The sequence below is a fragment of the Salmo salar genome, chromosome ssa11 (assembly GCF_905237065.1).
Source record: "Salmo salar chromosome ssa11, Ssal_v3.1, whole genome shotgun sequence".
Lineage (NCBI taxonomy): Eukaryota > Metazoa > Chordata > Actinopteri > Salmoniformes > Salmonidae > Salmo > Salmo salar.
Window position 1 is genome coordinate 84171299 of NC_059452.1, and position 144179 is coordinate 84315477.

General features: G+C 43.0%; 4 protein-coding genes and 1 pseudogene across 16 annotated transcripts; all 5 read right to left on the reverse strand.

Annotated features, from left to right (window-relative positions):
• Positions 1 to 5894: 5894 nt before the first annotated feature.
• Positions 5895 to 19840, reverse strand: mamdc4 (MAM domain containing 4). 2 transcript variants are annotated; one of them, XM_045689997.1, is made up of 29 exons: positions 19672 to 19840; positions 18984 to 19076; positions 18525 to 18686; positions 17432 to 17557; positions 17048 to 17284; positions 16746 to 16871; positions 16508 to 16666; positions 16306 to 16409; positions 15674 to 15829; positions 15392 to 15482; positions 15107 to 15223; positions 13346 to 13432; positions 13018 to 13155; positions 12743 to 12882; positions 12467 to 12575; positions 12219 to 12323; positions 11890 to 12024; positions 11588 to 11715; positions 11211 to 11424; positions 10504 to 10641; positions 9237 to 9364; positions 8920 to 9010; positions 8662 to 8811; positions 8319 to 8444; positions 8029 to 8153; positions 7390 to 7495; positions 7098 to 7303; positions 6912 to 6983; positions 5895 to 6804 (listed from the first exon to the last, which is right to left on the reverse strand). In XM_045689997.1, the coding sequence occupies exons 1-29, from the start codon at positions 19724 to 19726 to the stop codon at positions 6769 to 6771; spliced, it is 3660 nt and encodes a 1219-aa protein (XP_045545953.1). In that variant the 5' UTR covers positions 19727 to 19840; the 3' UTR covers positions 5895 to 6768. The 2 variants fall into 2 exon arrangements, with proteins under 2 accessions (XP_045545953.1, XP_013984123.2); XM_014128648.2 differs by having other exon boundaries at positions 6912 to 6986.
• Positions 19841 to 20717: 877 nt separating this feature from the next.
• On the reverse strand, positions 20718 to 27266 carry phpt1 (phosphohistidine phosphatase 1). The gene is made up of 3 exons (XM_014128645.2): positions 26958 to 27266; positions 21429 to 21556; positions 20718 to 21274 (listed from the first exon to the last, which is right to left on the reverse strand). The coding sequence occupies exons 1-3, from the start codon at positions 27121 to 27123 to the stop codon at positions 21182 to 21184; spliced, it is 387 nt and encodes a 128-aa protein (XP_013984120.1). The 5' UTR covers positions 27124 to 27266; the 3' UTR covers positions 20718 to 21181.
• A 75-nt stretch (positions 27267 to 27341) lies between these two features.
• On the reverse strand, positions 27342 to 75193 carry enp2 (Ectonucleoside triphosphate diphosphohydrolase 2). 4 transcript variants are annotated; one of them, XM_014128470.2, is made up of 9 exons: positions 75043 to 75193; positions 46039 to 46156; positions 44255 to 44405; positions 41096 to 41255; positions 40452 to 40679; positions 28804 to 29079; positions 28475 to 28594; positions 28094 to 28228; positions 27342 to 27866 (listed from the first exon to the last, which is right to left on the reverse strand). In XM_014128470.2, exons 2-9 carry the CDS (start codon positions 46115 to 46117, stop codon positions 27651 to 27653), a joined length of 1365 nt encoding a protein of 454 aa, XP_013983945.1. In that variant the 5' UTR covers positions 46118 to 46156; positions 75043 to 75193; the 3' UTR covers positions 27342 to 27650. The 4 variants fall into 4 exon arrangements, with proteins under 4 accessions (XP_013983945.1, XP_013983947.1, XP_013983946.1 ...); XM_014128472.2 differs by having other exon boundaries at positions 75101 to 75172; XM_014128471.2 differs by lacking the exon at positions 75043 to 75193 and adding an exon at positions 74390 to 75023.
• A 10334-nt stretch (positions 75194 to 85527) lies between these two features.
• LOC106563238 (glutamate receptor ionotropic, NMDA 1) lies at positions 85528 to 117948 on the reverse strand. 9 transcript variants are annotated; one of them, XM_014128635.2, is made up of 22 exons: positions 117227 to 117948; positions 108691 to 108825; positions 108128 to 108304; positions 105169 to 105231; positions 104369 to 104466; positions 103991 to 104112; positions 102465 to 102639; positions 102212 to 102356; positions 101891 to 101977; positions 100526 to 100664; positions 99850 to 99977; positions 99083 to 99247; positions 98823 to 98941; positions 98275 to 98387; positions 97864 to 98012; positions 97440 to 97597; positions 96768 to 96929; positions 96399 to 96508; positions 95891 to 96036; positions 91351 to 91377; positions 90439 to 90552; positions 85528 to 87115 (listed from the first exon to the last, which is right to left on the reverse strand). In XM_014128635.2, the coding sequence occupies exons 1-22, from the start codon at positions 117473 to 117475 to the stop codon at positions 87047 to 87049; spliced, it is 2850 nt and encodes a 949-aa protein (XP_013984110.1). In that variant the 5' UTR covers positions 117476 to 117948; the 3' UTR covers positions 85528 to 87046. The 9 variants fall into 9 exon arrangements, with proteins under 9 accessions (XP_013984110.1, XP_013984109.1, XP_013984112.1 ...); XM_014128634.2 differs by having other exon boundaries at positions 100514 to 100664; XM_014128637.2 differs by lacking the exon at positions 105169 to 105231.
• Positions 117949 to 125869: 7921 nt separating this feature from the next.
• LOC106563343 (cholesterol 7-desaturase nvd-like) overlaps positions 125870 to 144179 on the reverse strand; it is a 20265-nt pseudogene continuing 1955 nt past the window's right edge.

Here is a 144179-nt window from a genome sequence, read left to right on the forward strand (position 1 = left end):
CAAATAAAACTAAATGCATGCTCTTCAACCGATCGCTGCCTGCACCTGCCCGCCCGTCCAGCATCACTACTCTGGACGGTCCTGACTTAGAATATGTGGACAACTACACATACCTAGGTGTCTGGTTAGACTGTAAACTCTCCTTCCAGACTCACATCAAACATCTCCAATCCAAAGTTAAATCTAGAATTGGCTTCCTATTTCGCAAAACAAAGCATCCTTCACTCATGCTGCCAAACATACCCTCGTAAAACTGACCATTCTACCGATCCTCGACTTCGACGATGTCATTTATAAAATAGCCTCTAATACCCTACTCAATAAATTGGATGCAGTCTATCACAGTGCCATCCGTTTTGTCACCAAAGCCCCATATACTACCCACCACTGCGACCTGTACGGTCTCGTTGGCTGGCTCTCGCTTCATACTGGTCGCCAAACCCACTGGCTCCAGGTCATCTACAAGACCCTGCTAGGTAAAGTCCCCCCTTATCTCAGCTTGCTGGTCACCATAGCAGCACCCACCTGTAGCACACGCTCCAGCAGGTATATTTCACTGGTCACCCCCAAAGCCAATTCCTCCTTTGGCCGCCTCTCCTTCCTGTTCTCTGCTGCCAATGACTGGAACGAACTCCAAAAATCTCTGAAACTGGAAACACTTATCTCCCTCACTAGCTTTAAGCACCAGCTGTCAGAGCAGCTCACAGATTACTGCACCTGTACATAGCCCATCTATAATTTAGCCCAAACAACTCCCTCTTCCCCTACTGTATTTATTTATTTTGCTCCTTTGCACCACATTATTTCTATTTCTACTTTGCACTTTCTTCCACTGTAAATCTACCATTCCAATGTTTTACTTGCTATAATGTATGTACTTCGCCACCATGGCCTTTTTTTGCCTTTACCTCCCTTATCTCACCTCATTTGCTCACATTGTATATAGACTTATTTTTCTACTGTATTATTGACTGTATGGTTGTTTTACTCCATGTGTAACTCTGTGTTGTTGTATGTGTCAAACTGTTTTGCTTTATCTTGGCCAGGTCGCAATTGTAAATGAGAACTTGTTCTCAACTTGCCTAACTGGTTAAATAAAGATGAAATTAAAAAGTAATGACACATAATAAAATACCGTAAAATTTACGGTATTATACTGTCAAAAAGTAAATGCTATCAGAATCAGAATGAATGAATGGATTAATTAAATTAATTGAGTGTAGGGGTTTGTATTTCACATTATTTTACTGTAATTACAAGGTATTGGTGCAAGTAGGTTGGCTGCTAGGTAAAGTGTTTACACACAACAGTATATTCAAGAATATTTGGTGTTTTATATCATGTACAGTTCTGCAGGCCTTAACAAAGGCTTTTAAACTGGCAGCGACTACAGGACTAAACAGACCAAAACTGATACGGCAAAATGCTCAACCATTTAAGGTTAAAGACTAGCTGCCACTCCGATCTGTACCCTATACAAATTGATGGCGCACTGTAACCACATAGGAGTTAAATTGTTACAGGATTCTCACTCATGGTTGCAACAAATACAACCTCTTCCAAGGCACACGCAAAAATATGATAATGAACAAGAAACCACAATACCATGCACCCACTAGTGGTCAAGAGGTTTTTGGCGCTCTAAAGGTATGGTATGGTACTGTATTCTGTCGGGTGGAATGACAGTACCATTCGTAATACAGCAATTCTTTCCCTGCTCATATTTTCCCACAATGCACCATAATTTACAGTATGCTGCAGAGTATTTTACTGATGATAATACACCAAATTACTGTATAATTCACAGTTTTCTGTTACAGTGTAGACATACAGTGCAGAAAGAAAAGGCATACAAAATAAACCTGCACACTGTTCTCCCAAATATCTTGTTTTTCTAGGACAATAATCTTGTGTCAATGGGTCTTCATCAAAAATCTTTTTAACAAAATGTATCATTTGTGAGCACACAACGGTATTTGTGAGTTTTATTTTGTTTATATTGAACAATTTGCTCTACCTGACACCTGGTAAGTTTAGCTGGATGTGCACACATTAAATTAATGTAATGCATGACCTTCCACTGGGCACAGACATCAATTCAACAGCCAGTCCACATTGGTTCAATGTCATTTCAATGAAATGACGTGGAAACAACGTTGATTTAACCAGTGTGTGCCCAGTGGGCGAGGCATTTCACTTTCTTTTACATCATCCAAACGTCCAACTTCTTCACTTACAGTTTTATGGGTGACGTGAGGAGAGTTGATTCTACTGAAGCAGTGCTCTGGTCTCTCTTCCTGTCATCCTCAGATCATCCAAGTCGATTGAGACTTCTAAACCCATTTAGAGTTTTTACACAGGTTATGGAAATTAGCTTGTTGTGACATGGAAGAGAGAGGCTCACATGTCCTCTCATCACTGACAGCTGAGCTATCAATCAACTAGTTAAACTGATTTCAAGTTCATTGTCTTACCGTATAACTAATTACACAAACGTTTTCATTAACATCAAAACATCTTAAACTTGTTTCTAAAAAGGCTTCCGTAATCTACATCCGGCTTTGACTAGTTGTCAACTATGTAAGTCTTATGATGTACATTTAACTTTGAGTTGACTACATCCTTCAGTGTTTCACAGGTCCACATCTGTGAAAAAATAAGGTGAGATGCAAAAGCACTGACCAACTCAAATTCACAATGTGATCCTATATGCAAACACCAACAACTATTTCAAATTCTGTTTCATTTGTTGACATCCTACACATGTTAACCCCTAAATGAACACAAAACCCCCTTACAAACATACAGCCAGAATTTCGACAAGCATGGACCTTTGAACCAGGAAGACTGAGGCAGCCAAATGCTTCCTTCCCATGGAAAATAAACATGAGCACCCACCTGTGCTGTCGCAGGCGGGCCATCTGCTGAGAGAGGACTAGTGCCGTTTAGTGATCCATGCAGCTCAGTGCACAAGAGCACACATTACAGGCCAGTACGGAGGACGGCTCCTTATGAAACGCACCTGCTTTCCACTAGGCTGGAAAGCCTAGTGGATACACACAAAAAAATGATTTCTTTCAAATGTTGTGCACAAATGTGTTTAAATCCCTGCTAGTGAATATTTCTCCTTTGGCAAGATAATCCATCCACCTGACAGGTGAGATATCAAGAAGCTGATTAAACAGCATGATCATTACACAGGTGCACCTTGTGCTGTGGACAATAATGGGCTACTCTAAAATGTGCAGTTTTGCCACACAACACAATGCCACAGATGTCTCAAGTTTTTAGCGCAATTGGCATGCTAACTGCATGAGTGTCCAACAGAGCTGTTGCCAGAAAATTGAATGTTCATTTCTATACCTTATATGGCTTCCAACATCATTTTAGAGAGTTTGGCAGTACGTCCAACTGGCCTCACAACCGCAGACCACATGTATGGCATCGTGTGGGTTAGCAGTTTGCTGATGTCAATGTTGTGAACAGTGCCCCATGGTGGCGGTGGGGTTATGGTATGGGCAGGGATAAGCTATGGAAAACAAAAACAATTGCATTTTATCGATGGCAATTTGAATGCACAGAGATACCATATCGAGATCCTGAAGCCCATTGTTGTGCCATTCATCTGCCGCCATCACCTCATGTTTCAGCATGATAATGCACAGCCCCCATGTCGCAAGGATCTGTACACAATCCCTGGAAGCTGAAAATGTTCCAGTTCTTCCATGGCCTGCATACTCACCAGACATGTCACCCATTGAGCATGTTTGGGATGCTCTGGATCGACACGTACAATAGCGTGTTCCTGTTCCCACCAATATCCAGAAACTTCACACAGCCATTGAATAGGAGAGGGACAACATTCCATAGGCCACAATCAACTCAATGTGAAGGAGATGTGTCACGCTGCATGAGGCAAATGGTGGTCACACCAGATACTGACTGGTTTTCTGATTCACGCCCCTACCTTTTTTAAAAAAGGTATCTGTGACCAAAATATGCATATCTGTATTCCCAGTCAAATCTATAGATTAGGGCCCAATCATTTTTTTTTCAATAGGCTGATTTCCTTAAATTAACTGTAATTCAGTAAAATCTCGGAAATTGTTGCATGTTGCATTATTATTTTGTTCAGTATACTTGCTGCTCCATCACAGACAGTCTTTCAATGGTTCATTTCAGAAGTGTGTGTTATACACATTTTATTAGAGCCACATCCACAGTAAACACACCTGCTGGTCTCTACATAGGTGGGAACATGGCCTGACAAACAGTTCTTGTTTTTCTCTTTGAGAAAGAATGAAGTTTCTAAATGAAAAGGACACTTACAATTCCTGGATGGATCTGATGGAATATATAGCATTCTTTTGGAGGTGTGGTCTAAAATACAGATCCCGAAGGGAGGATAACAGCTGATTTGGAATACAAACATCACCAAATAACATGATAAAATAGGACTATGACAATATAGATGAACAAATAAATAGACAAAGTTTCCACACATCCACAGACATTTCCTCATGTTGTACTGTTCTCCGGAGTTTAGACTCCGTGGCTGTGTTTACCAAATCCCAATGGACAATGTGCTGCTCAATCACAGCAAAGAGATGCTGCAGCAGATCAAGCTCTTCAAACCTGTCAAAGTTCCAAGTTCAAGACAAGAAGAGGTCTTTCAGTCCAAGAATCCACTCTGGGGTTGTGGAATTGTCTGAAGTTCTGCTCAACAGATGCTCTCTCCAGCTCAGGCCTTTCTGACAATCCGCCGCCCACTCTTCCCAGCAGCCCTCCTCCAGTCTCGTCCTCTATCTGTCCTGCAAGGCTGGCTACTGACCCGCCAGCTACTAGGGCAAACTCGGGCACTGAGGGGTAGAGAGGAGGGAGTAACAGCTGAATGAATAATGTTTTTGTCATGCTGTATTGTAATAACTGCATAATAGCCTGTAATGATGAATATTAGTTTTTCAAACACAAAAAAAGTTAATTATAATAGCCATAGTCTACTACCATTGATGCATTTTGTTATTCATCCCATAATAGCATACACATAGCCCTTACCTGCTACTCCACATCGGCCCGGCTCGTTTGCGGGGCTTGGCAGCTTGTCTCCGGTACTGCAACCAGCCGCAGACCAGCTCATGAGCTATCATCATATACAGCAGGAAGATGAGAACAGCGGGATCCATCCCGAACGAACGGTAACGGGCTGCTGTGCAGGTATTCGAAGAGGACGTATGGCGCGAGCCTGGGAAGGAGGTTGTCCAGGGAGCGGGGGCCAGAATCGGTTCGCGCGTGGTATACTCCGTTTATTCTCGAGAGCAATGAAATAATTTGTCCTAATGGAATTGCAACCGAGATTTTCTCGAGTCCTGCTCCTTCCTAATTTGCGCCTAATAACCACCCACATCTATGGGTGTGTGCGCTGTCACTGTGTAGCCTACCCCACCCGTGCTAATCTCACTATAGACTAGGCTACAGCCGAATGATGCCTCCACACCTATCAATACAGTGTGTACCCCAACCATCTTTGTATGAGTTGGTCATCTAATCGAAAACATGCTACTGTGCAAGTGACCATTATGCTTGTAATACTATTGATGCCACCGAAGAGGACAGGGGAGGATGTTGCCGTGGAGACATGGCGGTTGCTAGGGTGGGATGTCGTGTCGTGATTCCCTTGTCCATCTGTTTTTTTTTTTTTGGATCAATCTCATTTGACCAGGGCAAAGCCATCTGGACTCTTGATCAGGGAGCCAAGAGAAATAACATGATGCAATTTACTTACCTTATGATTACACATTAGACCCATAATTAGGCTACACATAGATCTGACTGGTTTTAGTTTAATATATCTACCATGTATGTTACTTGTCACAAGATATGCAATAGCCTCATAATCAAATGAATGGTGATATTTATTGTAAAACTGAACTGATGCAATATGGTGCATGACATTTTCTGTTTTAATTAGTAATATTCATCATCACAAAACATACAACTAAGCTACATTTCAATACCATTTTGCTTGGAAATACATGCTCATCATTATATTTTCCTTTTAGTCTTTTATTTGCCCTAGAACATCAGCACTCTATTTGGAAGCAAATTGCAACAAGGCACCTCTCTATGACAGGTTCTAATATAGGGTATCAAATCCCTTTCTCTGTCTTTGTCTCTCTTACTTGAAGCTTAACCAGCTGTCTTCTATGACTGTTTATAAACAGCTATATAGCATGGCTCTCATATGAATAAGCTAGAAGTACAATTTAGCACTGTAGCCAACAGATAGGATTCTGCGACAGACATTTTTGTCAGAGTGTTCTTCATTTCTACTTCATCTAACTCATTATTAGTAGAATTACCATAGCAGAGCAGTGTCTGTCTTGTCTCTGAAGACCGAAGAGGCAATTTCATGCTTTGGCAGCTAGAACTGCATACAGTGAGCCATCTCATCTCATTGACCTCCAACTATCCTGACAGTCCACCAGCAGAAGTCCCAGACTTCACTACCCAGTCAGTCAAATCTGCAGCTGCTTCATTGATTGCAATGGCACATGGATGAGAGTGAGTGTGTTTGTGTGTAGGGTTTGTGAAGGTGTGCAGTGGATGCTATAGCCATTCACTCACAGTTAGCAAGTCGATTCTATCCTGATATCCAGGTGTGTGTGTGTGTGTGTGTGTGTGTGTCAGGTGCAAGACGACACAAGCAGTTCTTCTGCTGTGATATCGCCTTAATTTCACAAAGCCACCACTAGGCAGCAGTCTCCCCTTCTACACCATCTCCTTCCTCACTAATTCTGTGGAATCCTGCAGACACACAAAAACATATATTTGTAGGTTATTCACAGAACACATTAGAATAGAATAAATAAGTAAATAGAAGTTCATTGATTGAAAGTGGGACATGTACTTACAGAGAAGCATACTTCATTAGTGAAGTCCCCCGCCATTGGTTGTGCCGGAACTGGAGACACGGTCATTCGGTCCTGCTGAAAATGGACACAAGGAGAATGACAACAAAATGTACAAATATTTCACGTTAGAAACACCTGGAGCCGTTCCTTGAACCAGATGAAAAAACCCCAAGCCATAATACTCACTGTGAGGTGTGGGTCATACATGTCGTTGGCAATGCCTTCGATAGCGGAAGGCGACACTGATCGTTCCACAGCTCCGCCAGTCATTGCCTTTGTTTTGTCCTGTGTGCGCAGGTAGTAGTACAGCAACACTCCCAGAGTGGCCAGCAGCAGCAGTACCACGATGATGGAAGCTGCAATACCTCCTGTGTTGTCTGGTTCTGGTGTGGCTGTATTGGACATAAGGTGTTATTAGACAAGGGTTGCTCAGCCAGGCCTGGCGAGTGGCATGAGCCATGAAAACGATATTGCTTACGTCTTAGTGGGTCTTTTGCTTCACCAGCACAGTTGAATCCTATGTCATAGTCAATGTCATCCAGGGCCACGACTCCAGTGTATCCTTTGAAACCCTCAAATATAATCTAGAAACACACAATCTCAATGAACAACAACCCTTCCTTGCAATAATACAATATGAAACAATATATACAGGTAACTGGCAAAATAAAGTAAACACCAAAAAAAAGTGTCTTAATAGGCCGTTGGGCCACCATGAGCCCGAACAACTCCAATGTGCCTTGGCATAGGAGGGATGCGACACGAGAAAATCCAGCATTTGGTGTTTTGTTGATGGCGGTGAAAAACGTAGTCTCAGACGTCACTCCAGAATCTCCCCTAAGTGTTCAATTTGGTTCAAATCTTGTGACCGAGAATCCGAGATGCACGCGTACACGATCACAAACACACACTTTAAACCCCCCATGCTCCGTTGAGACCCCTCTTTCAAAGTCACTGAGATCTCTTCTTCTAGCCATGGTAGCCATAATAATGGGCAACTGGGCATTTTTATACATGACCTGAAGCATGATGGGTAGGGGACTTAATTGCTTAATAAACTCAAGAACCACACCTGTGTTGTGTGTGTGTGTGTGTATGTGTTTGTGTGATGTCTGACCTGATACTCATTAGTAGAAGTGATGTCAACATTGAAGCGTGACCAAACTGCTCCCACCTCTTCCACACTCAACATTTGTTTCAGGTTCCCTTCAGACTGCCTCCACACCTTCAGATGACTACCATCTGCATGGACACAGTATGGAATATAACGACATTAACAAACTGGCAACCAGGATCATCACCATCATGGTCGGCATCATCACATAGAAACAGACAGGTAAGGCAGGTTGTTTGATAGAGTTAAGACAGCAGTGGTGGTGAAGTCCAGTGGTGTAGGTTGGGTCTTACGGGTGACTGGTTTGTACACCCAGAAGCGCAGGCAGGTGCCCTTGGTGGAGGGCAGATGAGGACTCAGCAACCAGGCCTTGTATTTGGCTGTGTCCCTGGTGCTACTGGGGAGGAACAGGAAGTGACCTGCAGAATGGACACAAGGACAATAAGACTGGGACCAATCAGAACATACATTCTAATCTGGAAGAGTCGGATTTCAGAGGCCAATTTGATGCTTATGACGAATCTTATAATGCATTATAACTGCTTCATACCTGCATGCTTTAAGTAAAGTGTTACCATTAGGTTTAATGAAGACCTTAGCTTACAGTAAATGCATTTAAATGTGTCAGTGTGTCACCTCTCTCTGTTCCAAGGGTGTGGTCATGGGATGGGGTGGGGTAGTGGGTCTCTGCCTCAGCACTGGTCAGCTCCCAGTCCAACTGGTCTAGCTCAGGGTTCTGAGAGTTGGTCCAGTCACACATATCCATCTCCAGGTCACACTTAGTACCTGACAAACACACCAGCATGCATGTCACTAACACACACAATAAGAATAATTATCTCTCTCTCTCTCTCTCTCTCTCTCTCTGTGTTTGTGTGTGTGTAAAGTACTGACCAAGTGTTTGACAAGGATGGTTTGAGAAAATTATGTCATCAACTGAGACCTGAGTGCCTTTGCCACCTGCTCCCTGCACCTCAAACTCCAACTGAAACACAAACAATTTTCAATTCAGTCATTTAGCAGACACTCTTATCCAGAGCAATTTTAAGTGCCTTGCACAAGTCTATATCGACAGATTTTTCACCTAGTCGGCTCGGGGACTCAAACCAGCGACCTTTCGGTTACTGGCCCAACTAGGCTGCTTACATCTGACCTTTCGGTGCTTGCAGTGTCTGACCAGTAGCTTGATCACATGACATCATGTACACTACCTGCCAGTCTGTGATGGTGCTGCTGATGTTGCCGTTGCCATGGCGCCAGACATCTCCCTGGTCCAGGTTGTTGGAGAAGATCTTCACCCTATCTCCTTTCACTGGCTTCATGTACACAGTCAGCAAACCTAAAATGGAACACACACAAATCAAATCAAAATGTATTTGTCACGTGCACCGAATACAACAGGTGTAGACCTTACAGTGAAATGCTTACTTACAGGCTCTAACCAATAGTGTGAAAAAAAGGTATGTGTGTGTAGGTAAGTAAAGAAATAAAACAACAGTAAAAATACATTTGAAAATAAGAGTAGCAAGGCTATATACAGACACCGGTGAGTCGGGCTAATTGAGGTAGTATGTACATGTAGGTATGGTTAAAGTGACTATGCATATATGATGAACAGAGAGTAGCAGTAGCGTAAAAGGAGGGGTTGGCGGGAGGTGGGTGGCGGGACACAATGCAGATAGCCTGGTTAGCCAATGTGCGGGAGCACTGGTTGGTCGGGCCAATTGAGGTAGTATGTACATGGATGTATGGTTAAAGTGACTATGCATATATGATAAACAGAGAGCAGCAGCAGCATAAAAGAGGGGGTTGGGGGGGCACACAATGCAAATAGTCCGGGTAACCATTGGTTATCTGTTCAGACGTCTTATGGCTTGGGGGTAAAAACTTTTGAGAAGCCTTTTTGTCCTAGACTTGGCACTCCGGTACCGCTTGCCATGCGGTAGTAGAGAGAACAGTCTATGACTGGGGTGGCTGGGGTCTTTGACAATTTTTAGGGCCTTCCTCTGACACCGCCTGGTGTAGAGGTCCTGGATGGCAGGCAGCTTTGCCCCAGTGATGTATTGGGCCGTACGCACTACCCTCTGAAGTGGAGCACATGTTTTTTTGTAGTACTTTTACCCCTTTTTCGTGATATCCAATTGGTAGTTACAGTCTTGTCCCATCTGCAACTCCCGCTAGAGCGCGATGGGATAAGGACATCCCAGCTGGCCAAGCTGGGATGTCCTTATCCCATCGCCTCTGCGTGCAGCTATTTTCCATCGCTCTAGCGGGAGTTGCAGATGGGACAAGACTGTAACTACCAAGGCCAAGGCCAAGCCCTCCCCTGACCCGGACGCTTGGCCAATTGTGCATCGTCCATAGTAACTCCTCAAGCACTTCGATGCCTTAGACCGCTGCGCCACTCTGGAGGCCCCAGCATGCAAAGTGTGATGTGTGACTGAGGGTGGGTATGTACTGTAAAAGGTATATACTCACCAGGATTCTCTCCCCCCATGTGGTACCAGAAGTGAACACACTCTGTTTGTGCCACGCCAACTCGCACAGGGGATGTAAGGGTGGCCACACTGCCCTGTGGTAGGATCTCCACATCACTGTCTGCCATCATGTAGTACCCTAAGGACCAACAATAGGATATGTTTAAGTAGATTCCATGTATCTCTGTATCTCTCACTACTAGTATTTCTGAGAGGTATTGACATGTTGAAAGCACCGAGCTGTCTGTTTAAACTACTAGCACACAGCTCAGACACCCATGCATTCCCCACAAGACATGCCACAAGAGGGCTCTTCACACTCCCCAAGTCCAGAACAAACTATGGGAGGCGCACAGTGCTACATAGAGCCATGAGCTACATGGAACTCTATTCCACATCAAGTAACTGATGCAAGCAGTAGAATCAGATTTAAAAAACAGATTAAAAATACCACCTTATGGAACAGCGTGGACTGTGAAGCAACACAAACATAGACACAGGCACATGCATACACACACATGATAACATACGCACTACACACACATGGATTTTGTGTTGTAGATATGTGGTAGTGGAGTAGGGCCTTGAGGGCACACATGGTGTTGTGAAATTTTGCCAGACCCCAGGAAAAGCAGCAGGATCCATAATAAATACAAATACAAATGATCTCCTTTTGTTGTTCTATTTCTCTCTCTCTCCTTCTCTCACCCATCACTGTCTCCAGCGTGTGGTCTGTTTTTGGCCCAGTGTTGGAGGACTGCCAGTTAGTGTGGAGCCAGCGGGCAGTGCCAGTGGTGGTGTAGCCGCATTGCTGGCCTTCAAAGGAGCACTTATTGGGCACAGTGCATGGGCGGTTCACAAATGCCACGTCATCTAGTGCAACCTGCCCGTCAAAGCCGGAGCGCACTGCTTCAAATATCAGCTGTGTGTGTTTGTGAATCAGAGAGGAGGAAGGAGAGGGGAACAGGGGTGGAGAGAAATGGAAGTGTCATATCAATGTCAACATGAACAGACATATTCTATTTTTGTTATTATTCATGTTTATGTGTCACTGGACCTAAAGCCTGTATTGAACCCACTCATACCTGGAAGCTAGTCAGCTGCTCAGATACTGGACAGTGTCCCTCATGCCAGAAGTTGCCATGGGCACCGCTGCGGCTCCATAGCAGACTCACACCGCCGTAGGCATCACGCAACTTAACCCTGAGTGCACCTGAGAGGGATAGAGAGAGGGGGAAACGGAGGGGAGTTGAGAGAGAAGGAGTAAAAACATAGGAAGAGGATGTGAGAGGAAGAGAAGAGGGAGATAGAAATAGGATGCGAAAGTGGTTTTCACTGTGTTCAGGAGTGACTCCTCTGGAAGTCAAGGAGAGCCCTTCATCCTCACCTGTCTCAGGCCCGTAGAGCTTATAATAGAAGGACAGGCAGTGATGTCCGGAGGTGCCTGGCTGACGGTACGATAACAGACGGCCAGACACACCCCGTAACAAGGGGTTCCATACGTCTACAGCAAGGCTTTTACCTGTAATCAAAGACATGATTAATTAAGGCGTTATAGACATCTAATGACTTAATGATCAGGTCCATTGTTTACATAGAGAACACTTGGAGTAATGCTACTATGTGAGAAGTACGACATGTTTAGAATGTAAAACTGGTAAGTGGTTATGTGAACCTGGCTGACTATTCTATGCAGGTGTAAGGTCATGTTAGTACCGACTCCAATGGAATGGTCCATCCCTGTGAGAAGGCTCCAGTCAAAGTTGTCCGTTTGATCCTGGTACCAGTCACACAGTCCCTCTTCAAAGTTACATGACAGAGCTGTCCAGAAGAAACAAATCATATCAGCAGAAAATCAACTAAATAAAATACTTTATACTATACAGGATGTGTGTGACCATACTGAAATACCAAATGATCACAACAAAACAATATTTGTTCAAACTGAAACATAAATTGCTTACCTGTGGGAGAGGATGGGAAATACTGAGTGTGACAGTTAATGAAACGAACATCCTTCACAGTTACTCTGGCACATGGGCACAACTTCCTAGCACGAGCCACAAATTCCATCTTGGAAAGAGAGGGGCAGTGAAAGAAAGAGTAAATACCAGAAAGAGTAACCACAGCATCAAAAAAAAGGAATACATTAAATACGGTAGTAGATAATACAAGATAATTACTGGCTACAAACAAGGTCCCCCAAACCAAACTATAAGCATGTCCTGAAGGTATCATACCTGGAAGCGGTGATCCCTGGCTCCGATGTACACCTGCGCCTGCTGGTACACCCCCTCTACAGATCCTGTTTTCCCACTGAACTCCCACAGCCTGGGCAGACTGCCCAACAGACTGTCAATCACCCGGATGGACAGCTCACCTAGGGGAGAGAACGGGGAACAAAGAGGCAGAGGTAAAGACAAGGAGCGGCAGATGTCCTGAACTGTAGGAGGGACATAGGTTTTGGTTAAGGGGATTGTTAGGGTTTGCTTGCAGGTGGCTGAGGCTGTGTTACCGGTGTGATTGCTCTTGCTGGTCAAGGAGTAGGAGAAGTTGAGGGTGCAGGCTGGCCCCGAGGGGCCCAGGAGAGGGGTGCGTGTCTGGGCCTCAGTCAACTGCTGCCCTGGGGCTTCAGCTAAAAACAGGTACTTGTCTGAGGGCAGAGAGAGAGATGGAGAGAGGTGGAGGTCTGTCACTATACTGAAAAACAAACTAAACAAAATGTACAGCTGACCAGACATGGCCACTCATACCTTATAGTATCTTGATATGCATAACACACACAAGCAAGCACGCACGAACACACACGCACGCACGCACACACTCCGCTGTCCAAAAGTTACCTTTGGGGGTGTCATTCAGCACCCACTGCTGGCTTCCAATGCTGCTGTCTGTCCATCCAGAGCTGCCCTTCTCATAGGAGAAGTCCCCTACACAAACACACACACTAAGAACATGCAGATTCACACTAAACATTTTTTGACAAATAATACAAATACAGTTGAAGTCGGAAGTTTACATAGACTTAGGTTGGAGTCATTAAAACTAGTTTTTCAACCACTCCACACATTTCTTGTTAACAAACTATAGTTTTGTCAAGTTGGTTAGAACATCTACTTCGTGCATGACACAAGTCATTTTTCCAACAATTGTTTACGGACAGATTATTTCACTTCACTGTATCAGAAGTTTACATACACTAAGTTGACTGCCAAAAACAGCTTGGAACATTCCAGAAAATGATGTCATGGTTTTAGAAGCTTCTGATAGGCTAATTGACATAATTTGAGTCAATTGGAGGTGTGGATGTATTTCAAGGCCTACCTTCAAACTCAGTGCCTCTTTGCTTAACATCATGGGAAAATCTAAAGAAATCAGCCAAGACCTCAGAAAAACAATTGTAGACCTCCACAAGTCTGGTTCATCCTTGGGAGCAATTTCCAAATGCCTGAAAGTACCACGTTCATCTCTACAAACAATAGTACGCAAGTATAAACACCATAGGACCACGCAGCCGTCATACAGCTCAGGAAGGAGACCCATTCTGTCTCCTAGAGATGTACGTACTTTGGTGCGAAAAGTGCAACTCAATCCCAAAACAACAGCAAAGGACCTTGTGAAGATGCTGGAGGAAACAGGTACAAAAGAATCTATATCCACAGTAAAACGAGTCCTATATCGACATAACCTGAAAGGCCGCTCAGCAAGGAAGAAGCCACTGCTCCAAAACCGCCATAAAAAAGCCAGACTACGGTTTGCAACTGCACATGGGGACAAAGATCGTACTTTTTGGAGAAATGTCCTCTGGTCTGATGTAACAAAAATAGAACTGTTTGGCTATAATGACCATCGTTATGTTTGGAGGAAAAAGGGGGAGGCTTGCAAGCAGAAGAACACCATCCCAACCGTGAAGCACGGGGGTGGCATCATCATGCTCTGGGGTGCTTTTGCTGCAGGAGGGACTGGTGCACTTCACAAAATAGATGGCATCATAAGGAGGGAAAATTATGTGGATATATTGAAGCAACATCTCAAGACATCAGTCAGGAAGTTAAAGCTTGGTCTTAAATGGGTCTTCCAGATGGACAATGACACCAAGCATTCTTCCAAAGTTGTGGCAAAATGGCTTAAGGACAACAAAGTCAAGGTATTTGAGTGGCCATCACAAAGCCCCGACCTCAACCCCATATAAAATTTGTGTGCAGAACTGAAAAAGCGTGTGCGAGCAAGGAGGCCTACAAACCTGATTCAGTTACACCAGCTCTGTCAGGAGGAATAGGCCAAAATTCACCCAACTTATTGTGGGAAGCTTGTTTAAAGGCAATGCTACCAAATACTAATTGAGTGTATGTAAACTTCTGACCCATTGGGAATGGGATGAAAGAAATAAAATAATTCTCTCTGCTATTATTCTGACATTTCACATTCTTAAAATAAAGTGGTGATCCTAACTGACCTAAAACAGGGAATTTTTACTAGGATTAAATGTCAGGAATTGTGAAAAGTGAGTTTAAATGTATTTGGCTAAGGTGTATGTGAACTTCCGACTTCAACTGTATAATACACCTACAATAATACATACATCGTAAACGCAGAGTACTCACCGCACTTGGCCTCGTCATCTTTATCCGCACAGTCTTCATGAAAGTCACAGATCTTACTGGTATCGCTAGTGCAAGGATGCCCAGGAGGTTTGGGGAAATTTGCTAATGTGACATTTCCTGCAAGAGGAAAGGTGGGAAGGGGACAGAGTGAGCGGGTAAGTAGATGCAGTATACATGCTATGTTATGACCATATTGCACTGTGCTGTTGGTTAACATTATTAGTAGTTCAGTATACATTGTGTGATTCAGAAAATACCTTCCTTGTATGTGTTTATTTGGTTCACCTTTAGAGAGACGGCAGGTAGGAGACATCATAATGCTATCTATAGCAACCCCTCCATACTCCTTGTCTCGGATCGCAGCCACAAACACAAGCTAAGACAGATGAAAGTCATTAAAAGGAGAAAGAGAACAATATGCAAATGAAAAGGTGGTCAGTGTTCAACCGGCTTTTATACCAATACTGTCCCTCGTCCAATGTAAAGCTCTTTGATTATCTGGAAAAACATCTGGAACAGATGTCCACGCTTTGCTTATGTCCACCAAGCTCTATCCAGTCCACTCACCTGGAAGCTGGTGTTGCTATTGATCTCCACCTCAGCCTTGACCCAGAGGTCCCCTAGGGCACCCCCTCTCTGCCACACCGGGTAGATCTCAGTGTCTGCCACCAGCACAGACAGGCCTCCAGACCTGGGCCCAAACTGGTGGCTGTACATCACCATCTACAGGGCAGACATGACGTTCATTTAGGTGTTTTTGCTCACATTAAAGAGAAGTATCTATAACTTTACAGACTGTAGTAAATTAGTCATTAAAGTGAACATAATGATTGATTCAACTATTGTTACCTTGACTGAGAGGTTATCAATATGATGACTGTCAGAGTGATGATATAGTGTGTGTATGTGTGATGTGCGTTTGGTAGCCTTACACCAGTAATGTAAATGTGGCTGGTTTGAATCCCCGAGTCTACTAGGTGAACAATCTGCCGATGTGCCCTTGAGCAAGGCACTTAACCCTAATTGTTCCTGTAAGTCACTCTGGAGAAGAGTGTCTGCTAAATGGCAAAAATGTTCAAATGTAAATGTGCGTATAAAGTTCAAAAGACTGGCCTGCCAAGGTAGAAGCCATGTGTGTGTGTGGAGACAGCATGATAGAGGGGTGTTTTGGAGAAGCCTTGTTGTGCCTTAGTGCATACCTTGCATGGATGTGTGCTATTGGTTGGTTCCAGTAGAGGGCTTTGAAAGGATGTCCAATCAGATTTGAGCCCGCCTTCAGGTACAGTGACATACAGGAAGTGACCTTCAGGGCAATAACACAAGTTGAAGACATCTCACTGAGGAATAAAATCAGGACACAACAAGTATTAATATGTTTCTATAATGACATTGAGCTTGTACCCGATGCAGTGTTGTTGGAATGGTCTCTACCAGGTCCTTTAAAAGGATCTGTCATGGAGATATTGGCCTGACTGGTCCTTGTCCACTTCAGACTAGTGGAGAGAGTCCTCAGGTCCCAGTTACACACTCCTTCCTCAAAGTCACAGCCCCAGTAGCCTCCTAAACACACAAAGCCACACAGAGTTCATAAAAATAGTGGAAGAGGGTTAAAATAAGGATGAAATAAGGTGTCTCTCACCACAATTCTGCTCGTCAGTTTTGTCACCACAGTCATCAGTGCCGTCACAGACCTGATGCTGCTCCACACAGCCCTCCCTGTTACACTGCAGTAACCCTGCAGCACACGACTCCCCTGGGACTGGCACTGAGAACAAAGAGAGAGGTAGAGGGGGAGAGAGAGAGAAAGAGAGAGAGAAGAGTTAAAAGAGCAATCTCTCTAAACTCAAAGTGATGTTAACACACTGACACAGAATAACAGATCTGAGGAAGAGAGCATAAAGAAACAGAGGAATCAAAAGACAGAAAAAGAGAGAGACTCACGAGGCAGGGCACAGTCGAAGAACTGCAGCTGGTCTATAGCCACGTCTCCGCGGCGCCCCTCGGTGCGTTGGGAGTGGAGGCGGATCTGGAAGCTGGTGGGGATGCGTCCCAGGAAGACGGTTGCCTCCCTCCAGCCACGCACGCTGGTGCTCTCAGGACGCCAAACCACTGCCTGCTGGGTGCTGTCCTCCCTATACACAGAGGCCCACAGTGGGGCAGGACCCAGCCCTGTGAACCCTGGTAATAGTATAAAGGTTATATTTTGGGGGAATTGACCTCATTCTACACAGCAGCTAAACCCTGTGTTTCCCATGCTAAAACTGACCAGAAGAACTAGCTAAATATTACTGTAAAACCCTTGATTTTGTAATGCTATTGTATTACCTGGGTCCCAGAGGAAGTATCTGAGGTGCATTCGGCATGAGGGAGAAGACTGTTTCATCATTGGAGATGCCATCACTGCAGTGCTGGGAGAATGTGCCTTCACTTCGGTCACTCCCATAAACCAACCTGAAAACACAACACGCAGTCATTGTGTAATCTCCCACACACAAATAGCCCCATTCACCAAAGCCTCATATACTACCCACCACTGCGACCTGTATGCTCTCGTTGGCTGGCCCTCGCTTCATATACGTCGCCAAACTCACTGTCTCAAGGTCATCTATAAGTCTTTGCAAGGTAAAGCTCCACCTTATCTCAGCTTACTGGTCACCATAGCAGCACCCAGCCGTAGCACGCGCTCCAGCAGGTATATTTCACTGGTCACCCCCAAAGCCTACTTTGGCCGCCTTTCCTTACAGTTCTCTGCTGCCAATGACTGGAATGAATTGCAAAAATCACTGAAGCTGGAGACTCATATCTCCCTCACTAACTTTAAGCATCAGCTATCAGAGCAGCTCACAGATCACTGCATCTGTACACAGCCCATCCAAATACCTCATCCCCATATTGTTTAATATATATATATATATTTTTTTTTTTTCTTTACTCCTTTGCACCCCAGTATCTCTACTTGCACATTCATTTTCTGCACATCCATCACTCCAGTGTTTAATTGCTAAATTGTAATTACTTTGCCACTACGGCCTATTTATTGCCTTACCTCCCTAATCTTACCTCATTTGCACACACTGTATACAGATTTTTTTCCTATTGTGTTATTGACTGTACGTTTGTTCATTCCATGTGTAACTCTGTGTTGTTGTTTGTGTCGCACTGCTTTGCTTTATCTTGGCCAGGTCGCAGTTGTAAATGAGAACTTGTTCTCAACTGCCCTACCTGGTTAAATAAAGCTGAAATAAAATAAAAAAATTAAATAGAAGATGTGAATTACATTTTTTAGTAGTGTGTGATACAAATCTTCTTAGCTCTGTGTTAAAAACATTTTTTTATTAGTGTACATTCACTGAGAGAGCAGGAGTGTGCATAAGCACTGAGTACCTATCTGTGTGTTCTAGTACTGTCGAGAGTGTACCTGTGGCTGTGCCAATGGTGAAGTCTGAGGAGGGTCCGCTGTCTGGCAGTGTGTCCCCTCTCTGACGCCTCTCCCAGGAGTAGGCCTTCTCCAAGGACTGGTCCTGCCAGCCACACACATCTGGGTCCTCAAAGTCACACACAAAGTCCATCCCTCTGTAGCCTTGGGTTTCACACCAACACGCATGATACAAACAGGCAGACAGACAAGCAGACAGGCATCACTTAAAATCAAAAGCTTGTTTTGCAATGTGTTGGTCTGAGGGAGCTGCAGTGTGTGTTCTTGGAAATTGTTTTTTCTTGACCTTGAACTTTTTCCATCCCGTTCTAGTGATATAACATAAGGTTTGGTAAATGGCAGAGCTGCATGATTGGTGTTCAGTGGCAAATGGGCACGGTCACTGGAGCACAGGTACTATAATTGATTTGTCCGGCTCAGTCAGAGCAGAGGGAGTCTTACCACAGCCGTCTTCATCGATGCAGTCTGTACAGTCACAAACAAAGTCACACTTCAGCTCTGGGGTCTGGCATGCAAGTGTCTCTGAGCCAATCGCTGCAAAACAACAGACTCATCATTGACTTTGAAAAGAATCACCATCTACCAGTAGGAGAGTGATTTAAGCAGAAAAAACTAAATCTGTATTTTTTAAGTGGCCAATTGCATAAATGCCCCAGTAGGATCTTCCATTCTTGGACCTGAGTATGTGCTAGAATTATCCGGGCAGTAACTAACCCCTTACCTCCCCTCTTATCAGAACCCATTACAATCAACATTTTATGAGGCTGCTAATGTTCGCAGGCTCAAAGGCCATGCGGTGCAGAAATCTGGTAAATGGAAATGTTCGATCCAAGGTCCCTGATAGCAGGCATTACAGAATCCATGTCACAAGACTTCATAAAGTAACACTGTACACAATAAATAACCATTTTTGTGGTAGCAGTAACTTACGAAGCCACAGGACCTCGGTCCATCATGCACCTGTGATCTACACAGCCTATTTTAAGTCAAAAACAAAAGCGATATTGCACTTCCTTTATAACTGTGAATTTAAAAAGTTTCCTTGTTGCTGACACAGCAGTGAGTTCAGTAAACACTAGCCTACATTTAGCAAAGTACTGCATGAAGACTACAGTGTCAATGTTCTTACCCCAGAGAAACATCAGCAGTAAAACCAGTGCTGAAAACCCTCTGTTAAATCCCATGTTACCCTTCTCTTTCTGCTGGAGCTGTGGACGTCTGAACACCACCTGGCACCTACTAGACTGTGATAACAACCACAGTCTGCCTGTGAGCTCCTCTGATCTGCTGATAGATAACAGATAGACTTTACATCCACCTGCATCGGTCAGAGCCTTCGGTCGTAAAACAGCACATTCCATGTTTAAAGGCACTTTACTGAACACAGGACTAAATATTGTGGCTGAATGCATTCATCAAAGGTCCTGAATTCCTCTTCATGTCACTGAGCACTGCAGAGCTGCCATGTAGAAACTTGGCTCTGATGAGCATGTTGAAGTCAAGGCACTGAATACTGAACAGGATACTAATTTGCAATGTATACCTTTATGAAAGTATCAAACTTGTGTGATATTGATACTTTACATTCACTATAGATACATAATTGAATTGGCAGTAGCACAAACTGACAGCAAGGTATATTTTAGGTACATGATTGAGTGTAGACTTGCCGTATACTGTATGTATACAGTGATGTAATGGTAAAAACAATAGGTGGGTAAACTGATTGCGGTGTAAACTGCATTTACCCTCCACTATACCACTGTGCCTGTATGGCAACATCGGAAGTTAACACATTTCAGATCAATGAGTTCATCTGACCTTATCTGATATCCACATTTATAATCACTCATGTAGCAGTTGCTCAACAATTTGAAGTTTAGTGGCTCCCAAAACCATATGAACTTCCTGTAGTTAGAGACACAGTGAGATAAAGTAGAGAGAAAAGTAATGACAGATGCGTTTATCTGTTATGAAACAGGAGGGAGCTATTTGAAAGATGGAGTGTTATAGTTCCCCTATGTTGAACCACATTGCTCAACATGATAATGGTTTTATGACCCCATGACCGGAGATGGAATTTCATACTCATTCGTTTTCAGGTACCGGTATTGTATGATATAAAATGTCCTTACTAACATGAATTCATTCTAATAAAGCATACATTACAATGTATTAAATCAACGTAAACATTTATTCGTTTTATGGTTAAACATAAAAAGATTCCTGTTAAGTAATATGTTTTCCATGTATTGTTTCACTGAAACAAAATACAAAATCAAGCAGTGTTCTGGGTATATTAGTCAGCAACTAGGTCAGCATTTCCCAAAATGTTTAACTTAGCACTACACAGCTGATTCAAATAAACAAAGCTGGATGATGATTTGATCATTTGAATACGCTGTGTAATACTAAGGCAACAAAAATAAATCTGCACCCCTTGGGGTCCCCAGGACTGAGTTTGGGAAACGATGAACTAGGTAATGTGTCAGTCTTAGTCCCAGCTTTGTACCGACAGGTTTGTCTTCAGATCTCACATAATGTGATGCCACTGAGGTTTTGCGGTGTTCTGTTGGCCCACACTCAGGAAGGAGTTAGGCCTGAACCAAGTCCAAACACAGAGGTGGGTCCAGTGTAGGTCAGTATCCCTCATCAGCCCAGGTGATCTCGTATTTAGGATAGCGCACCTTCAGTTTCTCTGTGGAAACAGCGTGATTTGCTTTGCCAAAGCCCTGCAAAGAACAAGAAAGCAATTGAAAGGATAACTTGGCTGCTAAGAAATAACGAACCTCAAGAGATGTAATATCAGCCATGCATTATCAGAAAACCCAATCAATAGACGTACGAGTTCCACTGAAATAACAACACTATTCTGCATTCTCTTACCATGGAGTAGCCATAGACGTGGATCTTCTTTGACTGGCAGTCGTGCTTAATCCTTCCTCCTCCAATACATTCACAATCCAGGTGCCCTCCTTTCTCAAGCTCCTCTGCTACCTTGTCATAGATATCCGCTGCAGTGACAAAAACACAAAATCATTAATGCACTCAAGGTTTCAGAACCCATCACTTGGAAATACTCGAAATACACTATTTCAAAAGCACTGATGTGCAAAATAACCCAGTGAAAGTCTGTTATTTGTATGAGGAATGTACACTATATCTACAAAAGTATGTGGACACCCCTTCAAATTAGTGAATTTGGCTATTTTGGCCACATCCGTTGCTGACAGGTGAATAAAATTGAACACAGAGCCATGCAATCTCCAGAGGAAAACATTGGTAGTAGAATGGCCTTACTGAAGAGCCCAGTGACATTCAATGTGGCACAGTCATAAGATGCCACCTTTCCAACAAGTCATTTTGTCACATTTCTGCCCTGTTAGAGCTGCCCCGGTCAACTGGAAGTGCTGTTATTGTGAATTGGAAACGTCTAGGCGCAAAAACGGCTCAGCCACAAAGTGGTAGGCCACACAAGCTCACAGAATGGGACCGCCGAGTGGTGAAGCGCGTAAAAGTAATCTGTCCTCGGTTGCAAGACTCACTACCGAGTTCCGAACAGTCTCTGGAAGTAACATCAGCACAAGAACTGTTCGTCTGGAGCTTCATGAAATGGGTTTCCATGGCCGAGCAGCTGCACACAAGCCTAAGATCACCATGCGCAATGCCAAGTGTTGGCTGGAGTGGTGTAAAGCTCGCCTCTCTGGAGTGATGACTGACGCTTCACCATCTGGCAGTCCGACGGACGAATCTGGCCTTGTGCACAAAGCGCGATTTGTCGAGATCGGTGTAGAAGAACATGACTGGCCTGTACAGAGCCCTGACCTCAACCCCATCGAACACTTTTGGGATGAATTTGAATCAGTGCCCAACCTCACTAATGCTCTTGTGGCTGAATGGGAAGTCCTCAAAGCAATGTTCCAACATCTAGTGGAAAGCCTTCCCAGGAGCAGCGGTGGAAAAAGAACCCAATTGTTTATACTTGAGTAAAAGTAAAGATACCTTAATAGAAAATGACTCAAGTAAAAGTCACTCAGTAAAATACTACTTCAGTAAAAGGCTAAAAGTATTTGGTTTTTAGATATACTTAGGTATCAAAAGTATCATTCATTTCAAATTCCTTATATTAAGCAAACAAGACGGCACGATTTTCTTGTTTTTTTATTTTACGGATATCCAGTGGCACACTCCAACACATAATTTACAAACAACGCATTTGTGTTTAGTGAATCTGCCAGATCAGGTAGTAGGGATGTTCTCTTGATAAGTGCCTGAATTGGACAATTTTCCTGTACTGCTAAGCATTCAAAATGTAACAAGTACTTTTGGGTGTCAGGGAAAATGTATGGGGTAAAAAGTACATTATTTCTTTAGGAATGTAGTGAAGTAAAAGTAGTCAAAAATAAAAATAGTAAAGTATAGTACAGATACAAAAAAATAAGTAGTACTTCAAAGTATTTTTACATCACTGCCCAGGAGAGTGGAGGCAATTATGCATCGTCTCTACCTTCTTGCCCTTTGTTTTGTTGTCTATGCCCAATAATGTTGTACCATGTTGCTACCATGCAGTGTTGTCATGTGTTGCTGCCTTAGGTCTCTCTTTATGTAGTGGTGTGTTGTCTCGCTTGTCGTGATGTGTTTTGTCATTACACACACACACACACAGTTGAAGTCAGAAGTTTACATACACCTTAGCCAAATACATTCAAACTCAGTTTTTTACTATTCCTGACATTTAATCCTAGTAACAATTCCCCGTCTTAGGTCAGTTAGGATCATCACTTCATTTTAAGAATGTGAAATGTCAGAATAATAGCAGAGAGAATTATTTCTTTCAGCTTTTATTTCTTTCATCACATTCCCAGTTGGTCAGAAGTTTACATACACTCAATTAGTATTTGGTAGCATTGCCTTTAAATTGTTTAACTTCGGTCAAACATTGAGTAGCCTTCCACAAGCTTCCCAAAATAAGTTGGGTGAATTTTGGCCCATTCCTCCTGACAGAGCTGGTGTAACTGAGTCAGGTTTGTTGGCCTCCTTGCTCGCACACACTTTTTCAGTTCTGCCCACAAATTTTCCATAGGATTGAGGTCAGGGCTTTGTGATGGCCACTCCAATACCTTGACTTTGTTGTCCTTAAGCCATTTTGCCACAACTTTAGAAGAATGCTTGGTCATTATCCATTTGGAAGACCCATTTGCAACCAAGCTTTAACTTCCTGACTGATGTCTTGAGATGTTGCTTCAATATATCCACATCATTATCCTCCTCATGATGCCATCTATTATGTGAAGTGCACCAGTCCCTCCTGCAGCAAAGCATCCCCACAACATGATGCTGCCACCTCCGTGCTTCACGATTGGGATGGTGTTCTTCGACTTGCAAGCCTCCCCCTTTTTCCTCCAAACATAACAAATGGTCATTATGGCCAAACAGTTCTATTTTTGTTTCATCAGACCAGAGGACATTTCTCCATGTGCAGTTGCAAACAGTAGTCTGGCTTTTTTATGGCGGTTTTGGAGCAGTGGCTTCTTCCTTGCTGAGCGGCCTTTCAGGTTATGTCGATATAGGACTCGTTTTACTGTGGCTATAGATACTTTTGTACCGGTCTCTTCCAGCATCATCACAAGGTCCTTTGCTGTTGTTCTGGGATTGATTTGCACTTTTCACACCAAAGTAGGTTCATCTCTAGGAGACAGAACGGGTCTCCTTCCTGAGCGGTATGACGGCTGCGTGGTCCCATGGCGTTTATACCTGCGTATTATTGTTTGTACAGATGAACGTGGTACCTTCAGGCGTTTGGAAATTGCTCCCACGGATGAACCAGACTTGTGGAGGTCTACTTTTTTTTCTGAGGTCTTGGCTGATTTCTTTTGATTTTTGCATGATGTCAAGCAAAGAGGCGCTGAGTTTGAAGGTAGGCCTTGAAATACATCCACAGCTCCAATTGACTCAAATTATGTCAATTAGCCTATCAGAAGCTTCTAAAGCCATGACAATTTTCCAAGCTGTTTTTGGCAGTCAACTTAGTGTATGTAAACTTCTGACCCACTGGAATTGTGATACAGTGAATTGTAATTGAAATAATCTGTCTGTAAACAATTGTTGGAAAAATTACTTGTGTCATGCACAAAGTAGATGTCCTAACCGACTTACCAAAACCATAGTTTGTTAACAAGAAATTTGTGGAGTGGTTGAAAAACGAGTTAATTACTCCAACCTAAGTGTATGTAAACTTCTAACTTAAACTGTATACACACACATACATAACTGCTCAAAAAAATAAAGGGAACACTAAAATAACACATCCTAGATCTGAATGAATGAAATAATCTTATTAAATATTTTTCTCTTTACATAGTTGAATGTGCTGACAACAAAATCACACAAAAATAATCAATGGAAATCCAATTTATCAACCCAGGTCTGGATTTGGAGTCACACTCAAAATTAAAGTGGAAATCCACACTACAGGCTGATCCAACTTTGATGTAATGTCCTTAAAACAAGTCAAAATGAGGCTCAGTAGTGCGTGTGGCCTCCACGTGCCTGTATGACCTCCCTACAACGCCTGGGCATGCTCCTGATGAGGTGGCGGATGGTCTCCAGAGGGATCTCCTCCCAGACCTGGACTAAAGCATCTGCCAACTCCTGGACAGTCTGTGGTGCAACGTGGCGTTGGTGGATGGAGCGAGACATGACGTCCCAGATGTGCTCAATTGGATTCAGGTCTGGGGAACGGGCGGGCCAGTCCATAGCATCAATGCCTTCCTCCTGCAGGAACTGCTGACACACTCCAGCCACATGAGGTCTAGCATTGTCTTGCATTAGGAGGAACCCAGGGCCAACCACACCAGCATATGGTCTCACAAGGGGTCTGAGGATCTCATCTCGGTACCTAATGGCAGTCAGGCTACCTCTGGCGAGCACATGGAGGGCTGTGCGGCCCCCCAAAGAAGTGCCACCCCATGACTGACCCACCGCCAAACCGGTCATGCTGGAGGATGTTGCAGGCAGCAGAACGTTCTCCACGGCGTCTCCAGACTCTGTCACGTCTGTCACATGTGCTCAGTGTGAACCTGCTTTCATCTGTGAAGAGCACAGGGCGCCAGTGGCGAATTTGCCAATCTTGGTGTTCTCTGGCAAATGCAAAACGTCCTGCACGGTGTTGGGCTGTAAGCACAACCCCCACCTGTGGACGTCGGGCCCTCATACCACCCTCATGGAGTCTGTTTCTGACCATTTGAGCAGACACATGCACATTTGTGGCCTGCTGGAGGTCATTTTGCAGGGCTCTGGCAGTGCTCCTCCTGCTCCTCCTTGCACAAAGGCGGAGGTAGCGGTCCTGCTGCTGGGTTGTTGCCCTCCTACGGCCTCCTCCACGTCTCCTGATGTACTGGCCTGTCTCCTGGTAGCGCCTCCATGCTCTGGACACTACGCTGACAGACACAGCAAACCTTCTTGCCACAGCTCGCGTTGATGTGCCATCCTGGATGAGCTGCACTACCTGAGCCACTTGTGTGGGTTGTCTCATGCTACCACTAGAGTGAAAGCACCGCCAGCATTCAAAAGTGACCAAAACATCAACCAGGAAGCATAGGAACTGAGAAGTGGTCTGTGGTCACCACCTGCAGAACCACTCCTTTATTGGGGGTGTCTTGCTAATTGCCTATAATTTCCACCTGTTGTCTATTCCATTTGCACAACAGCATGTGAAATGTATTGTCAATCAGTGTTGCTTCCTAAGTGGACGGTTTGATTTCACAGAAGTGTGATTGACTTGGAGTTACATTGTGTTGTTTAAGTGTTCCCTTTATTTTTTGAGCAGTAATATATAAATAAATAAATAAAATGACAAAACACCACTACATAAAGAGAGACCTAAGACAACAATATAGCAAGGGAGCAACACATGACAATACAGCATGGTAGCAGCTCATAACATGGTACAAACATTATTGGGCACAGACAACACAAATATATATACATTTCGTTTTTTTATCCCAGTCCCCGTAGGAGGCCTTTTGGTAGGCCGTCATTGTAAATAATAATTTGTTCTTAACTGACTTGCCTAGTTAAATAAAAATAAATATTATAGCAGCAAAGGGGGGACAAACCCCATACTAATGCCATTGATTTTGGAATGAGATGTTCGACGAGCAGGTGTCCACATACTGTTGGTCAAGTAGTGTATTTACTGTCGCCACACCAGTGGAGCTGTGCACTGTGCAGTTGGGGCTGGACTGACTGACACCTCAAGATATTTTTTCAGTGACATAAGCCCCACCTACTGGCTCGCAATCGTCACTGCCAGCACAGTACGAGTAGTAGTGTGTAGTTATTAGATCAGTGACATATACATGAATCATACTAAAACTTAAAGACAAAAAGCATCATAATTATTGGTCCTCTTACCATGATATTCGGCCCAGGCATATCCACGTACAATATCTACGCTCGAGTCGTCGCCGTCTTCTTTACTGTGTACTCGAATGAGAACGTATTTGAACACACCCGTTGGGTCGATTTCTGCCTCTGGAATGTTCGCCATTAGGGATGCAGCCTTCGTTTGAGTACACATTTTTCCCCTTAAATACTTCCACGAAATGCAACGTATTTCGCTAGCTCGCACAGCTGATAATGGTTGAATTTGAAATAGTAGACAATTCTTCCTGCGATGATCAACGTGGAAAGGTCCGTAGCACACTTCCGGAAATACAGGATGGTATCATGGTACTTGTAGTTTTAGTCAGTTGTAGTCAATATACAAACGCCTACGTACTTCAAACACCACTCATGTACAAAACAAAACAGTTTATTTTTTGTTATCAAAATACAAAATGAATATAAATCACAAACAAATGGCACATAAATGTTGGGTAAATGTGTTGTGAGAGTGATGTTGAACATTAATTACAGCCTACAATGCATGCTGTACAGAAAACCCCCTATTTGTTAAAGCGAGGATATTTCAAATGTATTGACAGCCTGGGAGGACTCACTTTTTTTCTCTGTGTAAAGGGAGACAATATAATTAATACTTTAGCCAACGTTATATCTACACACTCCAGGATAGTACCACCAGCATAAGGGATTCCCTTATGATGATTAGCTGGCAATGTCACTGCTTCGTTTCTTCTTCCCGCGGCAGGCTTGCAGGGAGATGTACATCAGGGCGGCGGTGAGGAGTAGGGTGAAGAGGAAGAGCAGGGCCGCCCAGGCTCCAGGTTTCAGAGCCTTCCTCAGGCCTATGCTCTCCCCCGGCAGCAGACTGCTCAAACTGAGCATGTAGCCCAGGGCCCAGCCCACAGAGGCATCTCCTGCCTAGTGACATTTCAAACAAACACCTCAGGTTAGCCTGGGTACACTCAGAGCATTCTGATAGGCACTTGGTGCACTAGGGGTTAAAGCTGAAATGGAGAGGCTGTAGCCTAAAAATAAGTAAATTACAAACACTAACAATACTTTGTGTAATGTCAATGATTATGCTGGTATCTGGAGTAAAATAAGGATATAGAGAAATAAATCATATTCACATCAAGTAAGCTTACCTTTTTCTGGAATGAAATGCGGGGGAATGAGATCTCGTCAAAGCCATAGCCTCTCGTGAAGAGCACCTTGGTGAAGACAGAAGCAGCACAGAAGTCCTGCAGACGAGGCTTCTGGTATGGGGCCAGCACCAACATCTGAAACAGGATACAAAAATGTGTATTACATAGCCATGATATGCATCCAGAAATACATGAAACACATACAAAACCATAATTCATGGAGAAACACATGCAAACACTGACAGTGTCTCTCATATGCATGCAGGATCTCTCCCCTTCACACACAAATGTTCTCTCTCACTCTCTTGCACACACACACACACACACACACACACACACACACACACACACACACACACACTCTAAGAGAGGGATGCTGACCTCATTGATGCTCATGTTACAGACAGCACGGGTTGCCTCTTCCAGTTGGGCAGGTGTGGCGACAAGGATTCCTGTAGTAGTCTGTAGGAACTGGTGAATGTAGAAGAAGGCTGAGAACGCCTGATGGACAAATGGAGAGAAAGAGAGAAAAAAATGATGAGTTAGGATTAGGGTCTGAGCTGTAGTTAGGGTTAGGTTTGTGTTTGAGGGTTGGGGTTAGGGTTAGGGTTAAACCAGGATGTGGACATGAAACTAGGTTTAGGGTTGTAGTTGAGGATAGGGTTAGGATTGATTCAACCACTGTATGGGCCCCTCCTAATGCCTCTCACCATGAAGCTGCCACTGACATTGGGCTGGAACACCTTGTCAAAGGAGCACTGGGAGAAGGGGCAGCTGTGGAAGGAGAAGATCTCAGTCATGTTGCCCAGGCAGTGATCGTAGTCGCCACTGCCCTCCACAGACAGGGCTGCCTGGGGATTGTAGCCAGAGCTGGGTGTCTGGCCCACCGTGCAGGGAGAGTCAAACAATGTCCCCACCTTCATGGTGACGTTGTAGCCTGCAGGGAAGCACGGGTGGGACAACATTTTCCCTGTGTGACCCTGAGCCTGAGAGAGAGAGAGAGAGAAATGATTCCATTAACTTGACACATTCCTTTAACAAGTAGAGAGCAAGCTACAGTCATAAATGGAGTACTATGGTACTGAGGACCAATATCGATTGTTGGAATTAATGCCTGGGATGACTTTCAAATACACATGGTTATCTTAATCTGTTATAGATACAACACATAAAAACAATCTGGGGGTGGTATATTAGTGGGTGGGATTCCAATGATTTATAGCAAAGTTTCTATATTTCAATGGCGCTGATATGATGGTGTCTTGTAACGTGATATGACTGGGAAAGACTCCGGGCCCTTGCTGTAGTGCATAAAGGTAAATACACACTATGGAGACGGAAGGTACAGTGGGTGGCATGGTACTGCAATGTCGTTTTTCGTCACAAAAGGGGCGGCTCCTTGTAATACAGTCCGGGATTCGGCGCAATTTTGTACTACCTAAAAACTGAAAAGCGCCTTATCATTCCTTTTGCAGACGTGGGAGCAGTGTTGTCGCTTGGTTCCTTGATCTGATATGTAGGCTATATTAACCAGAATCCGACTAGACGTTCATTACCTTCTCTCTCTAGTCAGAATGCGACTATGCCACGATCAGGACAGCGCGGAACCGGCTTGAGAAAATGGACCTCAATCCAGGGGTGGGAGATGGCAGTGTACTCCTAATTATTCCATTATCCCAACTGACAAATCGAGAAGATTGAAATACTGCTAGTTTTTCGTCAGCATGCTATTGCAGCCAATTGGATTCCATGAAAATGCGACGCCTAGCATTGGGGCGAGATGTCATTAAAAACGAGCAGAATTTCAATCTTCTGGATAATATTTTTTTGCTATCGAACCCTGGTGAATGGGAGTGGGACTGGTGAGGATATCGTGTTACGCTGCTCTAAAAAAAAACACTCTACCCACGTAGATCAAATCAAATCAAATTTTATTGTTCGCATACATGTTTAGCAGATTTTGTTGTGGGTGTAGCGAAATGCTTGTGTTCCTAGCTCTAACAGTGCAGTAGTATCTAACAACAGACAACAATACACAACAATATAACAATAGACAACAATAAATCTAAAGTAAAATAATGGAATTAAGAAATATAAAAATATTATGACTAGCAATGTCGGAGTCCGGAGTGCGTTTGTATGTATGTATGTATGTATGTATGTATGTATGTATGTATGTATATGTAACAATAGCTAGCTAAGGTATTAGCAGGCTATTGTATGTGTGAACGATGGCTAGCTCCTCGAATGATCCCAGTCCCTTGTATTGTGCATCTGTTGTAGAAAGAGGCGACGATTCGCAGAACATATGTGCTCTACAAATGTTTTATTTTCTTTTGGATGCAGATGCAGGATGCAGAGTGTGAATTCTGCTTAATTAAAACTACCTGATCTCCAAAGTCCACGTCTATAGTCTCAATCAACCACACACAACGCAGAGTTACAGCAGTGCAGTACACCAATTCACTGCTGGGAGGGGGAGGTTTTTCTCATACTCTGATCAAACCCCTGTAAAGCGTGTAGGTGCAGGAGGTTCCCCCATGTTTTGCTCCACAAAAAAATTGGATGAAAGCCCTTCATCTAGTGTTAATCCAAATGCCCCTGTAGATGGTCTAGCTGAGCTGGTCACTCAGCTAGCCCGGGAAATAGGGAGCTCCATTAGGGAAGAACTACAGAGTGGCAGGTCCAGTACTTATGAGCCACCAGTAAGTCCAGAGAAGATAAGTGATCATCATTCAGAGTCAGTAGGAAATGTAGACATCAGTAAAATTAAGTTCATCATGCAATCAGACATGAAGGAACCTCCTACATATAGAGGAGATGGTACAGACAAATGCTCCATTCATGAATGGGAGGAGTTGATGAGAATATACTTGAGGAGGAAGGGACGTCCTGTTGGGGAACAATCATATGAGATGATTAGTCGATTATCTGGCAAAGCAAGAGACATGGTAAAGATACATTTACGCAATGAGACATCTGTTGATCCTACAGAGAAGCCAGAGATTGTATTTGACATTCTGAAACAGAATTTCAGTGAACTGGCCTATTCATGCATGCCTTTGGCTGATTTTTACAACACTAAGCCTGTACCTGGAGAGGCTGTTATGGAGTATTGGGTTCGATTGAACAAGGCCGTAGATGTCACTGACGAGGTCCTTAAGAGACAAGGTAAGACGATTGACAGCTCCAACTCCGATGTCGTCAGGATGTTTGTAACATACTCCACTGTGATGCACTGTAGACATGAGAACCTGTGCCTCTGGTGCTTTTCCCCAGATTATTGGAAGTCAAATTGTCCAAAACAGGGTGAACGCTATGCCAATCCCGGTGGTGAGAGACACCCACCACAACAGCAGAGAAACTCACCACAGCAGCAACCGTTAAACTGACACACCCACAGGTGAATGGGGGAAATGTGGGTGTTCAATTGTCTGCCCCCAAGAAAAAATCTGATGATCTCGAGAAAACATATGAGATTTTGAGCTCTGATGCGAAGGAAGGAGAGAAAATTGTTATGTTAGGTTCACAAGAGGTTGAGGCTTTTTCTAATTTGTTTTACACCTCTGTCTGTACATGGGAAAGTGCAGCTTAAGGGCATGCTTGACACTGGGTCTATGGTCTGTACATTGAGTGAACTTGCAGAGCAGAGACTTTTGGAAGCACGTGCCCTTCCTCAGCATTATCAGACTCCTACAGAGTTAGTGTTAGTGGGGTTTGGGGGGGAAGAAGACCTCGAAGTGTTTCTATAATTTGGAGATGCAAATTTATGGGATTGATGTTAAAGTGCCCACCCTAGTTGTTCCTGGACAGCATGATGATCTCATCCTGGGATCGAATGTCATTAAGCATCTATTGCATGAGATGAAAGGCACTGACAAATACTGGAAGCTCGTCAACAACATGGATGGCCAGACCCACTCACCAGAGGGTAAGCAGTTTCTGCAGATGATGACAAGTGTCACAAGATGGAAGGGACAGCAAGTCGATAGCAAGATTGGGACAGAGAAGCTCACTCAAGCTGTAACTCTTTCGCCCAAGACTGAACACTTAGTTTGGGGTAAACTTCCTAAAAATGTGGCATTGTCTCCAGGCAGCACTGTAATAGTCGAGCCTACCGGGTCAAAGGTCATGCCCAGAAACATACTTGTGGGTAGAGTTATTACTCCCATGTGGGAGATGGCTGGGTCCCTTTAAAGGTGGTAAACTGTTCTGACAAACATCTCACCCTAAGACGTAACATGAAGCTGGATGATGTGTCTACATGCTTGGCTGTTGAGGATGCAACAATCTTTCAGGGCCTCCATGAAGTGAGGAAAACCCCAATGGAGAGAAGCAGGATGACAATGGCTGCCACAACCTGAAACAAAGACTGTCTGATCTAGGATTAGGAGACATTGACATTGATGGATGCCAGGTAACTGACCAGTGGAAGGAGAAGCTTGTGAATACCATCACAAAATATGAAGACATCTTCTCAAGACATAATCTGGACTGCGGAGAAGTAGGTCTCATACGCAAGTCGGTTAGTGAGTATGCCTCCCCTTTAGTCATGGTATGGAAGAAAGACGGGAGTCTGAGGTTATGCACTGACTTCAGGTGGATGAATGCACGAACAGTGAAAGACACTCATCCCCTTCCTCATCAAGCAGATTGCCTCACAGCCCTTGGTGGCAGTGCATTTTTCAGCACCATGGACTTGACCTCAGGATTTTATAACATTCCAGTTCATGAAGAGGACAAGAAGTACACAGCCTTTACCACACCGATGGGACTTTATGACTACAATCGCATGCCATAAGGTCTGTGTAACAGCCCGGCCTCTTTCATGAGAATGATGTTAAGTATATTTGGGGACCTACATTTCTCAAAACTCCTTTGTTACCTAGATGACTTGTTGGTCTTTGCACCCACCGAGGAACAGGCTCTACAGCGACTTGAAGTTGTGTTTAGCCGTCTAAGAGCCAACAATCTCAAACTAGCACCCAAGAAATGCCACTTCCTACGAAGAACAGTGAAATTCCTCGGACATATCATTAAAGAGGACGGTGTGTCAGTGGATCCTGAGAAGGTGGAGGCCATTGCCAAGATGAGCCAAGCTCAGCTGATGGAGGCAGACGGACGCACTCCCTCTGCTCGGAGGCTGAAATCCTTCTTGGGTATGGTATTATATTACCAGCACTTCATTCCTGACTGTTCCGCCATAGCCAGACCTATGTTTGCACTCACTGGGGGTCAAAAGAGAAGAGGAAGAGATGGGAAGAAGGGCAACAGTGGAATTTTCCGGAAGCTGACGCTATCGGATTGGACTGAGGAGTGTGTTGTTGCATTCCAGAAGCTGAAGGATGCCCTTTTGAATTGTGTCATGCTAGCTCACCCTGATTTCGAGAGGCCGTTCATTCTCTTCACTGGCGTTTCTTTGGATGGTCTCGGGGCTGTGCTTTGTTGAGTGCCTGAAGGTGAAGATAAGGCAAGGCCCATAGCATTCACGAGCAAGACCCTGAGTAAGTCGCAGAGAACGTATCTGGCACACAGACTTGAATTTCTAGCACTGAAATGGAGTGTGTGTGAGAAATTCAGTCATTGGCTTAAGGGGCACGAGTTCAATGTCTGGGCAGATAGTAACCGTTAACGTACATCATGACAAAACCCAAGCTGGACGCTTGCGAGCAAAGATGGGTTGCCAAGCTGGCACCGTACAACTTCGATTTGAAGCGTATCTCAGGCAGCAAGAATACAGTAGCAGATGCACTGAGCCGCGACCCCTTCGCAGTGACTGTCACGCAGAGACTGATGAGGGAGTCCTACCTACCACTTCTGTCTGAGGCTGTTGGGACATTGAATGATGATGTCCAAGATGCCTTCCGTTGGGCTTCTTATTCCCAGGAGATAACCTCCTTGACCACCGCTGAAGTGAAGGCCATATGTCAGCTCCATATCGACTGGGAATGTTCAATGGAGATGCAAGCAATCCAGCTTGGTTCCAACACCCAACAGCTGCTTTCTCCTGGTATTGACACTTTGCCTGAACTCTTGCACGAGGAACTTCGAGATCTCCAACTGCAAGACTCCAACTGAGATCTCCAACTGTGACTTCCAAGGTCATCCCTTTCGTTTTCAATAAGAAACGGCCCACCAGATGAGATCGATACAATGTTTCTTCTCAAGTGTTGTTGCTGATGAAACAGTGGGACCGCTTGATCCTAAGAGAGGGAGTTCTGTATCGTGTCATTAAGGAGAGTCACACAAACTGGAGAAAGTTCCAGTATGTCTTGCCAGAGGTGTTGAAACTCAAAGCGATGACTGGCATTCATGACCTTGCAGGACATCAAGGCCAAGCTAGAACTCTGGCCAGACAGAGGTTTTTCTGGCCTGCAATGGAGAGAGACATCAAGGAGTATGTGCGCTCCTGCCAGAGATGCGTTATAGTAAAGACTCCAGAGCCAGCGGCTAGAGCCCCGTTAGAGAGCATCAAAACTTGCTCTCCCATGGAGTTGGTGTGTTTGGATTTTTGAACAGCGTAAGACAGTAAGAAGAACTCAGTTGATGTTCTGGTGGTGACTGACCACTTCACTAAACTTGCCCATGCATGGCCATGCAGAAACCAGACAGCCAAGCAAGTAGCTCGTAAACTGTGGGATCATGTCTTCTGTGTCTACGGATTTGCTTCAAGTATCCATACTGATCAGGGCGCAAATTTCGAGAGCGAGCTAATAGCAGAACTGCTTAAGCTCTCCGGTGTCCAAAAGTCAAGGACCACGGCATATCACCCTATGGGGAATGGAGAAACTGAACGCTTCAACAGGACTTTAGGTAGCACGCTCAGGAGTCTGCCCTTGAAAACCAAAGAACATTGGCCTGAACAAATCCAGTCATTGACATTTGCCTACAATGCCACTGTTCACGAGACAACGGGCTATTCTCCATTCTTTCTCATGTTTGGTAGGGTCCCTCGGCTACAAGTGGATGTGATGTTCCGCAATGTTTTAGACGACTCCAGTGTTGTGGATTGCAACAAGTATGTCGAGACTCTGATCACTGGGCTGAAGGAAGCTATGAGTGTTGTACAAAAGGCACACTGACAAGCAACAGAGACGACAAGGTCTGGAGTATGACAAGCGGGTTAAAGGCATCAGTTTCTCCATGGGGGATCGTGTCCTTATCGCCAACAAGGGTGAAAGGGGCCGCCGCAAGTTGGCTGACAAGTGGAACCCTGACATTTTCACAGTGACTTCAGTCAATCCACAAACTCACACATACATAATCCAAGACCGTTACGGCAGAGAGAAAGTGGTTCACAAGAATCTACTGCTGCAGGTGAATTTCCTGCCATTTGAAATTGATGATTCAGTGCACTTCAATGACAGTGATGCTGCAGGGCCTTCAATCAATGTAGATGCAGGAGAGGCCACCCACTCCGGCGATGGACTGGACAGGGAAGACATGGAGGACTCTGGGGAGGAAAGTGCATCTTGGGTGGGGGAGGATTCAAGCGATTACTCCGAGCTCTGGACATCAGATGGAAAGTCAGAACCAGAAGAACCTTGCTTGCTTGAGGAAAATTACCTGGGTAGCACTTCTGAGATCCTGGAGCTGATTCCTTCAAACCCTCCTCTGATCAATGATCTAAGGCCAGAGCCACTGTTAGTCACCATGGCCCTAGCCCAGTGGTGGGTCGCACAAGGGCGGGGAGGGTAGTTAAACCAGTCAAGAGACTAATTGAGTCAATCCACCAGAAGGTGCAAGTTTAACATTGTACAGAGATATAATTTAGTACAGAATGACCTTTTTTAAGGCTAAGAAGGTAGGTATAGTGTAAGAGGCACTATGCATCTAGGGGCAGTTGAAGGCCTGACCAACTTTCACTTGCCCTGAACCCTATTGGTAGCTTTGAGCTGAATTCAGAATTATGCCTTGAGCTTGGTAGGTTATTTTGTTGTTTTACAAGGTTGGTGAAATTCAGGAGGGGTGAATGTAAGTTGTTAAAGTACTGTGTGAATTTCACCAGGTTCATATATTAATATGTCATGTTGATATGTTATTATGCATGCCTGCATCCTGGGAGTAGGGGAGTGTGTACTTACGTTTTGCCCTGCGTGCTCAAATCATTTTGATGCACTATGAGAGGTAGGCACGCTTTTCTGTCGTCTTCAGAAAAGTTTGATTCTTTTAAGCACAAAGTCATACACACAGTGTTTTGTTCGTGAATAATGTTGTATATTTAGAGGTTACTCATAAGTGGATGGTATTGTTAAGATGCACTTGTAATTGTACTTTTTAGGATGATAAACATTCTGAATTCAACATGTGGTTAATAGCTAGCTAAGGTATTAGCAGGCTATTGTATGTGTGAACGATGGCTAGCTCCTCGAATGATCCCAGTCCCTTGTATTGTGCATCTGTTGTAGAAAGAGGCGACGATTCGCAGAACATATGTGCTCTACAAATGTTTTTTCTTTTGGATGCAGAATGCAAAGTGAATTCTGCTTAATTAAAACTACCTGATCTCCAAAGTCCACGTCTATGGTCTCAATCAACCTCATATATATATATACACACACACTCACACATACTGCTCAAAAGAATAAAGGGAACACTTAAGCAACACATCCTAGATCTGAATGAAAGAAATAATCTTATTAAATACTTTTTTCTTTACATAGTTGAATGTGCTGACAACAAAATCACACAAAAATAATCAATGAAAATCCAATTTATCAACCCATGGAGGTCTGGATTTGGAGTCACACTCAAAATTAAAGTGGAAAACCACACTACAGGCTGATCCAACTTTGATGTAATGTCCTTAAAACAAGTCAAAATGAGGCTCAGTAGTGTGTGTGGCCTCCACGTGCCTGTATGACCTCCCTACAACGCCTGGGCATGCTCCTGATGAGGTGGCGGATGGTCTCCTGAGGGATCTCCTCCCAGACCTGGACTAAAGCATCTGCCAACTCCTGGACAGTCTGTGGTGCAACGTGGCATTGGTGGATGGAGCGAGACATGATGTCCCAGATGTACTCAATTGGATTCAGGTCTGGGGAACGGGCGGGCCAGTCCATAGCATCAATGCCTTCCTCTTGCAGGAACTGCTGACACACTCCAGCCACATGAGGTCTAGCATTGTCTTGCATTAGGAGGAACCCAGGGCCAACCACACCAGCATATGGTATCACAAGGGGTCTGAGGATCTCATCTCGGTACCTAATGGCAGTCAGGCTACCTCTGGCGAGCACATGGAGGGCTGTGCGGCCCCCCAAAGAAATGCCACCCCACACCATGACTGACCCACTGCCAAACCGGTCATGCTGGAGGATGTTGCAGGCAGCAGAACGTTCTCCACGGCGTCTCCAGACTCTGTCACGTCTGTCACATGTGCTCAGTGTGAACCTGCTTTCATCTGTGAAGAGCACAGGGCGCCAGTGGCGAATTTGCCAATCTTGGTGTTCTCTGGCAAATGCAAAACGTCCTGCACGGTGTTGGGCTGTAAGCACAACCCCCACCTGTGGACGTCGGGCCCTCATACCACCCTCATGGAGTCTGTTTCTGACCGTTTGAGCAGACACATGCACATTTGTGGCCTGCTGGAGGTCATTTTGCAGGGCTCTGGCAGTGCTTCTCCTGCTCCTCCTTGCACAAAGGCGGAGGTAGCGGTCCTGCTGCTGGGTTGTTGCCCTCCTACGGCCTCCTCCACGTCTCCTGATGTACTGGCCTGTCTCCTGGTAGCGCCTCCATGCTCTGGACACTACGCTGACAGACACAGTAAACCTTCTTGCCACAGCTCGCATTGATGTGCCATCCTGGATGAGCTGCACTACCTGAGCCACTTGTGTGGGTTGTAGACTCCGTCTCATGCTACCACTAGAGTGAAAGCACCGCCAGCATTCAAAAGTGACCAAAACATCAGCCAGGAAGCATAGGAACTGAGAAGTGGTCTGTGGTCCCCACGTGCAGAACCACTCCTTTATTGGGGGTATCTTGCTAATTGCCTATAATTTCCACCTGTTGTCTATTCCATTTGCACAACAGCATGTGAAATGTATTGTCAATTAGTGTTGCTTCTTAAGTGGACAGTTTGATTTCACAGAAGTATGATTGACTTGGAGTGACATTGTGTTGTTTAAGTGTTCCCTTTATTTTTTTGAGCAGTATATATATATATATACACACATACATACATTACATATGGTCCCGTGTGGCTCAGTTGGTAGAGCAGGGTGTTTGCAACGCCAGGGTTGGATTCCCACGGGGGACCAATACGGAGAAAAACATTTATGAAATGTATGCATTCACTACTGTAAGTCGCTCTGGATAAGAGCGTCTGCTAAATGACTAAAATGTCAAATGTAAAATGATATACAGTGCTGTGAAAAAGTATTTGCCCCCTTCCTGATTTCTTATATTTTTGCACATGTCACACTTAAATGTTTCAGATCAGCAAACACATTTTTATATTACACAAAGATAACCCAAGTAAACACAAAATGCAGTTTTTAAGTGATAATTTTATTTATTAAGGGAAAAAAGCTATCTGAACCTTCATGGCCCTATGTGACAAAGTAATTGCCCCCCCTTGTTAAATCATGAATTTACTGTGAATAATCACATGTTTTGGAAAGCCGAGTTCAATTTCACTAGCCACACCCAGGCCTGATTACTGCCAGACCTGTTGAATCAAGAAATCACTTAAATAGAACCTGTCTGACAAAGTGAAGTAGGCCAAAAGATCTCAAAAAGCAAGCCATCATACCGCGATCCAAAGAAATTCAGGAACAGATGAGAAACAAAGTAATTGACATCTATCAGTCTGGAAATGGTTTCAAAGCCATTTCTAAAGCTTTGGGACTCCAGTGAACCATGGTGAGAGCCATTATCCACAAATTGAGAAAATTTGGAACAGTGGTGAACCTTCCCAGGAGAACTGCAGGCCTCTCTTGCCTCAGTGAAGGTCAGTGTTCATGACTCGACCATAAGAAAGAGACTGGGCAAAAATGGCATCTATGGCAGAGTTCCAAGGCGAAAACCACTGCTGACCAAAAATAACATAAAGGCTCATCTCACTTTTGGCAAAAAACATCTTGATCATCCCCAAGACTTTTGGGAAAATATTCTGTGGACTGACGAGACAAAAGTTGAACTTTTTGGAAGGTGTGCGTCCCGTTACATCTGGCGTAAAAGTAACACAGCATTTCAGAAAAAGAACATCATACCAACAGTCAAATATGGTGGTGATAGTGTGATGGTCTGGGGCTGCTTTGCTGCTTCAGGACCTGGACGACTTGCTGTGATTGATGGCACCATGAATTCGGCTCTCTACCAAAAAATCCTGAAGGAGAATGTCCGGCCATCAGTTCGTGACCTCAAGCTGAAGCACACTTGGGTTCTGCAGCAGGACAATGATCCAAAACACACCAGCAAGTCCACCTCTTGAATGGCTTAAAAAAAAAAATTAAGGTTTTGGAGTGGCCTAGTCAAAGTCCGGACTTGAATCTGATTGAGACGCTGTGGCCTGACCTTAAAGACGGTTCATGCTCGAAAACCCTCCAATGTGGCTGAATTAAAACAATTCTGCAAAGAAGAGTGGGCCAAAATTCCTCCACAGCGACGTGAAAGACTCATTGGCAGTTATCGCAAACGCTTGATTGCAGTTATTGCTGCTGAGGGTGGCACAACCAGTTATTAGGTTTAGGGGGCAATTACTTTTTCACATAGGGCCATGAAGGTTCGGATAGCTTTTTTCCCTTAATAAATAAAATCATCACTTAAACTGCATTTTGTGTTTACTTGGGTTATCTTTGTGTAATATTTAAATTTGTTTGATCTGAAACATTTAAGTGTGACAAATGTGCAAAGAAATCAGGAAGGGGGCAAATACTTTTTCACAGCACTATATGTATGTGTATGGACAGTATGTGGATAGAATATGTACTATATCTGAAGTATACGTGGATAGAATAGTATATGTACAGCAATAAATGAATAGGATGGCCTTGACTAGAATACAATATATACATATGAAATGGGTAAAACAGTATGTAAACATTATTGAAGTGACCAGCGTTCCATGTCTATGTACACAGGGCAGCAGCCTCTAAGGTGCAGGGATGAGTAACCAGGTGGTAGCCAGCTAGTGACTTAGTTCAGGGTAGGAGGCTGGCTAGGGATGGCTATTTAACAGTCTGATGGCCTTGAGATAGATGCTGTTTTTCATTCTCTCGGTCCCAGCTTTGATTCACCTGTACTGACCTCGCCTTCTGGATGATGGCGGGGTGAACAGGCTGTGAAGTGGAGTGAAGCTTACAGTAAGTAACCTTTAGGGGGTTCTGATGTTGTTGTGGCCAAACAGAGTGTTTCCTACCGTCACCAAGTGAGCCAGTAGGCGTTTGAAGACCTGGTCTCGTCCGTAGCACAGGAAGCTGTGTGTGTACAGGGAGTAGTCACGGCCGTACAAACGTAGCTTCATCCTGTCCCTCTTGTCCTCCACCTCGTCCTTGGTCACAAAGGTGATCTGGGTGGAAGCCCCACCAAAGTCCAGCGCCCCCACAGTCTGTCTGCCTGGGCTCAGCCAATGGCCCACAAAGCCATACTGCAGCGGGCACATAGGGATAAACAAAGTAATATGAGAGGTGTGTGGGTAGCTTGTCTAATCATCAGATGTTCTCTGTGTTGTAATGGTCACTAGAGGTCCTCAGGTAGCCATCTACTCAACCAACTACTCCTAAACGCAAGGATCACCTTAGTGGAAATCTGTCATTTGGTAGCTATAATCAATTTTCTTTCAATCTTCAAAGAACGTCTACAGAAGCTTGAAATGAAACTAACACAGAATCCTTATTTTTTTTAAGTGCTTATGGTTGCATTGAAAGAAAACCATAAGGCAGGGATCAATTTAGAACCACCATAGCAATGTTTATGCAGGATCTTTATTTACAAACAACTGTATACAGACTTATTCATGGTACCCCAAACAACTATAGAATGGTGAAAGCTGGGCCATGGTACCTTGATGAAGTTCTCCAAGAGATAGTTGACAGTGACCCAGCCGTACGCTCCCTCCTCCTGGCCACTTAAGATGGCTGCCCCCTGGTAGTGAAAAGGATACGACTGGATTGTATGACCCACTTCTTTTAAGATCTGGGCTGACTGGACAGGGCTGGAGATACTGTTGAGAAAGGGAAATGTACCACTTCAGATGCACAAAGAGTAGGTACAGGCACAAATCAACAAGGGGTATGGAATGAACAACATTACTCAGCTTGACAACAATAACCAGTGACGTAAAGTACTTAAGTAGAAATAGTTTAAAGTACTACTTTTACTTCACTACATTCCTAAAGAAAATAATATACTTTTTACTCCCTACATTTTCCTTGACACCCAAAAGTACTCGTTACATTTTAAATGCTTTATCAGGACTGGAAAATGGTCCAATTCACGCACTTATCAAGAGAATACGTGGTTATCCCTACTGCCTCTTATCTGGCGGACTCACGAAACACAAATGCATCGTTTGAAAATGATGTCTGAGTGTCGGAGTGTGCCCCTGGCTAGCCGTAAATATGAAAAACAATTAAATGTTGCAGTCTGCTTTGCTTAATATAAGAAATTTGAAAATATTTATACTTTAACTTTTGATACTTAAGTATACTTAGAACCAAATACTTTTAATCATGCTGTATTTTACTCTGTAACTTTCACTTTTACTTGAGTAACTTTGTATTAAGGTGTCTATACTTTTACTCAAGTGTGACAGTTGGGTACTTTTTCCACCACTGACAATAACCTATTAACCAGACAGACACACATCTCTCAATCTTGTTGTTGACTCATCTCAGAACCCCAACATGACTCACATTTTACCCTGCAATAACACAAAGAGAAAGACAAGGAGACAATTTGATATTTTCATTGGTTAGAAACTCTTATTGTGCAACTTTGTGTGTAAATGTATTTTATACTAACATTATGTACAGTTGAAGTCGGAAGTTTACATACACTTAGGTTGGAGTCATTAAAACTTGTTTTCAACCACTCCACAAATTTCTTGTTAACAAACTATAGTTTTGGCTAGACGGTTAGGACATTACTTTGTGCATGACACAAGTAATTTTTCCAACAATTGTTTACAGACAGACTATTCCACTTATAATTCACTGTCTCACAATTCCAGCGGGTCAGAAGTGTACATACACTAAGTTGACTGTGCCTTTAAACAGCATGGAAAATTCCAGAAAATTATATCATTGCTTTAGAAGCTTCTGATAGACTAATTTACATAATTTGAGTCAATTGGAGGTGTACCTGTGGATGTGTTTCAAGGCCTACCTTCAAACTCAGTGCATCTTTACTTGATATCATGGGAAAATCAAAAGAAATCAGCCAAGACTTCAGAAAAACAACTGTAGACCTCCACAAGTCTGGTTCATCCTTGGGAGCAATTTCCAAATGCCTGAAGGTACCACGTTCATCTGTACAAACAATAGTACGCAAGTATAAACACCATGGGACCACGCAGCCGTCATACCGCTCAGGAAGGAGACCCGTTCTGTCTCCTAGAGATGAACGTACTTTGGTGCGAAAAGTGCAAATCAATCCTAGAACAACAGCAAAGGACCTTGTGAAGATACTGGAGGCAACAGGTATAAAAGTATCTATATCCACAGTAAAACGAGTCCTATATCGACATAACCTGAAAGGCCGCTCAGCAAGGAAGAAGCCACTGCTCCAAAACCGCCATAAAAAAGCCAGACTACGGTTTGCAACTGCACATGGAGAAATGTCCTCTGGTCTGATGAAACAAAAATAGAACTGTTTTGCCATAATGACCATCGTTATGTTTGGAGGAAAAAGCTTGCAAGTCGAAGAACACCATCCTAACCATGAAGCACAGGGGTGGCAGCATCATGTTGCGGGGGTGTTTTGCTGCTGGAGGGACTGGTGCACTTCACAAAATAGATGGCATCATGAGGCAGGAAAATGATGTGGATATATTGAAGCACCATCTCAAGACATCAGTCAGGAAGTTAAAGCTTGGTGGCAAATAGGTCTTCCAAATGGACAATGACCCCAAGCATACTTACAAAGTTGTGGCAAAATGGCTTAAGGACAACAAAGTCAAGGTATTGGAGTGGCCATCACAAAGCCCTCAATCCCATAGAAAATTTGTGGGCAGACCTGAAAAAGCGTGTGCGAGTAAGGAGGCCTACAAACCTGACTCAGTTACACCAACTCTGTCAGGAGGAATCGGCCAAAATTCACCCAAAATATTGTGGGAAGCTTGTGGGAGGCTACCCGAAACATTTGACCCTAGTTAAACAATTTAAAGGCAATGCTACCAAATACTAATTGAGTGTATGTAAACTTCTGACCCACTGGGAATGTGATGAAAGAAATAAAAGCTCAAATAAATAATTCTCTCTACTATTATTCTGACATTTCACATTCTTAAAATAAAGTGGTGATCCTAACTGACCTAAGACAGGGAATCTTTACTAGGATTAAATGTCAGGAATTGTAAAAAACTGAGTTTAAATGTATTTGGCTAAGGTGTATGTAAACCTCCAACTTCAAGTATGTATGTATGTATGTATGTATGTATGTATGTATGTATGTATGTATGTATGTATGTATGTATGTATGTATGTATGTATGTATGTATGTATGCATGTATGTTTCTTTGATGTACATTCTGTTAACTTTGCTTGTGTTTAAAACCAGTGTGTGCAAGAGCATGAGAAATGTCTATGTGTACATATCTGCATGGAAATGGGTGTCTTAGTGTAACTTTGTGTGAACATGATGTGTGTATCAGTGGAGGGGAGGACGGGGGAGGATGGAATAGATGTGTTTGATGCCATTCCATTTACTCCATTCCAGACATTATTATGAGCCGTCCTCCCCTCAGCAGCCTCTACTGTTGTGCATGCTTCTTTAACCAGAACATATGACATCCCTTGTGTTTTAAACAGGTGTGGTAGTGTTTGCTTAGAGCTTGGCAGATGAAAGGAGGGGGCTTGTTCTTGCCTGTCTGCCTCTGAGTGGGAAATCCTTACCCACTGATTGTTTACATACAAAGATACACGCACACAAAGATACACAGACACAAATGCTTGTGCACTCACACTCAAACACACACAGATGCATACACAAACTATAACTCACTTGAGCAGCCTCATGCCAGCGGTGGCTCCGAGGTAGACAGGTGTGAGGTGGTGCCTGGCTCTGGGGATTTCCCGGGTGGCCTGGTCCAGACAAGACTGGAGGCTTCTCCCTGCCTCTCGCTGCTGTCCCGCATAGCTAGAGATTCCTCCACCTGCATAGCGGGAACACCCAGACACACTTAATGGCAGAACAAACACCCCTCACCTGGGTGTCCATGCCCTGGTTCATGGAGCAGGATTAAGCCCAGGCAGTGACCCAGGGATCAGGTCATGCAAGCCTTCCCCTAACTCAGACCAGATCAAGAGAATTCCCTGCATTCTATGGGGCATTGAAGCAGGAGGCAGGGCTTTCTGCTCAACACATTACATTGTGAGGGAGAAGTTGGGTAGTCTCACCCCTTGGAATGCTTCTGTTCCAACACACAAAACTCACACAAACTACTTTCCAATACAGTTAGCTAGCTTAGCTGGAGCCCGACGAATTCCAAGACAGACCAAACTGCCCCGGTGCAACCTTGAGTCTAACACCCTTGAACTCTTTGTTTCTAATACCCTGTGAGGTAGAGAGGAGGAAGAAGACTTCGAGACTTCAGTGTTTGATCCCATAATGTTATACTGGTCAGAGAATCCCAGGATATTTAAAGGTCTTAACCCATGCGGTTGCTGAAAGACAGTAAAGTACAATAAGTGAAGCATGTATTGTTTTCTTGCACCAGCGGTACAGGTGATGACAGATGGGAGGAGCTGTTGAGGAGTAGAGGTTGCTGCTTCAATCAATCAAATGTATTTATAAAGCCCTTTTTACATCAGCCGATGTCAAAGTGCTATACAGAACTCCCTAGCTGCAACCTACTTGCACTGACTTCTCTGATAACTTACTGTGCTTACTATGACTGTGACATGTGGTTGTCTGATCTAGCTATCTGAATGCACTAATTGTAAGTCGCTCTGGATAAGAGCGTCTGCTAAATGACTAAAATGTAAATGTAAGTGCTGTTTACATGTACTCTAGGAGAGCTGGTGTACTTGCAAATACTTCACATTAATTAAAGCAGCCAACTACCGTGATCTATACAAACACGTAACTCATGTAGGCATGACAGGACTGGAAAACCACACAGTGCACTGAGTCACTGCGGAACTATTGACAGATCCACCGTTGCTAGGCATCTATGTTTTTCTGCTTCTTTATCTCTGGCCTTGTGTGACGAGATACTGTAACCCACACGGTGTGAACACAGCACACAATGGGGACTGTTCTTTGCCAACTGGAGCGCCCAAAAAGTTTTCTTCTTGGGGTTAAGGTTTTGGGTAATACAGTATTTTACAATTATTATTGTAAAAAAGTATTATTATTATTTTTTACCTTTACTTAACTAGGCAAGTCAGTTAAGAACAAATTCTTATTTTCAATGATGGCCTAGGAACAGTCTGCCTTGTTCAGGGGCAGAACGACAGATTTTTACCTTGTAAGCTCGGGGATTTGATCTTGCAACCTTTCGGTTACAAGTCCAACGCTCTAACCACTACGCTACCTCCTGCCACCCCATTTGCCTGCTCTTTGAAAAAAAAAAATTGGATGTAAATCTGTCCTTTCTTGTACTTACTTCAAATAATTGGTTACTCACTGTTAACAAATGGTAATAGTACTTGTTTTAAGTCTCAAAAGGAACAAAAGAGTAATAACAATTTAATTACCATTCTACCAAGTCATTTCTATATTAAACACTTTGTAAATAGCAGACAACCCCCTGGAAGAATCCTTCCGTTGGGACACTGTCTTACCCTTGGGGTGGCATTCAGTGTGTTGAGTGACCACACCCGTGCCATTCTGCTTGTCTGCCGGCCACTTGTAGATGTACATGGCTGTGTGAGAGGAGCCTGCGTCCAGGACTATCCCATACTGGGGAGAGGGGGAGAGGGTTGGAGAGAAGAGAGGGAGATTAGAGACATAGGGACAAATCTTGAGAAAAAAGAGCTGATTTAGAATAATCCCCAAGAAAAGACAACCTAATTGGGTCTACCCCAAACCATAAAAGGTTACAAACGATCAGGTGTTTGAAATCCATCTATGCTAAGACATTTAATATGGATAGAGGCATCTGGAAGACATTTAACTAGATTGATGGCCTGTCCTCTGGCTTTTATGACATCGTGTATATATTTTGGCAGCAAGAATGTTGCTTGCATGTTTACTTCATGGTAAGATAGATGGAAAGTTGTAGAGGATGTGAAAGAGGATGAGGGAATTAATTAGGAGAAGTAAGAGGCCCTGTCTGGTCTGAGAACAACCCATGATTGCAAATCATGAAGGAACTGTTTAGAGTGTGTACGCTCCAATCCTGATTATGCTATGAATCATAAACTCTAAACCTGGTAAATTGTGTGTAAATATTCAAATGAGTAAGGCAACATTAACTTTCTAAGATACTGTCTTCTATTAAAACCCTTGGACCAACATCCTGCATGAGGCCACTTTGTAATGATGAAATTATTACAGGGGAACTTACTATGACCAAAATATGCTGAACAAAAATATAAATGCAAAGTGTTGGTCCCATGTTTCATGAGCTGAAATAAAAAATCCCAGAAATGTACGCTCAAAAAGCTTATTTGTTATGTGCACAAATTTGTTTACATCCCTGTTAGTGAGCATTTCTCATTTGCCAAGGTAATCCATCCACCTGACAGGTATGGCATATCAAGAAGCTGATTAAACAGCATGATCATTATACAGGTGCACCTTGTGCTGGGGACAATAAAAGTCCACTCTAAAATGTAGTTTTATCACACAAAACAATGCCACAGATGTCTCAAGTTTTGAGGGAGTGTGCAATTGGCAAGCTGACTGCAAGGAATGACCACCAGAGCTGTTGCCAGAAAATGTGATGTTAATTTCTTTACCATAAGCCGCATCCAACCCCATTTTAGAGAATTGGCAGTACGTCCAACCGGTCTCACAACCGCAGACCACGTGTAACCATGCCAGCCCAGGACTTCTTCACCTGCGGGATCATCTGAGACCAGCCACACAGACAGCTGATGAAATTGAGGAGTATATCTGTCTGTAATAAAAAACTAATTCTGATTGGCAGGTCCTGGATCCCAAGTGGGTGGACCCACTCATGGCTGCGCTCCTGCCCAGTCATGTGAAATCCATAGATTAGGGCCTAATTCATTTATTTAAATTTACTGATTTTCCTTGTAACTGAGTAAATTTATTGAAATTGCATTTTTATTGCATCATAAACCAGTCAGATGCCAAACACAGTCAGGTAATTAAACAAGTTTCAACAGCAGTGTCAGAGAGAGACAGCAATTAAAATATGTGACAAAGAGCTCTTTTAGGACCAGGGCACAAATACTAATAATCAATCATTTTGCTCTTTATTTAGCAATCTTACATATAAAACCTTATTTGTTCATCAACAATTGTGAATAACTCACCACAGGTTAATGAGAAGGGTGTGCTTGAAAGGATGCACATAGACTCTCTCCAATACAACCCAACATTGCAGAGTTCAGTCTTAAATCATTTTCCATACAGTCTGTGCCTGTATTTCGTTTTTATGCTAGTGAGGGCTGAGAATCCACTCTCACATAGGTACGTGGTTGCAAAGGGCATCGGTGTCTTAACAGTGCAATTTGCCAAGGCAGAATACTCTTGAGCCCAGCACAATACAGAAATCTGGCAGTGGCTTCTGATTAAATTCAATTTTCACAGAACCGCTTGTTGCAATTTCGATGAGGCTCTCTTGTTCAGATATTGGTAAGTGGACTGGAGGCAGGGCATGAAAGGGATAACGAATCCAGTTGTTTGTGTCGTCCATGTTGGGAAAATACCTGCATAATTACGCATCCAGCTCACTCAGGTGCTTCGCTATATCACATTTGACATTGTCTGTAAGCTTGAGTTCATTTGCACCAAAAAAATCATACAATGGTAGAAAGACCTGTGTGTTGTCCGTGTTAATAATGCAGACAGAGAAGAGCTCCAACTTCTTAGTCATAGCCTCAATTCTGTCCTGCACATTGAACATAGTTGCGGAGAGTCCCTGTAATTCTAGATTCAGATCATTCAGGCGAGAAAAAACATCACCCAGATAGGCCAGTCGTGTGAGAAACTCGTCATCATGCAAGCGGTCAGTCAAGCGAAAATTATGGTCAGTAAAGAAAACTTTAAGCTCGTTTATCAATTTAAAAAACTTGTCAATACTTTTCCCCTTGATAACCAGCTGTATATAACCTTCTGTATATTGTAAAAGCATTACATGGTCACTGCCCATATCATTGCATAATGCAGAAAATACATGAGAGTTCAGGGGAGTTGCTTTAACAAAGTTAACCATTTTCACTGTAGTGTCCAAAACGTCTTTCAAGCTGTCAGGCATTCCCTTGGCAGCAAGAGCCTCTCGGTGGATGCTGCAGTGTACCCAAGTGGAGTCAGGAGCAACTGCTAGCACGCGCATTACCACTCCACTAGGTCTCCCTGTCATGGCTTTTGCACCATCAGTACAGATACCAACACATCTTGACCACCAAAGTCCATTTGATGTCACAAAGCTGTCCAGTACTTAAAAACTATCCTCTCCTGTTGTCCTGGTTTCCAGTGGTTTGCAGAAGAGGATGTCTTCCTTAATTGACCCCCCATAAACGTAACAGACATATACCAGGAGCTGTACCAGGCCTGCAATGTCTGTTGACTCATCCAGCTGTAACGCATAGAATTCACTGGCTTGTATGCGAAGCAGTAATTGTTTCAAAACATCTCCTGCCATGTCACTGATGCATCGTGATACAGTGTTGTTTTATGAAGGGTATTGACGGTATATTTTTTTGGGCCTTTTCCCCCAGCATTGTCCCAGCCATATCCGGAGCAGCAGGAAGAATTAAGTCCTTCACAATAGTATGGGGCTTGCCTGTCCTAGCCACTCGGTAGCTCACCATATAAGACGCTTCTAGCCCCTTCTTATTAATGGTATCTGCTTCTTTTATACACGTCTTACTACTCAAAAGTTGTTTTAATTCTTGCTCAAAAAACTCCCGTGGCTTATTTTTCAAATTGGCATGTTTCGTCTCCAAATGTCTGCGCAAGAGTGAAGGTTTCATCGAGTTGTGAGATAGTACTTTTGCACATTTAACACTGTGGCTCTGCAAAGGCACTACCCCCAATATAAGTGAACCCCAAATCAATGTAGTTCTCATCATATTTGCGCCTCTTCGATGGTCCAACGTCCCTGTCTGTTGTTCGGTGCGTTCCTGGGTAAGGGGGCAGTAGCTCTTCGGCTGCATCAGATTCACAACTGTCAGTGTCCATGCTAGCTGGGCTAGCAACAAATGTAGGATTACTGATGCTAGCACTGGATTTGCTCGTTGAAACAGAACAACTTGTGTCATCAACAGGCGCAGGTGTAGTACTGCTGCTGGTAGCAGTACTACAGGTAGTACTGCTACGGACACAGGCATTACTTTTTTTTAACCATTCATCCATTTTCTAGCAAACGGAATGAGCAGCAGCTATGTTTGGCTACATACGGACCGTTAGTGGAATTCCCGCGAAAGAGTAACGGTAAATGTGATTGGATGTTAATTATTTGACTAGGCTACATGTATTTGACAATGTGCTGTTATTTGGCTGAACACTAGATGGTTTCATTTCATTTTTGGCAGTGAAACGAGGCTACTCAGGCGAGAAAAAAACATCACCCAAATGTGTAGCCCCGTTGGAAGATCTAAATGGACTGTTTCAAAATGTGAATCACATTTTTATTTGGCGTACCACCGACGGAATTGCGCGTACCCCCAGTTTGGGAATAGCCGGCCTACAGTATCGAAGACTGGGCATTAATATAGAGTTGGTCCCCCCCCTTTGCTGTGATAACAGTCTCCACTCTTCTGGGAAGCTTTCCACCAGATGTTGGAACATTGCTGCGGGGATTTGCTTCCATTCAGCCACGAGCATAATGAGGTCCGGCACTGATGTTGGGCGATTAGGCCAGGCTCAAAGTCGGCGTTCCAATTCATCCCAAAGGTGTTCAATGGGGTTGAGGTCTGGGCTCTGTGCAGGCCAGTCAAGTTCTTCCACACCGATCTCAGCAAACCATTTCTTTATGAACCTCGCTTTGTGCATGGGGGCATTGTCATGCTGAAACAGGAAAGGGCCTTCCCCAAACTGTTGCCACAAAGTTGGAAGCACAGAATCGTCTAGAATGTCATTGTATGCTGTAGCGTTAAGATTTCCCTTTCCCTAAGGGGCCTAGCCCGAACCATGAAAAACAGCCCCAGACTATTATTCCTCCACCAAACTTTAAAGTTGGCACTATGCATTGGGGCAGGTAGTGTTCTCCTGGCATCTGCCAAACCCAGATCCATCCGACGGACTGCCAGATGGTGAAGTGTGATTCAACACTCTAGAGTCCAATGGCGGTGAGTTTACACCACTGCAGCCAACACTTGGCATTGCGCATGGTGATCTTAGGCTTGTGTGTGGCTGCTCGGCCATGGAAACCCATTTTATGAAGCTCCCGACTAACCGTTCTTGTGCTGACATTGCTTCCAGAGGCAGTTTGGAACTCGGTAGTGAGTGTTGCAACCGAGGACAGACAATTTCTACACTCTACGCGCTTCAGCACTCGGCGGTCCTGTTCTGTGAGTTTGTGTGGCCTACCACTTCGTGGCTGAGCCGTTGTTGCTCCCAGACCACGCCACAATAACAGCACTTACAGTTGACCGGGGAAGCTCTAGCAGGGTAGAGATTTGAAGAACTGACTTGTTGGAAAGGTGGCATCCTATGACGGTAGCACTTTGAAAGTCACTGAGCTCTTCAGTAAGGCCATTCTACTGCCACTGTTTGTCTATGGAGATTGCATAGCCATGTGTTCGATTTTAAACTGTCAGCAACAGGTTTGGCTGAAATAGCCTAATCCACTCATTTGAAGGGGTGTCCACATACTTTTGTGTATATATAGTGGATTTTCAAAGAAGTTTGGATCGTCATTTTTCGGTCCTTATAGATTTTAAACATAACTGTTAATCATCAAGTAGTATATTCAAGGCAATCCATCTTCCATCACAATCTATTTTAACATATTGTACCTCAAGATCCAAATTGTTTTTGAGTAGGATCGTAACACCTTTTGAATTTCTTTACCCACCGACTGCAATAGATTTTACCATCCCATTATTTTTCCCAGGGCACTTCATTAAAGATATTGAATGAGTTTCCTGAAGACAAAATACGTAATCCTTGTCCTTCAGCCATGTAAAAATTGTTATTTTGTTATTATCAGCCTAAACAGTGGAATTATAGCAAGCTATAATTAATACACTGATTACCATGATGGGTTACATTTTAAAATACTCATCACTGTCCTTACCACCATTTTGAGATACTTCTCAATACTAACTATAAGTAGACCTCCAGTTGTCCTCCAATACTCCTCCCACAAAAATAAAAAAACAATAACACAAACTATTGAGATGGGTCTTCATATATTTTCTCATTTTGACTCACCGTACATTATGTAAGGTGTTGATACACTACATAAACAGCTACAATGAAAATAGTATTGATCAACCCTTAAGCTTCTAACTGGGCATGTATTCACAAGACATAAAGAATAAATACAAATCCCTCATGTTCCTCTTTCACCTCCTCCCCTTTCCCCTTTGATGCTTCTTGCATTAATCTGTCCTGTACTGATGCACCAGTGAGAGAGCGACCTTATTGGTGCCTCTGTAGTAGTTATTCCCTTTAATGCAGTTTATTGGTCAGTGACTGTCTCTATTTAATACAAAGAAAAAAATATATATAGTCTTGGCCAAACTTAATTGTGCTCTAATCAACCACAAATGTACTATTTTAAATAAGGTGTGTATAAAAAAAACAAAATATAACTATCTAATAACACGATTCATGATTCCATTGATAAGTCCAATATACACTCAGTGGGAAATGTATTAGGTACACCCAGTACTGGGTTGGATCCCACTTTGCCTCCAGAACAGTCTGAATTCTCTGGGGGCTGGAAATGTTGCTCAATTGGTATAAAGGGACCTAACGTGTGCCAGGAAAACATTCCCTACACCATTACACCACCGCCACCAGCCTGTACCGTTGACACCAGGCAGGATGGGGCCGTAGACACATGCAGCTTACGCCAAATCCTGATTCTGCCATCAGCATGATGCAAAGGAACCGGGATTTGTAAGACCAGCAATGTTTTTCCACTCCTCAATTGTCCAGTGTTGGTGATCGGTTGCCCACTGGAGCCTCTTCTTGTTTCTAGTTGATAGGAGTGGAACCCGGTGTGGTTATCTGCTGCAATAGCCCATCCGTGACAAGGACGAGTTGTGTGTTCCGAGATGCTGTGCTGCACACCACTGTTGTACTTGCTTGTTTATTTGCCTGTTTGTGACCCCCCTGTTAGTTTGCACGATTCTTGTCATTCTCCATCGAACATCTCACCAACAAGCTGTTTTTGCCCACAGGACTGCTGCTGACTGGATGTGTGTGAAAAGCCCAGGAGGCCGGCCGCTTCTGAGATACTGGAACTGAAGCGCCTGGCACCGACGATCATACCACGCTCAGTCGCTTAGGTCACTTGTTTCGCCCATTCTAACGTCCTTTCGAAACAGTAACTGAATGCTTCAATTCCTGTCTGCCTGCTTATATAGCAGGCCTCGGCCAAGTGACTACAGTTGAAGTCGGAAGTTTACATACACCTTAGCCAAATACATTCAAACTCAGTTTTTCACAAATCCTGACATTTAATCCTAGTAAAAATTCTAGGATCACCACTTTATTTTAAGAATGTGAAATGTCAGAATAATAGTAGAGTGATTTCTTTCATCACATTCCCAGTGGGTCAGAAGTTAACATACACTCAATTAGTATTTGGTAGCATTACCTTTAAATTGTTTAACTTGGGTCAAACGTTTCGGGTAGCCTCCCACAAGCTTCCCACAATAAGTTGGGTGAATTTTGGCCCATTCTTCCTGACAGAGCTGGTGTAACTGAGTCAGGTTTGTAAGGCCTCCTTGCTTGCACACACTTTTTCAGTTCTGCCCACAAATTTTCTATAGGATTGAGTTCAGGGCTTTGTGATGGCCACTCCAATACCTTGACTTTGTTGTCCTTAAGCCATTTTGCCACAACTTTGGAAGACCCATTTGCGACCAAGCTTTAACTTCCTGACTGATGTCTTAAGATGTTGCTTCAATACGTCCACATAATTTTCCTTCCTCATGAAGCCATCTATTTTGTGAAGTGCACCAGTCCCTCCTTCAGCAAAGCACCCCCACAACATGATTCTGCCACCCCCGTGCTTCACGGTTGGGATGGTGTTCTTCAGCTTGCAAGCATCCCCCTTTTTCCTCCAAACATGACGATGGTCATTAGGGCCAAACAGTTCTATTTTTGTTTCATCAGACTAGAGGACATTTCTCCAAAAAGTACGATCTTTGTCCCCATGTGCAGTGCAAACCGTAGTCTGGCTTTTTTATGGCGGTTTTGGAGCAGTGGCTTCTTCCTTGCTGAGCGGCCTTTCAGTTAATGTCGATATAGGATTCGTTTTACTGTGGAAATGGATACTTTGCTGTTGTTCTGGGATTGATTTGCACTTTTCGCACCAAAGCATGTTCATCTCTAGGAGACAGAACGCGTCTCCTTCCTGAGCGGTATGACGGCGGCGTGGTCCCATGGTGTTTATACTTGCGTACTATTGTTTGTAGAGATGAATGTGGTACCTTCAGGTGTTTGGAAATTGCTCCCAAGGATGAACTAGACTTGTGGAGGTCTACAATTGTTTTTCTGAGGTCTTGGCTGATTTCTTTTGATTTTCCAATGATGTCAAGCAGAGGCACTGAGTTTGAAGTTAGGCCTTGAAATACATCCACAGGTACACCTCCAATTGACTCAAATTATGTCGATTAGCCTATCAGAAGCTTCTAAAGCCATGACATCATTTTCTGGAATTTTCCAAGCTGTTTAAAGGCACAGTCAACTGAGTGTATGTAATCTTCTGACCCACTGGAATTGTGATATACTGAATTATAAGTGAAATAATCTCTAAACAATTGTTGGAAAAATTACTCGTGTCATGCACAAAGTAGATGTCCTAACCGACTTGCCAAAACTATAGTTTGTTAACAAGAAATTTGTGGAGTGGTTGAAAAACAAGTTTTAATGACTCCAACCTAAGCGTATGTAAACTTCCGACTTCAACTGTATCTGTAGGAGTGAACAATTGTTTTGAAAGGGGTGGTGCACTTAATAACCTGGACACTGAGTGCATATTGCCCAACTAGGACGGAATGAGATACTTTTTTCTTCAAATTCCTTTATTATTATAATTGTTTTTGTTGTTTTTTGAGTGTTTGAAGTAAATATAGTAAATATTATGAATGAGCCCTGTCTAGGTCTGCTTCTGCCTTCTGAGACACTTCAAATCAAATTGTATGTGTCACATGCGCCAAATACAACAGGTGTAGACCTCACAGTGAAATGCTTACTTACAAGCCCTTAACCAACAATGCAGTTAAGGAAAAGAACTGTTGAGTAAAAAATAGATAAATAAAATACTAAAGAACAAAAATATACATTGTCACATTAAAATATATATTGATAATTTGTCCTGGCCAGTGTGATAGACCTACCTCTTGTTTTTTTTAAAGCCAACGTAAAGCCAACAAAGGAAAAACAACAACAAACACTTGTCATCACTGTGTTAATTGAAAATAAAATGAATTTGATTATTTAGGAATTAGGCATCTATATAGTATATTAATTCGTTCAACTGTCCATATAATTCTCCAATCAAATAAATGCAAACAGATGCATGGCTACAACCAGTGAAGTAGCCTACAGTTCTATTATATGGCACACAACCACCTGTGGGGCACACTGTTTTTCTCCCACAGGGGGACAAAACGGGCAGCTCACTAAGAGCGGGGTGGTATAATGACTTGTAACATCAATGTAATATAGGCACCAGTAGAGCCAAAGCGAGTGCGTCCATTTATCGGCTACATGTTCAGTTGGCCTGGCTAAATTTCTTGTACATTCCACCTTGGGATTCAGTGAATTCATCTTTCATGCATCTATCTTTCGACACCAAACCCACCACTGGTGTGCGTGGGCAAAGAGCTCTATCTTCATGTCATCTAACAAATGTAAATGCGTGGCGATTGCTAAACAGCATTGGCACTTGGATTGGAATCAGATGACATGAAAATAGCTATTTTTTTACATACAATGTAGGTCAGTATTTGTATTATTTATACAGTCTTTTCCCTCATCTTTATCAAGGGTGCCAATCATTTTTTACCTGATTGTATGTCCCTCAGAGCATTCATGCATGCATATGTGAACCTGGAAACATGATACTAACATACATCATAAGTAAGTAGCCTTGGACAAGACTTGGCTTGTGCAAGCCTGAACAGCTCATAGGAGCAGGAGCCTATTTACTGTTTTTGTAGCGTGAGAATGCTTGATTACCATTACTCCCAATCTACAGTGCATTTGGAAAGTATTCAGACCTCTTGACTTTTTCCACATTGTTACATTACAGCCTTACTCTAAAATTGATTCAATAGTTTTTCCCCCCTCATCAATCTACACACAATACCCCATGATGACAAAGCAACAACAGGTTTTTAGACATTTACCACCCCCCCCCAAAAAAAAATATAGATTTAATATACATAGGTGTTCAGACCCTTAACTCAGTACTTTGTTGAAGCACCTTCGGCAGCGATTAGAGCCTCGAGTCTTTTTGGGTATGACGCTACAAGCTTGGCACACCTGTATTTGGGGAGTTTCTCTCATTCTTCTCTGCAGATCCTCTCAAGCTCTGTCAGGTTGGACAGGGAGCGTCGCTGCACAGCTATTTTCAGGTCTCTCCAGAGATGTTGGATCGGGTTCAAGTCCGGGCTCTGGCTGGGCCACTCAAGGACATTCATAGACTGGTCTCCTGTGTTGTCTTGGCGTAGTGAACCTTCGCCCCAGTCTGAGGTCCTGAGCACTCTGGAGCAGGTTTTCATCAAGGATCTCTGTACTTTGCTCCGTTCATCTTTCCCTCGTTCTGGACTAGTCTATCCAGTCCCTGCCACAGAAAAACATCCCCACAGCATTATGCTGCTACCACCATGCTTTACCGTAGGGATGGTGCCAGGTTTCCTCCAGACGTGAGGATTGGCATTCAGGCCATAGAGTTCAATCTTGGTTTCATCTGACCAGAGAATCTTGTTTCTCATGTTCTGAGAGTCCTTTAGGTGCCTTTTGGCAAACTTCAAGCGGGCTGTCATGTGCCTTTTACTGAGTGGCTTCCATCTGGCCACTCTACCATAAAGGCCTTATTGATGGTGTGCTGCAGAGATGGTTGTCCTTCTGGCAGGTTCTCCCATCTCCACAGAGGAACTTTGGAGCTTTGTCAGAGTGATCATTGGGTTCTTGGTCACCTCCCTGATGAAGGGCCTTCTCCCCTGTTTGCTCAGTTTGGTCTGGCGGATAGCTCTAAGTAGAGTAACTTCTTCCACTTAAGAATGATGGAGGCCACTGTGTTCTTGGGGATCTTCAGTGCTGCAGAAATGTTTTGGTACCCTTCCCCAGATCTGTGGCTCGACACAATCCTGTCTTGGAGCTCTATAGACAATTCCTCTGACATACACTGTCAACTGTTCAACCTTATATAGACAGGTGTGCCTTCTCAAATCATGTCCAATCAACTTACCACAGGTGGAGTCCAATGAAGTTGTTGAAACATCTCAAGGATGACCAATGGAAACAGGATGCACATGAGCTCAATTACGATTATTATTTTTTTTTGCAAAAATGTCTAAACCTGTTATCGCTTTGTCATTATGGGGTATTGTGTGTAGATTGTTACATTACAGCCTGTTTTTCATCAATATGGAAAAGGGGAAGGGGTCTGAATACTTTCCGAATGCATTGAATCTCTAATGCTGAGAGCCAAGCAGAGATGCATTATATGCAATATCCCTCGGCCTGGGGCTCCATGCAAGATCTCACCTCGTGGGGTTGCAATGATCATGAGAACGGTTAGGAATCAGCCCAGAACTACACGGGGAGGATCTTGTCAATGATCTCAAGGCAGCTGGGACCATTGTCACCAAGAAAACAATTGGTAACACACTATGCCGTGAAGGACTGAAATCCTGCAGCGCCCGCAAGGTCCCCCTGCTCAAGAATACATATACATGCCCGTCTGAAGTTTGCCAATGAACATCTGAATGATTCAGAGGACAACTGGTGAAAGTGTTGTGGTCAGATGAGACCAAAATGGAGCTCTTTGGCATCAACTCAACTCGCCGTGTTTGGAGGAGGAGGAATGCTGCCTATGACCCCAAGAACACAATCTCCACCGTCAAACATGGAGGTGGAAACATTATGCTTTGGGGGTGTTTTTCTGCTAAGGGGACAGGACAACTTCACCACATCATTTGACGGGGCCATGTACTGTCAAATCTTGGGTGAGAACCTCCTTCCCTCAGCCAGGGCATTGAAAATGGGTCGTGGATGGGTATTCCAGCATGACAATGACCCAAAACACACGGCCAAGGCAACAAAGGAGTAGCTCAAGAAGAAGCACATTAAGGTCCTGGAGTGGCCTAGTCTCCAGACCTTATTCCCATAGAAAATCTGTGGAGGGAGCTTAAGGTTCGAGTTGCCAAACGTCAGCCTCGAAACCTTAATGACTTGGAGAAGATCTGCAAAGAGGAGTGGGACAAAATCCCTCCTGAGATGTGTGCAAACCTGGTGGCCAACTACAAGAAACGTCTGACCTCTGTGATTGCCAACAAGGGTTTTGCCACCAAGTACTAAGTCATGTTTTGCAGAGGGGTCAAATACTTATTTCCCTCATTAAAATGCAAATCATTTTATAAAATTTTTTAAATGTGTTTTTCTGGATTTTTTTGTTGTTCTTCTGTCTCTCACTGTTCATATAAACCTACCATTAAAATTATAGACTGATCATTTCTTTGTAAGTGGGCAAACGTACAAAATCAGCAGGGGATCAAATACTTTTTCCCCCCACTGTAGCTGAAATTATTATTAATTCAAGTGCTGTCTCTGTACATTTATCTGGCACTAAATGGAATAGAAACAGCTGATTGGCATGGCCTGCATGTTCCACTCCAGGATTACAACTTCCTGTTTTGACCTCCCAATAAACCCCCCCAAAACCCTTCAGTTGAAAATGAGCTCACCCGATGACATGTTTGATGGGGCGGAACAGGATGAGACCTTGAAACTTTTTCTAAAGAAACTGACTGTTAACCATTTCAGCAGCTAACAGGAAGCTGTGGTCGATGGATTCGGTATGGGGGGGGAATGAGAGCGAGCCGATAGGGGCTACACACAGAAAACCAATAGTAGTCTCTAGCTGTGATAGGTTTTCTGATTTTTAAACAAAGATTTCTCAAAATGACAAAAACTCATCCAATGAGAGGCAAGAGGCAGAGAAGGAAGAAGAGTCTTCCAAAAACAGAGCAACATGGATATGCAACTAAATGAACATAATGGATATGCCCCATTGACAAAAAATGCAGCAGTCGTCATTCTTAGGGTTCTACGGTGTGATCAGACAGAACATCTGCAGACCAGTCCTCCACAAAGAGCTGATTTCCTGTTTTTCCATTGATAACACAATATAGGGTATTCATACAACTTGAAGGGTATTCATAAGATTTATATGAGGACCAGTAGAGATTTGATTCATATTCTTTATATACACAGACGGTCAATAACCCATGCAAGAAGTAGTAGTTATCTGTTATGGTTCAAGGCATTCAACTACTCTTCTCTCTGAGGTTTCTAAATTCACCCAAACATACACAGGGTTGAGCCATTGGCAATGTCTGTTTGAGCAAACAGAGGCTCCTTTCAGCATTGCACAAAGAGCCAGGCATGCATTAGGGTATGTGACTGTTAAACTGCAAACACTTCACTATACCTGACCACACACACCATGTTGCCCACATTGTGTTGTTAGTTTACATGCCATCCGTGTATAGAGCATTTTGAAGAAGTCCAGGCGACTGCTCCATGAGCAGTGAAGAGAAAACAGAGAGACAGAGAGCGAGAGACACAGAGAGAGGTGAGAAAGCAGACACCACCAATAGGATATTTTAGATGAAGGTAATGTAGTTCCAAGGACCCTGGCTGCAATGTAATGCAGGCCTATGTCAGTGAAGCATCGTTTCTGTGGAGGTCAAGGCTTCACTTGTGAAAACAGGAGGCGTGTAGATGCAAACACACACTACATTAGAGGTCGATCGATTACTATTTTTCAACGCCGATACCGATTATTGGAGGACCAAAAAAAGCTGATACCGATTAATCGGACGATTTTTATATAAATATTATATTTGTAATAATGACAATTACAACAATACTGAATGAACACTTATTTTAACTTATGATAATACATAAATAAAAATCTATCTAGTCTCAAATAAATAATGAAACATGTTCAATTTGGTTTAAATAATGCAAAAACACAGCGTTGGAGAAGAAAGTAAAAGTGCAATATATGCCATGTAAAAAAGTTTACATTTAAGTTCCTTGCTCAGAACATGAGAACATATGAAAGCTGGTGGTTCCTTTTAACATGAGTCTTCAATATTCCCAGTTAAGAAGTTTTAGGTTGTAGTTATTATAGGAATTATAGGACTATTTCTCTCTATACCATTTGTATTTCATATACCCTTGACTATTGGATGTTCTTATAGGTACTTTAGTATTGCCAGCCTAATCTCGGAAGTTGATAGGCTTGAAGCCATAAACAGCGCAATGCTTGAAGCACAGCGAAGAGCTGCTGGCAAATGCAGGAAAGTGCTGTTTGAATGAATGCTTACGAGCCTGCTGCTGCCTACCACCGCTCAGTCAGACTGCTCTATCACATTTCAAATCATAGACTTAATTATAATATAATAAAACACACAGAAATACGAGCCTTAGGTCATTAATATGGTAAAATCCGGAAACTATCATTTCAAAAACAAAACATTTATTATTTCAGTGAAATACGGAACCGTTCCGTATTTTATCGAACAGGTTGCATCCATAAGTCTAAATATTGCTGTTACATTGCACAACCTTCAATGTTATGTTAGAATTATGTAAAATTCTGGCAAATTAATTACGGTCTTTGTTAGGAAGAAATGGTCTTCACACAGTTTGCAACAAGCCAGGCGGCCCAAACTGCTGCATATACCCTGACTGTGCTTGCACAGAACGCAAGAAAAGTGACACAATTTCCCTAGTTAATATTGCCTGTTAATATTAATTACTTTTAACTAAATATGCAGGTTTAAAAAATATATGTATATTGATATTAAGAAAGGCATTGATGTTTATGGTTAGGTACACATTGGTGCAACGACAGTGCTTTTTTCGCTAATGCGCTTGTTAAATCATCACCCGTTTGGCGAAGTAGGCTGTGATTCGATGATAAATGAACAGGCACCGCATTGATTATTTGCAACGCAGGACAAGCTAGTTAAACTAGTAATATCATCAACCATGTGTAGTTAACTAGTGATTATGTTAAGATTGATTGTTTTTTTATAAGTTTAATGCTAGCTAGCAACTTACCTTGGCTCCTTGCTGCACTCGTGTAACAGGTGGTCTGGCTGCCACGCAGTCTCCTTGTGGAGTGCAATGTAAATCGGCATAAAAAAAAACTTGAAATCGGCCTTGCCGATTAAATCGGTCGACCTCTACACTACATGTTAATGTATGTAAATTGTAGTTTTTTCTGTAATGTCTTTTTCGTTATACGTCGGACCCCAGTAGGTGACATAAGGTGAAAGATACATTGTCTCAGCAGATTGCTTTGGACACCACAAAGTAGTGTCACTAGGTTGTTAGCAACTCACACCCATGTTAACACTTTTCAGGGTGAATATTATATGATGACAATGTGACCCAGACACGTTAATGGCCAAATAGGTTTTGGTACTTTTCAGTGACTGTATTATTGGATAGGAGCTCAGCAAGGTTGGCAATCAACCTTATTCAACCGTATGGAATGACGCATTTTAAGCCTTTAAACCTAAGATGGTAGGCTAACTAAATTGCTACAAGTTTCTTATATAATTTTATGTATGAGGTGGATCAGCCTGGTCTCATAGACCAGTAGTGGTAAAATGGCACTGTAGAGGATGGTTGACGTTTTTTTGCGTTGTTTGTCATTTATTTAACTTATTTGTACATAATGTTGCTGCTACCGTCTCTTATGACCAAGACATCAAAACTGGGATTACTCACCACGAACTGGAAGAAGCTTTTTCCTTTAACGAGTCCGATGAGAAAGATATACTGGGAACAGACCCAGATCCACGTAATTTGCGTGAAGAAAAGACGGAAGAAAAGAGGACGCAGATCAGGCTGCCTTTTGAGAATCTGTAGGCGAGCGAGTAAAGTCCCATTGCCATCAATTCTACTTGCTAACATGCAATCATTGGAAAATAAAATGGATGACCTACGATTATCCTACCAACGGGACATTAAGAACTGTAATATCCTATGTTTCACCGACTCGTGGCTGAACGACGACACTGACAATATAGAGCTGGAGGGATTTTCAATGCACCCGCAGAACAGAGAAGCTGCATCTGGTAAGACAAGGGGTGGGGGTGTGTGTCTTTTTGTCAATAACAGCTGGTGCGCGATGTCTTATAGTAAAGAAGTCTCGAGGTATTGCTCGCCTGAGTTAGAGTACCTTATGATAAGCTGTAGACCACACAATCTACCAAGAGAGTTCTCAGCTATATTACTCGTAGCCATCTATTTACCTCCACAGACTGATGCTGGCACTAAGAGCGCACTCAACCAACTCTATAAGGCCATAAGCAAACAAGAAAATGCTCACCCAGAAGCAGCACTTCTAGTGGCCGGGGACTTTAATGGAGGCAAACTTAAATCAGTTTTACCAGCATGTCACATGTGCAACCAGAGGAGAAAAAAAATTAAAAACATTTTTTTTTTTATAAACTCTAGACCACCTTTACTCCACACACAGAGACGCATACAAAGCTCTCCCCCACCCTCCATTTGGCAAATTAGACAAAAATTATATTCTCCTGATTCCTGCTTACAAGCAAAAACTAAAGCAAGAAGCACCAGTGACTCGCTCAATACGGAAGTGGTCAGATGACGCGGATGTAACACTACAGGACTGTTTTGCTAGCATACACCGGAATATGTTCCGGGATTCATCTAATGGCATTGAGGAGTATACCACCTCAGTCATCGTCTTCATCAATAAGTGCATCGACGACATCCTCCCCACAATGACCGTACGTATATATCCAAACCAGAAGCCATGGATTACAGGCAACATCCGCATCGAGCTAAAGGCTACAGCTGCCACTTTCAAGGTGCGGGACACTAATCTGGACGCCTATAAGAAATCCCGCTATGCCCTCAGATGAACCATCAAACAAGCAAAGCATCAATACAGGATTAAGATTGAATCCTACTACACGGGCTCTGACGCTCTTCGGATGTGGCAGGGCTAGAAAACTATTACGGACTACAAAGGGAAACCCAGCTGCTCAGTGACGGGAGCCTACCAGATGAGCTAAATGCCTTTTATGCTCGCTTCGAGGCATGCACGAGAGCACCAGCTGTTCTGGATGACTGTGTGATAACGCTCTTGGTAACCGATGTAAGCAAGACCTTTAAACAGATCAACATTCACAAAGCCGCGGGGCCAGATGGATTACCAGGACGTGTACTCAAAGCATGCTGCGGACCAACTGGCAAGTGTCTTCACTGACATTTTCAACCTCTCCCTGACTGAGTCTGTAATACCTACATGTTTCAAGCAGACCACCATAGTCCCTGTGCCCAAGGAAGCGAAGGTAACCTGCCTAAATGATTATCGCCCTGTAGCACTCACGTCGGTAGCCATGAAGTGCTTTGAAAGGCTGGTCATAGCTCACAACAGCATCCTCCCAGATACCCTAGACCCACTCCAATTCGCATATTGCCCCAACAGATCCACAGATGACGCAATCTCAATCACACTCCACACTGCCCTTTCCCACCTGGACAAAAGGAACACCTATGTGAGAATGCTGTTCATTGACTACAGCTCAGCGTTCAACACCATAGTGTCCATAAGGCTCATCATTAAGCTAAGGACCCTGGGACTAAACACCTCCCTCTGCAACTGGATCCTGGACTTCCTGACGGGCCGCCCCCAGGTGGTAAGGTTAGGCAACAACACGTCTGCCACGCTGATCCTCAACACTGGGGCCCCTCAGGGGTGTGCACTTAGTCCCCTCCTGTACTCCCTGTTCAACCACGACTGCGTGGTCAAACACGACTCCAACACCATCATTAAGTTTGCTGACGACACAACAGTGGTAGGCCTGATCACCGACAACGATGAGACAGCCTAAAGGGAGGAGGTCAGAGAACTGGCAGTGTGGTGCCAGGATAACAACTTCTCCCTCAATGTGAGCAAGACAAAGGAGCTGATCATGGACTACAGGAAAAGGCGGGCCGAACAGGCCCCCATTAACATCAACGGGGCTGTAGTGGAGCGGGTCGAGAGTTTCAAGTTCCTTGGTGTCCACATCACCAACGATCAATCATGGTCCAAACACACCAAGACAGTCATAAAGAGGGCACGACAAAACCTTTTCCCTCTCAGGAGACTGAAAAGATTTGGCATGGGTCCCCAGATCCTCAAAAAGTTCTACAGCAGCACCATCGAGAGCATCCTGCCTGGTTGCATCACCTCCAGGTATGGCAACTACTCGGATTCTGACCGTAAGGCGCTACAGAAGTTAGTGCATATGATCCAGTACATCACTGGGGCCAAGCTTCCTGCAATCCAGGACCTATATAAATAGGCGGTGTCAGAGGAAAGCCCATAAAAATGTCAGAGACTCCAGTCACCCAAGTCATAGACAGTTTTCTCTGCTACTGCATGGCAAGAGGTACCGGAGTGCCAAGTCTAGAACCAAAAGGCTCCTTAACAGCTTCTACCCCCAATCCATAAGACTGCTGAACAATTAATCAAATGGCCACCGGACTATGACATTGACCCCCTCCCCTCCATTTCTTTTGTACACTGCTGCTACTCGCTGTTAATCTATGCATAGTCACTTCACCCCTACCTACATGTACAAATTACCTCTGACCTGTACCCCCGCACATTGACTCGGTACCGGTACCCCCTGTATATAGCCTCGTTATTGTTATGTTATTGGGTTACTTTTCATTATTTTTGACTTCAGTTTATTTGGTAAACATTTTCTTACCTCTTCTTAAACTGCACTGTTGGTTAAGGGCTTGTAAGTAAGCATTTCACGGTAAGGTCTACACTTGTTGTATTCGGTACATGACAAATAAAGTTTGATTTGATTTAGACTGAACATTGTAAACATTCAAATTAGTATGATGTGTTACGTTTGGTATGGTTACATAAGACAGAAGGTTACTTAAGGCAAAAAATGAAAGGAGGGTCATTGGTCAGCGTGGATGGGTGGGTGTATAATGTGAACGTCTAGCAAGAGCACTCCCTTTAAGAGTGTGCTCCTAATCTCAGCTCGTTACCTGTATAAAATACACCTGGGAGCCAGAAATCTTTCTGATTGAGAGGGGGTCAAATACTTATTTCCCTCATTAAAATGCAAATCAATTGACAACATTTTTGACATGCGTTTTTCTGGATATTTTTGTTGTTATTCTGTCTCTCACTGTTCAAATAAACCTACCATTAAAATTATAGACGGATAATTTATTTGTCAGTGGGCAAACGTACAAAATCAGCAGGGGATCAAATACTTTTTCCCCCCTCACTGTACATACCATGAAACATTTACATTTAAGTCATTTAGCAGACGCTCTTATCCAGAGCGACTTACAAATTGGTGGATTCACCTTATGATATCCAGTGGAACAACCACTTTACAATAGTGCATCTAAATCTTTTGGGGGGGGGGGGGGTTAGAAGGATTACTTTATCCTATCCTAGGTATTCCTTAAAGAGGTGGGGTTTCAGGTGTCTCCGGAAGGTGGTGATTGACTCCGCTGTCCTTGCGTTGTGAGGGAGGAACATGACATACATACTAAAAGGAGTATCTTGGGTTTACATAGAGAATAATATGAAATGCTCTGGGACCAGGTTGCAGAGGTGGATTGACTGACTGAATTGTTGAATGCTTGTTGACAATTTTCTTATCTTCAGTGTTGTAGTCAGTAGACATAAATTACCTTACCTATGCAGTTTATATTCTGCATGCTGCTTGCTGCCTGCAGATAGACACCTCACTCCACTCCATTCACAGCCTACACTGTCCCTTACAAAAATATATAGCACTTTTGAAACTGAAGTAAAAGTGCAGTAACTGCAGTCCACTGTAGTATTTTGGACACAGTAATTGCAGAATAACTGCAGTGTACTGCAGTTGCACTGCAAAATTAGTCGTAAAAAAAAAAAGTTTGCAGTATTTGCAGCATAGTGCAGTTAACTCCATTTTAACTGCAGTTATACTGCATTATACTACAGTTAAACTGCACTCTGACTGCAATCTTTTTTCGTAAGGAGTTGGTGAGGCTAATTGTGTTCATCTTACATTTCACGAACCAGCCTAAAACGCTGACATACATAGTCCAAAAATAGCCCAACGAATCTTACCATAAATTCCGGAGGTTCGGTCAAGTCATCCGTGGGAATAGTTAGAAGGAGAATGGCTACAATCCCAAACAGTAATAGCGCAACCGTGGCGAAAATATGACAGCGTCGCTTTGCCATTGTTAAAAATTGAGCGGTGCTCTTTTTTCAGATGAAATCCACAGTGCGTGCGCTGCCTGATTTGGCAGTGAAGGCAAGAGAGTTTGGATAACAGCTTGAGGTAACTACACAATGGGTTTGGCTTCATACAACGCATAATTTAAGTCACTTCGGCATGACTTGCAATTACTTATTTACTTCCCATCACAAAACCCCACAGATAGAACCATTTGGTAGTAGGGCTGGGAAGTGCCTCACAATAAGATATTATCACTCTTACTTTGGCGATACCATATGTATTGCCATTCTACATGTATCACGATTCTATGTGGGTTGTTCCAAAAATTAGGTGCCTTTTGAGTTGTGTAAATTGGTGGGGGAAAAAACTTTTATTTCACGGAATTTAAATTGCAGTTAAAATCTTGCACACTGAAAAATAATTTCACATGCCCGAATACAACAAGTGTAGACCTTACCGTGAAATGCTTACTTACAAGCCCTTAACCAACAGTGCAGTTCAAGAAGAGTTAAGAAAAGATTTACCAAATAAAGTCAATAATAAAAAGTAACCCAATAACATAACAATAAGGAGGCTATGTACAGGGGGTACTAGAGGTCGACAGATTATGATTTCAACGCTGATACCGATTATTGGAGGACCCAAAAAAGCCGATACCGATTAATCTGCCGATTGTTTATATATATATATATATATATATATATATATATTATGGTCATTAATATGGTCAAATCCGGAATCTATCATTGAAAACAAAACGTTTATTCTTCAGGTGAATAATGGACCCGTTCTGTATTTTATCGAACGGGTTGCATCCATAATATTGCTGTTACATTGCACAACCTTCAATGTTATGTCAGAATTATGTAAAATTCTGGCAAATTAATTACGGTCTTTGTTAGGAAGAAATGGTCTTCACACAGTTCGCAACGAGCCAGGCAGCCCAAACTGCTGCATATACCCTGACTCTGCTTGCACAGAACGCAAGAGAAGAGACAATTTCCCTAGTTAACTAAAAGAAATTAATGTTAGCAGGCAATATTAAATAAATATGCAGGTTTAATTTTTTTTACATGTGTATTGATTTTAAGAAAGGCATTGATGTTCATGGTTAGGTACATTGGTGCAATGACAGTGCTTTTTTCACGAATGCGCTTGTTAAATCATCACCCGTTTGGCGAAGTAGGCTGTGATTCGATGATAAATTAACAGGCACCGCATTGATTATATGCAACGCAGGACAAGCTAGATAAACTAGTAATATCATCAACCATGTGTAGTTAACTAGTGATTATCTTAAGATTGATTGTTGTTTTTTATAAGATAAGTTTAATGCTAGCTAGCAACTTACCGTGGCTCCTTGCTGCACTCGCGTAACAGGTGGTCAGCCTGCCACGCAGTCTCCTCGTGGAGTGCAATGTAATTGGCCATAATCGGCATCCAAAAATGCAGATATCCGATTGTTATGAAAACTTGAAATTGGCCTTAATTAATCGGTCGACCTCTAGGGGGTACCTGTACCAAGTCAGTGTGCAGGGGTACAGGTTTAAAAGATTTTACTGAGTTACAGTTCATATAAAGAAGTCAGTCAATTAAAAATAAATACATTAGGTCCTAATCTATGGATTTCACATGACTGGGAATACAGATATGCAAATATAGGGGTGTGGATCAGAAAACCAGTCAGTAGCTTCCCGTGTGGCGCAGCGGTCTAAGGCACTGCATCGCAGTGCTTGAGGCGTCACTACAGACCCGGGTTTGATCCCAGGATGTCCTTGTCGATTTGGGGCTCTAGCGACTGCTTGTGGCGGTCTGGGCGCATGGATGCTGACTTTGGACGCCAGTTTGGTGCAGCTGGCTTCCGGGTTAAGTGAGCAGTGTGTCAAGAAGCAGTGCGGCTTGGCGGGGTCGTGTTTCGGAGGACGCATGGCTCTCGACCTTCGCCTCTCCCGAGTGCGTTCGGGAGTTGAAGCGATGGGACAAGACTAACTACCAATTGGGGAGAAAAAGTGGTAAAAGTACAAAAAAAGAAATAAATAAAACCAGTCAGTCTCTGGTGTAACCACCATTTGCCTCATGCAGCCCACACGTCCTTCACATATAATTAAATAAGGCTGTTGTGTGGCCTGTGGAATGTTGTCCCACTCCTCTTCAATGTCTGTGCGAAGTTGCTGGATATTAGCGGGAAGTCGAGCCAGAGCATCCCAAACTTGGGAACTTTTTATTCAGCTCATGAAATATGCAACCAACACTTTACATGTGCACTTGAAGAAACTTTCAAAGTTCTTGACATTTTCAGATTGACTGACCTTCAAGTCTTAAAGTAATGATGGACTGTCGTTTCTCTTTGTTTATTTGTGCTGTTCTTGCCATGGACTTTGTATTTTACCAAATAGGCTAACAAGGGATGCACAATATATTGGTGAACATATCGGAATCAGCCGATATTAGCTAAAAATGCCAACATCGGTATCGGCCAATGTCTAGTTTAACACCCCGATGTGCAAAACTGATGTCAAAGCTGACGTGCATACCTATAGAACGTAGGTACATGACGTAATGATGCCACGTAAAATGTTGCGCTATACATGCAACACAGCATTCCTAAACTAGCCCACAATGTCTGCTGTCTGGATCGAGCAGTCAACAAGTCGAGCAGTCATTTGAAAGAGTCAAATTTCAGCGAGACAACTCAAAAGGCTTAATCCATTAATGCCAAGATAATGGAATTCATTGCCCTTGGCAATCAACTGTTGTGGGTGATGTTGGCTTTCGCCGACTGTACCGGTGCTCAACCACACTACCAAGTGCGCTATTTTTCAGATGTTGCCCTACCGGAGTTACACAGTAATAGCGTCACTGGTATTAGCTTCACGACATACATACTATGGAATGCCGTTTGGGTCTTTGCGTGTCAAAAAAGATACAGTAGCACTGTCAAAGCTGTACAAAAAAAGTCTGCAAACACCGGCCACGAACGATGTGTTTACAATATTGCGTTGGTAATAAAGCATAATTTGTTTGACCGCAATGTCTGGGGTAGCTAGCTTTAGATTGGTACCTAGCTAGCACCCACGCAACCAGCCTGAAAACAATGACCAGTAGAACCTGCAGTGATTTTCATTCAATCTTAGCAATGATTTAGGAATCCTTGTAAGTATTAGCTAGGTTGCCACTTGTTGTTTGCCTATGGAAATTGAACTTCAGTTCATGAAAATAAATAGCTAGTCAGCAACTTAACCCTGTTGCCAAAAGCTAACGTTATAAGCAGCCAGCTATCATCATCTGGCTAGTGAGGCTCGACCGCACCGGGTTATGTTTTGTGAAGCTAGCCACAATAAGGATTAGGAACAATAGTGGAAATTGCTGTTTGCCTTCAAAATAAAAATATGGCATTGACAGTAATGCAAATGAATACAAATAGTAGAATGCCATACTTTTATTTTGAAGGCTAACCGCAAAGTCCACTATTGTGGATAATCCTTATTGTGGCTAGCTTCACATAGATGGGTTCGACCACCATTAAATCAAATAAGAACTGTCTTATAAATTAGGGTTATTTTAGATGATGACACCTAGCTATATAGTTAGCTAACTAACTGTAGCTTCTGAAACAGATTGTTGTATTATTTGACACGTCAAATAGTGTTATTTGAGGTGTATCTTTTTTGACACGCAAAGACCCAAACTGCGTTCCAAAGAAATCCTGGTTGGGAATGAAACGACTGAACAACGAAACAGCACAGCAAGTAAGTGAATGAAATAGGTTTTGATTATGTTTACTGGTAATGGGGACATAAATAACTTCTTGGTCAGTGTGGTGTGTGTGTAACCTTTATTTAACTAGGCAAGTCAGTTAAGAACAAATTCTTATTTACAATGACGGCCCGGACGATGTGATACAGCCTGGATTCGAACCAGGGACTATAGTGACACCTCTTGCACTGAGAAGCAGTGCCTTAGACCACTGCGTCCAACTATTTAACTGTACTAGAATGCTTAAAAGGCCGCTAAAATTGCAAATATCGGTATTGTTTTTTTTTTGGCAAGGAAAATATCAGATATCGGTATTGGGCAAAAATGTAATATCGGTGCATTACTAATACCAACAATACCTTGTCACAACACTACTAACGCATTAAGAAAATAAATTCCACATTAACTTTTAACAAGGCACACCTGTTAATTGAAATACATTCCAGGTGACTACCTCATGAAGCTGGTTGAGAGAATGCAAAGAGTGTGCAAAGCTGTCATCAAGGCAAAGGGTGGCTACTTTCAAGAATCTCAAATATATTTTGATTTGTTTAACACTTTTTTGGTTACATGATTCCATGTGTTATTTCATAGTTTTGACGTCTTCCCTATTATTCTACAATGTAAAAAAAAAAAAAACAGTAATCTTTCTTCTTTATCTAATAAATGTGTTTATTCATTCACAACTAGGTTGTTGCTGGACCCAGCACAGGCAGTGTGATCCTCTGGTCTTCTGGTACCAGTGCTATGGGAAAGGATGCTAGGCTTAGCAGACACAGCTCAGAGGTGAGTGCAGTGTAGGTATGAAGAAAACAGAGAGACACAGATGTACTGCCAGTTCCTTAATTTGTTGGATCTATATGTAATAGCAATTAACACTTAGGAGTGACAGACAGACACAGACAGACTGACAACAGAGGAACAAAGACAGAAAAACAGTGTCAGACAGACACACGGTGATGTGGGCTGGTGTGGCTGAATTGTCAAGGCTGAATGTTGTTTTAAGCACTAGTCTGGAAAATATTGCATTGAGACACCTTTGTCCATAGATGCCACATATCAAGTTTTGTGCAAATCGGTAATTTGCTGCCTGAAGAGTTGCGTAAAGTATTTTTCACGAAATTCAAAATCACGGAAAATCCATCATGGCAGACCTTATGGGTCCCCAAGGCTCATTTGTTCCTTCTGAGAGGGACCTGTGTACCGAATTTCATTACTTTAGGTCAAACAGGGTGAGGGGCTTGACGTTTCAAACTTTGCATTTTCAATATCTTGTTATAGCGCCACCATCTGCCCAATCAGTGTAATTTTGTAAATGCTGGATCTCTATGGCAAGACGCATCATTCACCCAAGTTTTGTTAAAATCGGGCCAGTGCTGTCTGAGTTATCGTGTGACTACTGTAAGAAAGAACATACAAACGAACATACGGGGACAGATCCACAATCCCCTCCCTGTTGTCATCGCCAGGGACAATAAAGATGGTGGGCTAGTACAGCATTGCACCAGTGTTGGAAAAATGATGGTTGGCATTATAAACTAGGCCTACATGGCAACTTCATTCCACAACAAGTGCAATAATGACCATGTTTTAATTTGCCCTCACCTTTTTGAATGACAATAAGACACCATACAAGATAGTATGATAGTCGTAAAACTATTTTGATGACATAAACAAGGATTGTACTATTGTCCACTTTCAGAATGTTCTTTACCAGCCTTCCGATGTGTCTACTTCCCCTCCATCCCTTGGGCTCATGCCTCATTGCCTCTATTGGAAAATCTGTGATTGATCCCCTGAAGAATGGCACAACTACCGGTCCTTAACAAGAAGGACCTGTGTCCGCTCAACATACCTTTTATCCTTAAAGACACACATGGCTAAACAGCCAATGCCAAGGGACAAATGGTCATTTCCTCGAACCAGACAGGGCCCTGGGACATCAGAATCTAAGGGTGAGGATGGACTGTGTTCCACAAGACTCACTCATGACAGGAACCCTGTTGCATGCAAAAGTCCTGGGATGTATTCGTTACGTCTTGCAACGGAAACCGTTTACCGTTTAAGAACCAACCAAATGGAATGAAATGACGAAGGAGCTACATGAATTTGTCCAATAGAAACTCTTGTTTTCATTACAAAACATTTTCCGTTTGGAATAATAGACGAAAAATTTGGCTAAAATCTGCATAATGATTACACCCGATACCACCCAAGTGAAAACCACATTCACATAATCACACACACACATTTCCCCCCATGCTTGACCACACAGAGGCATCACAATGTAGACACACAGTCAATTTGAGAGCCACACTATGTTTTTTTTATCCAACCCTTGGTTTAAATTAGCAGGAAAATCAGTGAGACCACCTTCAACCCCAAAATACATGCAAAACAACAGTTAGTGCTGCACCTTGAAACATCTGAGAGCTGGGACTTGATGTTTAATTTATGGACAATACCTCCCCCTTGTGGTAAAATAAAACAACAAAACTATAATAGGTTGGCAAACTTGCTTTGAGCTTAATATGACAAACAAGTATCTTTATTTCTAGTGTAGGAACACTTACAAAATATAAAATCATCCTCTAATATTCACAAAAGAAATAAGAACATAAGAGCTTATATATTCCAGCTTGAGTAATACACAACATGCCCATAATAAACCATTGAAAGTGTGTTGTTTTATACAAAAGTATGTGGACCCCTTCAAATAGTGGATTCAGCTATTTCAGCCACATTCGTTGCTGACAGTTCTATTAAATTGAGCACACTTCCATGCACTCTCCATAGACAAACATTGGCAGTAGATTGGCCCATACTGAAGAGCTTAGTGACTTTCAATGTGGCACCGTCATAGGATGCACCTTTCCAACAAGTCAGTTTGTCAAATTTCTGCCCTGCTAGAGCTGCCCCGGTCAACTGTAAGTGCTGTTATTGTGAAGTGGAAACTTCTAGGAGCAACAATGGCTCAGCCGCGAAGTTGTAAGCCACACAAGCTCACAGAACGGGATGGCCGAGTGCATAGTGCTGTAAAGTTTGGTGGAGAAAGAATAATGGTCTGGGGCGGTTTTTCATGGTTCGGGCTAAGCCCCTTAGTTCCAGTAAAGGGAAATCTTAATGCAGCATCACACGACATTCTAGATGATTCTGCGCTTCCAACTTTGTGGCAACAGTTTGGGGAAGGCCCTTTCCTGTTAGCATGACAATGCCCCTGTGCACAAAGCGAGGTCCATACAGAAATGGTTTTTCGAGATATGTGTGGAAGAACTTGACTGGCCAGCAGAGCCGTGTCTTCAAACCCAATCAAACACCTTTGGGATGAATCGGAACGCAGACTGTGAGTCAAGCCTAATCGCCCAACCTCACTAATGCTCATGGCTGAATGGAAGCAAGTCCCTGCAGCAATGTTCTAACATCTAGTTTCCTTCCCAGAAGAGTGGAGGCTGTTATTGCAGCAACGGGGGGACCAACTCCATATTAAATGCCCATGATTTTGGAATGAGATGTTTGATGAGCAGCTGTCCACATACTTTTGGCCTTGTTTATTTCTGAACCTGAGTTTCAAACAAACAAAAATCTGACAGTAACTGAAAAACCTGGCACCTGTTGATAACTTATATGGAAAAACTAACATTGTGCAAAATGTATGGCACCATAGAATCCAAGCAGAAAAACAAACACAAAATCAGGACAAAAAATGAGCTAGCTAGTGTATATGTTTGGATAGGGTTAATGTGCTTTCGCATTATCACTCCCTAAACCTGCTCAAGCAGCCCTAGTCTCTCCCCCAATGTGCCAGTCATATACCCCCTCCCATCATCTCAGGGAAGCCAGAGTGCTCTTCCTGGCAGAGGTGCCATACCATGATGCACTGGTAGTTCCACAGTAGCAGCAGTGCCATGACTGTCAGGGCCACCATGATGAGGATGGCCAGGAGGATGCGCTGGCGAGAGCAGCAACTGGAGGGACTGGTAGTGCTGTCTTCTAATGGATGGCCTACATTATGCCTCTCCAGGTCTTCAACCTTGGTTCTGGAGGTTGGAGGATGCCACAGCCATTGTTTGATCCATGAAAGAGGGAGGCGCTGGCGAGCCCTGATCCATGGCTCGGTCTCGGCCATCCTGACCCTTGTATAGATCTCACTTGAGAACTTAAAAGGCAGGCTGGACAAAAGACAATGGTAGTGTCATACTAGTTCTTATTGATACTGTAGGCCTACTATTACTACAATATAGCATTATGACATCAGTTTGTACTGTCATTTAAAAAAAAACCTGACATCAAAAAGTGTCTGGCTATGCAGTCTCAAGGCTGAATCTGTGGGTGTTGATGTCAACTAGTACAGTAGATTCAGCAGTGAAGTAGTCTTCTAAAGTTAGGCCTACATACCCATATTCTGTAAATTATTATTCATAGTAAGTCATCAAAAATATTGGCACATGTAATTTGTTACTGTTTAAATACAAGAGAAGTAGTCTGTACAGGAACGGCACACAACCCTGCAGGTGAATACTGTAAATTACCGTCTACATATGTTAATGAATAGTAAAAGCGCTGAGTTCGTCGAGCTTCTTACCTTACAAACTCCAGAACTCAGATGAGGTTCCGCTCCAAACAGGTGTGGACGGTTTTAACACGTACAGGTATATTTCTCTACAAAATGGTTCCATATGATACACCTAACTTCAAAAACGATTCACGACCCCTATCACCTCTGAAGAAACAACAACAGTCCAAAAAAACAAAAACGTAAGCCACACCCAATTGGAAATCTTCTACCTGATGAGCAGGCGCGAGAACGTCCTGCTGTCCTTGTCCCCACCTCCGGGGTCATCACCAGTTACCACATCCACAAAATTATAAACCCCGCCTATTTCTACCATTTCTTCTTAAAATCTGATTTTAAACCTAACCCTAACTAATTTTAAACATTAACCACACTGCCAACCTTATGCCTAACCTTAAATGAAGACCATAAAGCAAATTTGTGTTTATGAATTTTTACAATATAGTCAATATTGAAGTAGTATGACAACTTTGTGGCTGTGATAACTAGTGGAAACGGTCATACTCCAGTGTTGACAATTTACCGACTTTGTCGCTATATTTAGCGAGTATTCAGACACCTCTAGCGACACATTTTCAAAAAAGCGACTAGCGACAAATCTAGCGATTTTTTCTGGTGTTATTGGAGACTTTTGGAGACGTAAAAGCACTTATCGTTCTTACTCTTCTCAACGAGCAGCGGGTGCTTCCGTGGGCCCCACCCCCGTCCCAAAGCACTCACAGGCGGCCCAGTCCTCGCACAGCAGTCCCTCCCAGCTGCAGTCCTCGCAGGAGATGTTCACGCCTCCACGTCCAGACTGCAAATGAATCGCGCATGCGGGAAGCCGCCGCTGGCTGATCCCGCCCTGGTTTACATGAAAACATTTTTTTTTACCTGAATTAGGGCCAGACTAGCTACCATAATTTTCTCACATTGCCATTGACATTTCTTTCTATTGTCTCTTTTTGGTCCATTTAGATTGTTAATGTAGATTGTATACCATTTTTTTTTTAAATGTTATGGTTAAAAATGTTCATGTTTTACTGTGACTTGTTGTAGGCTCCTAAGTGGACCATAAGGTTAAAAAACAAACCACATTAAGAAAACTAAACTAAAAAACAAAAACTTAAAAATAAACTAAAAAACTAAGTAACTCTGCCAGAGTGTCTCTTTTGGGTCACTTTTGCCGGTCCCAAGACCGGATAAAGGAGGAGAGTTGGAATTGTGACATTAAAATAAACAAGAATCGATAGAAGAAAGTTCATTTGTAGTTCTAAACATATTTAGGGTGTTTTTTACTCACTTGTTGTCTCTCCCACAACGTTATTCCTCTCTCCTACATCACAATTACATGCACATGGCCAATTATGCAAATTAGGTGATGACATCATTTAGGGACTTCTAGTGACTTTTAGGACAGCCAATAGCTACTTTCCTTACTGAGGAGTTGGCAACACTGAACCCACCTCCAGCCACTGAAAATGAACAAGCTTGATTTAGCTTGCCCGCGTGCGGTTTGGATGGGGTTCACGCAACATTAAAATACCTTAATATAAGGGGCACAACTTTGGTTTTAGAAGTGGGGGGGACATAACTTTGCGAGGGGTCTGGCATCTAAAGCAAATTTCCTGCATTTCTACACAATCCAATATAACCCATGGCCCTTCTAGCCCTCTCTCTTTAGAACAACTAAAATTAAGAAAAAATGCACCCAGTCATCAAGCTAGGTAAGAGATCATTGTTAAATATGTTTTTAAGTGATTGATAAGACTGAACTAGATAAAAGGTAATTCAATAATCAATATTGTGTTGCACCTTTAACCAATAGCCTAACAAATTAAACACATTTTTTAAGACATCCTCTATATAACATTTCTGCTAGACCGCCCAGCTAGCCTGAGCCACCTGCACCCCCGACCCCCACCAGTCTAGTGAATAACTAAACTCTCTCCCAAAACACATTTTTCTCCACCTTTTTTTTTCTTTATTCCCAAGGGAACGTTTTAGAAACAAGAGTTTAAAAAAAAAACAATAAAAAAACACATACAACTACACATGTAAATGAACACAGAGAAACAGCACATCCTCCATGCTGGGAAGGCTTTCCACCAGATGTTGGATCATTGCTGCGGGGACTTGCTTCCATTCAGCCACAAGAGCATTAGTGAGGTCGGGCACTGATGTTAGGCGATTAGGCCTGGCTCAAAGTCGGCGTTCCAATTCATCCCTAAGGTGTTTGATGGGGTTGAGGTCAGAGCTCTGTGCAGGCCACTCAAGTTCTTCCACACCGATCTCAACAAACCATTTCTTTATGAACCTTGCTTTGTGCACAGGGGAATTGTCATGCTGACACAGGAAAGGGCCTTCCCCAAACTGTTGCCACAACGTTGGAAGCACAGAAACGTCTAGAATGTCATTGTATGCTGTAGTGTTAAGATTTCCTTTCACTAGAACTAAGGGGCCTAGCCCGAACCATGAAAAACAGCCCCAGGCCATTATTCCTTCTCCACCAAACTTTATAGCTGGCACTATGCATTAGGGCAGGTAGCGTTCTCCTGGCATCCGCCAAACCCAGATTTGTCCGTCGGACTGTCAGATGGTGAAGCGCGATTCATCACTCCAGATAACGTTTCCACTGCTCCAGAGTCCAATGGCGGCGAGCTTTACACCACTCCAGCCGAAGCTTGGCATTGCGCATGGTGATCTTAGACTTGTGTCCGTCGGCCATGGAAACCCATTTCATGAAGCTCCCGACGAACAGTTCGTGTCCTGATGTTGCTTCCAGAGGCAGTTTCTGAGTCCATGTTATTCAGTTACACTTGCATATAGTACATTCTATTGATGGTCTTAAACTGTGGTAATGTACACTGCATTTGGAAAGTATTCAGACCCCATGACTTTTTCCACATTTTGTCCACAAAATGTATTAAATTGTCCCCCCCCATCAATCTACACCCAATACCCAATAATGACAAAGTAAAAAAAAGTTTTAGAAATGTTTGCAAAAAAACCTCAAATATCACATTTGCATAAGTATTCAGACCCTTTACTGAGTACTTTGTTGAAGCACCTTTGGCAGTGATTACAGCCTCAAGTCTTCTTGGGTATGACGCTACAAGCTTGGCACACCTGTATTTGGGGAGTTTCTCCCATTCTTCTCTGCAGATCCTCTCAGGCACTGTCAGGTTGGATGGGGAGTGTCGCTGCACAGCTATTTTCAGGCCTCTCCAGAAATATTCGATTGGGTTCAAGTCCGGACTCTGGCTGGGCCACTCAAGGACACTCGGAGACTTGTCCCGAAGCCATTCCTGTGTTCTCTTGGATGTGTGCTTAGGGTCGATGTTCTGTTGGAAGGTGAACCTTCGCCCTAATCTGAGGTCCAGGAGCGCTCTGGAGCAGGTTTTTATCAAGGATCTCTCTGTTCTTTACTCTTTTCATCTTTCCTTCGATCCTGACTAGTCTCCCAGTCCCTGCTGCTGAAAAACATCCCCACAGTATGATGCTGACACCACCATGCTTCACCATAGGGATGGTGCCAGGTTTCCTCCAGATGTGACACGTGGCATTCAGGTCAAATAGTTCAATCTTGGTTTCATCAGACCAGAAAATCTTGTTTCTCATGGGTTGAGAGTCCTTTAGGTGCCTTTTGGCAAACTCCAAGCGGGCTGTCATGTGCCTTTTACTGAGGAGTAGCTTCCGTCTGGCCTGATTGGTGTAGTGATGCAGAGATGGTTGTCGATCTGGAAGGTTCTCCCATCTCCACAGAGGAACTCTGGAGCTCCGTCAGAGTGACCATCGGGTTCTTGGTCACCTCCCTGACTAAGGCCCTTCTCCCCCAATTGCTCAGTTTGGCCAGGCGGCCAGCTCTAGGAAGATTCTTGGTGGTTCCAAACTTCTTTCATTTAAGAATGATGGAGGCCAGTGTGTTCTTGGGGACCTTCAATGCTGCAGGAATATTTAGGTACCCTTCCCCAGATCTATGCCTTGACACAATCCTGTTGTACTCACAATTTCTTCGACCTCATGGCATAGTTTTTGCTCTGACATGCATTATCAACTGTGGGACCTTATATAGACAGGTGTGTGCCTTTCCAAATCATGTCCAATCAATTGAATTTAGCACAGGTGGACTCCAATCAAGTTGTAGAAACATCTCAAGGATGATCTGTGGAAACAGGATGCACCTGAGCTCAATTTCGAGTCTCATAGTAAAGGGTTTGAAAACGTATGTAAATAAGGTATTTCTGCTTTGCATTTTTAATGCATTTGCAAAACAATCTAAAAACCTGTTTTCGGTAAGTCATTACGGGGTATTGTGTGTAGATTGATGAGGGGAAAAAATTATTGTGTAAATCTTAGAACAAGGCTGTACAAGGCTGCTTGACCCTGCTGAAACCTGTCACCATCTGATCCTCCTAAGATGAGGCATGACAAAGGTTTACTAGGTGAACATTTATACATTATATTTTCCAAGAATAAAATCAATGGTTCAGTAATTGAAATGACCATTATTCCCAGATCCCAGACTGTAATATGCTGTCCTGTAGCTACTATAGGTCCAACCATCAACTCAAGATGGAACTTTGTATCATTCACTGATATTGTTATTGTTAGTATACTGCAAAATTCACCTGAGCTCTGTAGACTGGCTGTCTGACCCTTACTGGGACACGTCACCATCTGATCCTGCTAAGATATGATGATCATAGTATTGTGTACTGACGGTGAAGCCTGTAGAGCTGTTTATTACTGTGTTAGTGTTAAAAGTAGGCAATTAGCTAGGGAAACTGACAAATCAATAACATTACTCTAATAAAAACTCACATTGCACAAAAGAAACATCAGAATTATAGTTCTGCAATCGTTTGGCCGCTGGTTTCATTGTTTGATTCAGGTCTAGTGTGAATGAGGCAAAAATAATCCATACCTAGTTTTGGCCAGCTCTCTCTAACGGTACGTCAACTGGCGAAAGCTAGCTAAGTTCATTTACTTCTGTTGAAACGGGACAAAAAGGCTACAAAACATTTCCATACAAACAGCTGTTAGATAGTAATAATAGCCATCTCACATAGCAACAGTTGAAGTTGGAAATTTACATACACCTTTAGTCAAATACATTTAAACTCAGTTTTTCACAATTCCTGACATTTAATCCTAGTAAAGAATCCATGTTTAAGGTCTGTTAAGATCACCACTATATTTTAAAAATGTGAAATGTCAGAATAATAGTAGAGAGAATGATGTATTTCAGCTTTTATTTCTTTCATCACATTCCCAGTGTGTCAGAAGTTTACATGCACTCAATTATTATTTGGTAGCATTGCCTTTAAATTGTTTAACTTGGGTCAAACATTTCAGGTAGCCTTCCACAAGCTTCCCACAATAAGTTGGGTAAATTTTGGCCCATTCCTCCTGACAGAGCTGGTGTAATTGAGTCAGGTTGTAGGCATCCTTGCTCGCACACGCTTTTTCAGTTCTGCCCACACATTTTCTATAGGATTGAGGTCAGGGCTTTGTGATGGCCACTCCAATACCTTGACTTTGTTGTACTTAAGCATTTTGCCACAACTTTGGAAGTATGCTTGGGGTCATTGTCCATTTGGAAGACCCATTTGCGACCAAGCTTTAACTTCCTGACTGATGTCTTGAGATGTTGCTTTGATATATCCACATAATTTTCCTCCCTCATGATGCCATCTATTTTGTGAAGTGTACCACTCCCTTCTTCAGAAAAGCACCCCCACAACATGATGCTGCCTCCCTCTTGCTTCACATTTGGGATGGTGTTCTTCTGCTTGCAAGCCTCCCCCTTTTTCCTCCAAACATAACGATGGTCATTATGGCCAAACAGTTCAATTTTTGTTTCATCAGACCAGAGGACATTTCTCCAAAAAGTACAATCTTTGTCCCTATGTGCAGTTGCAAACCATAGTCTGGCTTTTTTTATGCCGGTTTTGGAGCAGTGGCTTCTTCCTTGCTGAGCGGCCTTTCAGGTTATGTCGATATAGGACTCGTTTTACTGTGGATATAGATACTTTTGTACCTGTTTCCTCCATGATCTTCACAAGGTCCTTTGCTGTTGCTTTGGGATTGATTTGAACTTTTCGCACCAAAGTATGTTCATTTGGAAATTGCTCCCAAGGATGAACTAGACTTGTGGAGGTCTACAATTCTTTTGATTTTCCCATGATGTCAAGCAAAGAGGCACTGAGTTTGAAGGTAGGCCTTGAAATACATCCACAGGTACACCTCCAATTGACTCAAATGATGTCAATTAGCCTATCAGAAGCTTCTAAAGCCATGACATAATTTTCTGGAATTTTCCAAGCTGTTTAAAGGCACAGTCAACCTATTGTATGTAAACTTCTGACCCAGTGGAATTGTGATAGAGTGAATTATAAATGAAATAATCTGTCTGTAAACAATTGTTGGAAGAATTACTTGTGTCATGCACAAAGTAGATGTCCTAACAGACTTGCCAAAACTATAGTTTGTTAACAAGAAATTTGTGGAGTGGTTGAAAAACTAGTTTTAATGACTCCTACCTAAGTGTATGCGAACTTCCGACTTCAACTGTATCTGACAGATAGCTACAGGCTAGAGCTGAGCTGACTGTGGTAGCTACAGTAGCTAGCTAATTCATTCACCTCAATTAAGAGGGGATGAAATATCAGCTAACGTTGCTTGTCAGTTACAATATTAGCTCAGCGCTGGGAATAAACACTAGTTTAGTTTTGTTTCTGTTAAGTTATACAGCAGTTACCTTGTCAGCTACATCAGTCAAGTAAAGAGTAGCCAGTTGCTGCTCTGCTTGCTCTGCAGCTGCCTCTGTTCAACTCTCCCGTGCTGGTCCTGCCAGCCTTTCAGAAGTTTTGCCTTCACACAGCCTTTCCGCCCGCTCTGTGGTGTCCGGGTGGTCCTAAATCCAGCCGCCTGAAACAGTCTCCGTCCCCAGTGAAAGTTGTGCGCCTTCATAATATACTGTATGTAGTGCAGGGCTTTCCAACCCTGTTCCTGGAGAGCTACCATCCTGGAGGTTTTTGCTTTTTTATGCTCTTTCCATGACATAGATTGAGACACCTTCTAGAGTCCATGCCCTGACCAATTGAGGCTGTTCTGAGTGCAAGGAGGTGTTCCTAATGCTCTGATTGCTCAATGTATAATCTCTAGGTATTGTACTTACCAGACATAAAGTGAAGAAATGTGTCCCTCACTATCAAATAAATGTCTGAATCCAACTTTTTTGGACCATATTCCTGCTGTGTAGACAGTGGTAGATTACGTGGTAGGAAGTCTTGCGTGAAGTGCTTGGTCTAATAGCAGCCCACTGTCTATCTCAGCAGGAATATGGTGCAGTTCAGACAAAAGTTGCATTCAGACGTTTATTTGATAGCAAGGGACACATTTCACTTTATGTCTTGGTAAATTGAGTTCCTAGAGATTATACGGGTAACTGACAAAATAATGGAAACACTTGAGTAAATGAGGGATAGGCTACCAAGTAGGCCTATATTGAAAGCAGGTGCTTCCACACAGGTGTGGTTCCTGAGTTAATTAAGCAATACACATCCCGTGATGCTTAGTGTCATGTATAAAAATGCTGGGGAGTCCATTATTTCGGCTACCATGGCTGTGCCCCCGTGGGATGACAATGCCCCCATCCACAGGGTACAAGCAGTCACTGAATGGTTTGATGAGCATGAAAACAATGTAAACCATATGCCATGGCCTTCTCAGTCACCAGATCTCAACCCAATTAAACGCTTATGGGAGATTCTGGAGCAGTGCCACCAGCATAAACAAAACACCAAATGATGGAATTTCACATGGACGAATGGTGTCACATCCTTCCAATAGAGGTCCAGACACTTGTAGGATCTATGCCAAGGTTCATTGAAGCTGTTCTGGCTCGTGGTGGCCCAACGCCCTATTAAGACACTTCATGTTGGTGTTTCCTTTATTTTGGCATTTACTGGTACATATGCCTTGTTGCCGGCTATATTGTGGTAGGTTTATTTTCCATCGCCACCCGCCAGAATGATGCACAACTCAGGGAGTCCAACCAATACAGACTTCAGATGTTGTGTCCCAAGCTAGATTGCAATGTGTGTTGGCTACGCTGTATATGTGCATAAATGAAAGCATCTCTAATTACATTTGACAATAGGTACATTTTATTTAGAAGTGCATCTATACAAACAATATTATTTTATTGAAAATCATTTTCTATATCATCTTTATAATTGAGGACATAAAACTTAAAAATGTGTACAGTGCATGTGTGTGTGTGTGTGTGTGTGTGTGTGTCTTTGAGGGTGATTGTGTGTGTGAAAATGACATTCTCTTCAGCAGTATTACGACAAGTGCAATATTCTATTTACATTGCATTCATAGTATGCTTTTCAGAAAACGAAACAAAATATGCATGGTCAATAATCAATAGGCATTCAAGAACCAAAAAACAATACTGCTAAACACACATAAGCATGCATAGGCCAGAATGAGAACATGACCAGAAGTAACTTTTTAAATGATCAAATTTCACATTCAGAAACTAAATGCTGTTTTAGTGCTTTAAATAGACAAATATGTGTTTTTTCTCCAGCGAAGTACTACAATCTACATGTTTCATAAAAAACTTGGCCACCAAACAAATAAAAAAATGTGTGTTTGAATGAGATACTGATATTATAACAATTAGACCATAATCTCTGTTGTGAGCCTTTTTCTACTACTATTCATATACATTTTTATGTACTTGCCTGCTGAATGCATAATGATATCTCAATCAGCATTGTTGATGGGAACAGTATGGGGAAGCCCTCAGGTTAAAGGGATACTTCGGAATTTTGGCAATGAGGCCCTTTATCTACTTCCCCAGTCAGATTAATTTGTGGATAAAATGTGTATGTCTCTGCGTGCAGTTTGAAGGAAGTTGCTAACTACCGGTAGCGCAATTGCTAACTAGTGTTAGTGCAATAACTGGAAGTCTATGGGTATCTGCTAGCACGCTAGAAGATACCCATAGACTTCCAGTCACAGCGCTAACGCTAGTTAGCATTGACTCGCGAAACTACCTCTAACTTGCTTCATACTAGAGACATAAAAATGGTATCCATGAGTTGGCAAAGTAGATAACTCTGGTGAAGTATATAAAGGGCCTCATTACCAAAATCCCGAAGTATCCCTTTAAAGTGCTCTGCAGTGCCATGCCAGAACTGTACAATAGTCTTTCTTTCAACATACCACAGTTGTTTCTCAACTCCAGAGCCTGGGAAACGGCCCGTTTTCGCATCTAACCAATATATTTACATAACCTCACAGCACAAAGACTGCAAGTTAAGCTGAATTATCAATTCACTTGGGTTCTTTCCATGTAAGACATATCAAAGTGCAAATGGAAGATAAACTGTTGTGCACAGGTAGGAGGTTTTTGCATGAAATACCAAGTGCTGGTTGGGTGAAAAACCTGGCCCTTTGATGCAACCCCTTGAAACTGGAGATGAGAAAGACTAATGAAAGCAAGGGAGAGGGTGTTCCCAAACATATGGCCAATAACAAAGGTCATGTTCCCCTTCCCAGACATTGCATGCATCAACCAATGGTTGCGTGCCATGTCATCGACTGTGGAGTCTGGTACCAGATTGCTATTACATATGATGTGGTAAGCTAATATGTAAAATACCTATCCAGGCTGTGTAAGATCTCGCATGTGTCAGCAACATCTGAGCAGGGGAATACGACCAATGGGTGCGCATTTTAGATTTTGCCCTTGCATTACATACCTGATTCTACTAATCAACTAATTATCAAACCTTTGATTAGTAGAATCAGGTGTGTAGTGCTAGGGCAAAAACAAAAATGTGCACCCATTTGGGTCCCAATGACCAGGATTAACTTCTCTAGGGTAGGGGGCAGTATTTTGACGTCCGGATGAAAGGCGTGCCCGTAGTAAACTGCCTGCTACTCAAGCTCAGAAAGTAGGATATGCATATTATTAGTAGATTTGGATAGAAGATTCTAAAACTGTTTGAATGATGTCTGTGAGTATAACAGAACTCATATGGCAGGCAAAAACCTGAGAAAAATCCAACCAGGAAGTGTGGAAATCTGAGGTTTGTAGTTTTTCAAGTGATTGCCTATACAGTATACAGTGACTTAGGGTTCATTTTGCACTTCCTAAGGCTTCCACTAGACGTCAACAGTCTTTAGAACGTTGTTTCATGCTTCTACTGTTACTGGGGAGAGAATAAGAGGTCATGAGCTCAGTGGCGCGCACCCACGTGAGAGTCAGCTGTGTTCCTTTTCTTTTCTGAAGACATTGGAATTGTCCGTTTGAAATATTACTGAAGATTTATGTTAAAAACATCCTAAAGATTGATGCTATACATCGTTTGACATGTTTCTACGAACGTAAATATAACTTTTTTTAACTTTTTGTCGTGACATTTTGAGCGCGCTTCCTGCATTTGGAGTAGTGGAGTAAACACGCGAACAAAAAGGAGGTATTTGGACATATATATGGACTTTATCATAAACAAATGAACATTTATTGGGGAACTGGGATTCCTGGGAGTGCATTCCGACGAAGATCATCAAAAGTAAGTGAATATTTATAATATTATTTCTGAGTTTTGTTGACTCCACAAAATGCGGGTTTGGTTTCGTGTCTGAACGCTGTACTCAGATTATTGCAAAGTGTGCTTTCGCTGTAAAGTTTTTTTGAAATCTGACACAGCGGTTGCATTAAGGAGAAGTGTATCTATAATTCTTTCAATAACTGTTGGATATTTTATCAACGTTTATGATGAGTATTTCTGTAAATTGATGTGCTCATTCACCGGAAGTTTTGGGAGGCAAAACATTTCTGAACATTACACGCCAATGTAAAATGGGGTTTTTGGATATAAATTTGAACTTTATCGAGCAAAACATACATGTATTGTGTAACATGAAGTCCTATGAGTGCCATCTGATGAAGATCATCAAAGGTTAGTGATTCATTTTAGCTGTATTTCTGGTTTTTGTGACGCCTCTCCTTGCTTGGAAAATGGCTGTGTGGTTTTTCTTGTTTAGGTGCTGTCCTAACATAATCTAATGTTATGCTTTCGCCGTAAAGCCTTTTTGAAATCGGACAATGTGGTTGGATTAACGAGAAGTGTATCTTTAAAATATGATATAATAGTTGTATGTTTGAGAAATTTGAATTATGAGATTTTTGTTGTTTTGAATTTGCCGCCCTGCTATTTCACTGGCTGTTGAATAGTGTGTCCCGCAGGTGGGACGCTAGCGTCCCACATACCCCAGAAAGGTTAAGAAACATTGATAGTGTACTTTCAGAGAGTGATAACAAATAACATATTTCCTATAGTTTTGACTAGATTAGTGACTGAAAATCCCCTTCAAAGAAGAATATAGTATTGCCACTTTCTCAATATCAAAGGTGTAAGGACCTCATTGGACCAAATACAGGTAAATGTGAACATTACGTCACAGGCAGAACATTTTCAAGGGGTGATAAAGGATAATACTGGCTGGACAGTTATTAAATTAATTATTTAGGGGCAGAGAATAAAATCTAAACAAATATCACAATTTTTGTATCTCAGAAAACTGTGCGTGATTAGAATAGCAGTATCAGTATTAACACCATGGGGACAAATAATTAATTAAATAAATACTCATTTGCATCTACCCATTGGGCAAAAACTGGTTGGATCAACGTTATTTCCATGTCATTTCAATGCCAAAAATCTATGCGATGACATTGAATCAATGTGGAAAACTGATTGGATTTGTAAAAAGTAATCAACGTAAGGGCACTGTCTTTTTTTCACCCAAATATTTATCTATATCCAATGACATGGTGAAATGTTTTGTAGATTTTACGTTAAATTTACGGTAGTTGAAAACTCAACAAAATGTAAATTCAAACTAGACGTTGAACTGATGTCTGTGCCCAGTGGGTATGCATTTACAATACATGCATGCTTCCATCTCTAGTATTGTTGCTTTAAAGTATTATATTGGCACAGAAGTTTGTGTTCTCACTATTAAAACATGTCCAACTTATCAAAGACACATCTAACATTTGATTTAAATATGTGGAGTTAAAAGACAGGTATTTCTTAAACGTTGATATCCAGCAGTGTACCTTTTATACTGTTAAATACTGTGAAATAATAATGTGTGTTAGTCACTCCTTGTAAGTTAAATGATATGTACAGTACTTCAGTCAACTTGTTTTTCAAATTAAGTCATATAACTAAACAGGACTTTTTAAACAGCAACATTGATAATGTAGATATATATTAAATGGTAGTTGTATCCAACATCACAAGGTCTGCACTGCAGTAAGTAAAATTAGACAAAGATAGGACTGTTTTAAGCATACATTGAGTGTGACTAGAGAAAACTGAAAAAACACAGTATGTGTAAGTAAGCTCAGAATCCTAGAGCTGACTAATGCCAGGTTAGATCCAGCTGTAACAAGTGCCATGATCAGATCAGTCCTTTCTCCAATCTAGGGTTATCTCCATGGCTCCACTGTAAAGCCAATGGGACAAAAAGCTTCAGCAGTGATGGATCCAACAATGCAGCGAGCTGGGGGAAGCCTCTCTTTGACCACCCACCCTCTCTCTTTCTCTCTCTCCAAGGAGTGAATGTTTCTCTCTCCTTCTGTCCCTCTCACACCACCGTGCTGACAGACGGGTCGGACAGGTTGAGCTGGCCCGTGATGTCGGTGGGTGGGTACTGCTGCAGAGATGGAGAGAACATGAGAAAAACTGAGCCACGGTCAGTCCCCTACAAAAGCCCTAAACAGAACTCTGATATAGAAGAGAACATCTCTGCTCCATTTCAGTCGAAATCGTCGAAGCAGAGGTGTTTTATAACCCCCCAAAGGCAGTGTAGTTAGGAAAGGTGGAAACATTGTGGTTCCATTGTGGGTTTCTCAGATTAGTACAATACAACCATGGGAATACATGTGTTGGTTGCTCTGTCTGAGGAGGGTTATCATATTACTACAGTGGTGTGGAGGTAAGGCCCAGAGCATAGAACACAGTTGAATCAGCCAAAAAATAAGACCACTCATTTGTATGCAGACGTTGTTTTATTTTCCGCAGCTAAGCTGAGAGAATAATATGAATTATGATTAAGCCTCTCGGCTGGTTCAAAGTGCTGTGCAGTTGGACTCTTACTTCCAGGCCATATTTCACTGTACTCCTCCAGAGGAGCAGAGTTCTTGATTTTAATGGGTATTTACAGTGCTGGGTAGCAACATACCCAGCTCCATGCAGGTGCTCAGTTACTATGGCAACTGTGACTTTGGGATTGCGTAATTTAGTGTCATTGATTGTGTAATCTGCCTTGGGCTTAATGTCAGGGAACATACTTGACAATGGTAAGGATGGTTCCTTTAGCAATTGACGCAGTAGCAATATCACTAACCACTGCAATTACTGTGGATTGTTCCTTATACATTGCAAATATGGCCATGAACTGATCTTGCAAAATATAGGGAGTGTTTTTGTGAAGTTGTCGCCTTCCTATAATTCCATACCATACCACTGTGCTGAATCATGCTGTCGACAAGACATATTGTTTTCATCAGCGTTGTTTCCAACATGTCAAATCGAAATCCAACTTACTTTGCCATTGATTCCGATTTACAATGTAAAAGTTGGAAAAACCTGATTAACATCACCTTTTCACACTGTGAAAAGACTTAAAGAAAATGGCTTGATGAACAGGGTCACTTCAGTACAAGCCAATCATAATCCACCGTGTACCTCCATCCATTCTATCTTCACAAAAATACATTTTTTAATTCCTGATGAAATCTATTTTGGGTGTCAATTTCGCAAATCCGCAAATTCAAAAGATTATTTTAGATGTTGATGATTGTCTCATTTTAAGCTGTGTTGATGTTTTTCTTCAAGCATTGACCCATATTGCGTTTTATAAGTTATGATGCAACTACCATGCTAAGTCAAGGGTCAACATCATCATAGGGTATTACAGATATAAAAAAAACACAGATGTTTGACTAATAATTACAAAAGACCTAACACTTAGATCTAAACGTTGCATCATCACAGGGCTTCAACCTCTGTTTAGACGTCCACGTGGGCCTACTTCAGGGGCCTGCTGTTAGTGGTGTCACTTAGAGCACCCCCTACTAGCTGAAGGTGGACCAGCAAAAGAGAGACCCTTCAATACGTCAATACTTACAGTATGGCCACTACCACAATGACTTCTGTATTACTACAATTACTAGTACTAAAATAATATCTCTTACTGATACTACTACATCTACCTCAACTACTAGTATTACTGCTAGTACTACTACTGACAACAATAACAGTAATTCACATGCTTGTAGAAGGAGAGAGGAGCAGTGTGGCATGTGGGTGAGGGACACTGACACTCAAAAGTCCATTGATAACCATTAATATAAAAGAAGAACACTTATATAAAATCAAAATAATGGTCAAAGATTGAGGATGGTTCATATTTGGTTAAAGTCTAGTTGTAACTTGTGTGGTTTCTCTTTTTCACCATAGATTTGTGTAAGAGCATGATAACTCCCAAACCTCCCACAACAGCACCAGTCATTCCATCTTCTCCACTCCAATAGTTGACCAATTCTATAGAAACACCTCCAGGTGATAGTAGGTGGCGGATGGCAGATTTGTAGTTTTGATTTGGATCAAAAGAATAACATCACTCTAAATGTCAGAATAGATATAAGATCAAGAAAAAAAGAGAAAATCAAACAGAAAGACAGAGCAACAGAGACCTTTTTTTCCATGTTCGATTTGGCCAATACATAATTAAGGAAAACCAAAAAGCTTTGATATCTACTGTGAAACTCTCAGCTAAATCCGGATTGAGCATAGCTGGTTAACTCAGATTTTGCTCATCAGCCAGCTATGTTAGGGTGAACAGCAGGACAGAGAACGTTGCGGTTCACTGGATTGTCAGACCACTGTGGAGGAGCCTCCCCACCAGCAAAGAGCAGGCCCTTCCAACTGGACTGTGGAGAAAATGAGAGAGCGTCACACTCTTATTGTGCTGCAGCAAGGCTCCAATAGAAAGAGAGGTGAATAAGGCCCGAGTTCTTTTTATAGTGGGTCTAAGCTGCGGACACAATAGAAGCGTGATGTTTCAAAGAATCTCAAGCCGAGAAAGGTGCCAATCAGAGGAAGACACAATAGAACCACCTGCGTTAACAACCTAGAAATAGACCCTAAAAGGCATGCAAAATTGACACAGAAAATCCTTTTGTCAGACAATATGATTGCAAACATCACAAAGTAAACATGACAAATCAAAAGTAGACAGTAGATCTAATAATATAACTCCATGAAGAAAATCCTGAAATAGATGGTCTGTTGGTGAAAAAAAATGTTAGTTTGTTTTCAGAACGGTTGACTGACTTTGGCAAATGGCATAACGTTGGCACATGCTTTGAAATCAAAACCAACAAACAAACAAAACGGAAGTGCAGGATTTAAGTGTATAAAAGATGGATTGAACAGGATCAGGCAATCAAAGAAACAGGAAACTAACACAAATACACACACATACACACACTACAAAGTCACCAAGAGACAAATTGGTCAAAACCACATCCAGATCATTGGCAGGGAGGAAGAGCAGCCCAAACAAGCAAGACAGACTGCTGCATTGCCCTCTCTTCCAGTACTACACCCACTAATCCCATGAAGCCAGCCCAGTCTGGCCCTGCATTTGCTCTCCTCACAGCCAGCACACCAGCTCCAGTCCCTGCCCTGCACTGCTGCCTAGTATCCTGTAGGGGGCATCGGCTTACAAATGGCATCTGGTTGGATGGCTGATGATGGTGGACTGACAGACACGTGGCCATGGCTGCTGAGCCATGTAGGATGGGTGAGAGAAATGGGTCTCTCTCACAATTAAGAGATGGGAATGGCGGTAGAAAAGACAGAGGAAAAAGAGGGAGAGATTGAGAGAGAAGAGGAGACAGAGGTAGAGAAAAAGAGAGAGAAGAGTAGGAAGAGTAAGGGAAGATGTTGTTCCCTTCTTCATCTCCTTACCGTGTCTTTGGATGACCTACGTCTCTTGATGCTGGAGGCCAGGGAGGTACTGATGGACCTAAAAGAGGCTTTCTTTTTGGGGTCGGGGGGCTCTGCTCTACCACTTTTCCTATCCTAAAATAAATATATGTAGAACAATTATTCATATTCTTGGGGTGGAGTGATACCTTGGTCTCAGTCTCACCCATTCACCCACTCACCCTCTCTCCACACCCTCCCTCCCTCTTCCATTTCACTGTCTGAAGTGGTATGAGAGTGAGTTTCCTGACACAAAGTTGTCTCCATTGGATATTGGAGGCAGCAGGAGTTTTGCACCTCTTCTAGTGGTGGGACTGTCTGGGACTGTAGTCTGGCCAATCCCATAAGAATGTTTTTACATTGGCAGCCATTTCATCATAGTGGGACTGGACATGATGGAAAATTCCTAGCCAAGCATTGACACATCCAAACACCCCCATGCCCCTAGAAATGCATTGGAATGGTTTGAGGAGCATGTGTAGGTGACACCCGTGATATGCTGCTTTAATCATCTACCACATCCTACTCACACACTCACCGCTACCCACACACACACCCATACACCAAATAATCACTTCCACCCTACCTCCACCCCCTTCACCCCAAGACACACAACCTTTCAGAGAGAAAATAAACATTAGCCAGGACTGACGAACAACTAAATAGCCAGTATACTATGACTATGAAATGTCACAGTCAACAGAATCAACTGTATTCATTGGAGGTTCAAACATCTTCCCAAACCCATGTTTAACCATATCCTTACAACATGTTCACACATCAACTGTGTTTCTTCCCTCCCTCATGCCATCAAAGTGCCCCACAGCTACTCTAAGTCCTCTATAGGTACGTGGCAGTGTTCATGTGCAAAATCTCATATTAAGGTATTCTTACATCCTGAGTCTCTAGAGAGGAAGAGGGCTGCATGGGGGGAGGAGGTGGGGGAGAAAAGAAAAATAAATAAACATCCATCTTCTTGCTATTAGATAGTTATTACTTTAAGATCCAGAAGCAAAGCCAAGGGAACCAAACGAGCCAGTAGAAAAGCTAGCAAAGGAAACAACCACATTGCAAGCCAAGCAGTCATAAAAAGGTGCTCTATAAGGCAGGGGAGCCACTAAAATGCATACCAACATAAGATAAACAACAACAGATAGTATAATATAATTGAAGCTCCTTGAGTCATTATACCTGTGGCTGGGTATAATGGAAATTCCCTAGGGAGTGAAATAGATGGTGTTGGGGTGGTAGTATATGGAATAATATATGTACTTTATACAGTATACTACTAACTGGAGTTAGAGCAGGGATTGTGGGTGGAATTGAGAAATCTGAGAGATTTTGGCGAGCTTATTAGGTAGGGGGTGTGGGAAGGTTTTGGTGATAGGCGGCATGAGAGGTTTTGGCCAAGTTGTTGTGAGGTCTGGATAGGGATGGTTAGCTAGGTGAAATGGTAAGAGATGTAGGAGTTAGGGAGGTCCTAGGCCTAGATAAATGGTAAGCGATGTAGAGAGTAGGAGTTAGGGAGGTCCTAGGCCTAGATACATGTTAAGAGATATAGGAGTTAGGGAGGTCCTAGACCTAGATAAATGGTAAGAGATGTAGAGAGTAGGAGTTAGGGAGGTCCTAGGCCTAGATAAATGGTAAGAGATGTAGAGAGTAGGAGTTAGGGAGGTCCTAGGCCTAGATAAATGGTAAGATATGTAGAGAGTAGGAGTTAGGGAGGTCCTAGACCTAGATAAATGGTAAGAGATGTAGAGAGTAGGAGTTAGGGAGGTCCTAGGCCTAGATAAATGGAAAGAGATGTAGAGAGTAGGAGTTAGGGAGGTCCTAGACCTAGATAAATGGTAAGAGATGTAGAGTAGGAGTTAGGGAGGTCCTAGGCCTAGATAAATGGTAAGAGATGTAGAGAGTAGGAGTTAGGGAGGTCCTAGGCCTAGATAAATGTTAAGAGATGTAGAGAGTAGGAGTTAGGGAGGTCCTAGGCCTAGATAAATGGTAAGAGATGTAGAGAGTAGGAGTTAGGGAGGTCCTAGGCCTAGATACATGTTAAGAGATGTAGAGTAAGGTGAATTAGTCATAGGGAATGGGGAGGCCCTAGGAGTGGATGGGTAAGAGATTTAGAGAGTAAGGTGAGTTAGGAGTTGAGAAGGCACTTGGGGGGCAGTGTGGTGTGAATTTCATCTGAGAACATGCAGAAAGGGCTACGGAAGGATGGGAAGAGCTTGGCAGGGCCGGTAAGGGAAGGGGTAGAGAAGGAGACACAAAACATAAAGCATGACAGTCAACTCAGGCCAGCACTGGACCCACAGAGCATCCCCTGTCATCAGATCACATGACTGGGCCTCTGTTTGAGCCACCCATCACCACCCAAACCATCCCCATTCTCTTAATGCCACAGCATTAAGAGGTGATGTTCTATTGGGTGGTGTGGAAGATGGGTGGAGCTGATTGGCTGAGGAGTGATGGACAAGTCACCAGTGAGAAAAAAGTAAATAAAATGGATTTCCTGTTGGAAGATGACATCTAGATGTTAGTCAATGGTCAAAGTCACCTCATGTTAAAACTCCATCAATGAGGTAAAGATGAGGCATAGAGACATTTAGATTGAAAAAAGAATGCTCATTGCCCACGCAACTCAAAGCATTGTTTTTTTCTATTCTTTTGTATTTTTCTGTTTCTCGTCAAAATTGTTTTTTTCTTGTTGTACTTTTCAGCGTAGAATATCCAGGTCTCACGTGACATCAATCGACACCGACCGCTTGTGAAGTGCTGTGTTTGCAAAGTCCCGGTCATGCAAAGCATGCTGGTCCAATGGAGGAAGCATCCCACTGGATGCATGTGCAGCGGCTTCCTGTCTCCAATAGGAAACAACAGCCACTAGAGTGCATTAGTTCTCGTTGACATTTTGTTGATCTCACTCCTAATATCTCCTCCACTTTTAGGCAGTGCACTTCTGAATAAGACCTGCTACAACAGAGAAAACTAACGGCTAGATACTGTAGCTTCTCTTAAACTAGGGAGGGGGACAGATTCAGTTCACAGTGCTTTTTCAGTAGATACAAGCAAACAAAGGTGGTGAGAGTAGGGGTAAATTATAATTCAGTTGAATCAATTCAGGAAGTGAATTGAAATTCCAAATGAAATTTAGCCCAAGCTGGGATGGGTTGGTTAGTTACTGGAGAAGATACTAAGGCATAAGCAGTTCAGAGCAGCAACATAGTGAACTATAAGAAGGACTCAAACAGGTTATTCAGAATTGCACATCCTCTGGAGGTACCTGTGTTGGAAGGCGTAAATGTACAAACATGTTGCATTATGCACAGAAGTATAAAAACAAACAAAAATATAAACATACAAACACACAAGCAGTAAAAATGATGCTGGACACCTAGCTGGAAATACCCACAGAGAAAGGAAAAGTTCACATAAACTGTCACCAAACCCTGTTGTTATGATAATAGTGTATACTGAATAGTGTAAAATACTGTATGAATTATACTTTCTCTGTGAGTAATCGCATTGATGGCATCGAGAGACATGGTAATAATTTGAATAATGTTCATTTCATACTGTATTAGATTCAATGATTTGCTCGCTTCTGCTACTCCAAGCATGATGCCCCAGTTAAGGAACAAGAGCAGAAAACTGTCATTTGTTTAAAGCATGTGAACCCCATATTAGCTCTAGGCCCTATTGAGAATAATGCTGTGTACGATTTGCATGGATGAAGCCATCTTTGTTCAGTAGTGCTGAAATTATTCATAAACTGTGTCAATATAACCTCGTCTTCAACACAGATATTACACAGACCTTTTCCTTTCTCAGCGGGCGCCTGCATGCATTTGTCTACCGTATGTGCCTATACATGTACACAGACATGAAGACATGGACAACAGTTACATCTGGTAGTAAGGTAGATGACAGACAGTCTCGGAAGGACAGTGATTTGCTGACACGCACTGGAGACTGTGATCTTACCGTACCTTCCTCCAGCCCTGCTGTCAATACAACCGGTGCACCACTGACCTTTTGTGAGTGCTTAACAAAGAGCCAGCATGGGGGCAGGCTGGCTGCCAGAGCCACATCACAGGCTCACAGTGTCCACTGCCCGTCTCAGCTCGTGTGCCCCCGTCACCTCCCTCCCATGTACCCCCACACCACGCTCCTCCTGCTGAGGATGGTAGGTCAGCGCAGGGTGGGAGGTAGGGTAGGTAGGGGTGGGGCGGGATGATGCGAAGGAAAGGCGAATGAGGGAGTTGGGGGGGCCACCAACGCTTCACAGCGGAAGATATTGGAGTTAAGGGCAAATCATGTTCTTCAGTGACTAGACGGACTGAGGCGCGAGCGCATAACTCAGCTGTAGTTGGAATGGTTTTTGCCTGATTATCTTTAGGTGACCACCGTTCTGAAATAAGTCACTGACACGCAGGCTTTCTCTGAGAGGACTCTCATGTTTAGGGTCCATAAACACTGTAGGGGGTGGGGATACTGGGGGATGGAGTGATGTAAATACTGGACAAGTATAGACGTCAAGCATCGGAGAGTCGGGGTCAGAAATGACAGTGTAACAACACACTGTTACAGCTATTAAAAAGCATGAGGTTTATCTATGAATCTATGTGAGATTCTCCTTATTTAAATTACTTTCATCGATTACCTTATTTCCCTGCATGTCCTCATCATCTGACCTTACAAAGCCTAAAAGCGTTATAGCAGCAGCATACAAAGTCAAATTTATACCCTATGCAGGTACGCAATGCAACAACGCAATTAGCTACGCAAAATGGCCGTTCTGAGTAGTTGCAATGCATTATACATTTTGGGCTGCACACTTTTGCATATTTTTACAATGCAAGTACGCAGAAGGGCCATTTTGCGTAGCTAATTGTGTTCCTGCGTTGCATATGTGCTAAAGTAAGCGTAAGGCTTAACTGGCTCATGCCATGAACGTGGAATGCATTTTTTAGTTTGAAATGTTCTCATGTTAGAGCTACTTTTATTTTAGCTTAACTCTTATTCGAAAAGTGAAGGGTGACGTGGGGTGGAAATGTTTCTTGTCTATGTTACATACTAACGATGGGGTCATCGATGCGCCCACAGCTTGGCTTCCAGAGGCCTCCTTACTGTCCTGCAGCACAGAGAGGAGACATAGGTCCATTGGTCTAAGGGACTGGAGGATGGACCCACGGTGGCTCATGGTAATGCCTTGGGAACACCTTCATCACTGATTGTGACACAGCAATCCGTGAGTGACTGTCACCAGTTGGCAACAAGGTCAGACAGGATGCTAATAGTGACGAAAAAAAAAGATTGGTCGTACACCTGTATTGGAGGAACCTGCAGGAAGGGCTATGCTGGGCGTGTCTCAGCCCATCTCTGCCCTTCCCCCCCTGGGTGCCAGTGCTTACGGGGGGGGAAAGAGATGCCATACCTGCAGGTTCTTCCTCCAGACGTTGACGGCCGCAAAGGCCAGCTGCATCTGCTTCCTTCGGGCGTCTTTGTGTCGCTTGTAGGCGATCTCAATAAAGATGAGGAAGATCCCTGCTGCTATGCCTCCAGCCACCAGCATGAACACTCCTGTCAGACAGAGACAGACAGACACAGGGATGGGTGGTGAGTCGCCATCTGACACTCAGCCGCAACCCACTGACCATGACTGTGTCTGTGTGAATCTAGTCTAATAGGTCAACGGTTACTGTCCTTTCGTCGACCTGCTTCCACTTCACGCCGTCCGCTGCAAACCTTGCAAGTTGATATTAGGATCACAGCTATAACAACTAGAACTACAGTAACCCACAACAAATTACTTTAACAGTACACACTTCACGTAACAAAACAAAAAAAAGTATTGGACAAAAAAAAAAGGCTACAGTACCTTACCACTGTAGTTTTTGTCCAATCACTTTTAGGTTTCTCAAAACCCAAACGAGGAACCCTACCTGCCATGTTCTCAAAGGTGAGTGTGGCTGGGGCATTGCTCCGTGAGTCACACTCCTGGTATCTCACCCAGGTTTTATCTAGATCTTCCATGAAGCCATTCTCATGGGAACTGCAGGGGTGGGGGGAGTGGGCAGAGAGGTAAGACAGTTAACATAAAGCCAAGCCATACACTCCAGAAGAGAAATCCCAGAATGTCATTAACACAGACGACACAAACACAGACTGACTGACAGACTAACAGACAGACAAAGGGCAGGAATGAGGAGATACAGAGAGAGAAGAGAGCTGACACAGCGTTGTGTCGGATGGTTAAAATAGGAACATAAACATAACAACACACACACAATGCTGCTTGGGCTGGGACAGACCTGAGAATGGCCAGGGACACATTCTGTTTCCAGGGGCTGTCCTTGCGCATGCCTATGCCAAAGCCCGAACGGAAAAACAGCTCTCCCGTGGTCACCAGGTCGCACTTCTGCGAGGCTTCAAACTCCAGCACCGCAGAGTCCCAGATGAAAGCATGCAGCTTGCTGTTGGCGGAGGGAGGCAGGGGGGAGGAGGGGGTTACGGTGCCACAGTACAGTGATTGTCACAACACACATTTACGGCTCCCCTTTGGCCACACAAAGTGTGAGTCAGCGTTACCAGCCATGTCTACCGCCGCTTGAAAAATGAAATCCAATGCCGGACGGACGACGGCGCGTCCCCCATTGGATTCCCCACCTCAAAGAAGCTCGTCTTGGATAAAACCTGAAAAAGGGTGCTCCTCAACTCAACGTTAGCTCAACTATAGACTGGTGTCAGTGCTACTGACACAGTTCATGCAGCCCTGTTCTAAGTCTGAGCCTGGATCTGTCTTGGCTGGATGATGGGCCTGGACCAGAGGGAGCGCTGCAGTAAGACCTGCTGGGTCTCACTGTTCCAGAGGTCCAGAACCCCCAGGTCTGACTGACTGACCCTCTCTCTCTCTCTGCCTAACCTGACTATCTGACCAGCTCCGGCCGACACGCCCAGGCCAGGCCGGCCCGGCCGGGACTCACTTGTCGCGCACGGCCTGGATAGCCTCAGCGGCACTCTCGTAGTTGTGCTTCTCCATGTGGCGGTACATGGTGCTAAGCTCCACCTGCCGCCGGAAGTAGATGTCCACAGAGCTCTGCTTCACTGTGGCATAGATGAACTTGTCTGATGGGTTCCTCAGCTGTTGAAGGATAGGAAGGGTTGGAGGGAACATTACATTCAGCATTCACATACAGTTGACCAATTCTGGAACTCTGTAAAAATGAAAACCTTTGACACTACACAACCACTTACTTTACAGCATTTTCACCCCCAATAATTTTCGCACCTCGCTAAACATGTACATTTTTGGTAGTATGTAACCTACTATCCACAAGTTATCGAGGTGGACGTGTACTAAAAGATTCTCTGTATGTATTTAAAGCAGGACTACTTCTTGATGCCCACCCTCGGGTCGTTGATGCCGGTGATGCGCTCCTCAGGCCGGTCCAGCACCAGGAAGGCAGCCAGGTTGGCAGTATACGATGCCACTATGATCATGGCAAAGCCGGCCCACACCATGCCCAAGATTCTCGCTGAGAAGCTGCGCGGCGCGCCTGGGTAAGAAAAGGCCATAAAACATTACAAAATGTTCACTCTATGGGACACCAAATGTGGCTCAACATATTGATGTATATGTAGCATCTCCCAAATATGACATTATTTATCGACATGCAACACTAATATTTCTACAGTTAATATCAGTATCACAAACTGATCCGTATACCGGTAGTATTTGCAGAAATAGTACACTAACTAGCTAGTATACTAACAACTGTACTGATCTTTAGAGGTTATTTAGTGATAGTATTCTCCTACCTTCTCCAATACCGGAGTTAAGCAACACTCCCCAGGAGAACCACATGGCTGACGACAAGGTGAGGGCGTCTTCTTCTTCTTCTTCACTGTTTACTTTAAACCTCCCAAACGGGCTAGAGAGAGAGCAGGATGTGAAGTGAGACATACACGAGAAGACAGAGGAGAAAACCCTGGCAACACCAGACAGGGAGGAAGTCTGTGTAAGTGGCTACGTAAGAGCGAGCTAGATCACAGAAAGAAAACAGAAAGAGAAGGCCAGATGAGCAGAGCAGTGGAATGATTGGAGCCAGTCTTCACCTCTGTCCCCTCATCCACTGTGAAGCATCTGGAGAGGTCTGGAGCATAAGCAGAGGTAGAGTATGTCACACACACACACACAAAAACACGTGTGCACGAATGCGCCCACACGTACGCATGCACCCACACACACACACACACACACACACACACACACACACACACACACACACACACACACACACACACACACACACACACACACACATATACACACACATAGACAGACGGACACATGGATCCCCTTGTACCTGAACCGGTCTAGTAGGTAAAGCATCACCGCCACCACATGCACCGAAAGACCCACCAGCAGCCACAGTGTGCTCTGAAACGGCTGCATGAACGAGTCCAGTGTACTGCGAGGGATTTCCTGTAACACACAGCACCGACAGTCATTCACAGACCACTTACAGTCTACAACCATCCCATCTGCAATGAGGACTAAATCAGGTATAGTCTGTATGAACTTTCAGTTTGTCTCATAGATTTTGGGAGGAATTCGGGGACATACCTTTTTAACGAGGATGGTTAGGCCTTGGTACTTAAAAGGTTTGGAGAATTCGATGTACTGGGCTCGTTCGTTGTTTATTGTCAGCGGGGCAACGATCATATCTGCCAGACCCCCCAGGAGCTCTCCCATCATGCCATTCCACTCTTTCTTGTTGCTGTTGTTCACCTGTGGTAGATGGATGTAAAGGGTTAATAACCAACCCAACCTGACAATGAATTTCAGAATGAAGTGTCCTATATCAGAAACAAGTAAGCCCTCTCTTGACTCTGGTGAGTAGCTAAAGGCAAAAACCTAGGGTGCCTTTAACCCAAATGAAAATGAGCAGTATGGTCTGAATGGTATTCTCTGGCTCAGAGATGTGGTAACTGAGCTTGGCTCTCCAGAGAAGCTCCATTCAGCCCATCTTGCTTGTTCAGTAAATCTTGACAGATCAGCGTAGGTCTAACCACCACCTTGTCCCTCCAACATGGAACTAAAGTCCCCAATGTGGTGGGACCCTAGGTTTCCATGGCTCTCTCGGCTAAAGGACTTATTGTAGTTAGTGATTTAGTTAGTGATAGTGAAAACAGTTTTTGTGAGTGCAGTAACATAATTTTCAAAATGTTACAACTGCACATCTCAGAGATAAGATTATATATAATTTGCTTCATAACTTACATAATAGAATGTAATATAAATATATGCAAATAGACAATTGTTGATCAAATCATTTTTGGCCAGTAATGTTTTCTATCTAGAGAGAAGTCTGAGTTTTTATAGGAACTGACCCGCTCCTGTGTTCCAAATTTCCCATCAGCCACCAGGTGTACTTCATAGGTAAAGTTCATGGTTCCAGCCAACTTGATAAGTAGGTCAATACAGAATCCATAACAACATTGAGGTACAATTGGACGTCCTGTAACCAAACCAGCAGAGGGTTGCAAGTTACAATCAATCAATCAACATTTTTTAAACTTTTTTTATAACACCAGACATCACTTGCCCACACACTATTCAACCAAAATCACCCATTCACTTAATAATACAGTAACACACTGCACATATGTTCACTGCAACCAGACTTCACACACTTACACTGTTTGCTTAAAACAGGCTGGCACATGCCCACACTGTTTGCAAACATTTAAGCAAACACTCTAGCATACAGTATTCACAATGCACACTCACTGTACATACACACTGTACACACTGTACACGCTGTACACACTGTACACACTGTACACACTGTACACACACACACACACACACACACACACACACACACACACACACACACACACACACACACACACACACACACACGCCAACAATCACACAAAGGCACAATCAGCAATATGCATACATATATAGATACCTACTGTATATATATGTATGCATCTCCAGTTGGTACTTAGCGGGCGTAGTAAAAGCACAGTGATATCATAAACGTCCCTGTTGTGTTACCTGGGATGGTCTCATTTGGTCCAGTGCAGATCACCTTTTTAATATCTGCCACTCCATTTAAGGTTTTTTCCTCCTTGCAGGTTCCATCCTGCTCAGTGGGTTTCACATACACAAAGGGCTCCTGGTGTATGGTCACTATCTATAACAGACGGGAGAGAACGCTGTTTATCACACAGTGGGCATTAGCTCACACTGACCCTGAGGGAGCTCTACATCACCAGCCCTCCGGACAATAACCCCTCCACAAGGAACACATAAAGCACACCCACACACACACACACACACACACACACACACACACACACACACACACACACACACACACACACACACACACACACACACACACACACACACACGTGTCGGTAGAAATGGTAGAAATGGAGAGAAAATGAGAGAGAAGTATAGAGAAAGAATAGTAGAATCCTTTGCAGGCCCATTCCATTGAAGATTCTGTAAGATATAAAGCGTTGTTTTACTTATATATATATATATATATACACTGAACAAAATATAAAATGCACCATGCTACAATTTCAACAATTTTATGAGTTACAGCTCATATAAGGAAATCAGTCAATTGAAATAAATTCATTAGGCCCTAATCTATAGATTTCACATGACTGGGAAGGGGCGCAACCATGGGTGGGCCTGGGATGGCATAGGCACACCCACTTGGGAGCCAGGCCCAGCCAATCAGAATGAGTTTTTTCCTACAAAATGGCTTTACTACAGACAGAAATACTCCTGTTTGATTAGCTGTCCGGGTGGCTGGTCTCAGATGATCCCGCAGGTGAAGAATGTGGAAGTCCTGGGCTGGCATAATTCGTCTTCGGTTGGTCTTCGGTTGTGAGGCCGGTTGGACGTACTGCCAAATTCTCTAAAATGACGTTGGAGGCGGCTTATGGTAGAGAAATGAACATTACATTCTTTGGCAACAGCTCTGGTGGTCATTCCTGCAGTCAGCATGCCAATTACACGCTCCCTCAAAACTTGAGACATCTGTGGCATTGTGTTGTGTGACAAAACTGCACATTTTAGAGTGGCTTTGTATTGTCCCCAGCACAAGGTGCACCTGTGTAATGATCATGCTGTTTAATCAGCTTCTTGATATGCCACACCTGTCAGGTGGATGGATTATCTTGGCAAAGGAGAAACGCTCACTAACAAGGATGTAAACAAATTCATGCACAACATTTTTGAAAAATAAGCTTTTTGTGCATATGGAAAGTTTCTGGGGTCTTTTATTTCATCTCATGAAAAATGGGACCAAGACTTTACATGTTACATTGATATTTTTGCTCAGTATATATATATATATATATACACGAAATATCATTGTTTGAAGAGGGTAAAATGCGATACCTTTAGTCTCGTGGACATCTGAAAGCCCCGCGGTTTCTCTGTCTCTCCTCCCGGCCAGATGATCTTCCTCTGATTATTCATCACCACCTACATGGTCATGACACCATGATTAGAGGAGTGCTGACATAGTGTGTGGAGCTGATGAGCGCCAAGCACAGGGGAGTCCAATACTGAAGAGTCAGCTGCTTTAGCAACAGCTCAGCATCTAGCTAATAAAACCTGCTTTCTAACTACCATGCTTACTTCTTCATAGAGGTGTAATAGCAATAGACAGGAAGATCACAGTAAAAACAGAAATAATCACTGTTGCCATGAAGTTACCTGTGTTCCATTGTAAATCCCAACTTGAATGAGTCGACTCTTCTGGTAGTTGAGAATGCTGTAGTGAGCGTACTTCCTGTCGCCATCGTCATTGAATTCCACTCGTCCAGTGAGGCCCTCTGGGTACTTTGATGACATCAGAACCCTGAGCGAGAGGAGAAATTGAAGTAGATCTGAGTGTGAGAGTGTAGGGGAATAGGCAGAGTGAGAAAGTGTTTGGATGTTGGTGTCTTCCTAAATTATACAAATGTACCTTTTGAAGAGGGGCCCAGTCTTCCAGATGTTGGTGTTTCCCACGCAGCCTCTGGGCGGCTCCGTAATGTTCTCCTTCTCAAAGAGCTCCTGGATGGACTGGGCCACCACGGCCACTGCGTCATTGATGTGGGCCGACTCGTTCTTGCCGTTGATGAGCTGGAGGCCAATGAGACCTGTTCACATCACACCAACAGCAGAACAAAGTAAATCAGTGACCTGCTAGACTCCCAACCATCAGGATCCTTTTGCAATACACACACTAAAAACTTATAGGAACCTCTTGTTCAGCCATCATGAGGAAAGGTCCAACCGCAAGTTTTTGATCCAGCACCATCCTCTTGCTCTATTTGTGAAATTAATTTGGATCACCCAGCACTGGAATAAACAAGCGCTGGAAGTTTTTGAAGCATGAACTTCATCTTGATGGAAATTGATTTCGGATGTTCTTTTTATTCCTTTCCAAGAAGAAGAGGCAACATGATCACAGAGTAATAGCTTGATCAATATTTTGAGGTTGTTAGTGAACTTTGCCCAGCATGGGGGGAAAAAGAGTCCCTTGAAGTTGGATTGATTCAATTCTATCACCCACTTTATAGGGGTTAGGTTGGAAAATACCACAAGCAGAAAGCTATAGTGTATGTGTGGGACCAAACAAACATACATCAACTAGATTAGAGAATTAATATACAAATTACATTAACAATCCAACTTCAGCTAAGTTTTCTTATTGCAACTGGTCCAGTAGTCTTGCAGACTCCTGAAAGAAGCCACAGAGGTGAGTTTAAGACAGCAAAAGATGCTGAGACATGGACATGACTGACAAGAATTATCTGCAGGGATCGGGGCATTGCCTTACGTTAGATTGCGCTACTAATCGTCTGCACTGAGGGACGAGCGTCACGTAGGAGTGACGCCACCTAACGTAAGACAATGGGGATCGGGGGTGTTGGAGTGCCTAGGGTTTTACGCTTATGTTTGTGACCACAAAGTGACATATTATGTGAGACTTGTGCAGACTCCGGGACATAAGAAAGGACAGTTGTAGCTTACCATTCTATTTCAGTTACACTTCAATGTGGGGGTTGCAAAACACCCTTTATAAACTCATGAGAACCAAGCTATTAATATATCAGAATGGCACTATAAAGGCAGCAATCGAAACTTTGGATAACCCAACATATATTTTTAGGAAACATACATGTACGACTTCATCTATCAATAGTTCTGACTATAAATAAATAGGTTCGGAGATACAGGACTTAACACTGTGTTAACATTTGTTTAAGAGATTATTGTGTACATTTCTGTGACTCATTTAAAACCTTTAAACATAAAAAAATGCTTAAACGTTTAAATGCTTAACACTCAACAAATAATCATACATAATACATCGTTAATAACGAAGCATTCAGCTATGGGTTTTCGCCCTAATCGTAGAGGTGAGATGAAAGGTGACCCCAGAAAAAGGCCAGCATTCTGAAGTGTTTTCCAAGTGGCTGTTGGGTAGCAGCGTACGGTACGTACCATCTGGCGCCTCGCTCAGGGCTTTACCCGACATCTCCCGCTCTCCCACCAGCCACACGTAACCCGAGCCCGTCATGTTGAGGAAACGGGCAGCCTTGTAAACTGCAGCAGCGTCCTCTTCACTGAAAACAGAGATGTTCAGTGACACAGACATGGTTACTTATCTTTCATTTAAATAATTGCATTAAATCACTACTGTGTGACATGCCAGCATTTAGCAATAGAGGTGTAAACTATACCACTTTGAAGTGTAAAATGTAAGTCATTGTAAATCATGTTGTGGTCTAAATAGGAATAGTGAAAATGTACTTATGGGAGGGGCTTTTTGATGGGAGGGGCCTGATGGGACAAATGGGAGGTGCTGTAGGAGGGTCTCACCTGGCGGAGAGGATGATGACGCGGGCCTCCAGCTCTTTGGCCTCCAGAAGCAGCGCAGTTAAGTTAGTCTCCTGGCTGAACTGGAGGACTTTCTCTGCCTGTGATTGGGGCACAAAATAAGTCAAGCCAACTACTTACCCCCACCTCAGAAACCATGCTGACTCTTTACCTGTTGTGCTCGATTTGGCAGATTTTGTTGAAAAAGGGAGAGAGGAAAAAAAGGAAAGCGATCCAGGGAAATTGGCTCAACTAAAAACAAATTGGAGGGGAAAAACGTTTGCATTTTTCGCATGCAAACTGAGGGTTATCAAGGCTCCAAAGAAGGACGTGCATGTTAGGTAGGGGGGAGAAGAAGGTCAATGCAACCAGTAACTAAAAACAGGTAAAGGGGAGTGAGGTGGAACCTTTTCCCCCCAACAAAAAACTATTGAAAACTAGGGAGGTGCTACAAAACAGGAGGGGGTAGTAATCTGGGAAAGTGTTTGTCCCACACTAGCGGATATCCACAAAGGAATAGACTTGCAATCTTTTTTTTTTTCTTCTGAGAACATGCATTCCTTTATTTGAATGAAAAAATTAAAATGGTTGAAGCGGAGCGCTGTTCATTTGTTAATGTTTATAGTCTTTCCATAACAAAATCATTGTTCAGTGAAATTATAGGGATAATGTCTCAAAGTAAAAAGAAACACGTGCTACCAAGATAGAGGCATTTCTGGGTCGGCTGGTGACTGCTTGGGCTGGTTTCTAGTTGCTACGTTTGGAAAGTTGGTGGGCGGCGTGCATTGACCATGCAAATATACCTTTGGTCCTCGCTTGTTGTCATAGGACAGTTGGTCGAGGTTTTCATAGTTCCTTTTTTTATTCTGATGAGTAATGTGCACAGAGAAAATATGCAGACACAGAAGAATATTAAAAACTGTTGAAAATGGATCGCAGTAAAGCATTCCAACAAATCTTCACTTTTCTGCTTCAAATTGGGATCCCTAACACTGGGGCTTGCAAAGTAAATCAAAGACAGCCACTGACCACTAGCAATCCCATTTAATGCTACGTCATATGACCTCATTCACAATCTTTCAAATACTACTCAAGACCCTCAAACCATTGTCCAGCATTGGTCCAGAAACAGTCATACTCTCTGTACAACAATGAGATTGAAAGGGCTAAAATGTCTGTGTGTCAGTGCAAAGCAATCCCAACAGGTAAACAGTCTAATTCTGCAAACTAATGGCCCTCAGGCTCTCTCCATTTTGAATTCCACTCAGATCCTGTATATTATGAAAGGAGCCGCAAGGCAGTCTCCTGCTTTGCCTTAGTCAGGGAGCCATTTTGCAGTGATACACAGCATCTTCTGCTTGACAGACCTGCCTCCCCTGATGCCCGACCTTTCAGCTCAGACCGCAGGCAGAGCGCTCAGGATCTGCGTCCTCCACTTCCCAAATGCTACAGTGACTCTGCCGCATTCGTTCATTATATTGCCTGACAAGCAAATCCAAAGTAAATCCCATTCTCCTCAATTGTATTCACGCTCACTCCATTGAAAGGATTACAGATCTGTTATGCCTCAAATGTAATCTGAAGTTGTTGTAGTCACTGCTGCTCTGTAAAACACTGCTCCCCTTCCAAATGTTGCATGCTATTGTGTCGTAGTGTGTCACGGTCAGTGCACACTCATAAATCATGGCATTACAAAACAATTATTAATCAAACTGGAGTGAATGGGACTACGGTCCTCCTTTAGAATATAAATGATCAAATCATGTATTGAGTCCCCAAACCCAAATCTATTTTTGTCCATTTCTTTCTCTAGCCCTCCACCATCTTGCAGCTGTCTCTGTGTGGCACTGCAATGCCAAGGTAAAAAAAAAAACTGTCTAGATGACTGGCTTTGTTTTCCCAGAGTTCTTTGAGTGCTCTATTTTTGCTACTTCAGTCAAGCATGAATATTGTATGTTGTGTCGCTCATGTCAGTATTCTGACTGAATCCACTACAGGTAGAAGATTCTCGCTATGGGCTGAGTTACAGAACCCCATATAACTACTGTCCCTGTGACTTGTCACAGCAGCACAGCACATAAACCTGCAATTACAGTGTGAATAATCTGCACGATACGGAATATGAAATGTGAATAAATAGAATATTTATATTAAATGAGGAAATGACACAAACTCCCCAAATGTGGCAAACTCAGCATCACACTACTTCCTTACAGCATCACATCACACTGTCTACCATCCCAAAGATTCTGTGACATTGATAGATTAATTCAATCTGGTAACTATAAATCTATTCAATTGTTGCCTATGGCATTATTTGAGAGAGAGAGAGAGAGAGAGAGAGAGAGAGAGAGAGAGAGAGAGACAAAGCGAGAGCCAAGGTCAGACAAGATGGATTCCAAGAAGGAAGAAACATGTAGCTAGCAGTTAACCAACTATTATATAATCTAATGTAGGTATTTACCATAGAAAACACCACTTCAACACAGGTAAAGTCATAGTATAATCCAATAAAGTCAAAATCCTTTATAACAAGATGATTTATTGACAAAAAGTATACTTAGTAACTCCTAATCAATCTTGATCATGTTTGAGTGTGACTGATGAACCACAACATGTTTGACATTTCACCTCTCCCTTCGGTGTGGATTATCGTGAGCATGTGTCTGTCACATGAACCGTTTCATCAGCCTCTGATTAAATTACTCTTCAAATCAGGACTCATTTCTCTCCGTCACACAATTACAGGAAGGAGCCCTTGAGGGGAACAAACAGCGCAGTATCAAAAAGTCTTAACCACATCCTGTGTTTTTAACAATGTGTTAATTAGCCTTCTCTTTTCCTTAAGGGAACATTATCTTTTAGGGCAGGGGTGTCAAACTCATTCCTCGGAGTGCCGAGTGTCTGCAGCTTTTTTTCAATTAAGACCTAGATAACCAGGTGAGGGGAGTTCCTTACTAATTACTGACCTTAATTAATCAATCAAGTACAAGGGTGGAGCGAAAACCCACAGACACTGGGCCCTCCGTGGAATGAGTTTGACACGTGTTATAGGGGACATCATCCCTGCTTTGTTTTAGGCTTTAGGTGGATCAGCACATTTAATGAGCTAGCTACCCAGCAACACAACCTCAGAGGTGACTCTGGGCTAAAGTAATGCTTATGGACAGTTTGTCACATGCCTGTCATTTTACTTGTATGGTCTCACAGTCCATCATTTGACAGGGACACAATAAAACCAAAGATACGTATTTCACTGTCTTAGTGTCTTAGCACAGGACACTATGACCACCTGATATACTACTGTATGTCAACCATCCATCACATTACAAGTCTCCAAGTGAGCATTACACTGGATTTGTGAACTACATCCCTTCCAAACAACATACATGTACCACAGCACAAATATACATGAAGGATCTACGGACCATCATTCTGTTTGGGAGTCATTGATATTTTGCAAAGCCCCAGGTTCAAGTCCGCTATTTGGCTCCCGTTGTGGATTGACACAGGAGAATTTGACTATGGTGAAAAGCAACATGAGATGAGTAAAAGATGTACTCAGATCAGAACACATTAGACGCTGTAGATGTCTCTAGCATTTTGATGTTAGCCAATGTTTACACAATGGTCAGTGAGAGATGTGTTCACACGACAGAAAGGAAAACAGTTATATACATAGAAGACCTTAAACAGAGATTACACACACACACACACACACACACACACACGCTGGGGGTGCGGTGAGCCCGATCGTCTCACCTTTGTTTCCTTCTCCTCCAGTAGGGTCTCCAGTCTTTTCTGCGCGGCCCGCCCCTCGTGGTCATCGCTGACGATCAGGATGATGTGGTTCCATCGAAACTCTCGCATCATGTCGAACCACACGTGAGCCTGGTGGGAGTACGGGGGGACAGTCCGCAGAAAAGACAAGTGGATACTCTGGGGAGAAAGCAAAATAAGAAGGAGTGCGAGGAAATGATTTGCTTGTCATCCACGGTTTTGCTGTTCTTTCTAACATATTCATGAGGCCTTTGCAATTGTTCACAATCAAACAGAAATGTCTTGTCCTTTCAGGACATTTGGAGCAGAATGTAATTCATCCACAGCTATTTTGGTAGCTAGTGAAGTGGAGTAGAATGTATGTCTCTCTTATCTGTTTAGATCCCCGTGGTCTGCTCCATCATTCACCTCTCTTTCAACCCCTCTATCTCTCTCTCCCTCCCTCTCCCTCTGTCCCTCTCCCTCTATCTCTCCCTCCCTCTCCCTCTGTCCCTCTCCCTCCCTCCCCTCCCTCTCTCTCTCTCTTTCTCTCTGTCATTTCTCACCTTGTCGGAATAGATGGACATGCGTGTGGTGAGGCCCACGACAGGGATGCGGTAGAAGCCTGCGGTGTAGGATACAGGCGTGGGGGTGAGGTGGTCGTTGGACTGGGGAGGATGACTCACGAGGATGGCATACACCTGCAGACACAAGTACGGGGATTAAAGAAAAACACACACCTGTAAAGAGAGGTGAAAGGATAATAAAGTGTATGGACTATTGATTCCTCACTGCGACATGGAAATTTCAAATCAGCTCTTTCCTCTTAAACCATCCTCCCTTTTCATTACCATTATGGCTGCATGGTAGATGGTTATTCATTTGGCTCAAAGCTGAATGACACTTATCCTGGATGAAGTAGACCGATGCTCCTCAATGCAGCTCTACTAACTGTATATCGATTCTTAGATGAATAGGATTCTTGAGAAATGGAACACTGATCAAACTGAGGGGAAGACAAAACTGGCGTGATATGCAGGCATGATGGTTAGTGTGTGCAGCCCGTATGGCTGGGCCTCTTTCATCCAAAGAGCGCTTCCAGGCATCTACCATCCCATCTGTCTTGGACCCTCTCCCGAGTGACTAACATGACCACAGAGCCAAGAACATCTCATTGAGTCTCTCACATGGTTAGGTCTCCATCTAGGCAGTTAGTAGGCACTGTTCCATGCATTTGACAAGTAAAGGTACATTTAGAACATTGGCACCTTTCTCATCCCTGCAGCCCTCTGAGATATTAGGATGGGACTCAGATATTGTGGAACGTAGGGAGCAAAGATATGTCAGCCCATAACCATCTCTATCAATTACAACAATCATTACAATGAAGAGGACCGGGGACATTGGAATAGTGTGGAGGAATTAGGGAGAGACCTTTGTGTGTGTGTGTGTGTGTGTGTGTGTGTGTGTGTGTGTGTGTGTGTGTGTGTGTGTGTGTGTGTGTGTGTGCGTGTGTGCGTGTGTGCGTGTGTGCGTGTGTGCGTGTGTGTGTGTGTGTGTGTGTGTGTGTGTGCGTGTGTGCGTGTGTGCGTGCGTGCGTGCGTGCGTGCGTGCGTGCGTGTGTGTGTGTGTGTGAGAAAGAGGGATTGGGGAGGGGTGGTTCATGCCTCAGTTCTCTTCACTACATGATATTGCTGCTTTCAGAAGCAATGTAATGCTTAATGTGAATGGGATGGACAAGGGTTTTAGCAATGTGTTTCAGTGTTGGAACAAATCTCAAAGGGGTAACATCGCAATGCATAACTTATTAATGTTGTTTTCATTGTTAGGTTTAAATTGCACAAGTCGTATTCACAAAAGATATTATGACCTAAAAAAGAATCGCACTTGAAGTGAAAAACACAGTCATTTTTCGAGTCTAGAGCCAAAAACAATTGCCTTCCATACACTTGTGTGTCTCATTATTGATCTAGTAATAACATAAACCAAACAGTTATAACTACCCATTTCTAATGATCAAATCATACAATTTTCCATAATACAAACTAAACGCCCTTCTCGGTGACATAACGGCAAATCAGCCCAGGCATTCACCCCAGCTGCTACCCCTGGGATGCTTTGATGGACGTGCCCATTGCATATGTGGCCATGTTGGCCTCCTTTTAGGCAACATTTCGTCACATGGCACGAGCTGTGAAAATAGAAACTGCAGTAAAACTCATTTAAGGATGCGTCACTCATTTCTCTCTTGGTTAGTTAGTTTGTTTGCAGTTCAGTGGATCTGCAGCTGTGTACACTGACGTGAGTTGGCCTCTCATCCCCCATAAATCTGTGTGTTTTTGGCCCTTAGATAAAAACTATCAGTCCGTGGCTTTTAAAGGATATATTGATTGTCCAGTTCTAAATGATAAAGAATAACTTTTGTATGAGATTTCTATTAACCCTTGAACACATAGCTTTGTCTGGATAATAGACTACAGATATGGGGATAGAGATTTAGCCACAGGCTCACTGCCCATTTTATTTTTCATGTTTGGCCTCAAGTTCTGGTTTGATAGTTACTCATTATATTGGCTACTGTTTTGTGTAACAACAACATATGGGTATAACTTATAAATAGGTCTAATTTCATTTCAGCTTCCATTTGTATTACCGTATGTGATGTATCTCTTAAAGGCTTGGCCGCAGTTTCATAGTATTGTTATCATAGCCAAGGCTTGAAGAAATATTGTATATTAGAGTAACAAAATGTATATTTGCAACAAACAGATTTTTTTCTTAATATACAGTCCCATTTTTAACCATATAAAAATAAACTGTCCCATTTTTTTTTACAGAAAATATAAACTGCAATAAAACATTTGATATTCCCTGTTCCGGAACTCCAATTTGAGCAGCAGCAGCTGAAAAATGAGCTCCTACAAATATTGAAATTTACATGGTTTTTAGAGTGAAGTACATCGGAAAAAAGCAAAAGAAAACTGCAAGACTGAATAGGAGAAAAAACAAGCAACAAACAAAGAAGATAGGCTTTTGAAAAATAACTATTTTTCATAAAATTGTAGTTATCTTAGCTAGCTGAATTGTTTACCAGTTGCTAAGCAGTTGCTAGGGACTCTTTTGGAAGAAGCTAGCTAGCTAACGAAGAACAACAAAGAATATCTAGTTAACAGAAGAAAAGAAAGAGAAAATCAGGACAGAAGAAAAAGGATATCAAAGTGAAACAGTTCTCTAAAGACACAAGAGACAATAATACAAGAAACAACACTTCTGTAGCTTGTCAACTATGTGTCTGTCTATCCCTGTTCTCTCCTCTCTGCACAGGCCATACAAACGCTTCACACCGCGTGGCCGCTGCCACTCTAACCTGGTGGTCCCAGCGCGCACGACCCACGTGGAGTTCCAGGTCTCCGGCAGCCTCTGGAACTGCCGGTCTGCAGCCAACAAGGCCGAGTTCATCTCAGCCTATGCTACCCTCCAGTCCCTAGACTTCCTGGCGCTGACGGAAACATGGATTACCACAGATAACACTGCTACTCCTACTGCTCTCTCTTCGTCTGCCCACGTGTTCTCGCATACCCCTAGAGCATCGAGCCAGCGGGGTGGTGGCACTGGAATCCTCATCTCTCCCAAGTGGACATTCTCTCTTTCTCCCCTGACCCATCTCTCTATCTCCTCATTTGAATTCCATGCTGTCACAGTTACCAGCCCTTTCAAGCTTAACATCCTTATCATTTATCGCCCTCCAGGTTCCCTTGGAGAGTTCATCAATGAGCTTGACGCCTTGATAAGTTCCTTTCCTGAGGATGGCTCAGCTCTCACAGTTCTGGGTGACTTTAACCTCCCCACGTCTACCTTTGACTCATTCCTCTCTGCCTCCTTCTTTCCACTCCTCTCCTCTTTTGACCTCACCCTCTCACCTTCCCCCCCTACTCACAAGGCAGGCAATACGCTTGACCTCATCTTTACTAGATGCTGTTCTTCCACTAATCTCATTGCAACTCCCCTCCAAATCTCCGACCACTACCTTGTATCCTTTTCCCTCTTGCTCTCATCCAACACTTCTCACTCTGCCCCTACTCGGATGGTATTGCGCCGTCCCAACCTTCGCTCTCTCTCTCCCGCTACTCTCTCCTCTTCCATCCTATCATCTCTTCCCTCTGCTCAAACCTTCTCCAACCTATCTCCTGATTCTGCCTCCTCAACCCTCCTCTCCTCCCTTTCTGCATCCTTTGATTTTCTCTGTCCCCTATCCTCCAGGCCGGCTCGGTCCTCCCCTCCTGCTCCGTGGCTCGACGACTCACTACGAGCTCACAGAACAGGGCTCCGGGCAGCCGAGCGGAAATGGAGGAAAACTCGCCTCCCTGCGGACCTGGCATCCTTTCACTCCCTCCTCTCTACATTCTCCTCTTCTGTCTCTGCTGCTAAAGCCACTTTCTACCACTCTAAATTCCAAGCATCTGCCTCTAACCCTAGGAAGCTCTTTGCTACCTTCTCCTCCCTCCTAAATCCTCCTCCCCCTCCCCCCTCCTCCCTCTCTGCGGATGACTTCGTCAACCATTTTGAAAAGAAGGTTGACGATATCCGATCCTCGTTTGCTAAGTCAAACGACACCGCTGGTCCTGCTCACACTGCCCTACCCTGTGCTTTGACCTCTTTCTCCCCTCTCTCTCAGATGAAATCTCGCGTCTTGTGACGGCCGGCCGCCCAACAACCTGCCCACTTGACCCTATCCCCTCCTCTCTTCTCCAGACCATTTCCGGAGACCTTCTCCCCTTCCTCACCTCGCTCATCAACTCATCCTTGACCGCTGGCTATGTCCCTTCCGTCTTCAAGAGAGCGAGAGTTGCACCCCTTCTGAAAAAACCTACACTCGATCCCTCCGATGTCAACAACTACAGACCAGTATCCCTTCTTTCTTTTCTCTCCAAAACTCTTGAACATGCCGTCCTTGGCCAGCTCTCCTGCTATCTCTCTCAGAATGACCTTCTTGATCCTAATCAGTCAGGTTTCAAGACTGGGCATTCAACTGAGACTGCTCTTCTCTGTGTCACGGAGGCTCTCCGCACTGCTAAAGCTAACTCTCTCTCCTCTGCTCTCATCCTTCTAGACCTATCTGCTGCCTTTGATACTGTGAACCATCAGATCCTCCTCTCCACCCTCTCCGAGTTGGGCATCTCCGGCGCGGCCCACGCTTGGATTGCGTCCTACCTGACAGGTCGCTCCTACCAGGTGGCGTGGCGAGAATCTGTCTCCGCACCATGCGCTCTCACCACTGGTGTCCCCCAGGGCTCTGTTCTAGGCCCTCTCCTATTCTCGCTATACACCAAGTCACTTGGCTCTGTCATATCCTCACATGGTCTCTCCTATCATTGCTATGCAGACGACACACAATTAATCTTCTCCTTTCCCCCTTCTGATAACCAGGCGGCGAATCGCATCTCTGCATGTCTGTCAGACATATCAGTGTGGATGACGGATCACCAGCTCAAGCTGAACCTCGGCAAGACGGAGCTGCTCTTCCTCCCGGGGAAGGACTGCCCGTTCCATGATCTCGCCATCACGGTTGACAACTCCCTTGTGTCCTCCTCCCAGAGTGCTAAGAACCTTGGCGTGATCCTGGACAACACCCTGTCGTTCTCCACTAACATCAAGGCGGTGACCCGATCCTGTAGGTTCATGCTCTACAACATTCGCAGAGTACGACCCTGCCTCACACAGGAAGCGGCGCAGGTCCTAATCCAGGCACTTGTCATCTCCCGTCTGGATTACTGCAACTCGCTGTTGGCTGGGCTCCCTGCCTGTGCCATTAAACCCCTACAACTCATCCAGAACGCCGCAGCCCGTCTGGTGTTCAACCTTCCCAAGTTCTCTCACGTCACCCCGCTCCTCCGCTCTCTCCACTGGCTTCCAGTTGAAGCTCGCATCCGCTACAAGACCATGGTGATTGCCTACGGAGCTGTGAAGGGAACGGCACCTCCATACCTTCAGGCTCTGATCAGGCCCTACACCCAAACAAGGGCACTGCGTTCATCCACCTCTGGCCTGCTGGCCCCCCTACCTCTGAGGAAGCACAGTTCCCGCTCAGCCCAGTCAAAACTGTTTGCTGCTCAGGCACCCCAATGGTGGAACAAGCTCCCTCACGATGCCAGGACAGCGGAGTCAATCACCACCTTCCGGAGACACCTGAAACCCCACCTCTTTAAGGAATACCTAGGATAGGATAAAGTAATCCTTCTAACCCCCCCCCTTAAAAGATTTAGATGCACTATTGTAAAGTGGTTGTTCCACTGGATATCATAAGGTGAATGCACCAATTTGTAAGTCGCTCTGGATAAGAGCGTCTGCTAAATGACTTAAATCTAATGTAAATGTAATATTGTTTGCAATCAGCTCCCAAGTGACGCAGCGGTCTAAGGCACTGCATCTCAGTGCTAGCGGCATCACTACAGACCCTGGTTCGAATCCAGGCTGTATCACAACCGGCCGTGATTGGGAGTCCCATAGGGCGGCGCACAATTGGCCCAGCGTCGTCCGGGTTAGGGTTTGGCCAGGGGGCATCGATCCTGTATTAACTGACTTGCCTAGTTAAATAATAAATAAATAAAAAATAAATAGCAACCTGGACTCAGGGGTAGACACATTTGCAATACGTATGATATGTTATGAATTCCAAATTGTTGTGGCTAATGTTAGCTAGGTGGCTAACTTTAGCTATGCCAGGAGTCAGGTTAAATGGTTTGGGTCAGTGGAAGGGTTAGCTAACATGCTAAGTAGTTGCAAAGTATCTAAAACTTGCTAATTAGCTAAAATGGAAAAGTTGTCCGTGATGAGATTGGAACACACAACCTTTGGGTTGGTAGACATTTGTGTTATAAGTGGCTAACGCTAATGTTAGCTAGGTGGCTAACTTTAACTAATCTAGGGGTTAGGTTTGGGGGTAGGTTAAGGTCAGGAGTTAGGTTAAAGGGGAAGGATTAGCTAACATGCTAAGTTGCAAAGTAGCACAAAAGTAGTAAGTAGTTGCGAAGTTACTAATTAGCTAAAATGCTAAAGTTGTCCGTGACGAGATTCGGACATGCAACCTTTGGGTTGCTAGACGTTCGCGTTATACACCTACCCATCCACCCCAACCAACTACCCTTCTTTCGTTTTTGCCTTAAACAACCCCCTAGAGTCTATGTCCTAATTAGCATAATAACACAAAATCCCCATCAAAATCTGTCTGTTTTAGCTAGAGATATCTGTTTTTGCATGGACTGCGTCTCAATCCACCGCATCCACCGATGTTGGTCTTCTGTATTTGCGGTGGAAGGTGGCAGAGCTACAGTGGAGTTTGTCAGACAAGGAGACATCCCAAAAATCGGTCTTCTCACTAAAACGTCTGTAGAGTCCAAACCATTTGGGCTACAAACGAATATAACCCTTCTATGGAAAAATCAGACTCTCTCTAGGACGCCCACAAGCCTCACAAGACTCATCTGATGGTAGCCTGGTACCAGTTAAAAACAGTTATGGAAGTATATAGGTAAATAGGTTAGTGCCCCAAAAATTTGTTAAATATGGGTAAAAATATATTTTTAAATCTTGATCTTTCGTATATCGCTCAGTGGAGCAGGTTGAGAGCTTCAAGTTCCTTGGTGTCCACATCACCAACAAACCAACATGGTCCAAGCACACCATGACAGTCGTGAAGCGGGCACGACAAAACCTATTCCCCCTCAGGAGACTGAAAATATTTGGCATGGGTCCTCAGATCCTCAAAAGGTTCTGCAGCTGCACCATCGAGAGCATCCTGACTGGTTGCATCACTGCCTGGTATGGCAACTGCTCAGCAAGGCACTACAGAGGGTAGTGCGAAAGGCCCAGTACATCACTGGGGCCAAGCTTCCTGCCGTCCAGGACCTCTATACCAGGCGGTGTCAGAGGAAGGCCCTAAAAATTGTCAAAGACTCCAGCCACCCTAGTCATAGACTGTTCTCTCTGCTACCACACGGCAAGAGGTACTGGAGCGCCAAGTCTAGGTCCAAGAGGCTTCTAAACAGCTTCTACCCCCAAGCCATAAGACTCCTGAACATCTAGTAAAATGGCTACCCAGACTATTCACATTGCCCCCCCTCCACACCAATGCCACTCTCTGTTGCCATCTATGCATAGTTCACTTTAATTAACTCTACCTACATGTACATAATACCTCAACTAACCGGTGCCCCCGCACATTGACTCTGTATCGGCACCCTGTATATATTGTTATTTTATTTTTTACTGCTGGTCTTTAATTACTTGTTACTTTTATCTCTTATTCTTATCTGTATTTTTTTTAACTGCACTGTAGGTTAGTGTCTCGTAAGTAAGCATTTCACGGTAAGGTCTACACCTGTTGTATTTGGCGTATGTGATTAATAAAATTGGATTCGTTTTTTTTTATATAGGATTCACTTTAAAACATACTTCCTTTTGAATAATTTTTTTGACTACCTGTTTTGCCATGTATGAATATGTTATTCAATGCGTTTCTATGCGCTAATAGCAGTAAGGCCAAATTAAATGTTTATTCCAATCATTTTTTAAGATTTTTATTTCTACCTACAGGGGCCCTAAAATTCAAATAGCAAAATGATCCATGGTATAATGGATGGATGCAACACTGTTACACATACCAAACGTAACATATCATACTCATTTGAGTGTCCCGGATATACTATGTTGATGTTTGATCTATGAGATCAGGCAGGAAACAGGTGGCACAGTGGTTCGCAGGCACTGAGGTTAGAGTCTAGAATGAGATGCTTACTGGTTTGATCATTGCAAATAAAGTGATGGTCACAATACATCGACCTCATCTGCCCAATGACTTACATCAGTCAATTCTCTTGGAGCAGAAACAGGAAGATGCAACACACTAAAGAGGATGATTAATTTCCCCCTCAATAGTGGCCATAGGCTTCATACAAATGTTGGACAATTCTCTGAGCCCTCTAAATGATTTGGATTCATATGATTGACATTGAATAGATGAGCTATATATGTGCTAATGACTCATGTTATTAGTCTATTATCATTTAACGGCAATGCTGGTACGCCGGCGCCCTCCTGAGATACCTGGTTGGAGATGAGGTCCTCGCAGACGGAGAGAGCCATCTGGATAGCGTTGGGTTTGTGCGTTACGGAGATGGCGGTCAACTTGAATTTATCTCTCCCGTAGATCTGGTTCGCCTGGGTCACTGCATCCTTAAAGACTTGCTCGTACCTCTTCTGGCTCAGGACGGCTCCGATGTTCACTATCTTCGGCTCGCAGCCAGCCCGCGCACAGGAGCACGAAAGGAACACCGCCAGCAGAAACAAACGCATCGTGTAAACGACCAAAACGCACAGTGGACCACAGATCCGTCTCTCCCTCGTGTTGGCAGGTGGGCTTTCCCGGATTCTGGACTGCACTGTTCACCCGGTTACCACGACTTGAACCACCGTCCCGCTGGACAGTGTGGAAAATCTGCACATTTGATTTAAGTGCAATGCGGAGGAATGTGCATGGTCAGGACCTTAACCGTTGTTGGATTATCTCCGCTGTTTCAGAAGCATTTCTTCAAAGATTATTATCTTCCTTTGCCTGTTTCCCCCATTGTCTTTCTTCCAGTGTCGATATAAACGAGTTAGAGCATATTTCGCGGGGTATGCGGCTCCCTTTGTGCACTGTATAATTGCTCTACCGGTCCTCAGTGGGCTCGGCGCGGGCTGTTCTGTGAGGTGATAATACTGACGCTACGCTCAGGGCTGAGCGGCTGTCCTTGGTGCTGACAGCTGTGCACGCGCAGTGGTGCGCGCCTCCGCGATCTATCTATGATTTCGCGTTGGCGTTCTTCTGCTAGAATGTCACAGGAAATGAATCAAAGGGAGCCAATCATCAACAAAAAGTATTTTCAACATCTCAACAACAATGTTATTCACTATATGACACGAATGGTAGTAGGCAGTTTAGGCTATGAATAGGGCATCAAAGAAAAGCAAGACACAATTGGTGTGTGAGAACAACAATAATTGATCTCATAAAAAAACATAATGTGATGAAAAACGAATTATTTCTTAAAGTGTGAATATTGTAGGTTACTTTAGGTAGGATAAATAAATACTGCAGATGGTTGCTGCCATTGCAATGAAAATTGACCCCTCAATAATACAGTGACCCAACGATTCCAATATGTGAGATCTTTTCTCAAACAGTACTCCTATAATGCACGGAGTAGATGGACCCAACCCACTGGCCACACTGGTTGAATCAACGTTGTTTCCACTTCATGTCAATGAAATTACATTGCACAAATGTGGAATAGACGTTGAATTGATGTCTGTGCCCAGTTGGAACCCTGCTTGTTTATTTCGCTGGGGATGTGTCTCCGGTCTGTTGATCTGGCTCCTGCTGTAAATCCCCATCATTTCATAGACTCAGACCAACCAGGACCATCCCCTCCCCTCTCCTTTACTTTCAAACAGCCAATCAATTATGTAACCATGTCATCCATATTTCAACCTCTTCAATCATGCAAAACCTCCAACATAACCACAGTATGCTGCTTGTCTAGGCTACTGCGAGTACTGACATGGGGGATATACAAATATAAAAACGTCTGAATAATTTATAGAGTTGTATCTAAAAGCATTGCCCAGCCTGGTGTACAATGAAACATTGAAGCTCGACTTCTTCCAAAAGTGTGACATGGATGTGTCGTTTTACCTTATTTGTATTGACAGATATGTGTGCTTGTTAGATGTTTTGTCTGATTGTGGGGGCGGGTAATGTCATTTGAAATGTCCCTGAATGGAGAAAGGGAGCAAGGTGTCCAAGTAACCACAGGAGGCACAAGAGCATCCATCTTGCTAAGCAGGGGGGAAACGTTCAACCATCCTGGTTACCTAGGAAACAAGCCTCTCTCTCCACAGTGTTAAGTTTCTGAACATTCATAATGCCTAACATCAAATAACATGTAAGCTATTGAACATCAAAGGAATTATGGCACAGCTATTACTTTGAAGCACATCACACTGGAGTATTGACAAAGCAGAGTAGCCTAGGTTTATTTAGACATAATGTCATTGCAATAGAGTACCACAATATGAGTCCTAATACCCATAAAACCTAGCGGTCAAATAAGAAAATGGTTCCAATCGTTTTTCCTCCATTTTTCCCATAGAACCACTTAAAATAAGGGCTGTGTTTCATGTAGGCTTACCATGGGGTAACGTTTTGATAACCATGTAAATCTCTCTAGGACAAGATGACTTTTATTAATATATTTGCTGATATTTACCCCCTCAAAAATTAGCTGCTAATGTGGGTATCATAAAGGACTACAAATGCCATGATCTGGATGAGACTGCCGAATCGAGGCTAAGGTAAGAATCTCTGGATTAACTATCTAATGTTAGCTAAATTTAGTAATTAATAAATTGGCTGAATTTATTTAAATTGACAATTCTGGGAACTGTGTTGTGAAAGTTTTAAATTGACACAATACCTGTTAGCAAAGGTGTTAGCTAGAGATGACGTGCAGGAGCTTGCAGGGATTTGTGGTCTTGCATGATGTCTACTTTGATGCTATTTAGCATTTTCTAATCTGAGAGTAAATAGAGCAAAATATATTGATAAATGTCACCTTGTCCGAGAGAGATTTACATGGTTATCAAAACGTCCCGCCAGGGTAAGCCTACACGAAACACAGCCCTTATTTTAAGTGTTTCTAAAATTCCCTATGGGAAAAATGAATGGTGGAAAAATTATTGGAACCATTTCCATGTTTGACCGCTAGGTTTTATGGGTATTATGACACCTCTACTGTGGGGCTCTATTGGAAGATAGGCCTAAAGCCTATCCTAGTTCACTGTAAATAAAAAGTTTAAAAAAAGATGATTCAATTAACAATTCTAAGGCAACCAGCTGCAATAGGATTGTGAGTTTGCAACAACAACAAAAATCGCACACAAACTGTGTGTTGTGAGTTTGCTCAACAACATTTTTGCTACGCAAACTCACAATCCTATTGTAGCTGGTTGCCTTAGAATTGTTCATTGAATCTACCTTTTTTTTACACTGTTTTGCCAACATTAAACCCCACACATTTCCAAGTAAAATCATATGTTCCATCTAGGGAATTTAGGCCATAAGGTCAACAAGGGCTGTAAAAGTGATGGTTTGTTTATAAACCGGACGATTAATGGTTAAATCTCATCTGTTTTACCTCCTTTAATCAATAGTCAATAAATATTTTATTTAGCAGGAAGTAATCTGTTAGCCCTGTTGTGTGTTTACAATGTCAATTTTCAAATTTTCAAATGAAAGAGGCATTTTGGAAATTAGGTCACAATTGATCTAAAGTTCTCCTGAATTATAAATTACACTGTAAAACGTTCTTGTTGTTTTGACAGTATTATACAATAAAACAGTAAAGTAGTATATAGATGATTTACAGTAAATTGCACTCTGGGTGATTTTAGGCGTAAACAGTAAATGATACTGTAAGAAACTTTGGTTTAACAGTTCATTACTGTACCGCACAGCATTGTGGGATAGCCGCTTGGAACTTTTTGAAACAATTCTCAGTGATAGGATTGAGAGACATCAAGGTCTTAAATGAACCAACCAAGCAATATTTATATTATTTGCAAAATTAATCACACAGAATATTACACTGTAATGAAAAACTGCAATTTATATGATAAATTTGTACATGTATCAACAGTAAAATACTGTGAAGCATTATACTGCAGCATACTGTAAAGGATGGTGCATTGTGGGAAAATGTTTTGGGCAGGACAAGAACTGCTGTATTTCAAATGTACCTTAATTCCAACCCACAGAATACAGTACCGTACTGTATTTATGGAGCGCAGAAAACCTTTTGACCGCTAGTGGTTGCATGGTATTGTTGTTTCAGGCTCATGAACATATTTTGAGGCGTGTCTTATAAGAGGCTACATTTGTGCCACTCGTTAGGGAGAGTGCTGTACCAATTTCATTGATATGTGGTAGTAGTGCCCCAACAATTAAATGTGTATAGGGGATAGATTGAAACGGCAGCAAGTTGCAAAACTGTAATAGTTCAGTATTTGCTATGTCCTTCGGCTGTTTTGTTAAGGCCCCTAAATGTGCATGTGATACAGAATACCAAAATGTGGTATTATGTAGCAGCCAACCTGCTTGCACAAATCCCATGCAATTATGGCAAAAAGCAACTGGCTTTTACAGCGTGGGAATGGCAGAGATGTCTCTCTACGAGAGGCACACATATAGGCTAGAGATTATATATTTTTAGTCAGCATATAGAATAAGATATTAAGATCACTTGATTAGTCAATTGTACACCGAAATTTGACTTCCGCTTTTAACCTAACCCCTCCCGAAAAGACACACTGGGTGCCCGGGGGAGCTGTTGTTATGGGGGGTTATGTTCCTTGCTCAAAGGAACAAGGACGGGCACTGGCATCTAGGATTTGATACCAGCAACCATCCAGTTGCAAGCTCACCTCCCACCAGATTTTCCGTCGGACCCGGGATTCAAACTGGCAAACCAGTCATTCTGTTATCCATAGACGCTGGCTCTCCTACCTGCCATCGGAAACATGTAGCTCTCTCTCTATGGCACACAGATAGGCTAGACACGATATATCTTTAGTTGAAAACATATAGCCCTCTTATGAAGTGTGTGGTTTCCGCAGTAATGGAAAAAAAACGAGTATTATTATAGATTTATTCAATAGATTTATTTAGTATTAAATTATATTTAGATCAATGCCGACATCTTAAACACCTCCCTCATGCTTCTCGATTGGTTTAAATAACCTATATTTTACTGTATGTGATATAAAGTAATATTTTATAACACGGGTGTCGAGAATAGAATGTTTTAACAGCATGACTGGTTTTCAGATAGCTCAGATCCATAGAGATATATTACTATATACTGTATGGCTGCGGGATAGCTGGGAAACTGTGGCACTGTGTGAGTATGTGTTAAACACTGCCTAATGAGAGCCACTCTGAGGGAAGGCCAACAGCGACAAGGACTCTTGTTTGCTGGATTCCTGTAGCCCTTAGTGTCCCTCCTCCCTCCACTCATACATCAATACAGCTCGGCCAGCCTGCAATGCAGGCGTTATATAACGATTTGCACTGGCAGAGAACAAAGACTCAAGATTCTCATGCACACCAATGACACACACACACACACACACTCTAGAATTCACACATACACACACACGCTCTAAAGTTCACACATACACACACAATCATCGACCCACACAGAGACAAGTACATACATTCACACCACCTACACAGTGGAAGGTAAGAGGGTTAAGGGACCTATGTGCGTGTATGTGTGTGTGTGTGTGTGTGTATGTGTGTATGTGTATGTGTATGTCTCTCTCTCAATCTCTCTCTCCCCTCCTACACACTAACACATAGCCTGGCAGCAATCTATTTATATGCCAGCCATTACCTTTAGTTACGTTGCAATGTGAATCAAAGTATCAGAAAACAGGTAAGCCTCCAGGAGCGGAACCAATAAAACACAGTATTTCACTAGCATCACATTGCATTGCTAATTTCATCTACATGCGTATGTGTTCATCAAGTGCTGTGACTGTTTAGCCACATTGGTTGATTGAGAGGTGTGAGTGAAGCATTCTTCTGCTGTCAATATGTTCGCATAAATAGAGCATTGTTATTCATAGAGGCGGGTTTTCTAACCGTGCCTTCTAAAGATGCACGTATGATGCGTTTCTTGTGTAGAGAGCGGTCCTTGCATAAATTATTGATGAGCAGCTCTCCCTCATTTTCTTTGGCCATGTCCCAATTGCCAGCTGCAGTATTCAACATTCACTTAGACGTACACTGAGTGTACAAAACATTAAAAACACCTGCTCTTTCTATGTCATAGACTGACCAGGTGAATCCAGGTGAACGCTATGATCCCTGATTGATGTCACCTTTTAAGTCCACTTCACTCAGTGTAGATGAAGGGGAGAAGACAGGTTAAAGAAGGATTTTTAAGCCTTGAGACAATTGAACCATGGATTGAGGTGTGCCATTCAGAGGGTGAATGGACAAGACAAAATATTTAAGTGCCTTTTCGACAGGGTATGGTAGAAGGTACCAGGTGCACCGGTTTGAGTGCGTCAAGAACTGCAACTCTGCTGGGTTTTTCACCCTCAACAGTTTCCTGTGTGTATCAAGAATGGTCCACCACCCAAAGGACATCCAGCCAATGGCAGACCAGTGGTGGAAAACAGGTCATTGAAGAAAGAGGACAAAGGACATCCAGCCAATGGCAGACCAGTGGTGGAAAATAGGTCATTGAAGAAAGAGGACAAAGGACATCCAGCCAATGGCAGACCAGTGGTGGAAAATAGGTCATTGAAGAAAGAGGACAAAGGACATCCAGCCAATGGCAGACCAGTGGTGGAAAATAGGTCATTGAAGAAAGAGGACAAAGGACATCCAGCCAATGGCAGACCAGTGGTGGAAAATAGGTCATTGAAGAAAGAGGACAAAGGACCCATGAACAACATTGGTGCCCGAAGACCCATAAAATAATTCACGACTCATCGTACCTTGAAACGAATGGGGTATGGCAGCCAATGACCTTACAGAGTTCCACTTCTTTCATCAAATAACAAGAAACTGCGGATGCAGTGGGCTAAGGAACGAAAACACTAGACACTGGAGAATTGAAAAAGCATTGCCTAGACTGATGAATCCCGGTTCCTGCTGTTTCACGCTGATGGGATGACTAGGGTATGGAGAAAATCCCATGAGTACATTCATCCATTATGCCGGGTGTCAACATTGCAGTCTGGTGGTGGTGTGATGGTGTGGGGTGTGTTTTCATGGCACACATTGGGCCCCTTGATAAAAGTGGAGCAACGTTTGAATGCCACAGGATATTGTCGTAGAAATTCAGTACTGAGAGAGACTTGGTCATTTCTTCAAACAATCATCTTTATTTAATATCGATTAATGATTGCAATAATGAAGCAGTCAATCAAACAGTCTTGACTGTTGGACCGAGTGCTTAACTCTTACAGAAATGCAGAGTTGTATATATAGTAGACCTAAAAATGCTGTCATGGCTGGCTCCACACTTCCCATGCAGACTAGGGGCATCATAAGCCACTCTGGGTTCATCTCCTGGTCATCTGCCTCTGGTGTTATTTTTAACCCCACCCTGTCTTAGTTTCCCAGATGCCAGGATAATTAGGAATACTGAGGCCTTTGTTCTGCTCCTCCAGGCTATCTTTATCCCGGCTAAACATATACCATATCTTGTCCATGAAATGCATGCTCAATCAGACCAGAGACATATGTCTCACATTCACCACTAATGTTAGACTGGAATGTGGCTGTTTGTTTTTTTTATAACAGAGACATTAATCAATTGTCAGCTTCAAGCTATCTCTAGTAAAACCCCTGACCTTGACACCCAGACTAGCTGCAGGAAGCTAGAGTGGACACCATGAAACTCAGCCGTAGCAGGCCAGTCTTACTCTTAGTTAAATATATATAGTTTACTATTAATATCAAACATATCAGGTAAGTATGTAATTCTTCTATCACAATATCTCAACATCATTGTCAAGCAGGTGCATCCCTTCATGGCAGCAGTGCATCCAGCAGGATAGTGCCAATGCTACAAAGCTAGGATTGTTCAGGAATGGTTCCACAAACATGACAATGAATTTAGCTTACTGCAGTGGCCTGCCCAGTCACCAGATCTCAATCCAGTTGAGTATCTGTGGTACGAGAGGGAATGAGCTATTTGGAGTAGAGATCCACTGTGGGGAGCACTGGAGTCATGGGCCAGCGTGGAACGCTTTCGACACCTTGTACAGTCCATGCTCCGATGAATTGAGGCTGTTCTGAGTGCAAAAGTGGGTGCAACTCAATGTTAGGAAGGTGTTCCTAATGTTTTGTACACTCAGTGTGTATACATACCTTGAAAAGAGGTGGCTTACTTTCTTACAAAATATATACATTCAAATATGGTAACGTTTTGAGTAATTGAGGCAATTTAAATGTCTGATCAATCATGCATCTCAAACCAGAATTTACTATTAAGACTTATTGAAAACATCCAAGTGCATATCATGAAAATAGAACAAGCTGGACTACAGTAGTTAGGAATAAACAGGAGGAATACACAATAGCAGACATCCAAACTGCTAAAGTAGGTCAGAGGGAAAGCTGAGGGCCCAGACACTGCAAGAGATACAGTGAAATATTTGGCTAATATATTAGAGGCAGTGTCACCATGTTTCAAGAAGTGTGCTGTTAATTTGCATCCTTTCTGTGTGAAAGATGGGTGGCATTTGATAAGCACTCAATCCCGGTCTAATTTTAAGCCAAGGTCCATGGAGGATTCCTTCTTTATTGAGCAATATGAGAGAAACACATGGTTCAATTATGATTTTTTATAACTAAAGGCACATTGCAAAGACAGACAACACTGTTATTAATAATGAAATACAGTAGATATTAGAGGAGATGAATATGCATAGATTAACCAACCATCTACTTCACTAGAGTGAATAACAACACAAGCACGATAACAGGAAGGAAGACAACCAGCAGACAGCTCAGCTCTATCAGGAAGAGAAGCACCACGAATGTCAGGTAGCATCATCTACAGTGGCGTTGCATCTGACTCAGACGAGAAGGGTACACAGGCAGCATCCACACAGCAATGTCGAGTCCATTCAAGACTGCAGCCTCGGTTCCATGGCGAAGCAGAGTCGTGGGGCTGGCATGTTCTCAGGCTGAGGCAGATGGTCTGTGATGAGTCCAGGATTAGAGCTACTGGCCTGGTGGTGTATTGTATCCTCCTGCATCCTCTTGACCTCCCAGTGACGTAGGGGAGTTTTCTGTCGACATAAGGGGCACTGCACCCGGCTAGGTAAGGGGCGCTGCACCCGGCTAGGTAAGGGGCGCTGCACCCGGCTAGGTAAGGGGCGCTGCACCCGGCTAGGTAAGGGGCGCTGCACCCGGCTAGGTAAGGGGCGCTGCACCCGGCTAGGTTAGGGGCGCTGCACCCGGCTAGGATCTGCTGCATGCTTTAGGATGCTGGCCAGACAGCAATGGCACAACGTGTGGTCACAGTTCAACAAAGCCATCCGATGGTCTCCCTGAGAGTCGTACAGTTCACTGCAGATGGAGTACTCTTTGTCCCCTAGGTTGTTACTATTGCTTTGACTCCTGACACTTATCCCTTTGCTTTGAGGCTGCTCTGTGTTGTCAGAATGGAGCTCTTGTTGAACAGATGTATTTTGGTCATCCCCATCTGCTGGCCCTGTTTGGGTGACTGGTCTGTGAATTTGCCTGACCTCTTTCAGGACATGCTGTTGCGGAAGCAGGGGCTTTTTATTTACCGAGCCCTCCTTTCCCTGCTCCCTTTCCCCCTCTACCTTCTCAGTTTCCTTAACAATACTTAACACTGCAGGACACCCACTGCTCCAACAACAACAAAATCATCAAGTGTCACGTCACTCCCTGCTGCACCGTGTCATGGTCACCCACCGCTCCATCCATATTTCGTTAGATAAAACTAAACAATATCCTGTATCACATTTAAGATTAGGCTGAGCAGAATTGCAGTGGCATCTACAAAGCAGATCTATTTGCTAAGAAAGTCAGTCACAACTCTCTACCTGGACAAAGCTTGACTCAATATGAAGATGGCAGAAGTGTTCATGTAATGATTGTTTATTGCAGAGAAGGAAAGCCTCTTCCTCAGTGACCACAGTCTCAATAAGCACTTTCACAGAAAGGAGCAATAAGCACAAGTGTCTACAACCCAGAAATGCCAACGGCCAAGCAGTACACTAAGCATTCCACTCAATTTAACATTTTAAATCATGCATTGGAAGAGTTTGCCTACAACTGTAACAATGCATGAGCAAACACATGAGATCAGAGTAACTTTATTCTGCTGATTAACAAAAACACTGAATTTCTAGAGAACTCAATTACAAAATAATATTTCGAATCTCATATGTCATATGGAGAAAGGTGGGTTATTTTATTGTGATATTCCACTTTTGCTGATCGTTTTTTAAAACGAACCTCCCCATTTTGGGGAATATGTGACTGTTGGCCATAGTGGGCCAACTGAGATAAGTTAAGGCAGTCACACTACGCCTGACCCAGAGCATCAATGCAGTCAAAAACCACATTCAGCGCTATCAATTCACTCATTCACGGGTCATTATGCTCACATTTCCATCAGAACAGATCAGACAGAGAAACATGTATTTGGTACAACCTAAAGGCATTGTTGTCACAGAGTGCAGTCAGAATATGGCTGTATTTTGGAATCTTAGAGTACAGCAAGTAACACAGCATCATACAATGTAAGTACATACCAATGGCACACATAGACCTACACAGTCACATACAGTAGGCCTAACACAGAAATAATGTACTGCATCATCAGCACCATGTTAGCACTCTCACAGCTTTTCTCAGTACAAAGCATGTTTTAAAGTCTGAAGTGAAGTAACTCGAACAATTTTGCCACATAATATTTGCCACATTTGAGTGCATAGACAGTACGAGTCAAAAGTTTGGACACACATACTCATTCAAGGGTTGTAGCATTATAGAATAATAGTTAAGACATCAAAACTATGAAATAACACATATGGAATCATGTAGTAACCAAAAAAGTGTTGAACAAATCAAAATATATTTTATATTCTTCAAAGTAACCACTCTTTGCCTTGATGACAGCTTTGCACACGCTTGGCATTCTCTCAACCAGCTTCATGAGGTAGTCACCTGGAATGCATTTCAATTAACAGGTGTGCCTTGTTGAAAGTTAATTTGTGGGATTTCTTTCTTTCTTAATACGTTTGAGACAATCAGTTGTGTTGTGACAAGATAGGGGTGGTTTACAGAAGATAGCCCTATTTGGTAAAAGACCAAGTCCATATTATGGCAAGAACATCTTAAATAAGCAAAGAGAAATGATAGTCCATCATTACTTTAAGACATGAAGGTCAGTCAATACTCAAGAACTTTGAAAGTGTCTTCAAGTGCAGTCGCAAAAACCATCAAGCGCTATGATGAAACAGGCTCTCATGAGGACCACCACAGGAAAGGAAGACCCAGAGTTACCTCTGCTGCAGAGGATAAGTTCATTCGAATTACCAGCCTCAGAAATTGCAGCCCAAATAAGTGATTCACAGACTTCAAGTAACAGACACATCTCAACATTAACTGTTCAGAGGAGACTGCGGGAATCAGGCCTTCATGGTCGAATTGCTGCAAAGAAACCACTACTAAAGGACACCAATAATAAGAAGAGACTTGCTTGGGCCAAGAAACACGCACAATGGACATTAGACCGGTGGAAATCTGTCCTTTGGTCTGATGAGTCCAAATTTGAGATTTTTGGTTCCAACCACCATGTCTTTGTGAAACGCAGAGTAGGTGAACAAATGATCTCTGCATGTGTGGTTCCCACCGTGAAGCACAGAGGAGGAAGTGTGATGGTGCTTTGCCAGTGACACTGTCAGTGATTTATTTAGAATTCAAGGCACACTTAACCAGCATCCCATCTGGTTTGCGCTTAATGGGACTTTCATTCGTTTTTCAAAAGGACAATGACCCAACACACCTCCAGGCTGTGTAAGGGCTATTTGACCAAGAAGGAGAGTGATGGAGTGCTGCATCAGATGACCTGGCCTCCACAATCACCCGATCTCAACCCAATTGAGATGGTTTGGGATGAGTTGGACCGCAGAGTGAAGGAAAAGCAATTCCAGGTGAAACTAACTGAGAAAATGCTAAGAGTGTGCAAAGCTGTCAGCAAGGCAAAGGGTGGCTACTTTGAAGAACATAAAATATAAAACATATTTTGATTTGTTTGACATTTTTCTGGTTACTACATGATTCCGTATGTGTTATTTCATAGTTTTGATGTCTTCACTATTATTCTACAATGTCCAAACTTTTGACTGGTACTCTATATACATTCATTTTTTCAACTGGTACTGGGAGACCTTCCGAGTCTTGTGAAGCCTATGGGCGTCCTAGAGAGACTCTCATCTTTCCTCAAAACAACCATCATGTACGTGTTCATGAGAGTCTCACCTTTCCACAGATGGGTTATATTAGTGTTAAGTCAAACTGTTCGGACAGTACAGACAGAAGTTGGCAGATCGGCTGTGCCGACTTCAGACGAGTCCCAAGAAGCTTGTTTGGATCGTAGAGCAAAACAGAGTGACATCTTTCCATAGATGGGTCATAATTGTTTGTAGGCCAAACTATTCGGACACTACAGATGAGAAGATCGATATTCAGGATGTGTCATGGTCTGACACGGCTCCAGCTCTGTCACCTTTCAGATGCGGAAGAGTGACATCGGCGGATACGGTGGATTGAGACGCATCCAATGCAAAAAAAATTATATCTCTAGCTTAAACTGGCAGATTGTAAGGGGATTTCTTTATTATGCTAACTAGATTTCCACGGGGGCGCGGACATTGACTCTAACATGAATGCTTTTAAGCACTCGTTTTGGAACACTTAGTGTTGTCCTCACAAGCCATGACATCTTGATTTGGGACTTCCTTGAGAGCTTAGGCCGAAAATACATGACGTGGTTTCAGTTATAGGGAGTGAGTGTTTTTTACACTGGCCTATTTTGTATTGTACTCACAGGTCCATGGTTCCTGGAGGTACAAAGATCAAACTGAAGCCTGCTGGAATCATATAACAATGTACAGACAGCACACCTTTTTTCAATACATTCTTGTTCATTCACACAGTACGTAGTCTTACTATCAGTTACAATATAGGCTAGGCATTCTGGTATATCTATTCATATTGCTTGGTTCTGATTGATTTTCACGGTAATATGGGCTGGATCCTGTATGAATGAGATGAGGATAAACTGGATTTAAGACACCAGGAGTAATCAGAAGAAATCAGAAGAAAGAGAAGTTTATTTTATTTCACCTTTATTTAACCAGGTGTGAAAGGGGAGCAGTCCTAAGGTCCTATCAATCCTACAAGATCACAGAGTAGCTATAGCTAGGAAGTTAAATGAGGCCAGAGCGAATCTCACCAAGCTCCCACCGGAGAGTCTTCATTTCCTACACTGAACAGCCCAAAGATAGTCTGGTAACTTTTTACACCTGTACAGCGATGATGAGAGATTTGAGGGAATTTTGTTGCTTTGTTTGAAAAATAACAAGAAAGGGAGAAGAAAAAACCTCCCACCAGCATTTTGTCTTGCTATGGAAGTCCAATTAAGTGAAAATGTGGAGCACAAATGTCTTGCTCCGACCAAACTCTACGCCACGCCCACGAACGTTAGTTTATTCTATGCAAATGACTATCTCTTAAGTACCTCCCCGATGATTTCTAGAACGCAAACACATTCTAACCGTTCTGATTGGTCCCTGAATTCGATGGCTTAGGCCATAGACAGAACACAAGTAGGCAAAGCAACGTTTAAAAAATGTGTCATTGGCTTTGGTACTCTGATTAGTTAGAGATCATCCAACCGCTAATTACTTTGTTTAGTACAACACCCCTCATTTTCAGGTCACCACAAACAAATTTAATGATGGCAATCTCACACTGAAGTATGTAGCGAACATTGAGCAGCGAATGAGTTTTGGGCTTTTGAAGAATAAGAGCCCCTTTTGGGAACTTGGTTACAGCTCAGTTATCAAAACAAGAACAAATGCTTCTTTTATTAACACTGCTTTGAATCACAAGGCCCCACAATTCATTAACCATGAAGGAACTGGCTGGATTAAAGTAATGGCTGCTGCAAAAGACAAACCATTTTCTGGTGTTAATATTCTCCCCATTCAGAGTCCAAGGGTGTCCTCTTCTTTTTTATATTTTAATACCTTTTGGAGATTTAATGTATTTTTGGGCCATTACCTCCTTTGGATTTCTTCTGCTTTCTCCAGTGTGTGAGATAAGAAGTCCAGGGTGTTGTGCTGGTAGTGCAGGCGAGGGTTGTTGACGATGTAGAACTGACTGAACCAGCACCTGTTTCTGGACGGTAGAGTCCTCCACCTGCAGGGGTTTAGAAATGTACTTCTTATTGTTCCAGATCATCACATCCCGCTCAAACTGGGACACAAAATAGTCAGAACAAAAAAGGGTTATTTACACATCAACACATTCAATAAATAGTGATGAATTTGAAAAGATTGTTCACATAAAAAGCAAAAAATTGCCAATTAGTGACTTTTTAAGATATATATCAATTTTCAGAAATGTTGGTAAATTCTATTTTTTGTTTTGTTAGGTTCTGAACAAACAGAGTGAAAACGGACAACTAGAAAAAGCACAAACCCAAGAAGTTTATTCAACCCACTAGGTACTTCATCTGCAAACACAACATACAAGTCACACAAGCACATATTTATACCTTGCGACTAGGCGGAGTTCCTGTATCTCCTTGTATGTCTAAGAAAAACACTTCTCTGTTATTAGGCAGAAACACAGTAGGTTCATCTTATTGGTATTGTCATGGCCCTGCCTAAATCTAGGACCCTCATGGGCGTGGAAATGTGTGTGTGTGTGAGATAGGACTGTAATCAGATGGTCTTCAGAGTGGACCCCTGTGGCCCCCTCCCAGCAGTGTCTTCTCTCTTCAACTGTTGACCTTATCTCGAGTTGAGTTCCACATCCCTCATGGTCCTAGTTCCTCAGCAATTGACCTGCCTCATCAAGAATTTAAACTAGACTGTTGCTCTTTGTCTCCCTCCTTAGGAACATTCATATTCAACAATAACATACAGAATATTAACTTTATGCACTTGTCACGTCGTGACCAGTATAAAGGGTTATTTGTTATGGTAGTTTGGTCAGGACGTGGCAGAGGGTATTTGTTTTATGTGGTTCGGGGTGGTGGTTTATTTAGTAGGGCGTTTGATTTATTATTTACGGGTTTTTGGTCTATGTTCTATGTTTTGGTATTTCTATGTTCTTTCTGGTTTGTTGTATTTCTATGTTTAGGTTAATGGGGGTTGGACTCTCAATTGGAGGCAGGTGCTTTCTCGTTGCCTCTGATTGAGAGTCCTATATATGGGTAATTGTTTGGTGTAGTGTTTGTGGGAGATTGTTTCTTGTTTTGCTGAGTGTGCCTGACAAGACTGTGTCGTTGTTCGTGTTGTTTTTTGGTGTTCTTGTTATTTAAATAAATATACAAGATGAGCATCCACATTCCTGCTGCGTTTTGGTCCTCCATTCCAGCCGAAAACCGTGACAGCACTTCCCCTTTTCTCACTCACTTCCATACACAAAGTTCCTTTTTACGCTTCCTTGACCCCCAACATATACATTCCTTGTTCATATTAAAGTCATCACTAAGCTCTGGTATGGTAACATGAATAAGTATATTTCAAGCTTGAATCCAACAGTTTAATGAACTTATGGAAGAGACTGGTGTGTTTCCCCCCATCTCATCATGGCATGGGGTTGTTAAATGACAGACATGTATTTGTTTGAAACCACTAGATGGTTTCATTTCAGAGAGACAAACAAATCACATTTTGATGCAAAAGGAGATATATCCACCTCACTCTCAGAGAAAAAAGTATCATTGCAAGGGTTTACACAGTCAAATGAGACAAATAATTACATTTATAATAAAGAACCGTACAAATGATTTGTGACATCAATATAAAAGAAATTGATATAAAAAATTAATCAATACAATATGAGATCTGGGCTCTGGTCAAAAGTAGTGCACTATATAGGGAATCGGTTGCCATTTGGGACAAGACCTAACTCTAACCAAACACTATAGCACGAGGCTAGATTTATGATGTGTTAAATTTAAATAGTATGTTAAATATACAGGATACGAATATTCCATTCAGCTAAACAATGGGTATGTGTCACGTCCTGACCAGTAAAAGGGGTTATTTGTCATTGTAGTTTGGTCAGGGCTTGGCAGGGGGTGTTTGTTTTGTATGTTTCGGTGTTTTTGGTTTAGGTTCTATGTTTTCTATTTCTATGTTTATATCTAGTTTTCTATTTCTATGTTGGGTTTTTGGCAATGACCTCCAATTAGAGGAAGCTGGTTGTTGTTGTCTCTAATTGGAGGCCATATTTAGTTGTGTTTGTTTCACTTGTGTTTTGTGGGTGGTTATTTTCTGTATAGCCCGGGAGCCTTATGGAACTGTTTTCGTCGTTTGTTTATTTTGTTTAAGTGTTTTCTTTAAATAAATTAAGAAGATGAGCACTTTACCCACTGCGCCTTGGTCCAATCCTTATGACGCCCATGACAGTATGTGGCGTTTTTCAACCAAATCTATTAATTAAAAACCTGAGGACAGTAATATTTTACACAAACATAAACGTACCCATAAGCTTTCGTTTCTGATAATGTCTTCATATTTTCGACCATATATTCACCAAATTATGACCAATTGAATATGATCAATGCCCAAAATACGCAGTTAAAACACAAACAAATGTTTCCTGATCTGTATTATATCTCTCAGATATAGGAGAGACACTTCAGAACAAACTTCCTTTTGATATTTTTGGGGGACTATCTGTTGTACCTTGTAGTGAATCTGTTATTCAATGCGTTTGTATGGGCTAATAGCAGTAATGCCCCCCAAAAATTATATCTATTTTGTTTATACTTCAAGGGGTATTCAAATTATAAATCAAATAGCTAAATGATCCTCGATATAAATGTATTAAAACAATTCCATATAGCTTAGGGCAGACTCTGAGGGGTTAAGGATACTAATGAGGTGTATGAATTGACATGCATATGATATTTGTCTTGTTTGTAATATGATGTACCACATTGAGAACGGTTTGACCATTGGCTGCTCTGGTAGAAGATGGAGTGGGACACAGTGCAGTAGAGGCTCCACTGGCGTCACAAATGTACACAATTCTGGGTGGAGCTAAATGGACCTTGCATTAACACATTTAATTGGCTTATATTGCTGGGCACATCAGACTGTAACACTGTTATTGATACTAAACTAAGGTGAATGTTAAATGCTTTCTATGATGAGTGTTTGGATACTATTCCTTGTTCTGTCTCTACAGCACCCAGGGACCACACCCTCCAAACCCAGATGACCTAAGACAGAGTTCTAGGTCGTCTCCACACTGCCAAAGGGCTTGTTCAGCATCATAATAATGGCTGAGGCAGCTTGTTTGGTAGCAGCCGTGTACACAGATCCAAAGCACAGTCAAGCGAAAACAAGAGGTGAAGAAGCTGTCTGAATGGCCAGTTTATTCCTTGGAGATGGTGATATATATCTAAGCTGACGGAGAGGCTAAAACCAAGAGCAGTCTTGGCACTGGGTGGCCTTGGCTGACACACTTCAGCTGTGTTTTATAAGTGAATGCAGCACCCCAGGGACATCATTTTCTTAACACTATCTAGTGTTGCCCTGGGGGCAGTCTGTCTTCCTGTCTGTCTGCCTGCCTGTCTGTGAGCAGTGGTGTAAAGTACTTAAGTAAAAATACTTGAAAGTACTACTTAAGTAGTTTTTTTGGGCATCTGTACTTAACATTACTATTTATATATTTTTTTATTTTTACTTTTACTCCACTACATTCCTAAAGAAAATAATGTACACTGCTCAAAAAAATAAAGGGAACACTTAAACAACACAATGTAACTCCAAGTCAATCACACTTCTGTGAAATCAAACTGTCCACTTAGGAAGCAACACTGATTGACGCTACCAGGAGACAGGCCAGTACATCAGGAGACGTTTGGCATTTGCCAGAGAACACCAAGATTGGCAAATTCGCCACTGGCGCCCTGTGCTCTTCACAGATGAAAGCAGGTTCACACTGAGCACGTGACAGACGTGACAGAGTCTGGAGCCACCGTGGAGAACGTTCTGCTGCCTGCAACATCCTCCAGCATGACTGGTTTGGCGGTGGGTCAGTCATGGTGTGGGGTGGCATTTCTTTGGGGGGCCGCACAGCCCTCCATGTGCTCGCCAGAGGTAGCCTGACTGCCATTAGGTACCGAGATGAGATCCTCAGACCCCTTGTGAGACCATATGCTGGTGCGGATGGCCCTGGGTTCCTCCTAATGCAAGACAATGCTAGACCTCATGTGGCTGGAGTGTGTCAGCAGTTCCTGCAAGAGGAAGGCATTGATGCTATGGACTGGCCCGCCCGTTCCCCAGACCTGAATCCAATTGAGCACATCTGGGACATCATGTCTCGCTCCATCCACCAACGCCACGTTGCACCACAGACTGTCCAGGAGTTGGCGGATGCTTTAGTCCAGGTCTGGGAGGAGATCCCTCAGGAGACCATCTGCCACCTCATCAGGAGCATGCCCAGGCATTGTAGGGAGGTCATACAGGCACATGGAGGCCATACACACTACTGAGCCTCATTTTGACTTGTTTTAAGGACATTACATCAAAGTTGGATCAGCCTGTAGTGTGGTTTTCCACTTTAATTTTGAGTGTGACTCCAAATCCAGACCTCCATGGGTTGATAAATTGGATTTCCATTGATTAATTTTGTGTGATTTTGTTGTCAGCACATTCAACGATGTAAAGAAAAAAGTATTTAATAAGATTATTTCATTCATTCAGATCAAGGATGTGTTATTTTAGTGTTCCCTTTATTTTTTTGAGCAGTGTACTTTCTACTCCGTACATTGTCCCTGACACCCAAAAGTACTCATTACGTTTTGAAAGCTTTGCAGGACAGGAACAATTTCTAATTCACGCACTTAAAGCGACAATCCCTGGTCATCCCTACTGCATCTGATCTGGCGGACTCACTAAATAGAAATGCTTTGTTTGCAAATTATGTCTGAGTGTTGAAGTGTGCCCCTGGCTATCCGTAACAAAAATGTAAAGAACATTGTGCCGTCTGGTTTGCATGATATAAGGAATTTGAAATTATTTATATTTTTACTTTTACTTTTGATACTTAAGTATATTTTAAACCAGATAGTTTTTGACTTTTACTCAATAGGATTTTACTGGGTGACTCACTTTTACTTGAGTCATTTTCTATTAAGGTATCTTTACTTAAGTATGAAAATTGGGTACTTTTTCCACCTCTGTCTGTGAGTGATCATCTGTACCTGTCGAGCCACTACATCCACGTCCAGTAGAGGCCAGTGGTGACCAAACACAGCAAGGGCATGTTTCACCAGCATCTGGGAGCAGTGCTTAGTGGGCTCAGACTCAGATTACCATTGCACCTTGAACACACACACACACTCCATCAAGTATTTGTAAGGACACACCATTGAGGCACCATTTAAAGAAGTTCTACAAGTATATACAGTATAACTGGGGCCCAGAGTGGTAAGTTCACATAGTCAGGAAGCCCTTAGCTTCCAGTCATATCTTACAAACTCCCAGGTCTTGCTGTTGGTGTAGCGCAGGTCAACCCTACTCACAATGCCTGGTGTGTGCAGGTGGGCCAGGTGGGCAAAATCTTCTGCATTCTCAGGGATCTCCTACAGGGGACAGTCACAGAGAGGAAAAGGCACAGCTGGCTTTCTATTTCTAAGACAAAGTTTTGAGGATTGACAAAATAACACACACCCAGTGGCAATTTTTGATTTTATCAAGAAAAACTTGGTGGGCAAACCATTTTTTCTTTTGGGGGGGGGGTGCATGCCAGCAAAGCCACAACACAACACTAAACAATACATTAATTGCACTATAAATGGTGACAAACAGCAGAGTACCAACACCTTACCACTGCTACACCTGGCTATCAGCGGAGCCTTGTCTGGCAGCGAAACAATTAATTCAGCCTCATTTACTGCCTTTTAAAAAAAACATAGCTGATATGGCTGACTTGCTTAAACAAATGTGGTTTCTAATGACAATTGAGATGTACAAACTATGGCATAAGGGGAGGACAAACAGATAATAGGAAATCCATAATTTCGATTAAGACAGGTGAGACGTTATCGTCCCATCAGGCCAACATCCGGTGAAAATGCATAGCTCTAAAATTCTAAATACACCATTCGTAATATTAAACATTTATGTAAATACATGTATCTTACATCATTTAAAAGATGAACTTCTTGTTTATCCAGCCGCTGTGTCAGATTTCAAAATGGCTTTACGGCAAAAGCATACCATGCGATTTTCTGGGGACAGCGCCCCGCACACACAAGTGTAACTAGCATTTTCCAACCAAGCATTAGCGTCACAAAAGTCAGAAATAAATCACTTACCTTTGAAGATCTTCCTCTGGTGGCAATGCCAAGTGTCCTAACTACATTTAAGCAGATGCTCTTATCCAGAGCGACTTACAGTAGTGAATGCATAGATTTAATACATTTCTTTTCCCGTACTGGTCCCCCGTGGGAATCGAACCCACAACCCTGGTGTTGCAAACACCATGCTCTACCAACTGAGCCACACGTGAACTACTTACTGAATGTTCGTTTTGTTTGATAAAATCCATTTTTATAGCCTAACACGAAACGTTTGTAAACCACTTGCGTCGTGATTTCCGTCTCGTTCAACTTTGGATGAAACATTCGTGGTAATTACATACACAAAACAAATGTTTATCCAGTCATGGTTGGTTTCATTGCAATCCTCTGGTTGTTACTAACACAACTATACTTGATGGTTCTTTGACCGAAACAAACTGATTTGAAGACAGCAATCAATGACCTCATTGCGCACCAATGGTCGGACCGGTCTATCGTTGATTGACTGTATTTTGGCCCAATGACCACTGATCATCTTGAAATCTAGCTTGGAAGATAGCCAATGAGCTAAGGTAAACGGCAATATCTAATGGTTATATGTTCGAAGACCAGCCTTTGTCGTAAACTCTGACGTAAAAGAGGTTCATTCGCCATTGCAAATCCTACTTGACGGAGCCACGAGTGTTACGCATAGCAGTACATAGTCAATAGCATTTTCAGCAAGTTTATATATTTAAATTTTGGGCTAATAAATCAGGAAAAGCTAAAACAAAGTCTAGGTATACAGATTTAACCCAGATTATAGAGGAAATTGATAGAGAAAGCGAGACCGAGTTGCTTGAGGAAGATTAATCTTTCAGCGAAGCTAGTTTTGACTCCTAGGCGGAAGACATGTTTCTGCATGGAGAGGATGCCATGCTGGACTAGTAAGTTCTAATGCTAATGTCGTTGTTTGAAATTAATAATATCAAATATTATTCATTTGAGATTTTGTTTTAGATTTTCTTATTTTATTTGCAATATATAAAAATATCATCAGTAATGAAATGTGTAAAGTACACATTGGCTATACTGTGTGTGTGTGTGTGTGTGTGTGTGTGTGTGTGTGTGTGTGTGTGTGTGTGTGTGTGTGTGTGTGTGTGTGTGTGTGTGTGTGTGTCATATATTTTTTACATTTAATTTACATAAACATGGAATGGAACAGCACTTCACCATAGTGATTATGTTCCCTGTACTCTATAAAATACATATCTGTTAATTTTACGTGTTGATACAGGGCTTATACGTGAAAGTATTCTTACTGATTTTTGTCTTTCATTCACAGTGGCAGTGATTCTGATTATGAGCCACCAATGTCTAGGTGTCCATCCCCCTCTGAAGCTTGTTCATCCAGCCGGACCCCTGCTGTCTCTGGCTCCACACCTACCCGGCCATCTAGAGGTGTGAAGTCAGTGACAAAGAAGTGGAGGTGGGGAAGAGAGAAACCTGCAGACAGAGGGCCAGAGGGTCGTTGGCACTCTGTGTTAGAAGACGATGTGGAACCAATTCCACCAGTTTTTAGACCAAAAAAGCAGCCAGGACCTCAACTCGGCATGACCGCAAAGTACAGCCCCCTTCAACTTTTTCAACTGTTTTTCACCTCGTCAGTTGTTGATTCCCTGGTGTCGAACACCAATAAGTACGGGGCTAAGAAGCAGGCAGGAAAGAAAGAGGCATGGAAGCCCATTTCCATGTCAGACCTTTTCTGCAACCTTTCAATGGTCATTTACATGGGTCTGGTGAAGTTGAAAACTCTAAGGAACTACTGGAAAACGTCAGCTCTCTACCAACTGCCTTTCCCCATGACTGTCATGTCTTGTAAAAGGTTTCTGACTATCTCACAGGCGCTTCACATCAGTGACCCAAAAGTTGATGGGGAGAATGACAAGAAGAGAGGCACACCAAGGTTTGATAGGCTCTGCAAAATCAAACCTCTCTACCCCAACATCATTGAGGCCTGCAAGACCTATTTTCAGCCTGCCCAGAACCTGTCCATTGATGAGAGGATGGTAGCCTCAAAGGCCAGAATCAGCCTCAAACAATAAATGCGTAACAAACCAACCAAATGGGGTTACAAACTGTTTGTTTTGACTGATTCTGTGTGTGCCTACACTTGCAATATTTTTGTTTATGAGGGGAAAAACAGTTTTGCTACCGGTAATGGACTGAGTTATGATTCCGTTATGGAGTTATTGGATTTTCAACTGCTGGAGAAGGGCAACAAACTGTTTGTGGACAACTTCTACACAAGCCCTACCCTGTTTACAGAGCTGAGGAAGCGGGATGTGTGGGCTTGTGGCACCATTCGGACCAACAGAGTGGGCTTTCCAAAAACAAAGGTGAACGACATGCCTAAGCGGGCTGAGTGGGGTTCGATGCGATGTATTCGGGAAGATGGCCTGCTCTTTGTAAAGTGGATGGATACCAGAGAGGTGGTCATGTGCAGTACTAGTCCTTCAGTGGTGATCACGTCGTCGGCGAATGAAGGACGGTAGCGGGGCTTGGACCACAAAGAATGTCCCCATTCCAGCTGCTGTGAAGGACTACAACAAGGGCATGGGAGGTGTGGACCTGTCAGATGCACTGATAGGATACTACAATGTGGTCCACAAGACCATGAAATGGTCGCTGTTTTTCCCCTCATAATTTTTTTTTTGCAAGTGTAGGCCATGAAATGGTACAAGACATTTTTCTATCATTTCATTGACATTGCTGTGGTGAATGCCTTCATCCTCCAGAAGGAAATGGCCAAGAGCTGTGGACAGCCCCCCATCTCACAGCTAGCCTTCAGGGAGCTGCTCATCCAGGAGCTTGCTTGCTACAGCAAGTCCACTGTAGCACCTTCTGTCCCCTCTACCTCTGTCCCTTCTGCTCCAACCAGTGGTGTTCACCTGCCCAGATTCATCATTGCAAGCATGAATGTGCCTCAGGGCAAAAAGAGCACAGTAGGGAGACGTCATTGTGCCCTTTGTCACAGCAAATGCCCCATCACCTGCACCACCTGTTCAGTAACCCTCTGCTTTACAGCAGAAAGAGACTGCTATGGGCCATGGCACCAGCAGCACAATATTGTGTAGAGGACTGAGGGTCTTCACAATATTGTAAATAGAAAATGTGTAAATAGTTACCCTTGTTATTTTTGATTTTTAAATATATATTTTAAAAATAATAATTTTTAAAATATTTTTAATAATTGTTTTTTTGGGGTGTGTTAGAATAGCATTTATGTATTTTGTATATAGTTATTTCCTTCAAAATGTATCACTGTACCAATTCGGCCACTTGGGTACATTTGTGTGGGACACCTGGGTGACTTCATGCTCAAGGTCATTCATGCTCATTTTTGAAGTTATCTGTCTAAAACTTTGCTCAGCTATTGCTGCCATCTTATGTTCTTCATTCAAATCATCCCCAGCACCTATCTGTATGTTTGGCTGTTCTTGTTCATTTGAAAGATGATGCAGCAACAATAAAAAACAGAAAATGTATGTTTATTTCCTTGTATTTTCTTCTACCCGATCTATTGTGTTATATTCTCCTACATTCAATTCACATTTCCACAAAGTTCAGTGTTTCCTTTCAAATGATACCAAGAATATGCATATCCTTGCTTCTGGGCCTGAGCTACAGGCAGTTAGATTAGGGTATGTCTTTAGGCGGAAATTGAGAAGAAGGGGGGATACCCCGAATAAGTTAATGAGCAAGCTAGGACAGACGTGGTCAATATAACTATTTGTTCAGCACTTTTGAAATGTACAGTGACAGAATTCAGAACATGGGCCATTCTTACAGTGTTCTCCCTGTACACAAAGTCAGAACCATAGGATAAATAAAGGGGGCATATAAGCAGACATTGAAAGCTCTTACAAAATTCTATGATTACATTTCTCTAAAACAGGTTATAGGCTACATGTGCACCACCAAGTCAGAACAGTAGGCAAAATCAAGAGGGGAAAATATACCAAATTATTAGTGTGAGGCACATGGGCTACTAACAGCTTACTTCACAACATACACTTAGTATTACTTTCTTAGCTACAGTATACATATCTCCCTGGCATATTATGCCATTTATGCAGCAGCATACAAGAATTTTGGACTGACCTTGTTGTGCTGTGCTCACTTGAACAAGAACAGGAAGTGGCGCAGCGGTCCTTTGTGGGCACATTTTGTCATAAAAATTTGGCATCAAAGTCTGGCATTCTCTGGATTTATGGTGCTTTGAAGACAACTGGGAACTTGGAAAAAAACAAGGTCGAATCATGATGACGTCAGTGATCTTCAGGTCGGAGATTTAGAAAGAGTTCAGAGTTTCCGACAATTCAGAGTTGGATGACCATTCGAAACGTATTTTCCCAGTCGGAGCTTGTTTTTTCTCCGAGTTCCCAATTGTCTTGAACTCACTGAAGTCAGATTCCCCAGCTCTGAGTTAACAGTTGTTTTGAGGCAGAAATCATGCTGGATTGCCAGCATGGCCAATGTTGAATGTTTGTAATTTTAAGCTTGGAAAAGAGACCCTTAAACACAGACTTGGTACCACAAAGCAACTCAACTGAATAGCAGTCTAGTGATTGCTTTGCAATCCTTGCAGTCAGCCACTGATTCCTTCCAAACCACTCATTGTTAAATTTGCGATTTCCAACTTGTTGTGTAATGTCTATGTCCAATGGACGATGAGCACCGATATGTTTTATCTATAATTTCTCTTCATATGACAATAATTAAAAAGGATTTGCCAGAAGATTGTCGACTTGATTCATGATGATGACTGCTAGCTAAGATTTTGAAAGTATGATGTTGACATGATCAATCCAATCAAAGCTACTGTAGATAGAACGTGATTTGAAGTAATTTTGTCTGTTGCCAATGACCTTGAGCTTTCTTGGATGGGCACTTCCAATGTAACTGATATTTGAAAATAAAATAAACCTTAACCTGACACAGTAAATTAGATTTTGGCAAAACAAACCAACAGTTAAAAATAAGTAAATAAATTAACATATATAGCAATGGCACAGTGAAGTCACAGTCACTACAGAAAATGACCAACCCCTACGCTCCGTATTTTCCACTGGCTGCCCCACCACCACAGAAAGCACTGAACTAGGCTGAAACACCTGCATTTTGGAGCTGCCTTACTCAAGAACGCAAAAAGAGACCATGTTTGTATGCAGCTTTATTAACTCAATTATTTAGTATTTGTTTTTACATTGTTTGCAAACTAATGTGTGACACGTATTAATGCCAAAATGTCACGTCCTGACCAGTTTAAGGGTTATTTGTTATTGTAGTTTGGTCAGGACGTGGCAGAGGGTATTTTGTTTATGTGGTTCGGGGTGGTGATTTATGTAGTAGGGTGTTTGATTTATTATTTCCGGGTTTTTGGGGTTATGTTCTAGGTTTTATTTCTATGTGGTCTCTAGTCTTTTTTATTTCTATGTGTAGTTTATTGGGGTTGGACTCTCAATTGGAGGCAGGTGTTTTCTAGTTGCTTCTGATTGAGAGTCCTATATATGGGTATGTGTTTGGTTAAGTGTTTGTGGGAGATTGATTCTTGTTTTGCATGTGTGAGCATGACAAGACTGTTTTGTTGTTTGTGCGTTTCGTTGTTTTTGGTGTTCTCGTTATTTAAAATAAATATCAAGATGAGCATCCACATTCCTGCTGCGTTTTGGTCCTCTATTCCCGACGACAACCGTTACAGAATCTCCCACCAAATAAGGACCAAGCAGCGGAGGAAGGAGCAACGGAGGAACGCTGAGAAAATGGACTTTGATATGGACGATCGTGAGAAGTGGACGTGGGATGAGATTATGGCCGGAGAAGGTCCATGGAGGAAGTGGAGCAATGACAGGGAACGCTACAGGGGAACACGACTGGCGTTTAAGCCCGAGAGGCAGCCCCAATAATTTATTTGGGGGGGGGCACATGGGTAGTTTGGCTGGGCGAGGATTGAGCCCCAGGCCAAATCCCCGTACCTTTTCTGGGCAACCAGTGACTGGACAGGTCCCGTGCTTCGGGGTAATGGGTACTGTGGCGAGGCCAAGTATTTTTAGGCCAGTACGCGCAATACCAGCGCCCCGCATTTGCCAGGTGGAAGTGGGCATCCAGCCAGTAAGAGCGATGCCAGTTCTGCGCTCGAGACCGCCAGGACGCCTCTACGGTCCAGTGCGTCAACCCAGTCCGACTCGGCCTGTTCCCGCTCCCCGCACTAGCCCTGAGGTGCGTGTTCCCAGGCTGATACCTCCAGTACCAGCACCATGCATCAGGCTTCCAATGCGTCAGCCCAGTCCGACTCGTCCTGTTCCCGCTCCCCGCACTAGCCCTGAGGTGCGTGTTCTCAGGCTGATACCTCCAGTACCAGCACCACGCATCAGGCTTCCAGTGCGTCAACCCAGTCCGACTCGGCCTGTTCCCGCTCCCCGCACTAGCCCTGAGGTGCGTGTTCCCAGGCTGATACCTCCAGTACCAGCACCACGCATCAGGCTTCTAGTGCGTCAACCCAGTCCGACTCGGCCTGTTCCCGCTCCCCGCACTAGCCCTGAGGTGCGTGTCCCCAGACTGGCACATCCAGTACCACGCATCAGGCTTCCAGTGCGTCAGCCCAGCCTCGAGAGTTCGGCAACAGTATGCAGTCCAGAGTATCCGGCACTAGTGTGCAGTCCAGAGTATCCGGCACTAGTGTGCAGTCCAGAGTATCCGGCACTAGTGTGCAGTCCAGAGTATCCGGCACTAGTGTGCAGTCCAGAGTATCCGGCACTAGTGTGCAGTCCAGAGTATCCGGCAACAGTGTCTAGTCC

Excerpts from the sequence above, each read along its gene's own strand:
- mamdc4 (XM_014128648.2), bottom strand. The coding sequence starts at position 19,726 with ATGGGATTTAACAGAGGGTTTTCAGCACTGGTTTTACTGCTGATGTTT. Across the intron at positions 9,365-10,503 it reads CATGGGGGGAGAGAATCCTG|GTTTGCTGACTGTGTACATG; the intron begins GTGAGTATATAC and ends GTTCCATTTTAG. Across the intron at positions 8,445-8,661 it reads CACCCTTGGAACAGAGAGAG|GTCACTTCCTGTTCCTCCCC; the intron begins GTGACACACTGA and ends TCCATTCTGCAG.
- phpt1 (XM_014128645.2), bottom strand. The coding sequence starts at position 27,123 with ATGTGTACTCAAACGAAGGCTGCATCCCTAATGGCGAACATTCCAGAG. Across the intron at positions 21,557-26,957 it reads TGCCTGGGCCGAATATCATG|CGGATATCTATGACAAGGTA; the intron begins GTAAGAGGACCA and ends TTGTCACTGCAG. Across the intron at positions 21,275-21,428 it reads ACGTCTATGGCTACTCCATG|GGCTTTGGCAAAGCAAATCA; the intron begins GTAAGAGAATGC and ends TGTTCTTTGCAG.
- enp2 (NM_001141635.1), bottom strand. The coding sequence starts at position 66,053 with ATGGCAAAGCGACGCTGTCATATTTTCGCCACGGTTGCGCTATTACTG. Across the intron at positions 44,406-46,038 it reads CACTGAATGCCACCCCAAGG|GTGGAGGAATCTCTAGCTAT; the intron begins GTAAGACAGTGT and ends CCCGCTATGCAG. Across the intron at positions 29,080-40,451 it reads TACTGGCTCACTTGGTGACG|GCTCAGGGTCACACAGGGAA; the intron begins GTAGGAAACACT and ends TCTCTCTCTCAG.
- LOC106563238 (XM_014128634.2), bottom strand. The coding sequence starts at position 117,475 with ATGCGTTTGTTTCTGCTGGCGGTGTTCCTTTCGTGCTCCTGTGCGCGG. Across the intron at positions 96,930-97,439 it reads ATCCAGGCCGTGCGCGACAA|CAAGCTGCATGCTTTCATCT; the intron begins GTGAGTCCCGGC and ends CTCCGCCAACAG. Across the intron at positions 91,378-95,890 it reads TCTGGAGGAAGAACCTGCAG|CCCTCTTCCTCTCTAGAGAC; the intron begins GTATGGCATCTC and ends CCCCCCATGCAG.